General features: G+C 44.2%; 2 protein-coding genes across 6 annotated transcripts in view; one reads left to right on the top strand and one right to left on the bottom strand.

Annotated features, from left to right (window-relative positions):
• Positions 1–5,456: 5,456 nt before the first annotated feature.
• Positions 5,457–62,339, bottom strand: LOC127002473 (demethylmenaquinone methyltransferase-like). The gene is made up of 7 exons (XM_050868466.1): positions 62,158–62,339; positions 12,150–12,279; positions 11,776–11,927; positions 10,041–10,153; positions 9,338–9,430; positions 6,765–6,877; positions 5,457–6,408 (listed from the first exon to the last, which is right to left on the bottom strand). Exons 2-7 carry the CDS (start codon positions 12,273–12,275, stop codon positions 6,328–6,330), a joined length of 678 nt encoding a protein of 225 aa, XP_050724423.1. The 5' UTR covers positions 12,276–12,279; positions 62,158–62,339; the 3' UTR covers positions 5,457–6,327.
• A 45,932-nt stretch (positions 62,340–108,271) lies between these two features.
• The window catches only part of LOC127002471 (uncharacterized), a 139,814-nt gene continuing 125,762 nt past the window's right edge, over positions 108,272–122,323 (top strand). For 3 of the 5 annotated variants that reach the window (XM_050868464.1, XM_050868456.1, XM_050868461.1), the window contains exons 1-2: positions 108,272–108,374; positions 115,911–116,062. In XM_050868464.1, coding sequence (XP_050724421.1) covers positions 115,911–116,062 — 152 coding nt within the window. In that variant the 5' untranslated portion in view covers positions 108,272–108,374. Of the gene's footprint in view, positions 108,375–115,910; positions 116,063–117,957; positions 118,071–122,323 lie in introns of all 5 variants that reach the window. The other 2 variants (XM_050868457.1, XM_050868462.1) reach the window with 1 other exon arrangement.

Genomic DNA, 122,323 nt, shown 5'->3' with positions numbered 1-122,323 from the left:
GTAGTGTACCTGGGAAAACGCGTGAGAGTCCTGAGCTGCGAGGACCTGAACCTAGAGGCGAGGGCGACGAGGAACAGGGTGTGTATTAGGAAATCCATTTCTGAAGGTCTGTCCTGGTACCTAGTGGAAGATAGAGACGTTATAACCTTTTCTAGGGACCAAAAACGGATGTCTCTTCTAAGGGGAGGATCATGGTGAAAGAGGCCACGCTTAAGGAGTTGAACTGAGCGGGGTCTAGGACAATTCCCCAGCCATATTTAAGAGGGTCAGCAAGGGCGGCAAGGTGAGTTGCAATTGTTTATGGCGCCCTCTTTTTCGTGTGGGAAAGAACAAAGAAACTCCAAGACAGTGGCCTCGGTGATTCTGTCGAGTCACCTCCAGGCTCTGATGGGGCTTCTCCAGCCTCGTCCCAGGTGATGCATGCTGATGTAGATGCACCTCACATTGCTTCGCCGAAGTCCGCCAGAGGTATGAAGAAGCGACATCGCGGTTCTTCAGATTCAGTTGAATCTGTTCTGCCAACTAAGATTACTGTAGGTATACATGATTCTGGGGTCTCTCAGGATAGGCCTATGGAGGAAGATGCGGAGGCTCATATTGAGCCTGCTGAGACCCCCTCTGTTCCAGTTCCTGTTGCTTCTAGTGGTTTTCCTGATCGGGATATGGAAACTGAGGAATCCCTTGGAGATAGTGTGGGGAATCCTCCCCGCGAGCACGTAGCTTCGGGGAGTGGTGTGCGGTCTGGCTCTAGTAGTGCGGCGTCCGGAGGGGGCGCAGGTTCCTTTGTTGGGAGAAAGCTCGAGGTCCCTCGACCCGGCTCCTCTCGGGTCCCAGTCTCCTCTTCTCGTCGTATTACCGTACCGAATCAGGTGGGTAAAAGGCAGTCTCTTTCAGGGGCTCGCCTGGAGCGCACTCGAAAATAGACATCTTCCTACTCCTCCAGTGGCATTGTAGAGGCCTACGAGCCTCGTGGGAGGAACTCTGAGCATTGATATCTCGGTTTTCTCCTGCTTGCCTTTGTTTACAGGAGACAATGCTCGGAGACTACACTCACTCTAGTCCTCCTGGATATCGGGCCGTTTACATTACCCCTAATCCTGGACAGGGCCACCATGGTGGCACCGCCATATTCGTTCGCTGTGATATCCCTTCGGTCCCATTACAGCTTCACTCAACGTTGCAGTCTGTTGCTGTTAAGGTTTATTTGGGCAAATTTTATACATTATGTAGCCTTTATCTCCTTCCTGGTGTTCCCGTTGACAGACACGATCTTGACGACCTGGTGCAGGAACTTTCCTCGCCTTTACTTTTATTAGGGGATTTAAACGGTCGCCATCCGTTGTGGGATGATGGTGCTACCAACCCACGCGGACTTTTAGTTGCTTCTTTTATTGAGGATCAGGGATTAGAAATTTTAAACTCTGGGGAGGTGACACATTTTCATAGCCAGACTGGTACTTTTACCTCTATAGATCTTTCACTTTGCACTTCTAATTCTCTTCCTGATTTTCGTTGGCGGGTCATACCGGACTTGTATGGCAGTTACCACCTTTCCAATTTTATTGGAACGCATTGATTCTGTACCACAGTCACGCCTTTCTCGCTGGCGTCTAGATAAAGCAGACTGGCATCGATTTACGGAACTTAGCTCCTCTCTTCGTCCGTTGGCTGACTTTGGAACTTCTGACGAGGTTGCATCCTATTTCACTGATGCCCTACATTCTGCAGCCCTTCAATCCGTCCCCAGGAGGTCTGGCCAGTTCCCTAAACGTCCTGTTCCCTGATGGAACGCCGCTTGCACTACTGCTGTGCAAGAGAAGCGTGCTGCATTCTCTCGACTTCGTCGTCACCGTGGGGACCCCCAGTGTTTGGATGCTTTTCGGCGAGCGCGTGCTCGAGCACGACGCACTTTCAAGGAGGCTCAACGAATTTCTTGGAAGGCTAATCTCTCTTCCATCACTACCAGAACTACACTCACAGAAGTCTTTAACAGAGTTCGTAAGATCTCTGGGAAGTTTTCCCCCCCTTCCCCCTCCAGTGTTATCGCATGCAGGGGAAACGATGGCGGACCCTAAGACTGTTGCTGACCTATTCGCCAAGCACTTTGCCAGTGTCTCTAGGAAAGATCCTACTGCACCAGGGGCTCGTCATCGCCGGGATTTGGAATCACTCGGCGTTAACTTCGCTTCCACCGGAGGGGAATCTTATAATATCCCATTTTCTCTCTTCGAGTTGAAGACGGCTTTATCCCAGTGTCATGATTCCTCGCCAGGTCCAGACGACATCCCTTATGCTTTCTTACGCCACATGTCTGACTGTGGTTTTACATTTTTATTGGATCTTTACAATTTCATTTGGCGTACCGGTGATTTTCCATCTCTGTGGAGTGTGGCTGTAATTCTCCCCATTCTGAAGCCTGGGAAAGATCATCTCCAAGCAACTAACTATCGTCCTATTTCTTTAACATCCTGCACTTGTAAAGTGATGGAGAAGATGGTGAATGTCAGGCTTATGTGTGTTTCGTGGAAGTATCACGAAATTGGTGAATTGTGCATCATTGCTAGTTACTTTTTTTTTATATGAATATTACTGTTTACGTTGCGCACCTCGTGTTTTGTTTGTTTTCCACCTTACCCCGGCGCCAGCAGCCGCCACGTAGGACAGTTGTCTGTGGTGGCTGCTCCCGCTAGGATGTGGGCGTGATGTAGTGGCCGTGTGACCTGGCCCTGCCGGTTCCCTGCTGTTCCTTGCTGTGGGTGATCTGCTGCGTCTGTGTTTGTGCTAACACTTTGGGCCAGGCGTTGTGGTTTACGGGGAAGCTGACTGCCATACCTTCATGATGTGCCCAGGGCTGTGGGCTATTTACCGCTGGTTGGTCAATATTGTAAGTAAATGTGCTTGTTTTAGGTTAGGTAATTTATGTGAACTTACTAGTTGATGACAGAATATTTAGGAGTATGTGAGCTTGGATACAATGAGATTTGTAAGACATGTGGTGTTATGTTTTGTGATGTTTGGGGTAATTAGGTGATTGTTCTCAGGTTGGATCGACTTAATAAAGTTGAATGCAACGCTCGACCCTCTCTACCCAGCGGTTTGACGAAACAATGTGGTACTTGGAGAGCCGGAATTTATTGACCCCGGTGCAATATGGTTTCCGAAAGATGCGCTCCACTTCGGATGCTCTTTTATCCTTGGAGTCCTCAGTTTGTGAGGCGTTTGCCAATAAGCACCACCAGGTGACCGTGTTTTTTTGATCTGGAGAAGGCCTATGACACCGCTTGGTGCCATGGAATTTTACTTAACCTGTTTGAGTTTGGTCTTCGTGGCCGTCTCCCTGTTTTTATTGAGGAGTTTTTATCTCATCGTCTTTTACGGGTTAGAGTGGGGAGTAATTTTTCTGAGGTTAGTCCACTTGAGGATGGCGTACCACAGGGAAGTATTCTTAGTGTTACGCTATTTGCCTTTTTTTAGTTTTTAACTCATTGAATGCGGCGCCATATGACCCTGGCTGTTGCGGCGCCTAATTTAAATCAATCAATCAATCAATCCACTGCATGAATATTGCACACATGTGTCTTGTATTAACTGAAAATCACACAGTATGCGCTAACCACTCTTGCAGGAAGGCTGTTACAGTGGCGGACGACTCATTTCGAGGAATTAAGGAAAGAGGGAGGGAGGGAGGGGGCGGGAGAACAATTAATTATCTTCTTTATTCTTTGTTCCATATCACATAATAGAAGGGTGTCGATCCAGTGCAGATGTAGCTAACAGATGTGGAGTAGAGGACCTGCATGGAAACAGTGCTCAGAAGGGAAAGACTCCGATGGTTTGGACATGTAAAGAGAGCAGGGGAGGACACAGTGCTGGGAGTTGTGGAGAGAATGGTAAGATAGGGTGTCCGGTGCAGATGTAGCTTACAGATGTGGAGAAGAGGACCTGGAAACAGTTTTTTTTTCCTTTTTTACATGTGACCTAAAGCGCCGGTAGGCTTTTTTTTATTAGGGGCCTGATGGTGGGCCCGAGCCCGTTATGACGCAGACTAATGTTTATTGTGCGGCAATTATTATTGGCTCATGCTGCATCCCGGAGATCATTTTTTATTTCACTTGCATAGCTTCTTCTAGAGTCCGGGTTGGTGGATAGTCTTGAGGACAGCATGTGGGTAGTCTTAGGCCCCTCGGCGGTGACTGAAAAATCCCAGGTGGTTAGCGGCGGATTCGAACCCTCATCATCATGAACGCTGCGAAGGCGGGGCCGGCACGCTAACCACTCCACCACCACCTCTGAAGGGAAAGACTCCGATGGTTTGGACATGTTAAGAGAGCAGGGGAGGATACAGTGCTGGGAGGTTTGGAGAGATTGGCAAGACAGGGTACCCAGTTCAGATGTAAGTAACAGATGTGGAGTAGAGGACCTGGAAACAGTGATCAGAAGGGAAATACTCCGATGGTTTGGACATGTGAAGGGAGCAGGGGAGGATACAGTGCTGGGAGGTGTGGAGAGATTGGCAAGACAGGGTGTCCAGTGCAGCTAGATGTGGCTAACAGATGTGGAGTAGAGAACCTGGAAACAGTGCTCAGAAGGGAGACTCATATAGTTTGGACATGTGAAGAGCAGGGGAGGATACAGTGCTGGGAGTTTTGGTAAGATTGAAAGTAAAAGGAAGGAGACCAGTTGGTAAACTAGGAAAACGTGGAGAAGGTGTATACAGGAAGACCTGGTAGTGATGGGATTGGATGAGCATCAGGCAGAAGACAAAGCAGAATAGAGGAGACCCATAAAGCGTCCAACCTCTCAGGAAGAGTGAAAACGGACGTTAAACGAAATTATGATGATGATATCTAATAATAGAAGAAGAAAAGAATAGAACTGAGAACATTAAGTGACCTGTGGAAAGGATTCAAGCACTTCTGCTACTCTCGGATACGTTCAGTTCACTCCCGACGCAGTAAAGTGACTGTCAGTGGAAATGGAGTTAATCGTTTCCGCACTGACTACTTCTGCGGGGAGGCTGTTCCAGTGGCGGACGACTCTGTTCGAGAAAGGAAGTATGGAGGAGGGAGGAATGGGAGCGAGAGTTTTTATTCTTTTCGTTAATCTTTGTTCTCTCGCTCCATCTCATCCTTCCACATGCTCACTGCCACATATACTTCACTGCTCTGTTACTTAACTTTGCTTTCAGATCATTTCACTTTACTTTCAGATTAAATAAGTTAACTTCCTCTGCATTACGCCACGTAGGGCTAGAGCAGACTCTTTTAAAATTAGGAACAGCAGACGCTTTTAAAATTAGGAACAGCAGACGCTTTTAAAATTAGGAACAGCAGACGCTTTTAAAATTAGGAACAGCTGACACCTTATAAATTAGGAACAGCTGACACATTATAAATTAGGAAGAGTAATCACTTAAATTATCTTGAGAAACAAACAAAGATTAACATGATTCTGAGGGGAAGTAGGCACCCGTTTATTATATATATACATGTCTGTACATCATCAAGACCCCAAGACCCAGACCAAGCATTCCTAAACGTATACTATAGTCGCAGCACATGAGTCTGAGGTCTTCGTTATCGTGTTCTGGCAACTTGCCATTACACATGCACACACACATACAGCTACATAATCAGCGACCTTATTTTTTTTTTTACAACAGAGGAGTGGCCGAAAGATAGAGAAGAGCTGTGTGGGTGGAGCCCCCCACACATGCGATGCATACTCCATACGAGGGCGGACAAGGCCCCTGTATATGGATAACAGCTGTGCGGGGCAGAAGAACTGGAAGAGACGATACAGAACGCCCGACCTCGAGGAAGCTGATTTAGTGAGAGAAGAGATGAAAGTTTCCAGTTAAGATTTCGAGTTAAGGACAGACCGAGGATATTTAGTTTTGAAGAATTATAAGGTGACGTCTGAGTGTAGTTGAAGAATAGGGGATAGGTGTTTGGAAGATTGTGTCGAGTTGATAGGTGGATAAATTAGGGTTTTGAGGTATTGAAGGACACAAGGTTCCTTTTATCCCAATCGGAGATGATAGCAAGGTCTGAGGTTAAGCATTCTGCAGCCTCAGCCTTATAAACTAAAACAGATTTTTGCGACAATTTCAATAATATGATTAATACTGACAAATGTGTCCTATGCGTAGACTATCATATAACATCGTAGACGCCATGACGCCAGGTTGCCAGAGCACGATAATTCACACCTCAGTCTCGGGTGCCGCGACGAAAGCCAAGGCTGTTACACAGAGACAGCCTTGGCACAGCACAACTATAACTCCTCCTCCTCATCTCTCTCCTTTCCTTTCCCTCCTCTTCCTCCTCACTCAGGCTTAGTGATGCGGAAGACGAAGACGAGACCCTCCTTGTCACAGAAATAGTTTGGGACGATGCGCCGCTCCACCTGAAGGAATTTTGACCATCATTTCAAATACGTGACCTTCTCCCCCTGGCCAGCTCCTGACCATCTCCTTATACCAGTGTCGTGACAGGCGCCCATACAGTGAACAGCCCCGCCAGACAGAAACCTCGATTAGAGTAAATGTTTTCTTGTACCAACGTTGCCAGATAGTTGTACTCAGCCTCTTATATATTTACCAACTTCCGACTTCAAATATGTCTCCTGGGGCTCAATAACTAGATTCATTTATATCTATCGTTAAAATAGTTAATTCCTAATGTTTCTTGGCAATAGTTAGGTGTCAAAAAACGGTAAATACTATGCTCTGAGTACGATAATCTGGCAACAGTGCTCCCTACCTTCTTCCACTTCCCGCCCGCCTCCAGCTGGTCCATGTAAGGCTCCAGCTTGTCCTTGTAGGAAGGCACGGTCTGTAGGTACTCATGGCGCATCACGATGATTACGAAGCCTCCTGGAGTGCCGGAGAGGAGGAAATTATTTAATCATTGGGGCATACACTAGGGGGCGCGTCATCTAGCCCACCCTAGGAAGACCACCTCAAGGTTTACTCGAGGCAAATCTGAAGGCTCTATGTAGGCTCTTTCCCATCCTAAACGGCGCCTAAGTTCGCCTGTTTGAAAAGCCTCTCGTAAAAGTTGCTGGGAGTACCATGAACAGTTTTGAGATCCTATAGTGATGATTCTACACGTCTGTCACGATCTTCAACGGGAAAACCACCCATGAAAACCCGGTGAATCTTCTCAGTGGCCTTGGGAAATAGTCGTGGCGGAAGATCGGCATGCCCAGGAGCAATGCTAACCTACGGGTCCTCGCACGAGTATCTAAACTGAGGGTCCAACTTCCAGCGCCTTCACCCACTCAGCGGACCTTGCAAAACAGACATACACACACACACACACACACACGCACTCACCAGAGCCTTCGCACTCCTACTAACCATGAACTTTACATTTCAGCCCGGAATCGTGCCAAATGTATTCTCCGACTTACTAAAACCTCTTTCATCAATAGAAAATGTCAACACCTTGCTTTTTTTCTAATTCTTCCCGTGACTTCTGGCACTTAGCCAATAAGATCTCCACCACTTTCACTTCATCCACTTTCCCTTCTCTCCTTAACCCTTACGGGAGCACTGCCGTCTCATCTATCTCTAAGGCTGAACTCTTCGCTCAGACTTTCTGTAAGAACTCCACCCTGGACGATTCTGGGCATATTCCTCCTACTTATACCCCCTCTGACTCCTTTTTGTTTGTTATTAAGATTATATATAATTATGTCTTCTATGCCCTCTCTGGCCTCAACTCTCAGAAGGCTTATGGACCTGATGGAGTGCCTCCTATTGACCGTAAAAACCGTGCTTCCATGCTGACACCCTGCCTGGTCAAACTCTTTCGTCTCTACCTATCATCATCTACATCTACTGGCAGTATGCTCGTTCCAATCCCTCAAACTATAGCCCTGTAGATTTACTTTCCTGTCTATCTAAAGCTTTTGAATCAATCCTTAACCGAAAGATTCAAAAGCACCTTTCCACTTATAACCTTCTATCTGATCGCCAGTATGGATTCCGCAAGGGGCGTTCCACTGGCGATCTTCTTGCTCGTAACTGACTCTTGGTCATCATCTCTTAGCCGTTCCGGTGAAACTTTCTCAGTTGCGCTAGACATATCGAAAGCCTTCGATAGAATCTGGTACAAGTCTTTGCTTTGTAAAGTGCCCTCTTTTGGATTATATCCCTCTCTCTGTTCCCTTATCTCCAGTTTCCTTTCCGGCCGTTCTCTCTCTGCGGTGGTAGACGGTCACTGATCTTCCCCTAAACCTAACAACAGTGGTGTTCCACATGGGTCTGTTCTATCACCCACTCTCTTCTTTCTATTCATCAATGATCTTTACATAACAAACTGTCCTGTCCACTCATACGCCGACGTCTCCACTCTGCATTATTCAACTTCTTCCAATAGAAGGCCATCCCAACAGGAGGTACACGACTCCAGACTGGAGTCTGCAGAACGCTCAGACCTTGCTATCATTTCCGATTGGGGTAGAAGGAACCTTGTGTCCTTCAATGCCTCAAAAACTCAATTTATCCACCTATCAACTCGACACAATCTTCCAAACGCTTATCCCCTTTTCTTCGACAACACTCAGGTGTCACCTTCTTCAACACTAAATATTCTCGGTTTATTCTTAACTCAAAATCTCAACTGGAAACTTCATATCTCCTCTCTCGCTAAATCAGCTTCATCGAGGTTTGGCGTTCTGTATCGTCTCCTCCAATTCTTCTCCCCCGCACTGTTGCTATCCATGTACTGGGGCCTTGTCCGCCCTCGTATGGAATATGCATCTCACGTGTGGGGCGGCTCCACTCACACAGCTCTTCTGGACAGAGTGGAGTCTAAGGCTCTTCGTCACATCAGCTCTCCTCCTCCAACTGATAGTCTTCTACCTCTTAAATTCCGTCGCGATGTTGCCTCTCTTTCAATTTTCTATCGCTATTTTCACGCTGACTGCTCTTCTGAACTTGTTAACTGCATGCCTCCCCCCTTCCCGCGACCCCGCTGCACACGACTTTCTACGCATGCGCATCCCTATACTGTCCAAACCCCGTATGCAAGAGTTAACCAACATCTTCACTCTTTCATCCCTCACGCTGGTAAACTCTGGAACAATCTTCCTTCATCTGTATTTCCTCCTGCCTACGACTTGAACTCTTTCAAGAGCAGATTATCAGGAGAGGAGAGTATCAAGACACCTCTCCTCCCGAAATTGACCCCTCTTTCGGCCACCTCTTTTGATTTTTTTTTAGGAGCAGCAAGTAGCGGGCTTTTTTTTTATATTAGTTTTCTTTCTTTGTGCCCTTGAGCTGTCTCCTTTGTTGTAAAAACACTCACTCACTCACTCACTCACTCACCATTCTTTGCGACGCGCACCAGGTCGTCGAGGCCACTGACTGGGATGTGACCTTCGCCCATACCGCCCGAGATGACCACCAGGTCGTATGTGTCTGAGAGAGAGAGAGAGAGAGAGAGAGAGAGAGAGAGAGAGAGAGAGAGAGAGAGAGAGAGAGAGATGTAGAAGAAAAATACGTATATTAATCTTTACATATGAAACAACAATAACAATAATTCCACTCACACAGCTCTCCTGGACAGAGTGGAGTCTAAGGCTCCTCGTCTCATCAGTTCTCCTCCTCTTACTGACAACCTTCTACCTCTTAATTAAATTCCGCCGCTATGTTGCCTCTTTTTCTATCTTCTATCGATATCTTCATGATGACTGCTCTTCTGATCTTGCTAACTGCATTCCTCCCTCCCTACCGAGGCCCCGCTGCACGCGACTTTCTACTCATGCTCATCCCTATACTATCCAAAACCCTTATGGAAGAGGTAAACTCTGGAACAACCTTCCTTCGTCTGTATTTCGTCCTGCCTATGACTTCATTCATTTCAAGAAGAGTGCATCAAGACACCTCTCCACTCGAAATTGACCTCTCTTTTGGTTACTCTTTACTTTTATCTTTTATGGGAGCGGCGAGTAGCGGGCTTTTTTTTTTTGTACTCTTTTTGTTGCCCTTGAGCCGTGTCCTTTGATGTAAAAAAAAAAATTACAAATACCTTTGGGCACGGTGGAGTGTCCGCTGCCGATACACTCCAGGAAGTCGTTGGTATAGATGCCAGTCTCCCGCTGCTTCATCATGCCCTCCGACGGGTCCACAGCGTCTATGTGCCTGTGGGAGTGGCTGTAGTAGTAGCAGTAGTAGTAGTAGAAGTTATAGCAGTAGTAGTAGTTGTTGGGAATCTGTAAATTTACCCTACCCAACAGTTAGGTCACTCGCATAGTGAATAACACACCCGTCAGACAATCCCAAACAAACAAGTGCTTACCAGCTTTTAGGTGGTGAAGGTATCCAACAAGCAACTCCAGACAGCCGAACAAATAATAATCCTACCGGATCCGTGTAGTAAAATCTATCTGTCTCAAATAACTGCTGGGGGCACTTAGCTGAGAAGCGGGTCTCAAAAGATATTGTTGTCTCTGAAGTCTCGTTGCCGGGTGTAGTATCCCTCAGTCAGGTAATAGAAGGCACACTGCGTCCGAGTTAATGGGTGGGCTGCAGTGCCTTGGTCTTTACTTTGTGAAGGCCGGTGGTGGAATGAGAGAAAACTAACCACGTGGGTCTGAAGCGATGTTTTGAATTTTTCGCGCCAGATGGCGTGGCTTTCCTCTCTGTTTCCATCGGTTAAATTATCCTTGCTCTTTAATTATAATTCAGCAAGGACAATTAGTTATTATTTCATGAAAGGAAACACTTCACTATTGTTATTCCTTTCATGGTAAATGTGGTTAGTCTCCAGGCAGTGAATAAGTTGATTCTGTCTCGGTTTGGGAGCCGATGACTGGAGTATTTAAGTACCATCCAAGGCTTAGTTGAGCTCAGGCGATACTCATAGTTGGCTTGAGCTCTCGGCCCGAGGCTAGTTCCATAAGGGAAATAGTTAATTTGTTTAGTCCCCCGGTTAACTGGCCTAATTCCTAACATAGAATAGTCTATCGATTTTAACTTGAGCCCTTGGGCGCGACACAAGGATTCCCCACGAGACAGCGCTGGTGCCACATCACTCCATTATTCTCATCAGAGAGGGTGGCTACCTCTCTCTCTCTCTCTCTCTCTCTCTCTCTCTCTCTCTCTCTCTCTCTCTCTCTTTGCATGGCTGCGCAGGGCGCGAGAGTGAGATCTACTTGATTTGTCCATTGTGGCGTAACGCTGAATGGTGCGGACTGGCGCCTGTTGCCAAGGTCCGTCAGGCGGCAACGTTGCATGAGCCACGCTGCCAAGTGATATGGAAGGTTTACTGAGTCGTTGTCTTTCCCTCTAATCCCAAGTCATTCATAACACCACGCAGTCGTATTATGGATATGAATATATATATATATATATATATATATATATATATATATATATATATATATATATATATATATATATATATATATATATTTTTTTTTTTTTCCAAAAATAGATAACGTACAGACTAACAGTGAGACAGAACGCCATGCGCAGGTCATCGCTAGATCTGTAAACAATGGGGGTTTCCCCGGGCTAAGCCACAGGGCTCAATTTTAAGTTAGAGTTGATGGACTATAGTAATGCCGCTCCTGCCCGCTCCCAGTTCCCACCCAGCGGCCGTGCCTCTTCACAAGCTCCTGTAATTTCCAACACATCATCTTCATCTCTTGGGGTTGGACTCGTGTTGAGGCTGAGGTACTGGCAGGCAGGAGGCAGTGGACTGGAGGATATTTAAGTATGGTGACCGGACATCCCCCTGTCTGCGGCCCTGCGGCACCCACCTGAAGCCTTCCCGGTGGAGTTCGCGGCCCACACACCCCGTCCCGGCGGCCACGTCCAGCACCCTGGCCTTGGCTCGCAGCTCCGGGGTTACCCAACGCAGCGCCTCCTCCAACGTGATGGCGGGGCCACGGTACCCGCCTTTCCAGATCATCTAAGGAGACGGGGAAGAGGGTGGTTACAGGTGCGTACCCCAGGGGCCGCATCACTTCACTCCCGGACCTCACGGAGTAGTCGCCGGTTTAACGCAAAATCATTCCAGCTATACCCCATGATTCTGCATAGGCACTTGGTACCGAAGGCATCTCTCTCTCTCTCTCTCTCTCTCTCTCTCTCTCTCTCTCTCTCTCTCTCTCTCTCTCTCTCTCTCTCTCACCATCTCCTCGTAGTTCTCGGACCACTCGTCGTAGCCGGCCGCCATCTCCTCCGGCGTGATCCCCGGCCTGTGGACGTTCGCGTCCACCCTCATTGCCACGTCGCCCCGACTGCCGCCCTCAGACATTATCCTGCAGCAGGGAAGAGACGGGAGAATCACAGGCAGGGCATGACTACAGTACAATACAATTCCTCGCTGATTCGCCGGCTGGCTCTCAAGCTCCGCCCACCTCCATGACAGGCGTGGCCCGCCTCTCTCTCTTTCTCTCTCTCTCTCTCTCTCTCTCTCTCTCTCTCTCTCTCTCTCTCTGGAATGAAATAGACGAAGCAATTACATAGTTAGTGCAAGGACGATAGCTTGGTTTAAGAGTAAACTGGATAGCTACATGGACGAGGATGACAGGTGATAGTGAGGTGTAGGTGCAGTAAGGCTCCCTAGCTTATTGCACGGCCAGCTGAAGTTGCGCTCTCTCTCTCTCTCTCTCTCTCTCTCTCTCTCTCTCTGTGTGTGTGTGTGTGTGTGTGTGTGTGTGTGTGTGAGAGAGAGAGAGAGAGAGAGAGAGAGAGAGAGAGAGAGAGAGAGAGAGAGAGAGAGAGAGAGACTCGTGATCAGGCTGTGATGAATGAACTACACACACACACACACACACACACTGCCAGGCTTCACGGTCTGACAGGGCGGCAGTTCGAGCCCGCTCAGGGCGAATTCTTTCCGTTGACTAGGAGTGGTTACTATCCCCCCTTGAGCAAAGGGGATGGGGTGTGTGGTGTGTGAGGTCCTGGCAGTACCCAGAGATCGACGATAAAGAGCACTTGCTCATGTCGGGAGGGTACCTGCTGCTGGCGATTATGAGCTCCGGGAGGGCAGCATGAGCCAATGCAAGATGGCGCCACTATAAACACTCGCCTGCGCCAGAACGGGCTGGGCCGATCATCAGGCCCCACCGGGAAGAAGCCTTGGGCAGACCATCAGGCCCCACCGGGAAGAAGCCTACCGGCGCAATAGCCCGCGACGTAAAAAAAAAAATAGTCGCCATGTCAACCATTTTTCTTTTAATCCGACATAAAAATAGTTGTAAGCTCTAAAATGTCTTACTTTTATGAAAATTACATTTAAAAGAAATATGTTAAAATCCTTCAACCTATTAGGCCCGACACGTACCATTCAAGTCGCTTGTCGGGACCCAGAAGACCATAACAGCACAATTAATTAATAGTGACCCCAATCAGAGGCAAATACCGGAGGTAGATATGGAGACAAGTATTGTAAATATGATAGGAGAGGGAAGTGTCACGGGGTAAAATAAGATTAATAACAGGAGTGTGCTCACAAGGAGGTCGCTAGCCGACAAGGGTTGATTCCCGCGGCACGCCAGGAGACACAACGGTGTACACACCCTGACTAGGGAGTACTAACACGACTTACCTGCTCAAATCTCCCGTGGGGTTCTTATTTACTCTTCTTATGGGGCTGGAAGGCACATACGCACAGGCAAAAGGATTACTGGTAAAGCTCGTGTACAACTATGCACAGACTTAATTACATAAAGGAACAAGACACGGACAAATCTCACATACACACCCAGCTGAGCCTCGCGTTTCTCGTGCTCGCACAAGACTAACCTGCCCTGGCTACGCTAACAACTAGCTACTTAACTTGGTGCGGAGGGAGAAGAGTAGAGGCTCGTTGCACAGCCTTGCTCGAGGTGGCTGCAGCTTGTCCTTCCTGCCGTGGGTCCTCACATCAGGCGCGTGATGTCGGCGGTAGATGCGGCTTTCAGAAAGAGGCCGCCGCGGACTCGACACACCCAAACTGAGACCCGGTGTGGGCTGTATCCCGAAGTGGCGAAGCCCAGGATCCCCACACTCCAGCAGGAGGAAAACCGCGTGGTGCCAAGAGGTAGGCGAGAGTAGAGGAACGTCGCCCCGTGACCTCACCAGAATGCAGTCAGGGGGAGAAGGCAGCCCCGAGCCGCGGCGAGTGACCTGACGGGCCCCAACTCGCCCGGCCGAGATGCAAAACGCTGCTGGCGAGGAAAAATACAACAGAGGGTGCTGACAGCACTCTGAGCAATACTGCCATAGGCAGATATCGTTACACTTCTCTGACGCGCAGCTATAACTTGCAAGTGCATGGCACCGCAATATAAACAGCGGAGCAAGCTACGTACAGACACAAAGAGGAAAGCAACAATCGCGAGCTAGCAACACAGGCCGCCCAGCCAGGCCGCGGGCGGCAACAGCCCCCATGGCGGGAAGCACAAAGACAATAGCCCAACATCCTCACAGCAGAGGCGTACAAGCTACAGTAATGCACACACTACTATGCACCTGCAGAGAGTGGAGTGGTGACTCCTGAAAGTGCGTAAACGCGGGTAAAACACAGCGGGCGACCCGCACGAAAATGCACGCCTTGGTATCACTACGCTCGTCGCCTAGGCAACGAACAGGCTGAGTCATCGTGACCCGCCCCGCGCCTACTATATATTTCAGCGGCGGACAAACGCTGTTTTTCGCAAATATTCCCTAAATGAATCGTTGGATCAGTATGATATTTCAGCACACTATAATTAACATCCGGACCTAATTTATGGCTAACATACCACATTACTATATGTGTTATGTGAGGAGTTTACTGACTGATATTAAGCCTAATCCAGTCATCATATCTAAGGTGTTATACAGAATCGGACGAGTGTGGGGTACTCGTCTAACCCCTCCACCAACGTCCTGAACAACCCCCAGACCACTCCTTCCCTACCCCAATATCTCAGTATCCCCCTCCTCGTTTCCCTCTTCACCATCACTCACACCATCCCCCGTCCCCAGCCCGAGAATGACTTGCAGAGGCAAGGTATAACTCATGACTGCCGAGGCGCACCCAGGTGTTGTACAGTTATCAACGTGAAATACGTCTTGCCTCCATGGAATTGTACCATGCTCTTAGTTAATAATCATATCTATACATATACACCTACATAACATTCTAATATATAATACAGTGATGGGAGAAATAGGGAGGGACACAAGAGTGATGAGGGAGGCGAGGAGCTAGGGGGAGAAGAGGAGGGATAATGAGAGCGAGAAGGAGGAGTAGTTGTGGTTAGGAAGTTTTTTTTTTTTTTGGGGGGGGCACACTTTCATTCGAATGCGTCAACATGACTCGGGTTTGTGTTATTTTTCACGAGTAAACTCCTCACATAACACATATAGTAATGTGGTATGTTAGCTATAAATTAGGTCCGGATGTTAATTGTAGTGTGCTGAAATATCATACTGATCCAACGATTCGTTTAGGAGATATTTGCGAAAAACAGCGTTTGTCCCCCGCTGAAATGTATAGTAGGTCACGTGACGAACTAGGAAAACGCGTCAACAGCTTCCCTATAGCAAATACTATAAAAATAACTTGTCGCGAATCTAAACCGCGACAGGAAGGAAAGCAATTAGTCAGATATACAAAGTCGTAAACATCTGATAAGCACTAACACTAACAAGGGAGGTTACGGAAAATACCAAGACCCACATACAGAAAACAGATACGGTACCCAGTAGGCGTGGTCAGAAAGTGTGGATAACCATTCAAAAGACTTTGAACACGTGACCTCAGTCGTGACGACATACTATAAGCGAATAACTAAACAGATAAGTCACTGTGGGAGCGTCATAAGAGTGAATCACGAATAGCAGGATAAGTAAACAATACAACATAATGAGCGAGCCAATGTTTGTTGACAGGAAGTATTGGCTACTGGTTATGTAGAAAATTAAAGCGTGTCAAGAATGTAGTTCCGCCTCAAGCAAAGAAAAAATGTGACCTAGAAATCAGTAGTAAGACCAGACCGAGCTTGGTTCTCGCCTCAAGCAGACCTGCTACTCACTCGGCTGAGAATGGCTGTTGTGATCTTAATCGTGAGTAGAAATTCGAGAATCTAAGGGAAACCGACTGTATTGTCCTGGAGATTATAATGTAGGAGATGTGTAGTAGGATTGTGAGTGGGACAGGATTGTGATTATTTTATTGCGATGTAAAGCAAAGGTAGAAACCGCTGGGTGTGGTATAATTTGGTGCTTCCGTGAAATTGTAGCAGATAATACTTTAGGAATGTGTTATTAGGATTTGAGGAGAGTACATAATTATTGTGATGTAACCAGAGAGAAACAAACCACTGCCTGTGGAATGACGAGTGTTATTATTATTGGCAACAACTGAGCACATATTGTAGTATTATGTTTTAGACATGTCGTTTGTCATATGTTGTATCCATTGCTGAATATGCCAGTGTTATGATCGTCTGAGCATAGAATATGCGTAAGGCAATTACTTTCATTTAATTTTAAATAAATGTATATTTTATTTTTCCCATGTTTATCTCGGAACGCCAGTCTCCAATAACAACCTCAGCCAGATCACTCTCCCAGGGATACGAGACGGTGATATCATTTATGGAGTAATTAATGAGTGATAAAAGAGTTGTTTTAATACAAGCTGATGCAAATAAAATAAAATGTAAGAATTAAATACAAGAAAAGAAGGATCCACAAACTTTGCCGCCCGCGTTCGTTACCCTTAAAAAGGAGGGTCTTGAAATTATGATATAATAAATACGACCTTCCAAACTTGCTGATTCATTCAGTCATGTGTAGTTACCTAGTAATCTTTCAATGACATTTTGTACCAATCTTACTTCTCTTCTATAAATACTATCCGTTAAAATTACTAATAGCTATGTAATTAATCAAGCACTCGATAACATCTGTAATCGTCATTCAGGTGTGTCGAGACTTCTGAATAATGTACGTACGTCATTAGGCTCGGGATATCGCAGATAATGGCGGACACTTGACTTTCTTCGCGGACAGGTAAAATACGGGACCTAACACTAACCCGGGAACACACACACGTTACCGCATTAATCACACGACGGACTCAAAATAGCCTCGCAACCGCCTTGGGCTGCCGCCAAGTCATTACAAATAAGTCATCCAGTGTGAAAGAGGCTCAGCCTCCAAGACACATTACCGGCACCCTTAATGGAGGAGTTCGTTTCCGAGCGGGAGAGCGTGCGAGGAAGAGCCAGTTTGCCGGATTACTTGTTTTCGTCTTTTTCTTGAAGGCCGGACTTGGGAGGTATTTGCATAATGAATGATGTATAACTATTTTCACTCACAGCCACTATCACATCTTAGTGTTGCTTAATACAGATGAATGTTTTCCTTAACTACTTACTTGTCATGGAGAGAGAGAGAGAGAGAGAGAGAGCTTCCTCAGGCAGGCTACCCATCTATCGACCAGCCCGAAAAGAAAGAAGGATGAACAGCTGGGTGAGCACACTGACTGCCCAAGTCGGGATTCGAACCCGGGCCCGCGGATTCGTAGCTAACCACTAGACCATGGAGGCATAAAAAAAGATTCAAGGGGTGAGAAACTTGCTATATGTGGAGAGACTCAAGCATCTAATGCAGCCATTGTCAACAAGATGAGAAAACAATTTAAAGGAAATGAACTGAAGTTGCTAACGCTTGGTTGCACTGCACACACTTTAGATGTTCTGGCTCATGATCGAACAATTGGTAACATAAAAGAAAATGTGGTTCATGTTATAAAATACGTTTGAAACCATCACCCTGCCTCAGAAAGATATGGAGAGAGACGGTCAATGTCTTGTTCTGCTCCAGGACACTAGACGAACCATGTTTGAACTGGGTCAAGGCGTGGCTTAGCAATAGGAAGCAAAGAGTGCAAATCAATGGTAAAAGATCTCACTGGGGATGTGTTACGGGTGGGGTCCCACAAGGTTCGGTATTAGGTCTACTTTTGTTTATTATTTATATCAGTGACTTAGATACAGGAGTTAGTAGTGATGTCAGTAAGTTTTTTTTTTTTTTTTACAACAAAGGAGGCAGCTCAAGGGCACACAAAAAAAGAAAACAATAATAAAAAAAAGTCCGCTACTCGCTGCTCCTAAGAAATAAATAAAAGAGGTGTCCAAAAGCAAGGTCAAATTCGGGAGGAGAGATGTTCTGATGCCCTCCTCTTGAAAGAGTTCAAGTCGTAAGCAGGAGGAAATACACATGAAGGAAGATTGTTCCAGAGTTTACCAGCTTGAGGGATGAAAGAGTGAAGATGCTGGTTAACTCTTGCATAAGAGGTTTGGACAGTATAGGGATGAGCATGAGTAGAAAGTCGTGTGCAGCGGGGCCGCGGGAGGGAGGGAGGCATGCAGTTAGCAAGTTCAGAAGAGCAGTCAGAGTGGAAATATCGATAGCAGATAGAAAGAGAGGCAACATCGCGGCGGAATTTAAGAGGTAGAAGACTAAAGTATGAGGAGGAGAGCTGATGAGACGAAGAGCCTTAGCCTCCACTCTGTCCAGAAGAGCTGTATGAGTGGAGCCCCCTCACACATGAGATGCATATTCCATACGAGGGCGGACAAGGCCCCTGTATATGGACAGCAACTGTGCGGGGGAGAAGAACTGGCGGAGACGGTACAGAACGCCCAGCCTCGAGGAAGCTGATTTAGTAAGAGATGAGATATGAAGTTTCCAGTTGAGATTTTGAGTTAAGGATAGACCGAGGATGTTTAGTGTTGAGGAAGGTGATAGCTGGGTGTTGTCAAAGAATAGGGGATAGTTGTTTGGAAGATTGTATCGAGTGGATAGGTGGAGAAAATGTGTTTTTGAGGCGTTGAAGGACACCAGGTTCCTCTTGCCCCAATCGGAAATTATAGTAAGGTCTGAGGCTGAGCGTTCTGCAGCCTCCAGCCTTGAGTCGTTAAGTTCTTGTAGGGTGGGTATTCTATTAAAAGAAGTTGAGTAATGCAGAGTGGAATCATCGGTGTAGGAATGGACAGGACGGTTCGTTTTGGAAAGAAGATCATCACTGAACAACAGAAAGAGAGTGGGACATAGGAGAGAACCCTGTGGGACACCACTGTTAATAGATTTAGGGGAAGAACAGTGACCGTCTATCACAGCAGAGATAGAACGGGCGGAAAGGAAACTTGAGATAAAGGAACAGAGAGAGGGATAGAATCCGAAAGAGGGTAGTTTAGAAAGCAAAGACCTGTGCCAGACTCTATCGAAGGATTTCGATATGTCTAGCGCAACCGAGAAAGTTTCACCGAAACGGCTAAGAGAGGATGACCAAAAGTCAGTTCAGAGAGCAAGAAGATCGGCAGTAGAATGCCCCTTGCGGAACCCATACTGGAGATCAGATAGAAGGTCAGAAGTGGAAAGGTGCTTTTGAATCTTCCGGTTAAGGATTGATTCAAAAGCTTTAAATAAACAAGAAAGTAAAGCTGTAGGACGGTAGTTTGAAGGATTGGAACCGTCACCTTTCTTAGGCACAGGCTGTATGAAGGCATACTTCCAGCAGGAAGGAAAGGTAAATGTTGACAGGCAAAGGCGAAAGAGTTTGACCAGGCAGGGTGACAGCACGGAGGCACAGTTTTTAAGGACAATAGGAGGCACTCCATCAGGTCCATAAGCCTTCTGAGGATTGAGGCCAGAGAGGGCATAGAAAACATCATTTTGAAGAATCTTTATAACAGGCACAAAGGAGTCACAGGGTGGATGAGTAGGAGGAATATGCCCAGAATCGTCCAGAGTGTAGTTTTTAGAAAAAGTTTGAGAGAAGAGTTCAGCCTTAGAGATAGATGAGACGGCAGTGTTGCCGTCAGGACTGAGGAGTGGAGGGAAAAATGAAGAAGTGAAGTTGGAGGAGATGTTTTTGGCTAGATGCCAGAAGTCACGGGAAGAGTTAGAGAAAGCAAGGTTTTGGCATTTTCTATTAATGAAAGAGTTTTTGGTTAGTCGGAGAATAGATTTGGCATGATTCCGGCCAGAAATGTGAAGTTCATAATTAGCATTAGTTTGAAGGCTCTGGTACCTTTTGTGAGCTGCCTCTCTATCATTGACAGCACGAGAACAAGCGTGATTAAACCAAGGCTTTTTAGCGTGAGGAGTAGAGAAAGAACGAGGAATGTATGCCTCCATTCCAGAGACAATCACCTCTGTGATGCGCTGAGCACACACAGAGGGGTCTCTATCCTGGAAGCAATAATCATTCCACGGGAAATCGGAAAAGTACATCCCTTTAGGTCGTCCCACCGAGCTGAAGCAAAATGCCAGAAGCATCGCCTCTTCGGTGGGTCCAGAGGGTGTACAGGAGCGATAGGACAGGATGCAGAAATAAGATTGTGATCGGAGGAGCCCAACGGAGAGAACAATTTGACAGAATAAGCAGAAGGGTTTGAGGTAAGGAAGAGGTCTAGAATGTCGTGCCGGTCTCCAGGACGGTCAGGAATACGTGTAGGGTGCTGGACCAACTGCTCTAGGTCGTTGAGGATAGCAAAGTTGTAGGCTTGTTCACCAGGATGGTCAGTGAAAGAGGATGAAAGCCAAAGCTGGTGGTGAACATTGAAATCTCCTAGGATGGAGATTTCAGCGAAGGGAGAGTGGGTCAAGATGTGCTCCACTTTAGAATTCAAATAGTCAAAGAATTTTACATAGTAGAGTTACGTGAGAGATAAACAGCACATATGTATTTAGTAATAGAATGACAATGAAGTCTTAGCCAGATGGTAGAAAATTCAGAAGAGTCAAGGTTGTGGGCACGAGAGCAAGTGATGTCGTTGCGCACGTAGGCGCAACATCCAGCTTTGGATTGAAATTTAGGATAGAGATAGTAGGAGGGAACAGAGTAGAGATTGCTGTAAGTAGCCTCAGAAACCTGTGTTTCGGTAAGGAAGAGAAGGTGAGGTTTAGAGGAGGAAAGATGATGTTCCACAGAATAAAAATTAGAACGGAGACCGCGAATGTTGTAGAAATTGAGAAGAAAGAGGTTCGAGGAGTCATCAAGACACCTCTCGGGTCGGCAGCCAGAAGGGGAGTACTCCCTGGGGGCATTTGCCCCCCCCCCCCTCAGGCGGGGACTCCGAGGCTTGATGTAGGTGCGCCATTTTGAAATTTGAATTTTGGGAAAAGGTGTATATGTTGTGTCAATGTAGTGTGGTGTGGATAGAGAGAGGATCTGTCTTTAGAGAGCATGCTGAACTACTCTCCGGTGTTGTTTAGACAATAGGGAAACGGTTAGTGAGGACATGGGAAGGGTCTTTGTAGGGCTTCAGCTCCCTTCTCACCTCCCATATATACCTCACCGGGAGTGGCTTGCGCCCGTTCGGTAGGTGTCTTCCTACCTACTACGGCCATATGATGATACCAAGATCGGTAGAGTAATTGACTCGGATCAGGACGCTAGTATTCTCCAGGGTGGACTAAACAGATTGTATGACAGGGCGGATAAATGGCAAATGGAGTTCAACAGCCCCTCACATAACTATTGCTTAAATGACGCTCCCACAAGCAGGTCTGGGTGCGAGAGGGATTTAGGGGTCTTAGTGAGCTCTGATCTCCGTCCAAGGACACAATGCATTCAAGCTAGAAATCAAGCAAATAGGGTACTGGAATTTATTTCAAGAAGCGTAAGCAACAGAAGCGCCGAAGTCTTCCTCAAACTATATTTAGCATTAGTTAGACCTCATCTTGACTATGCGGTTCAGTTCTGGTCACCTTACTATAGAATGGATATCAAAATGTTAGAATCGGTGCAGAGGAGGATGACTAAGATGATTCAGGGGTTGAGAAACTTGCCATACGAGGAAAGACTCAAACAGTTAAACTTGCATTCTTTAGAAAGGCGAAGGGTGCGTGGAGACATGATCGAGGTTTGTAAATGGATGAAGGGCTTTAATAAGGGGGATATTCATAAGGTGTTGTTGGTAAGAGAACCGGGTAGGACACGAAGTAATGGGTTTAAACTGGATACATTCAGATTCAACAGGGACATAGGCAAATATTGGTTTACTAACAGAGTGGTGGATGAGTGGAATAGGCTTAGCAGTCATGTGGTGAGTGCCAATACAACTGTCACATTAAAAAATAGATTAAATAAATTCATGGACAGCGAAATTAGGTGGGGTTAGATACACAGGAACTTAGGTTCAATAGAGCTGCCTTGTACAGGCCTACAGGCCTCTTGCAGACTCCTACGTTCTTGTGTTCTTATGTTCTTATATGTAGCTGATTGAATATATATATATATATATATATATATATATATATATATATATATATATATATATATATATATATATATATATATATATATATATATATATATATATATATATATATATATATATATATATAAAATGAACTAACAAGCTCATGGAAATCAGTGAAGTTATTGATAGGGAAAATTTTGATATCAAAGTTAGTGTTTTCTTTGTTAATTTTTCCGTAGTATATTGTTGCCCTGGTAATACGGTTAAGATTTAAATCAATGACATTTGAAAAGAATATCATAATTAAAGTCGATTTATATCAATGATTAAAAAAAAATCCTTAAATTTAAATCAGTGATTTGAATCAACTTGATTTAAATCAAACAACCCTGCGTTATTATGTGTCTAATAAATTAAACAATATTGATCTGCCTTGTTAGGAGCTCACCTTCACCACCCCCGCGCAGCCGCCGTGCCCGAAAAGAGACATTTACTCCACGGTAATAATTACGATAGCTTTCGTCACGTCATCGAAGTGTTTTATACATACATTGAATGTACAGTCGTGGGACACAAGCGTTGACACAGTTTCCAAAATGTTTCGGACGCCGCCAGCGAAAGACGGCAACTATCCAACAGAGCTACATTTGAGTTATATGTGACGTATGTGTGTGTGTGTGTGTGTGTGTGTGTGTGTGTGTGTGTGTGTGTGTAAGGGTCAAACAGTGTGTGTGGGTGTGAAAGAGATATGATTTAAGGATTTTTCTTACGAAACTGTGAGCGTCAACTGCACGACGATTATGTTTAAAAAAAAAAAAAATGTTATGAATCCTCTTGTTTCCACCAGTGCACGCTTTGTAATAAGATTTTCTGCATTCCATAAGCTAAATACTTGCTTGGCTTTGGTCGTCTGTGTTCATTCTGGTGTGTGTGTGTGTGTGTGTGTTAGAGAGAGAGAGAGAGAGAGAGAGAGAGAGAGAGATTTATGTAGAGAAAAAAAAGTTACTGCAAAATAATAGCCTAGTTTTCTTAAATGCATAATAATAGCTTAGTATTCGTAAATGCAAAGTAATAGTATAATTTCATGAATGCAAACGAATCGCTTAGTATTCTTAAATGCAAAATAATAGCTTTGTAATTCAATTCAATTCATAATAGCCTACTAGTTTCCTAAATGCGCCGGCTGGCATGGTCGATGACGACGTAACTGCATAACATTGTCAAGCGAGAGTTAAATGGTGACATCATTATATATTTTTTTTATTATATCATAATATTTGTGCACGTTATCAATGTTTTCTTCGTATTTTCTTAGGGACGACGTTGCAGAAATTAATACAACATACATTCAAATGCGTAATAGCGTTGTAAACAACTTTAGCTGTCCTTGACTAAATTTGAACGAAATGTAAAAGAGACATTTTTGTCCACAAATTACAAACTTGTTATCAATGTGCACAACTGACAGATTCATATCTAATAACTTATGGAGAGTGTATATGTAGTGACATATCTGAACATTAGCCTCTTTCCATGCGGTGTATATATTTTAAAGTCGGGGCCGGTGAACGAAACTCATTGGACAGTGTGTCAACACTTGTGTCCCACGATTGTACAACAGTAGTTTTCCTGGGTTATTGGTCATGGAGACCCCTGACTTTAGGCACTGTAAAGCCAAAGACAGGGAGGGGATGGTAGCTGGGGTAGTGCTAATTGCCATTTGAGCAACGTAAAAAAGCAACGAAAAGGGGGTGGCGGGGTGAAATGGGGGAGTATACACGATTTGCCGTTTCTGTTGTAACCGACGGTGGAATTTACGAGCTCACATAACTATACACGGAAGGAAGTACTCTTGTAGATGATACAATCCTTTCACTTTCTTATTCCAGAAACATCAGTACAAACCTCTTGTGCTGCTACGAGGCAACCCACGGAAGTACTTACCAGGAATCGGTGTTCGGTCCCTCAGGCTGCCCCTCCGTCGCTGCGTCAATCTGGATTACACGCGACACAACAACTGGTCACATGCGTTCGGAAGAGTATTTAGGAGCCTCAAAGGGTACGTGATGGTTACACTTATGACAGGCCACGCGCCACTACCGCCGGACTCCTCATATGTGAGCTCCGTCACCTCAGGCAGCCGTGCGCCACCCTGCAGTGTTGCCACCGGCCGTTGGGGTAGACTCCCTGGGACAAGGTTACCCGAGGTCTCCTCAGAATGGTATACTCAGTATGACTTGATTAACGATGAGTGAAGGGTATTTGCTTTGGAGACTATTTGAGAAAATATCACCCGCTAAGAGTTAAAAAGTAAAGTTGATTATGGCGGAATCTGAAAACTTTCCATCGCCTATAGATGACTGAACTTCTGTTGGAGAAACAAGCAATGAAACCTACTCGTCCCCGGATCCGATGAGCGTTAACAAACAACGTCGTTGTCTGAGAATTACAATGCATTTCTTATACATTTTTATTTTCTTGAAAATGAAGTTTACGAGGATTCAAAACAATTACTTCCTTAAAATGCTGAGCTGCATACACAAAACAAAGCAAATATTACAAGTGTAAACACAAGATTTACTTATGCTCGTTAAGTGCTTGCTTCGTGCCTACGTGTGGAGCGCTGCCACCACTAGTGGAGGGGTACAGTGGAAGTGATGCAACATCTTGTCAGGATGACACGACAGTGTAGCGCAAGTCATATGCAACCCTTACCTCCCATAATGGAGGCTCGTTACTCTTCATAAATTATTATACCTACCGTTCGTGATTTCCCTCAGTTTAGTGAGGACATACAGGTCAGTAGACGGATGATTTGCTCTCTCTCTCTCTCTCTCTCTCTCTCTCTCTCTCTCTCTCTCTCTCTCTCTCTCTCTCTCTCTCTCTCCACTGCCCACCCCACACGTCAGGCCCGTCGGGTTATCAATTTTTTTCCCGTCCGCTGCTGATTGTTAATAAAAAAAACTTGACTTTGGAAATAAGCGAGATACGAGCATTTTCAATTTAGATCTGTTTGCTTGAATTACACTGTACGTGTGTGTGTGTGTGTGTGTGTGTGTGTGTGTGTGACTGAGGACTGAATATATTTTTTGGCTCGGAGCTCCTAGTTAGGGGGAAGTGGGGTAAGATGAACCACTTTTTAGATTTTTCGACCTGGGGTCTTCCCTGGTAACGTGACCCTGTCTCTGTCAGTGTTCATTTGAGCAGCTGTCATTTACCTTTAACCATAAACAAAATTGATATTCTCCTGATAAGGCTTTCACCTTTTTAAAGCCTTTAAAAAAGAGGATAATACACATTTTTTATGTATCAATAGTACATATACATCCTTTTAAAAGAATCAAAATTCCTTTTGAAAATTTAGCAATATGCACTTATGTCCATCAACAGGCCTACGAGAAATTGAATCTTCCCAAGTCACATGGGAACACAAACTGGTTCGACTTTCGCAGACTACCAGACAAGTTTTTCGGAGCTGGTAGTGTCACCGAAATATCTTTTTTATCGAATGATGCTTCATCATTGTGGTCGATTATGAAGGCCTGTTTGCTTTCAATGGGCCTGTGTCCCGGGATTCTCCTGATAAGGCTTTCACCTTTTTAAAGCCTTTAAAAAAGAGGAGTAGGTAGGAAGACACCTACCGAACGGGCGTAAGCTACTCCCGGTGAGGATATATGGGAAGCGAGGAGGGTGCTGAAGCCCTTCAAAGACCCTTCCCATGTCCTCACTAACCGTTTCCCTTTTGTCTCATCAACACCAGAGAGCAGTTCAGCATGCTCTCTAAAGACAGTTCCTCTCTCTTTCTACACCACACTACATTCACAAAACACACACAAGTTTTCCCAAAATTCAAAATTCAACATGGCGAAAATAATAACTGCCTCGAAGTCCCTTCCTGGGGGGGGGGCCATAAATTCCCCCAGGGAGGACTCCCCTTCTGGCTGCCGATTTGAGAGGTGTCCTGATAACTCCTTGAACCTCCTCCTTATCAATTTCTGCAACATTCGCGGTCTCCGTTCTAATTTTCATTCTGTGAAACACCATCTCTCCTCCTCTAAACCTCACCTTCTCTTCCTCACCGAAACACAGGTTTCTGAGGCTACTGACAGCAACCTCTACTCTGTTCCCTCCTACTATCTCTATCCTAAATTTGAAGCCAAAGCTGGATGTTGCCGCCTACGTACACAACGACATTACTTGCTCTCGTGCCCACGACCTTGACTCTTCTGAATTTTCCACCATCTGGCTAAGACTTCATTGTCATTCTATTACTAAATACATCTGTGCTGTTTATCTCTCACCTAACTCTACTAACTATGTAAAACTCTTCGACTATTTGAACTCTAAAGTGGAGCGCATTATGACCCACTCTCCCTCCGCTGAAATCTCCATCTTGGGAGATTTCAATGTTCACCACCAGCTTTGGCTTTCATCCTCTTTCACTGACCAGCCTGGTGAACAAGCCTACAACATTGCTCCCCTCAACGACCTAGAGCAGTTGGTTCAGCATCCTACTCGTATTCCCGACCGTCTTGGAGACAGGCCCAACATTCTAGACCTCTTCCTTGCCTCTAGTCATTCTGCTTACTCTGTCAAACTCTTCTCTCCATTGGGGTCCTCCGATCATAACCTTATTTCTGTATCCTGTCCTATCGCTCCTGTACATCCTCTGGACCCACCGAGGAGGCGATGCTTCTGGCATTTTGCTTCAGCTCGGTGGGACGACCTGAGGATGTACTTTTCCGATTTCCCGTGGAATGATTACAGCTTCCAGGAGAGAGACCCCTCTGTGTGTGCTCTGCGCATCACAGAGGTGATTGTCTCTGGAAAGGAGGCATACATCCCACGTACTTTCTCTACTCCTCATGCTAAAAAGCCTTGGTTTAATCACGCTTGTTCTCGTGCTATTACAGATAGAGAGGCAGCTCACAAAAGATTCCAGAGCCTTCGAAGTCCCAATAACTTTGATCTATACATTTCAGCCCGGAATCGTGCCAAATCTATTCTCCGACTTACCAAAACTTCTTTTGTAAATAGAAAATGTCAACACCTTGCTTCTTCTAATTCTTCCCGTGACTTCTGGCATCTAGCCAAAAATATCTCTTCCAATTTCACTTCTTCCTCTTTCCCTCCTCTCCTTAACCCTGACGGCAGCACTGCCGTCTCATCTGTCTCTAAGGCTGAACTCTTCGCTCAAACTTTCTGTAAGAACTCCACCTTGGACAATTCTGGGCATATTCCTCCTACTCATCCCCCCTCTGATTCCTTTATGCCTGTTATTAAGATTCTTCCTAATGATGTTTTCTATGCCCTCTATGGCCTCAACTCTCAGAAGGCTTATGGACCTGATGGAGTGCCTCCTATTGTCCTTAAAAACTGTGCTTCTGTGCTGACACCCTGCCTGGTCAAACTCTTTCGCCTCTGCCTGTCAACATCTACCTTTCCTTCTTGCTGGAAGTATGCCTTCATACAGCCTGTACCTAAGAAGGGTGACCGCTCCAATCAGACATGTCCCCGAACGGCCAAGAACAGGCAAGAAAGATGCCGAACTAGTTCGCGACACTGGATGACTTGCATATTCGCGCACATTCGTGAGCCAAAATTCGGCAGTGTATTTGGAGCTAAAGTTTCATGTTGCATGAAAAATTCCTTTGTTATGAATTTGGGACCCACCCTCCCTCCCTTTTTCATCATGGGATGATGCGCAAAAACATCAAAAGTGTCCTTGCCATTATGCTGAAGTCAAAGGTGAATGGCCAGTTACAGATTCCCGAGAACTTACAATTCATTATTGATGGTGGCCACCTCTTACACAGTGTAACTTGGTCATATGACGCTACATATGGAAAGGTGTGTGACACCTATGTGACACATGTTCTTAATCATTATGGAAGGGGCTCAGCAATCATATTTGATGGATACGATTGCACCATATCAACAAAAGCACTAGAACAACACAGGAGAGCAGTCCAGAATGCATCTGCAGGTATTATATTTGAGGTGGACATGGTGCCTACCACCTCCCAAACGTCATACCTGGCAAACAGTAAGAACAAGCAGCGGTTGATTTGTATACTCATGAAAAAATTAAGTCTAATGGTGTGAACTGTTAGCAGAGCACTGCAGATGCAGATCATCTCGTTGTAGCCACATCACTGACTGCAGCAGCTGGTGACCATGAACGACCAGTTGTAGTTGTTGGGAAGGATACTGATTTGCTGGTAATGCTCACTGCCCAGGCAACTAGAGATATGAACAGTTTCATGATGTTTGAACGTGATCCATCAGTTTACAGCATACATGCTATTCAACAGGCCATCAGTCCCAACCTTAAAACCAATCTCTTGTTCCTACATGCTATAACAGGCTGTGATACTGTTTCAGCCTTATACGATGTAGGTAAGATGAAGGCAGTGTCCATTATTGAAGGAAGGAACGAACGGGGAATGTTGGATGTGTTTCATCAGCCTTCATCAAGTCATGAAAAGGTGGCAAGAGTTGGAGAACAATTTTTGCTAAAACTGTATGGGGCAGTTCAGTCCACCTCTCTGGATATGCTTCGGTATGTACTGTACATGAGGCAGGTTGGTAGAAAATCTGTGTACTCAAGTGGAGTCAACTTAGAGAGCCTGCCACCAACATCAGCTGCCACCAAATATCATTCATATCGGGCCTACTTAGCAGTGCAGCAGTGGTCCGGAAATGAGCTGGCACCTACTGAATGGGGATGGAAAGTACAAGATGGAAGGTTGCTTCCAGTTGCAACAGACCAACCTGTGGCACCTGATCGGGTGTTGCGAATGATCTCATGTGGGTGCATAACAGGATGTGGAAAAAATGCAGTTGTTACAGAGCTGGGCTATTTTACACTGAGATGTGTTCCTCGTGTATTGGGAGGACATGTAACAACAGCCAATCCATAGATTCAGATGAGGGTTGAAACTAGAATTGTGTTGTAAATATTATGACATAAATGTACTCACATTTGGTACCTGCCAGACTGGACGAATGGTTTCTTTGTTGTATTATTTGCTTCTTGATATATATGCTGTATGGATATGCCTTTCTATGTATTGTATGTTTCACAGTTTGTAGCGGTTAGCATCCTACTGAAATTGGATTTCGTTAATTTAATCTTGTGCCCTTTTTGTGAACCAGATTACTTATGGTAGTTCTGCAATTTGGCAGAAAAATTTATTGAGGCAGCACATGGTTATTTTGAAAGTAATGCTTGGATTGAATTTCTAACGGTATATCTACACTCCTTGCCCATAAAAACATGGGGTTAGACCCCAAAATAATATCTCTCTGATGAAAAGTAACAAAGTTATTACATTTCTAGTGTCTTGCTGGTGTCTGGTCGACTCATCAGCGGTCATCTTGGATTGTGAATTTTCCACAGCCTGGATTTTAGGGGACTTTGTACCATGTTACTAGATAGATTTCCTGAAAAAAAATCAGCTTTCTACATTTTTTTCCCGGTTCAACACTAATGCTCCTGGGCTATTAGAAATCTAGGCTATTTTGCATTTAGGAATACTAAGCTATTATTTTGCATTTAGGAATCAAGGCTATTATTTTGCATTTAGGAATACTAAACTATTATTTTCCATTTAGGAAAACTAGGCTATTTTTTTTTGCATTTAAGAATACTAAGCGATTATTTTGCATTTATGAAACTAGGCTATTATGTTGCATTTACGAATACTAAGTTATTATTTTGCATTTAAGAACACTAGGCTTATTTTGCAGTAACTTTTTTCTTAAGCGAAGTAATTATCGCTCTCTCTCTCTCTCTCTCTCTCTCTCTCTCTCTCTCTCTCTCTCTCTCTCTCTCCACTTCAGGAATTCCACCTACAACACTGGTTTCCTCACATCCTTAAAAAAATACCACCATCTCTTTTATAAATTCTTCGTGGACTCATGAGTGAATAATGTATTACAGATAGCTATTCAAAACTGGTGTCTAATATAAGTAACAAGGAGCATGAAATTGGATAAGAGGTGAGGATAATAAGTAAAAAAAAAATATATATATATATATCTATAAATGCACTCACCGCGAAACAAATCAGTCCGGAGATGCATTAGACTAATATTTTTAGTATCTCTCTCTCTCTCTCTCTCTCTCTCTCTCTCTCTCTCTCTCTCTCTCTCTCTCTCTCTCTCAAGCAACAGTGGCTTCAAAAAGCAGAGACTGAGTGGGCAGAAGGTATGTTAGTGTCGTGTTTTAGCGGTGCTTAAATGTTTTATATATGTTATTGATACTAAAACGAACTGAAATGAAAATGTGACTTCATGGGTCCATGCGCATTACCAGTGGGGGGCTACATGCAAAATTTGGTTAGGCTAGATAAAAAAAATAAAGTCAGGACGCCTTAATTTTGTTTTGAGAGTTTGCCCGCCTAATATTTAGGCGGTTCCGCCGACATCCGTCAAGGATACAGAGTCTATGTCATGACCCAATATGAGTTAGTGTAATTTTCAGTTCATAAAATTACCTACCACTCCCGTGTTTGCCAGCATTGCTAATGTGCATCTTATATTTGCAACCAGCTCTGCCACAAGGTTGCAATCATTTTTGTCATTTAGCTTCTTCTCAATTTTCCACCATCTGGCTAAGACTTCATTGTCATTCTATTACTAAATACATATGTGCTGTTTATCTCTCACCTAACTCTACTAACTTTGTAAAATTCTTTGACTACTAGAACTCTAAAGTGGAGCACATTTTGACTCACTCTCCCATCGCTGAAATCTCCAGTTTGGGAGATTTCAATGTTCACCATCAGCTTTGGCTTTCATCCTCTTTCACTGAGCAGCCTGGTGAACAAGCCTACAACTTTCCTATCCTCAACGATCTAGAGCAGCTGGTTCAGCACCCTACATGTATTGCCGACCGTCTTGGAGACAGGGCCAACAGTCTAGACCTCTTCCTTACCTCTAATCCTTTTGCTTATTCTGTCAAACTGTTTTCTCTGTTGGGCTCCTCCGATCACAACCTTATTTATGTATCCTGTCCTATCGCTCCTGTACATCCTTTGGACCCACCGAAGAGGCGATGCTTCTGGCATTTGGTTCAGCTCGGTGGGACGACCAGAAGATGTACATTTCCGATTTCCCGTGGAATGATTACTGCTTACAGGACAGAGACGCCTCTGCGTGTGCCCAGCGCATCACAGAGGGGATTGTTTCTCGAATGGAGGCCTACATTCCACGTACTTTCTCTACTCTTCATGCTAAAAACCCTTGGTTTGATCACGATTGTTCTCGTGCTATTAAAGATAGAGAGGCAGCTCACAAAAGGTACCAGAGCCTTCGCACTCCTGCTAACCATGATCTTTGCATCTCTGTCCGGAATCGTGCCAAATATATTCTTCGACTTACCAAACCTTCTTTCATCAACAGAAAATGTCAAAACCTTGCTTTTTCCAATTCTTTCCGTGACTTCTCCTCCAATTTCACTTTTTCCTCTTTCCCCCCTTCCATTAACCCTGACGGCAGCACTGCCGTCTAATCTATCTCTGAGGCTGAACTCTTCGCTCAAACTTTCTGTAAGAGCTCCACCCTGGACGATTATGGGCATGCTCCTCCTACTCATCCCCCCTCTGACTCCTTTATGCATGTTATTAAGATTCTTCATAATAATATTTTCTATGCCCTCTCTGGCCTCAACTCTCATAAGGCTTATGGACCTGATGGAGTGCCTCCTATTGTCCTTGAAAACTGTGCTTCCGTGCTGACACCCTGCCTGGTCAAACTCTTTCGTCGCTGCCTGCCTATCAACATCTACCTTTCCTTTGCACAGCCTGTGCCTAAGAAGGGTGACCGTTCCAATCCCTCAAACTACCGCCCTATAGCTTTACTTTCCTGTCTATCTAAAGCTTTTGAATCAATCCTTAACCGGAAGATTCAAAAACATCTTTCTACTTCTAACCTTCTATCTGATCGCCAGTATGGGTTCCGCAAGGGGCGTTCTATTGGCGATCTTCTTGCTCTCTTAACTGATTCTTGGTCATCCTCTCTTAGCCGTTTCAGTGAAAGTTTCTCTGTTGCGCTAGACATATCGAAAACCTTCGATAGAGTCTGGCATAAGTCTTTGCTTTCTAAACAGCCCTCTTTCGGATTCTATTCCCCTCTCTGATCCTTTATCTCCAGTTTCCTTTCCGGCCGTTCTATCTCTGCTGTGGTAAGGCCGATTCAGACTATACGGTTCGTCTCCGTACGGTTCCGTTCCGTTTGCGTTCCGTCAAAATGTTGCTGTGTTCACACCATACATCTAGGATGCGGTCAGTCAGCGTGCGGCTGTTGCTCCGGCATGGCGTCAAGAAAATTTTGTGTGCAGGAGCTCACTGCAATTGCTCTTCTTTTAGATGAAGACGAGGAGGATAGAGTTAAAGCTAAGAAGAAGAGATTATGGGTACACGAGTGCCAAAGGAAAAGGAAGTCAGAGGGTGAATTTTGGACTCTGTACAAAGAATTAGACGACGATGAAACGAAGTTTTATCAGTATTTCAGAATGACTAAATCCAAGTTCAACTATTTGCTTCAGAAAGTTAACGAGGATTTGATCAAGAGCAACACCTGCCTTCGGGAGGCTATTTCACCGAGGGAGAGGTTAGCTGTTTGCTTGAGGTTAGTGGCATACTCAATTTGTTTGTAAATTAGTTTATTACACAAATCACCATGAAAACTATCAGAACACATAGCCTCAAAAAAGTTATTCCTTTCAAACTTTAAATAAAACTTTATGAACTGGCACGTAGAAAATAAATTTTAGTTCCATTTAAGCTGCTATGTTCCCATGTACTCTTTTCATGATTACCGGTAATATTTTCTTGATTTCTTATAATAATAGACATCAAGAACCATTCATAATAAAATAAAAAATGTTTCATTGCTACACACTTCAAAATAAAAATAAAACATTTAAAGGTATGCCTTGCACGCTGTCAAGTAGCTACTTTTGCCACGAAATAGCACAAAAGAAAGTTTGTTTTTATACCATTATACTAGCATGACTGCAAGGGCTTTTCTTCATGATTACTATTATATTTACCATGATTGCTTAAAATAGTAAAGACATCCAGAATCTTTCACAATAAACTAAAGAATGTTTTTTGCCACATATTAATTGTTTATATCATTGACACTTGAAGCTGTGAACAAAATAGTAACAAAACTTACTTTACATCATGTAATACTGGGCATCTGAGCTACAAGCTGATGTGTTTCCTGGTGACTGAACTGGGACTTGAACCACTGTCTCAGTTCCTGTGTTTAATGGCACTTGGGCATCAAGTTGTTTCATTTCTAAATCAGAGACTATTGAAAGCACTTGTGTTTCACATATATTTTATAATAAGGTGAAAATGTTTTTTACCGTTGAAGCCATACTTTGGAAGAATAAGTCAATCGGGTCTGTAGGCTTTTCTTTATTCTCACTGTTGTTTTCCACTAAATATTTCATCAAAACTGATGAAGCTGTTTCAGGTGTGTTTACGTGCTTACTAGATGATAGTCTAACTGTGGCTTTACTTTTGATACAACCCTTTGATGAGTTCACTACGTGACGTGTTTGAGATGGAATATTTTCACATTGTTCCTGTTCTGTAGCACCCAATATATCATCTTCTCTTTCGGCATTCTCTGGTTCAACGTTACTACCATCATCAAGGTTGCCCACGGTGTCTCTCTCACGTAGATAAGGTTTGACAAAAGAAATTTCGTCAGCATATCTCCATTTAGGTACGCTGACTGCTTCCTGGCCGCTCTTTGTAGTGCATCTTTTCAAATATCTCCTATACTGGTCTCTAAGTGAGTTCCATCGTAATTTGCATTCCTGACCTGAAAATGATAAGAGATCATTCAGTATTTACATACTTAAAATTTTTAGCGTTTGATACGTAGAATATCACTTCGGACATAATAATACCTATACCGGAAGAAAAAATACGCGGTACTGTATGGTCTACTACTACTACTACTACTACTACTACCACTACTCTCTCTCTCTCTCTCTCTCTCTCTCTCTCTCTCTCTCTCTCTCTGTTCAGTAACTGCATCTTTGATTTCTTCTCCAGGTTCCTGGCGACCGGCGATAGCTTTAGAACCATAGCGTTTAGCTATCGTCTTGGTCACTCTACTGTTCACAGCATTGTTCAGGAGGTCTGTGCATCTATTATCAAGAGGCTAAAAGCTGAGGTTATGCCCAAGCCTACAGAGGAGACATGGAAGAACATTGCTGCAGAGTTCTGGAATTTATGGCAATTTCCAAATTGTGTTGGTGCCATAGATGGAAAACATGTAAAGCTTCAGGCACCACCAAACAGTGGTTCACTGTTTTATAACTACAAGCATACTTTTTCTGTTGTTTTGCTTGCACTCGTGGATGCCAATTACAAATTTGTAGTGGTTGATATAGGGTCATACGGAAAGAACAGTGATGGAGGCATCTTCTCTCATTCAAAGTTCGGTGAACAGTTAGAAAAAGGCGCTCTCAACATACCCCCTCCTGCACAGCTACCTGACTCATCTTGCATGACACTTTGCGTCATTGTTGGAGATGAAGCTTTCCCCTTGAAAACTTACCTCTTGAGACCTTATCCCGGCTCACAAGCCAGTGATGATGATCAGAAAAGGCTCTTTAATTTTAGGCTCTCACGTGCAAGAAGGGTTGTTGAGAACGCGTTTGGGATACTGAGCCAGAGGTTTAGAATATACCAAAGGACACTAAATTTGTTACCTGATAATGCAGATAATGTAATATTTGCAACTTGCATTTTGCACAACTACTTGCGTGACAATGCTCCTGATGTCACAAACATGAATGTCACTAATAATGGAAGCTCTTTAGAGGAAATAGCTAGACAGGGAGGAAATGCTCCACAAGGTGCATTCCTTGTACGAGATAAATTTAGGGAATTCTTGAACAGTCCTGCTGGTTCTCTTCCATGGGCTTAAGCATGATTGATAGATGAAGGTAGCAATTGCAGAATGTAGAAATGAATAAGAAATAGAAGCGGATATAGAATGATAAGGAATAAGATACAATTAGGCTATGATTTTGTGTAATAAAGTTTACTGTCTTACCTGATTTTTTTAATTCCTCTGTCCTATCACCCACTCTCTTCCTGTTATTCATCAATGATCTTCTTTCCATAACTAACTGCACAGTCCACTCATACGCCGACGACTCCACTCTTCATTATTCAACTTCTTTCAATAGAAGGCCATACCAACAGGAAGTACATGACTCCAGACTGAAGGCTGCAGAACGCTTAACCTCAGACCTTGCTGTCATTTCCGATTGGGGTAGAAGGAACCTTGTGTTTTTCAATGCCTCAGAAAAACAATTTATCCACCTATCTACTCGGCACAATCTTCCAAATTCTTCAATAACACTCAGCTGTCACCTTCTTCAACACTAAATATCCTCGGTCTATCCTTAGCTCAAAATCTCAACTGGAAACTTCACATCTCATCTCTCACTAAAGCAGTTTTCTATTGGTTGGGCTTTCTGTATCGTCTCCGCCAGTTTTTCTTCCTTCTATACAGGGGCCTTGTCCGCCCTCGTATGGAGTATGCATCTCATTTATGGGGGGGGGGCCCTCCACGCACACAGCTCTTCTGGACAGAGTGGAGTCTAAGGCTCTTCGTCTCGTCAGCTCTCCTCCTCCTACTGATAGTCTTCTTCCTCTTAAATTCCGTCGCGATGCTGCCTCCTTTTCTATCTTCTATCGATATTTTCACGCTGACTGCTCTTCCGAACTTGATAACTGCATGCCTCCCCACCTCCCGCTACACACGACTTTCTACTCATGCTCATCCCTATACTGTCCAAATCCCTTTTGCAAGAATTAACCAGCATCTTCACTCTTTCATCCCTCACGCTGGTAAACTCCAGAACACTCTTCCTTCATCTGTATTTCCTTCTGGCTACGACTTGAACTCTTTCAAGAGGAGGGTTTCAGGGCACATCTCCCGAAATTGACCTCTCTTTTTGGCCACTCCCCTGTACTCTATTCAGGAGCAGTAAATAGTGGGATTTTTTTCTTTAATATTTTTTGTATATGCCCTTGAACTGTTTCCTTTGCTGAAAAAACCCCCAACATAGTCACATCATTCTCGAACGATCTATATGTTATTTCAAGTTCATATAATTATCTTATTTCAGGTAGATTAGAAGACAGCTGGCTCTGCAAGTGGAAATAAAGGATAATTTAATAATGCACTGCATGTAAATAACGATTGATATTCAAAGTAACATGAAACTTCCGCAGTTGCGCTAGACATATCCAAAGCCTTCGATAGAGTCTGGCATAAATCTTTGCTTTCTAAACTGCCCTCTTACGGTTTCTATCCTTGTCTCTGTTCCTTTATATCCTGTTTCCTTTCTGGCCGTTCTATCTCCGCTGTGGTAGACGGTCACTGTTCTTCCCCTAAACTTATCAACAGTAGTGTTCCACAGGGCTCTGTCCTATCACCCACTTTCCTTCTGTTATTTAGTATTGATCTTTCTTTAACCAACAGTCCTATCCATTCATACGGTGATGACTCCACTCTGCACTATTCAACTTCTTTCAACAGAAGACTTTCTCAACAGGAATTACAAGACTCCAGACTGGAGGCTGCAGAACGTTTAACCTCAGACCTTGCTATCATTTCCGATTGGGGTAAAAGGAACCTTGTGTCCTTCAGTGCCTCGAAAAAAAATCTCCACTTATCTACTCGACACAATCTTCAAAATACCTATGCCCTATTCTTTAATAACGCTCAGCTGTCACCTTCTTCAACACTAAGTATGATCGGTCTATCCTTAGCTCAAAATCTCAACTGGAAACTTCACATCTCATCTCTCATTAAATCAGTTTTCTCGAGGTTGGGCTTTCTGTATCGTCTCTGCCAATTCTTCTTTCCCGCACATATGCTTTCCATTTATAGGGACCCTGTCCGCCCTCGTGTGGAGTATGCATTTCACGTGTGGGGGGGCTCCACTCAAGCAGCTCTCCTGGACAGAGTGGAGTCTAAGGCTCTTCGTCTCATGAGCTCTCCTCCTCTTACTGATAGTCTTATACCTCTTAAATTCCGCCGCCATGTTGCCTCTCTTTATATCTTTTATCGATATTTTCATGTTGACTGCTCCTCTGAACTTGCTAACTGCATGACTTCCCCCCCCTCCCGTGGCCCCGCTGCACTCGACTGTCCACTCTTGCTCATCCCTATACTGACCAAACCCCTTATGCAAGAGTTAACCAACATCTTCACTTTTTATCCCTGACACTGGTAAACTCTGGAACAGCCTTCCTTCTTGACTTGACTTGACTTGACCTCTTTCAAGAAGAGTGTATCAGAACACCTTTCCACCTGAAATTGATCTCCTTTTTGGCTACTCTATACTATTTTATTTTGTGGGAGCGGCAAGTAGCGGGCTTTTTTTCTACACTCTTTTTGTTGATCTTGCGCCGACTTTTTTGGTTGTAAAAAAATATTGATGAATGTGATGCTAGGCTATTTCTAGTATCATGCATGTTATTTACATGCAACACATCAACTTTCATTATGCATAGACACTTGCGAGCCATATATCACTTTATGTACCTGAATGATATGAAATATGGGTATCTGAAAGGCTATAAGTCGTTCGAGTATGATCAGACTATACTGTTTGATGTACGAGAAGGTCTTTCGTGTGCCTCTATGGTATATTATCGATGCAAATCGGCTTGTTTGCGATGCAGGTAATAGGGCTTGAGGGTTTTATTTATCCACAAGAATTTAAATATATCAATGAAAATATAATGTTGATCTTCACGCAATTTCAAACTAACAATGCGCATCTGAAACATCTACGTTCACGAGTGGACAGATGGAATGAAACGGACTATAGTGGTCTGTCCTTCAATCTAAGTGACATTTTATTACTCCGATAGCACCCAAACTTTGAAATTCTAATTTAGTAAATATTAAGTTTAAGGAAGTGTTGGTCAACCTTGTTTTTAGATGAGTCAGTAATGTTGCACTGGACCACTGAAGGTAGGAGCTTACTCCATTTTCGCACTGCAACGTTGGTGAAAAAAAAATGATGCATTATTTTTCGTTCACAAAGTGCCATCGATTACAAACAGTTTTGATTTGTTCACATTCTTTAAAACATTCTATCAGTTTTCCTTGGAGGCAACGTTTCTCAAGAGAGAACATGCTAAGGGTTGAGAGCCTTTCATCGTAAGGTTTATTGAGCAAGGAAGGGATCATTTTTGTTGCCCGACATTAAACACCTTCTAATTTAGCAATGCCCTTTGCATGGTGGGGGGAAAAAGTGGGGTCTGACTAAACTATTGTAAAGCGGAAGTATTACATCTTTAGTATTTAATAAAATGATTATTTTAATGAAGCCCAGGAAGCTGGTCGCTTTATGTGCTGCGTCAATGAATTGCTGTGAGAATTTGAGGTTTGACGCGATATTGACACCCAGGTCCTTGCTGCATTAGTTCTTTAAAAACATAGGAACATGAAAACGTAAGGAGTCGACAAGAGGCCGATAGACCTGTACAAGGAACCACCTGTGATTCTAACCCCACCAACATCACTGTCCATGAATTTATATAATCTATTTTTTTAATGTGACTATCGTATTGGAACTCACAAAATGACTGCCAAGTCTGTTCCACTCATCCACCACTCTGTTGGTTAACCAATCTTTGCCTATGCCTTTATTGAATCTGAATTTATCCAGTTTAAACCCATTACTACGTGTCCTACCAGGTTCTCTTACCACCAAAACCTGATTAATATCCCCGTCTTAGAGCCCTTAATCCATTTATAAACTTCAATCAAGTCTCCTAGCACCTTTCACCTTTCTAGAGAACCCACATTTATGAATGTTTGAATCTATCCTCATATGGTAAGTTTCTTTACCCGTGAATCGTCTTAGTCATCCTCCTCTGTACCGATTCTAACATTTTGATATCCATTCTATAGTAAGGTAACCAGAACTGAAGCGCATAATCAAGATGGTCATAATAATGTAAAATATAGCTTGAGGATGACATCGGCGCTTCTGTTGTTTACACTCCTCGTAATAAATCCCTGTACCCTGTTTGCTCGATTTGTAGCTTGAATGTATCGTGCCCTTGGACAAAGATCAGGGCTCACTAAGACCCATAAATCCCTCTCACACAAATACCTGCTTATGGAAATGTCATTTGAGCAAAAACAATACCAGAGCCTTCGAACTCCCCCTAACCATGATCTGTACATTTCCGCCCGGAATCGTGCCAAATCTATTCTCCGACTTACCGAAAACTCCTTCATCCATAGAAAATGTCAACACCTTGCTTTCTCTAATTCTTCCAGAGACTTCTGGCATCTAGCCAAAAATATCTCCTCCAATTCCACTTCTTCCTCTTTCCCTCCTCTCCTTAACCCTGACGGCAGCACTGCCGTCTCATCTATCTCTAAGGCTGAACTCTTCTCTCAAATTTTCTGTAACTCCACTCTGAACGATTCTGGGCATATTGCTCCTACTCATCCTCCCTCTGACTCTTTCATACCTGTTATTAAAATTATTAAGAATGATGTCTTCTATGCCCTCTCTGGCCTCAACTCTCAGAAGGCTTATGGACCTGAAGGAGTGCATCCTATTGTCCTTAAAAACTGTGCTTTTGTGCTTCCCCCTACCAGGTCAAACTCTTTCGTCTCTGCCTATCAACATCTACCTTTCCTTCCTGCTGGAAGTACGCCTGCGTACAGCCTGTGTCTAAGAAGGGTGACCGTTCCAGTCCCTCAAACCACCGCCCTATAGCTTTACTTTCCTGTCTATATAAAGCTTTTGAATCAATCCTTAACCGGAAGATTCAAAAGCATCTTTCCACTTCTAACTTTCTATCTGATCACCAGTATGGGTTCCGCAAGGGGCGTTCTACTGGAGATCTTCTTCCTCTCTTAAGTGACTCTTGGTCATCCTCTCTTAGCCATTTCGGTGAAACTTTCTCAGTTGCGCTAGACATATCGAAAGCCTTCGATAGAGTCTGGCACAAGTTTTTGCTTTCTAAACTGCCCTCTTTCGGATTCTGTCCCTCTCTCTCTCTACCTTTATCTCCAGTTTCCTCTCCGGCCGTTCTATCACTGCTGTGGTAGACGGTCACTGTTCATCTCCTAACTTATCAACAGTGGTGTTCCACAACGCTCTGTCCTATCACCCACTCTCTTCCTATTATTTATCAATGATCTTCTTTCTATAACAAACTGTCCTGTCCACTCATACCCTGATGACTCCACTCTGCATTATTCAACTTCTTTCAACAGAAGGCCCTCTCAACAGGAATTACATGATTCCAGGCTGGAGGCTGCAGAACGCTTAAAGTCAGATCTTGCTGTCTTTTCCGACTGGAATAGAAGGAACCGTGTGTCCTTCAATGCCTCAAAAAACTCAATTTCTCCACCTATTAATTCGACAAACTTCCAAACACCTATCCCCTATTCTTCGACATTCACCCAGTTGTCACCCTCTTCAACACTAAATATCCTCGGTCTAAATCTTAACTGGAAACTTCACATCTCTCTTACTAAATCAGCTTCCTCGAGGTTGGGCGTTCTGTATTGTCTCCGCCAGTTATTCTCCCCCGCACAGTTGCTATCCATATACAGGGGCCTTGTCCGCCCTCGTATGGAGTATGTATCTCACGTGTGGGGTGGCTCCACTCACACAGCTCTTCTGGACAGAGTGGAGTTCAAGGCTCTTCGTCTCATCAGCTCTCCTGCTCTTACTGATAGTCTTCTACCTCTCAAATTCCGCCGCAATGTTGCCTCCCTTTCTATCTTCTATCGATATTTTCACGCTGACTGCTTTTCTGAACTTGCTAACCGCATGCCTCCCCCCATCATGCGGTCCTGCCGCACACGTCTTTCTACTCAAGCTCATCCCTTTACTGTCCTAATCCCTTGCGCACGAGTTAACCAGCATCTTTACTCTTTCATCCCTCACGCTGGTAATCTCTGGAACGATCTTACTTCATCTGTATTTCCTCCTGCCTACGACTTGAACTCATTCAAGAGGAAGGTATCAGGAGACATCTTTGGATTCTTTACAGGAGCAGCGAGTAGCGAGCTTTTTTTATAATTGATTCCTTTTTTTGTGTGCCCTTGTGCTGTCTCCTTTGCTGTAAAAAAAAATGAAGTGTTGTTCCTACCTACGCTCAGAATTCTGCACCTACAGACACTGAACTCCATCTGCCATTGCCCTCCCAATCGTACCATCTGTTTAGTTCATCCTGGAATACAATAGTGTCCTGATCTGATTCATTTACTTAACCAATCTTGAAATCATCAGCAAACTTACTGACATCACTACTAAGTCCTGTATTTAAATCACTGATATAAATGATAAACAACAGTGGACCCAATACCAAACCTTGTGGGACCCCACTCGCAACAGCCCCAGTCACATCTTTTACCACTGATTTGCACTCTTTACTTCCAATTTCTAAGCCACGCCCTGACCCAGTTCAATACGTTCCCGTCTACTCCCTGAGCCTGTAATTCAAGCAACAGTCGGTGGTGAGGAACTTTGTCAAAAACGTTACTAAAATCAAGATATATTACATGACAGGTTTCATCTCTATCTATCGACTCAATTCCTATATTTTAGAAGGCCAAGAGATTGGTAAGGTATGACGTACCTTTCGTGAACCCATGCTGCGAGTCATGAATAAGTTATGTTTCTCTAGATGATCTCGAATGCTTCTGGCTATTATCGACTCCATCGTCTTGTTGTAGCCGATATTAAGCTATTAGGACGCTAACTAAAAGTAGCTGACCTGTCCCCCTCTTTCCATTATTCAATTATTCACTCACTTATCCACTCACTGACTCATTCTATCACTTCATCTCTAACTCACTCACTCCCTCACCCAGCCCCGCTGAGGGGAGTTCCTTGCCGTGGTAGCGGGGCTTGAAGCCTGGTCGGCAGCACCACCTACTTAGGTGGTCCGTCCACCTCTGTAGGGCTTGCTGTTTGTCGGCCAGAGTGGACTAAACACTCCCCCGTCACTACTGGTAATGGAGGCTTACCAGTGGTGACGTATGTGCCTGCCCGACTACCATCAAGGGCATGGCTGAGCCTCCCCACGTGTTTGCCGTGCGTGGCGTCCCGTACACTCCCCGCGCCCTCTCGTCTGGGAGTTGAGTCCACCGCGGGGCAGGGTGTATTTCCCTTCGGTGGACAACACGCTCCTTTGGCGGGAGGGTTGGGGTAAGACGGGTGGTCTTGTGTGGCCCCGCTCTATCAATCGGCTGGTCATGCGTTGGCTAGGGTCAAGTGGCTGTTGTCTGGTGGGCACCGCAATGGTCCCGCGGCTGCCGCCTCACACCAGGCAGCTGCCACGTATACTTCCCCCACTACCCCTGAGGCTGCTGTGAGCTGTTGCTCCAGCATTAGCCCCCATGTTGGGCTCCGTGGTGGGTGGGGGGGTGGGGAAGTGAAATAATTGTCACCTTTTATGGCATCTAAATCCCCGAATTTACCTCGGCCTACATCCCTACCTGACCTCCGACCGTCCCCGGAAACCTCTTCTCGGCCTTCCCTCATCGCCACCCTGGAGCCGTTTCAGGCTCCGAGTGGCACTAAAGGGGCATCTGCCTCTTCTTTCTTAATCCCCAGACCAGTGGCTCCCGGACCAAGAGCCGGAAGCAGGGACCAAAGAATGTGCCAGTCTCGCAGAGTTCTCAAGTTGAGGTCCTGCCCGGTCTATTTGAATCTGTATCCTATGACAAATACATCACCGTAAAGTCCCTAGATGGTCGATCTGTTAATGATCTCGACATTTTCGAAGTCCACCGTGAACTTGTCAAGACTTGCGGCAGAGAGCCGAAGATGCTTCCGCAGGGAGATGGCAGCCTTCTTGTGGAAGTCTCTTCTCCTGAAGAGAGTGAAAGACTCCGTGCCCTCACCTCAGTTCCCGGGGCTGCAGTATCATGTGCCCCCCATGCTACCATGAACCAATCGCGCGGCGTGGTATTTTCAAGAGACCTCCTTCGTTACTCGGAGGAGCGCCTGGTTAAGGAACTCGAGGAGTATGACGTTGTTGCGGTGAGGCGTGTCCACAAGAAAGAAGAAGGAGCACTGACACCCACACCCACACTATTCATAACTTTTAATCGGCTAGAGCTCCCTAGAACTGTAAAATTGGCATGGTTAAACCTCCACGTGAAACCATATGTCCCAAACCCCAGACGTTGTTTCCATTGCCAGTTATATGGACATGTGACTCGGACATGCCGCCGCCTGCAGAATGGTCTCCCTAAAGTATGCGTCACCTGCGGTAGGGATGACCATGGTGAGTGCCAGGCCCTGTTCGGTGCTACCACTGTGCCGAGCCCCATCCAGCTTCATCGAAAGAGTGTGATCGCCTTAGATTTGAGAGAGAGGTGCTTACCATTCGAAATAAAGAGAAATTGTATTTTGTAGAGGCAAAGCGACTCGCCCTTACCAGGCTGTCTAGTCCTGGTAGAACCTATGCCTCAATTCTCCAGAAACGTTCACGCAGTGAGGAGTCTCTCGATGAGACTCCCCCTACCAAGCTGCAAACTCCGGCGCCAGTTGTGGGATCGCCGGAGGTACCCCGGGCGTCGGCTGCTGCCGCCGCCCCTGCGCCAGCTACTCCGGCTGTCTGTGGGCCGGAGTCTGCTGGTGCTCAGGCTTGCGGTGCGTCGCTGCCGGCGCCCGTGGCCTCAACCTCCGGAGAGTCTTCTCCGGGGACCTCCTCTGCTTCCTCCTCCTCTGCTGCTACCTCAGAGTGGCGGACGGTTGGGAGAGGCGGGGGAGGGAAGACGCCGGCAGCAGTCGCGGGCAGGAGGGTAGTTGAATGCCCCCAGCCTGCCAATCGGTCTGCGGTACATATGGTCTCGCAACCAGCTACAGCTCGGACCAAGGGTCCTTTAATGAAGGGTGATGGCCCCTTTAAAAGGAACCCAGTAGGTGCAGGGCGATTCCTTTCCGGAAGAGCCCCAAAGCACCTCACTAAGTAATCATCTTCAATATCGTGCAGTGGAACTGCCGTGGTCTGCGTGCCAATTGGGAAGAGTTGCTCAGTCTTATAGCCCGTATGCATTTGCATTCAGGAGACCATGGTAGGAGAAAGTACTCCTTTTGGGCCTCCTGGTTACCATATTTTATATTCTTATCCTCTACAAGACCAAGGGAATCGTGGCGGCAGTGCCATACTGGTCCGCCGTGATATCCCTTTCTCACGCGTAAGGTTGTCAGCTCCCTTCCAGGCGGTCAGCATCCAGCTCTTTCTCCCACGACAGTACACAGTTTGCAGCTTATACCTTCCTCCAAGCGCTCATGTAGAGAGGAGGGATCTTGATAACTTGATCGCTGATCTTCCTGCCCCTTTCCTCTTACTAGGCGATGTGAATGGCCGTCATCCACTGTGGGGAGACTGCACCACTAACCCTCGAGGCGTGATGCTGGCGTCTGTGGTAGAAGATGAGGAACTGGGAGTTCTTAATTCTGGAGATATGACGCACTTCCATAGCCAAACGGGTATTTTTACGGCTATCGATGTGTCTTTGTGTTTTAATATTATTTTAGATTTCAACTGGAAGGTTTTACCGAACTTGCATGGAAGTGACCACTTCCCTATTGTTTTATCGTCAGCCAAGGGCGAACCACGCACTCGCCTCCCACGCTGGCGTATAGATAAAGCAGACTGGTAACTCTTCAAACAGCTAAGTTCCACTGCACGGTCATTAGATGACTTCAGCAGCACTGGCGAAGCGGTGGCATATTTTACTACCTTACTACACTCGGCAGCCATATTAGCAGTTCCAAAGACGTCTGGTCACTTTCCCAGACGTCCCATGCCTGGTGGACCCCTGAGTGCGCCGCTTCTGTGAAGGCAAAACGAGCCGCTTTCTCACGCCTCTGCCGACATCGTGGAGATCCACATTACTTAGAAGCCTTCAAACGGGCGCGTGCCCATGCCCGACGGGTCCTTAAAGAGGCCCGTCGTGCTTCGTGGAAGCCATACGAATACACCTAAACAAGGAGACGTCCCTAGCGCAGGTATGGAAACGAGTGAGGAAAATCTCTGGGAAATATACCGTCCCTTCCCCTCCTGTCCTGTCAGAAGCAGGCAGGAACGTGGCCGAACCTATTGCAGTTGCTCAAGTCCTTGCCCAACATTTTACAAATGTATCTAGGAAAGACACTACATCTCCTTCGGGACGCCATCGTCGGCGCTTGGAGTCTGCTGGCCTCAGTTTTGCTTCTAATAACGGCGAGTCGTATAATGCCCCTTTTCTAGTCTTGAACTTCGTTCAGCTCTAAACCAGTGCCATGACTCGTCACCAGGTCCCGATGACATCCCATACTCCTTTTTACGTCATATTCCTGACGAATCACTTATGTTTTTATTGTCTCTTTTTAATAGAATTTGGTATACCGGTGATTATCCGTCTTCCTGGAGCGTTGCCGTTATTATTGCAATCCCTAAGCCTGGAAAGGACCACCGGCAGGCAACAAATTACCGTCCCATATCACTCACTTCATGCCTTTGCAAGGTTATGGAGAAGATGGTGAATGGGCGGCTCATGTGGTACTTATATTAAGGGAATATTTTATCACAAGTACAATATGGTTTTCGCAAAATGCGATCCACCTCAGACGCCCTTCTATCTTTGGAGTCATCTATATGTGAGGCCTTCGCCTCCAACCAACACCAAGTTACAGTGTTCTTTGATTTGGAAAAAGCGTATGACGCTGCCTGGCGTCATGGCATCTTACTTTCCCTCCATGAGTTTGGTCTTCGTGGCCGGCTCCCGATTTTTATCAAACAGTTTTTATCGAATCGTTTCTTGAGGGTGAGGGTTGGAGACAAGCACTCTGATGCTCTTCTTTTAGAAGATGGTGTGCCGCAAGGGAGTATTCTCAGTGTTACTCTCTTCGCCGTGGCCATCAACAGCGTTATTAGTGTACTACCAGAAGGAGTCCGAGGGAGTTTGTATGTCGATGACCTGTCCATCTCAGTCTCTGGATCCAGGATGTCACTGATAGAACGAAAATTACAGCTGGCACTTAACCGGATATCCACGTGGGCTGAAACTCAAGGTTTTCGGTTCTCCCAAACTAAGACTGTGGCCATGCACTTCTGCCGTATTCATGGAGTCCACCCGGACCCAGACCTATACTTCTACGGTCGCAGAATCTCATGTGTGGAGGAGACCCGATTTCTTGGGCTGATATTCGATGCAAGGCTGACCTGGGTCCCTCACCTCCGGTATATTAAGGCAACTTGTTTGAAGGCAATTAACCTCCTTAGAGTTTTAGCCCATACCTCTTGGGGTGCGGATCGCCAGACCCTCCTCATGTTGCACAGATCACTTATACTTCCGAAACTGGAGTATGGGTGCGAGATATATTCATCTGCGTCGGATGCTCGTTTCCGTATGTTGGACTCTGTGCATCATGCTGGGGTCCGTCTTGCAACAGGAGCCTTTAGGTCATGTCCGATTGCTAGTATGTTAGTGGATGCCGGCATGCATTCCTTGGACCTGCGCCGGAGGTCTTTAATGCTGAGATGCTGGTATCGGACTCACCGCCTTCCAGATTCTGTGCCTTGTGTTACCGCCTCCCAAGATTCTCGCTCTCGCGTGTATGACGCTCGGCCGAGTTTCCCTAAACCTTTTGGATATAGGGTGCAGTCACTTATGGCAGCCTGGGCAGTTCCTCCATTCACTGTTTGTCCCCACCGCATCCCGAGGGTGGGCTATTGGCAGTTTCCCAGCGTAGAAGTGTGTAGACCTATAACGGACCAAAAGAGCTCCCTCCCCTGTTACGTAGCACAGTCCTTATTTTTAGAGCACTTCTCTTCTCACGAGGGCTCTGTTCCCGTCTATACGGATGGGTCTAAGTCGGACACTGGAGCAGGCTTCAGTGTCGTCTTTCCATCCTTCTGCCGGGGATTTAGCATTCCTAGAGTGGCGTCAGTCTTTACGGCTGAAACTTCCGCTATCTTACTAGCTCTCAAAATTATGTTTAGTCTCCCCCAGAACTCCTTTACTGTTTATAGCGACTCTCGTAGCGCACTGGCTGCTATAGCGGCCCGTGATTACTGTCATCCCTTATTTTATCGATTTTAGAATGGCTTTACTTATTAAACCGTCGAGGTAGTCGGGTGGCCTTTGCTGGGTCCCGGCCCATGTAGGGGTTCAGGGGAACGAGCAGGCCGATCGGCTGGCCAAGGCGGCGGCTACCAGCCTGTCACTGATGCTGCACCTCACCTTCGCCCACATACCTGCAAAGACTTGTACCCTAACATCCGAGCCACCGCTGATAGCGTGTGCCAGTCCATATGGGAGGATCTGACTTCCACCACCAAGATGGGGTAAGTCACGACCAGAACAAGACGTCCGTGGTCTTACTCCCACATAAAGTGTCGCAAAACGGAAACCGTTCTGGCCCGCCTGAGGACGGGTCACACACGCTACACACAAGGCTTCCTCATGTCTCGGGGTGTGCAGCCTTACTGCGACGACTGCTTGGTCCCCATGACTGTCCGGCACTTGCTGGTCGAGTGCCCCAGTCTGCAGGACCTGCGTGAGCAGTACCTCTCCCGGTGTCATGTAAATGGAAATTTTTCCCTCTCCCTAATGCTGGGGGAAAAGGTGCTCACCCCGGGATATGACGTCATGGGGTATTTGCGGGAGGTGGGCGTTCTCCCTCTCCTGTAGTCTTTTAAACGCTGAAGTTATTCTAATGGACCATTTTAGAACACTTTTTAATACCCCTCAACATACTTTGGTCCATGGATAGATTTTTCTAAACTAAGGTTATTTTACTAATTTGCTTTCCATTTTATTACGCACTCCGGCGCCATATGACCCAAGATGTTGCGGCGCCACGAAGGAAATCCCAAATCAACCAATCAATCAATCAATCCCTCACCCAGTCAGTCACCTTCCCCGTAGAGCTCAGTAATACTGTAGTTCTACAGACAGTAGCATGTTGTCACTCATTTGCACTTTTCTCCTTCCCTTCCTCACTCACTGACTCATTCTATCACTCCCTCACTAACTCATGCTCTCCCACAGCCAATCCTGGATGGTCAGGTACCATTGCGCGAGTCGACCGGTGAGGTTTCTTCCTTAAAACGCTTGGATACTACAGCATGGTCTGTAAATACATAACTCTAAAATTTTTAAGAACCCAAACAACCGCCAGGCTTTCCTCATGTGTCACTGAAAAGTCTGACTCAGCTTGGTTCGAAGTACGACTCGCATAGGCAATAGCACGATGTTTACCGCGAGCTGCATCAAAACAGCACCAAGTCCTAGGGCTGAAGCAGCTGTATAAATAGTTAAAGGGACGTTGTAGTCCGAGAATGCAAGAACTGGAGCATTGTTTAACGCTGACTTCAATTCTTTAAAACATTACTTTAGAGGCAAAGCAATTTTGGCAAAGCCGTGTATGAAAGCCTGAAAGGACTATAATAGCCTAGCAAACCCAGAAGAGATCGAACTTTTTCAACGGTTCGGGGTTGCGGAAAATTATTTACGGCGGAAAATTATTGGCCATCGTGTGGATTCCATCTCCATCTACAGTGTGTCCTAAAAATATGATTTTTGCCTTTAAGAATTCACATTTATTTAGCTTGGACATTAGGACAGCTTCTCTTAGTTTAACCAAAACAGCTTCTAACTAACTAAGTGACTGTCACCATCCTTGTTACAGATGATTCTTCTTCTTCTTCCCAGCTTTTCCCTATTCGGGGTCGCCGTTGTGAATGAGCCTTCTCCACGTATTTCTGTTGTTGGCCATCTCTGGGTTTAAATTCTTCTCCCTTAGATCTCCGTTTATGCTATCAATCCACCTTCGTTTGGGCCTTCCTCTTCTTCTATTTCCCTGCACTTCCATTTCCATGACTTCCCTTCCTACATGATCTTCCCCAACTCTTCTTCTCAAGTGTCCATACCCCCTCAATCTTGACTCCTGGATCTTCTTGGAGATTTCAATTACTTTCACTGTTCCTCTTATATATTCATTCCTAATTCGATCTCTTCTGATAACTCCTACCATCCATCTCAACATCTTCATTTCCGCCACATCCATCTTCTTTTCTTCGTTCTTCTTCAGAGGTGCTGATTCAAGCCCATACGCCATTGCAGGTCTGACCACTGCTTTGTGAACTTTACCCTTCACTCTTACTGGTACCCTCCTATCACATATCACACCAGAAACTTTCCGTCAGTTATTCCAGCCACATTGGATCCGGAAATTCACTTCTTTTTCCATCTCCACTGTCTCGTCTACCATTGATCCCAAGTACTTAAATGTTTTCACGCTCTTCAACATTTCACCATTTAGTCTAATTGTGGCCTGTTGGTCGCCACTTGTATTTGTTGTGAAGTATTCCGTTTTGGACCTACTAATCTTCATTCCTCTGCTTTCCAAAGCAACTCTCCATACTTCTAGTTTTCTTTCCAGCTGTCTTCTCTCCTCTGTCACCAAGACGATGTCATCAGCATATAATACACACCAGGGTGGTTCCTCTCTGACATTTTCTGTAATGACATCGAACACTATATTCAAAAGTAATGGACTTAGTGCCGATCCTTGGTGTAGGCCGACTTTCACATGGAAACTGTCAGTTTTACCAACCGTACTCCGAACTCTAGTTGTAACATTCTTGTAGCATTCTTGGACAATTCTGACATACTTTTCTGGCACTCCTCTTTCTCTTAGGCTTCTCCATACCCTATCGTATGCTTTCTCCAAGTCAATAAAAACCATATATAGTACTTTCTGCTTTTCCCTTGTTACAGATGATTAAATCATCTAAATATGCTTAGACTTCTTTGCCTATCATGTCCGAGAATAATGTGATAATAATCCTATGGAAGGTAATCGGTGGTCTTTAGGCCAAAAGGCATTCTCAGCCAATCAAAATGACCGTTTGGGGTACTGAAGGCTGTTATTTCTCTGGATTCAGCTGCCATAGGCACCTGCCACTAGCCACTTAAACGATCAAAACTACTTAACATTTTATTTCCTTGCCCAGGGACATTAACAAAACGTGCAAAGGGTACCTATCACCCTCAATTACCTCATTTACCTTCCTGAAATCGATGACAGGCCTGTAACTTCCGTCCTTTTCAGGGACTAGAAACAAAGGTTAGTTCCACGGTGATCCGGAATGCTGGATAACACCTTGTTCCAACATATATTTAATCTGTTCATCTACAATCTGCCTTTGACTGTGTGGCAGTCTATTTGCTGGAATATACATGTCTCTTTCTGTTAAGTAATCCTTCATCCATTCATTGACCTTTCTGCCCATTCCATTGTGTGTGTGTGTGTGTGTGTGTGTGTGTGTGTGTGTGTGTGTGTGTGTGTGTGTGTGTGTGTGTTTACCTAGTTGTATTTACCTAGTTGTGATTTACAGGAACGGGGCTATGCTCGTGCAGTCCCATCTTTCCAACTACTACCGTCTAATTTGGCCTTAAATATGCTTACTGACTTAGCCTACACCACTTCCCTCTCCAGCCCATTCCAGACCCCCACACATCTCTGCGGGAAGCTGTTCTTCTTGATGTCTCTTATACAATTTCCTTTTCTCAACAGTTTTCCATTTCCTCTTAAGTTTCTCTCTTCTCTTATCCAAAGGTCATGTCTATCCAATTTCTCTAGACCATTCATCTTCCTATACACCGCTATTAAATCTCCCCTTTCTCTTCTAATTTCCAATGTTGGGAGGTTCAGCCTCAGCAATCTTTCTTCATACGGCAGGTCGCTCAGACTAGGTGCCATTTTTGTTGCCGCTCTCTGTATCCTCTCCAGTTTTCTAACGTGTTTCTTAAGTGATGGCGACCAAGCCACTGATGCATATTCTAGTCTAGGGCGTATCAAGGTCACAATTAATTTTCTTACCATGTCCTCATCTTTTTGGTATTAAATTCCATTTCCCATTTCCTGCTCCATTACCACACTGTGTCCAGGTCTCTCTGGAGTAGCAAGCATTCCTCCTCTTTTTCCACTCTTCTCATTGTTTTAGCGTCATCGGCAAACAGACTCATATAGCTATCCACGCCTTCTATCATATCATTAACATATGCTGCAAACATAATTGGGGCTAACACAGAGCCTTGCGGAACTCCACTCATGTCATTTTTCCAACTTGGTTTTTTGTCTAATAGTTGTTCTCATCATCCTGTTCTTCAGAAAATCCTCCATCCACTTTAGAAGTCCTCCTCCTAATTTACCCACCGTCTCCAGCTTCCACATCAACCTCCTATGCGGCACCTTGTCAAAGGCCTTTTTCAAGTCCAGGTAGACGGCGTCAGCCCATCCATCTTTCTCCTGCACATCTATCACCCTTGAATAGAAACACGCCAAGATTGTCAGGCATGATCTTCCTTTCCTCAATCCGAACTCTCTTTCTGTGATGATTTCATTTTCCTCTAGGTGCTTCGTCCATTTTTTTTTGTGTGTGTTTACTTATTCATATTTACCTATTTATAGTCTACTGGGGCTGAGCTAAGCTCTGATAGTCCTGGCTACATATCTACTTTTATCCAGCCTTTCCTTCATTTCTTGGATACTGTTCGCTTCCACCACCTCTTCCCGCAAGCTGTTTCATGTGTTAACACTTCTTTGTGGAAAACTTTTTTTTAAAGTTACTCAAACAAGTTCCTTTATGAAGTTTATTTCTATGTCCTCTCAGCCCTTGCGTTATCGCAGTTAAGAAGAGATCATCTCTATCCACCACATCAAACTTATTTACCAACTTATGCAGTGTGGTCAGATCTCCTTTCTCCCTTCTTTGTTCCAGTGTCGTCAAGTCCATCTCCTTCAACCTGTCTTCATATGTCATATTCAAGAGTTCTGGGACCATTTTAGCTGCAATTTTCTGTATTATTTCCAACTTTGTGATATCCTTTTTGCGAGGTGACCACATAACTGCAGCATTTTCAAGGTTTGGTCTTATCATTGTTGTTATTTTCTTCATCTTTTTCTTTGTCCATAAAATGGAATAATACCGTTATATTTTGCATCATCCTGTAGGTTTCTTCAAACAGCTTGTTTATGTGCTTCTCTGGGGATAGTGTGTCGTGCATCGTTACTCCCAATTTTTTGTCTTCATGTACCACCTTAAGTTTTCTTCTCCCATCCTGTATGTTTTCCTTGGTCTTTTTTTTTTTACTTTTCCCCATTTCCATAACATGGCACTTGCTTGCATTATATTCCATCTATACACTCTGTCCAGGTATTTAAGCAGCTCTTTACAGTCTTCCTCCTGCCTCACTTTTCTTATTAACTTTGTATCATCTGCAAAAAGGATCATATAACTTTTAATACCCTTTGGCATATCATTTATATATATTATAAACATTATTGATGGCAAAACTAAGCTTTAAGGGAACTCCACTCTCTCCTCCAATCTGGTATTAGTAAGTGACCCCGACCTCATTCGCGACTGTACAGTTGGTGAGAAACTTAATGGGTGCGATCACCACTTAATCCGTTTTAATATCAATATATGTCACAAACTCGTAGATAATCCGTCAGTGATACCAGATTACAAAAAAGGAAATTTCAACTTAGCCCGTGCGCTGCTTCCCCCTACGACCTGGGACCAACTTGGCATCACCGACAATACAATCGACAACACGTGGAACGTCTTAAAAAATAAGCTGTTGCAAGTAGAGAAGGCTACAGTGCGTACGAAATCCAGGCGAGTAAATGGGGCCGTAGATCCACCGTGGATGACCAGAGATATAAAAAGGGCAGTAAATCTAAAAAAAAGGAATTATAATTTGATGAAAGAGAATGCTACGGCCGAAGCCAGCACACAGTACCACAACAGCCTCAGAGCTTGTCGCAGCCTTATTCGGAGTAGCAAACGCAACTATGAAAAGCAAATAGCGCGCGAAATCAAAACTAACTCCAAGAAATTCTTCACGTACATAAGATCGAAAAAGAAAGTAAAATCCAATATTGGTCCCCTGACAGACGAGACTGGATCTGTAACTCAGGACCGTAAACAGATGGCCAGAATCCCCAATAGTAATTTCGCATCCGTATTCACAGTCGAGGACATCGAAACCATTCCCGAGGGTCCTGACCCGCCGAGTGAGATCACGCCGCTGGAAATTGACACAATATGCGACCAAGAAGTAAAAAAAGTACTTGGACAAACTCGACACGAACAAGTCAACGGGACCCGACAGTTTGTCCCCGCGGTTAATAAAAGAGCTTAAACAACAAATACTTCAACCACTCACTAACATATTCAACCGGTCAGTCCAACTAAACAAGGTCCCGGAAGACTGGAAGATGGCGAACGTAACACCGATTTTCAAAAAAGGAGACAAAAGCGTTGCATTAAACTACAGGCCCATAAGTTTGACATCAGTGGCAGGAAAAATACTCGAAAAGATTATCAGAGATAAACTTGTTAAGTTTCTAGAAAACAATAATATAATCTCCGACACCCAGCATGGCTTCAGAAACAAGCGCTCCTGCCTAACGAATTTATTAGACTTCTTCCAAGGTATATATAAGAACTGGGATGCCCACATTCCCAGTGATGTTATATACCTGGACTTTCAGAAAGCCTTCGAAAAGGTACCGCACGAGCGACTCCTTAAGAAACTGCACTCGGCGGGCATCGGAGCCAATCTGATCGCGTGGATAAGAGATTGGCTCACCGACAGGAAACAACGAGTACTACTCAACGGACAGCCTTCCGATTGGCTTCCAGTCACTAGTGGAGTGCCTCAAGGGTCAGTGCTGGGACCCATCCTCTTTATCATATATATCAATGACCTAGAATCAGGACTGAAATCCACAATATCGAAATTTGCAGATGACACCAAGGTGGGTGGAGATGCCCTCACAAAGACCGACTGCGAAATAATTCAGAAAGACCTCAATCACATTATCGAATGGTCGGAAAAATGTCAAATGTCTTTTAATGTTGACAAATGCAAAGTCATGCACATTGGGTCCCAAAATAGTAACCATACATACATCATGAATGGGAGACCTCTGCAAGCGATGCAGGAGGAAAAGGATCTTGGAGTCACTATCAGCAGTGACCTGAAACACGCGAATCACTGTAAAAAAGCATACAACAAGGCCAACATTATGCTCGGGTTCATAGCGAGGAACTTCGAGTGTAAAACACCAGACGTGATGTTATCCTTGTATAATTCCATGGTAAGACCGCACCTCGAGTATGCAGTGCAGTTCTGGTCTCCCAATTACAGAAAGGACATTGCTCTACTGGAAAGGATTCAACGACACGCCACAAAGATGATTCCAACCTTCAGGGCTCAACCGTACGAGGAACGATTCAAGCGACTCAATCTCTTTACAGTGGAGAAAAGACGCCTACGAGGGGATATGATTCAAGTCTTCAAGTATCTAAAAAAGATCAATAACTTCGATTACTCCAAATTCTTTGAATTGCAAACCAACTCAAGACCTAGAAATAACGGTTTACCCATTCAGTCGAGTCGATGTAACACAGACATTGGAAGGAGTTTATTTTCGTATACGTGTTTGGAGGATTATGTCGAGTTGAAAGATGGGGAAATTGAGTTAAGAACATAAGAAGCTTAAGACATTCAAGCACACCAGGTCCCTTATGCCCCAATCGGAAATAATAGCAAGGTCAGAGGTTAAGCGTTCTGCAGCCTCCCGTCTAGAGTCTTGTAATTCCTGTTGGGAGGCTCTTCTGTTTAAGAAGTTGAATAATGCAAAGTAGAGTCGTCGGCATATGAGTGGGTACGAGAGTTTGTTGTCTAAAGAAGATCATTGACGACTATCAGAAAGAAAGCAGGAGACAGGACAGAGACCTGCGGGACATAAGAACATAAGAACATAAGAACGCAGGAGTCTGCAAGAGGCCGGTAGGCCTGTACGAGGCAGCTCCTTTGACCCTAAGCTCCCGTGTATCTAACCCCACCTAATATCGCTGTCCATGAATTTATCTAGTCTATTTTTGAATGTGACAATTGTATTGGCACTCACCACATGACTGCTAAGCCTATTCCACTCATCCACCACCCTGTTAGTAAACTAAGTTTTGCCTATGTCCCTGTTGAATCTGAATTTATCCGGTTTAAACCCGTTACTTCGTGTCCTACCCGGTTCTCTTACCAACAAAACCTTATGAATGTCTCCCTTATTAAAGCCCTTCATCCATTTATAAACCTCGATCATGTCTCCACGCACCCTTCGCCTTTCTAGGGAATGCAAGTTTAACTGTTTGAGTCTTTCCTCGTATGGCAAGTTTCTCAACCCCTGAATCATCTTAGTCATCCTCCTCTGCACTGATTCTAACATTTTGATATCCATTCTATAGTAGGGTGACCAGAACTGAACCGCATAGTCAAGATGAGGTCTAATTAATGCTAAATATAGTTTGAGGAAGACTTCGGGGCTTCTGTTGCTTACGCTCCTTGAAATAAATCCCAGTACCCTATTAGCTCGATTTCTAGCTTGAATGCATTGTGCCCTTGTACGGAGATCAGAGCTCACTAAGACCCTAAATCCTCTCGCACCCAGACCTACTTATGAGAGTGTCATTTAAGCAATAGTTATGTGAGGGTTGTTCCTACCTACACTCAGAATACTGCACTTCCCTACATTGAACTCCATCTGCCATTTATCCGCCCAGTCATATAATCTGTTGAGTTCACCTTGGAGAATACTAGCGTCCTGATCCGACTCAATTACTCTACCGATCTTGGTATCATCTGCAAATTTACTAACATCACTACTAATTCCTGTATCTAAGTCATTGATATAAATAATAAACAAAAGTGGACCTAATACCGAACCTTGTGGGACCCCACTCGTAACACATCCCCAGTCAGATCTTTTACCATTGATTTGCACTCTTTGCTTCCTATTGCTAAGCCACCCCTTGACCCAGTTCAAAACTTTACCCTCTACTCCGTGAGCCTGTAATTTAAGCAACAGTCGTTGGTGAGGAACTTTGTCAAACGCTTTACTAAAATCAAGATAGATTACATCATAATTTTCATCTCTGTCAACCGCCTCAAATACTTTATTGTAGAAGGACAAGAGATTGGTGAGGCATGACCTACCTTTTGTGAACCCATGCTGCGAGTCGTGAATTAAGCTGTGTTTCTCTAAATGCTCCCGAATGTTCCTGGCTATTATGGACTCCAGCATCTTCCCTATAACCGATGTTAAGCTAATTGGGCGATAGTTTGAAGCAACTGACCTGTCCCCCTTTTTAAAAATCGGCGTCACATTAGCTACTTTCCATAGGCTCGGCACATAGCCAGTATTTACCGACATCTTAAAGATGTCGGTTAGTGGGTCACTGATTACATCACCTAACTCCTTTAATACCCTCGGAAATATCCCGTCAGGACCTGGCGACTTGTTCTTCTTAAGCTTATCTATCTCATCCTGAACTACTTGCCTGGTAATGATTATATCCCTCAATTTATCGCCATCCCCGCCCTCGTACACCTGAACTCTTTCCGGTATAGTCGTTCGATCCTCCTGTGTGAATACTGAAAGGAAGTAGTCGTTCAACAATGTGCTCATATTTTCGTAATTTTCTACTAGCTCCCCTGTGTTTGTTTTCAGCGGTCCAATTTTCGCCCTTAGGATTACTTTTCGCCTCATTTGCTACTTTGATCTCATAGTTCTTTTTTGCTATCCTGGTGTTTTTCTTAACTAATCTAGATAGTTCGACGTACCGGCCCCTGAGATGTGTTTCCCCATTCTTTATTTTCTGATAAATTCCCTTCTTTAGCCCAATCTCGTGTTTTAGTCCACGAGTCATCCACTTAGGATCATTGTTTTCTTTTCTAAGTGTTCGCTGTGGTATATGCTGTTCTTGCCCCTCTACTATTACTCTAACTAAATTATTGTAAGACATTTCTACCTGGTTCTCCTGGCTCTCCAATCCGCAGTTCTGGCCCTCATGAATCCCTAAATTATTATTGGAGGAGACGAAGAAGAATTAACTCGTGGAACGATTTCAAACAAGCAAGGAATGAATATACAAAGATTAGAAGAGAAGAAAAAAGGAAATATGAAAAAGATATAATCGACAAGTGAAAAGACCTACCCAAACCATTTTATAGACGTGTGAACGGCAAATTAAAGAACAGAGAAAAAATCGATAAACTGAAAATGGATGAAACCACATATGAGGACCCAGCAAAGATGGCAGAGGTGATGAATAACAGCTTCCATAGAATTTTACAAAAGAAGAATTTGTACAACCCCCGGGCCAAGAAAAAGGAAGGGTTATGCAAGAGATTCAGTTAACGGTGCAGGAGGTCAAAGAAAGTTTGAACAAATTGGATGTAAGAAAGGCGACGGGGCCGGATGGAGTATCAGGGTGGATCTTGAAAGAATGTAGTGATCAACTTGCAGAGAAACTGCACTCCATAATGAGTGCCTCTCTGAGTGAAGAAAAGGTACCACAAGATTGGAAGAGAGCAAACATAGTACGGTACCGATTTTTAAGGGAGGCAAGAGAGCGGACCCATTAAATTACAGACCGGCATCACTCACTAGTGTGGTTGCGAAGGTATGTGAGAGACTGGTTAAAAACAGGTGGCCGGATTTCTTAGAAAGTGAGAAAATTACATCGGATTTCCATCGAGAGAGAGAGAGAGAGAGAGAGAGAGAGAGAGAGAGAGAGAGTGCACACGTTCACAGGTGAATGCTGATGAAGGAGCGGAACATCAAAGTCTCGACTCTAGATAATACGCCTCGTCTTCTCTCTGGTGTTATTATTTTGTAGTGATATCTTGGTTTAACATGTGTTACATACACATGCTACATTTATTTTCACCTCTTAATTATGGATAAAGCCTCCCTTACACTTCCTGAATAGCAGTGAACCTCTCCGCCACTCACAGCCGAACATGCCGAACATCGTTTATTCACAACAACACTTGAGTAGCACTACTGCGACGTTGCCAGTTGGAGGGAAGGCTTACCACAGGAACAGGTACAGGAACTCATTTCCGCAAATGTACCAGGAACATCAACAGCTCTCTCCTCCTGAATTTTGCAAAATCCAGAAAGTTGAGAATTGCGGGTTCCTGGTACCAGAGAGAGTGCTCAGCACCCTGGAAGACCCTGTAGAACTGTGGAATACCTTCAAACGTAAGACTCTGCAAGATGCCGAGGAGTGCACTGGAGAGCGCCCGAGATCTAGGAGTGCCTTTGCCTCGGTGGAGACGTTGGATAATATTGAGGAGAGTCGCGCTGCCAGACTTGCTGGGAAGCGGGACCAATACAGGGCTCTGTCATGGGACTAGAGCTCTCCTGAGGAGAGACAAGGAGAGGTATGTCAGGAGTCTCGCTGAGGAAGTCGAGGGCCATTTAAATGCGAATGACCCCCGACCTGCTTATCGAGCCGTGAAGATGCTCCGCTCCAAGTCTCCCTCTTATTAGGTGAGCATTATCCGAACAGCTGACGGCTGCCTCGTGTCTTACATGAATGGGCAGAGGGCACGTTGGGCTGAGAACTTTGAGCAGCTGTACATGGTGGACTCTCCACGTCGGCAGCTTCCAGTTGCTGGGTTACAAGTGGTGGATGCTGACCCACCCATTGACGAAAGTTCATCCTCTCTGGTTGAGGTTAAAGAGGCTATGGCTAAGTTGAGAGGTGGGAAGGCACTTGGCATGGTGTCCGGATCTTCAATCAACCTTTACTTCAGCAACTTCGGTCAAGAGGAGCACCGGGAGGCAGCATGGGCCAAGCAAGTCATACATCACGCCAGCCACCATAAATAAAATTAGCTTGCGCCACTAACAGGCTGGGGCCGTCTATAACGCCCCTCAAAAAACCCTACCGGCGCTACACACAGCGCAAAAGAGTGTAGCAAATCTGAGGCATTCCAGTGGAAAACAAGTTCGCGGTCCTCGGCCTGTGTTTCTGGAGTGACGGGAGGAAATGTTGTGGGCAGCCCGGCGTGGCGATAAATCTCATCAATGTATTTTAGTCTATCCGATCCTGATCTGCGCATGCACATAACCCAATGTTTACTATCACAGAGTGTTGATATTAGTTTGTCCAGGCAAGATGGCGGCAATACAGCATGCTAGTTTTTATGAGAGAATGGCCAAATTCCAGGATGACATTCAAGGGTTATAACATTTATCACATTTACCGACATACAAGGGGTATAGGTTATCACATTTATTACATTTACCGACATACAAGGGGTATAGGTTATTACATTTATTACATTTACCGACATACAAGGGGTATAGGTTATCACATTTATCACATTTACCGACGTACAGGGGGTGCAGGTTATCTCACCAATCACATTTACCGACGTACAAGGGGTGCAGGTTATCTCACTTATCACATTTACCGATATAGGGGAAGGTGGGGCAAAATGGCACCCTTAAGGTTTCACTCCAGATTTTGCAATTTTGTAGTATATTCAGAGATAGCTGGTGTTTTTGCAATCTTTATTCATCATTAAACGAAATAAACTCTCTTTGGAAGAACTACTTTGGATCCTTTACTCATGAATTAAAAAAAATAAAATAGCCACAAGTGGACCATTTTGTACAACGGTCGGGGCAAAACGGACCTCACGTATGGGGCAAAATGGCCCTCATATGGAAATGCTTGGTAACATGCCAAACATACGTTTTGACAGATAATCACATTAGAAAGATTACTTAACAAAACTAAAATAATCGAGTTCTTATTCCATTAGAAAACAATTGCTCTTAGGCTCAGTAGCATGAACAACAATGAATTCCAAATGAAAAGTGATATTACCTTCCTGAACATCAAGTTCTTATTCCATTATAAAAATAAATGATCTGTGGCTCAATAGCATGAACACCAATAAACTCTCATGAAACTACTCACAAGTGAAATTACCTTTCTGAACATAAAAGTTCTTAATGCATTACAAAAATAATTGTTATTTTGCTCAATAGCATGAACAACATGAACTCACAAACGAAAAGTGACATTACCTTCCTGAACATAAAATTAATATTCATATAAAAGAAACAGAGAACAGTTTGTCCTTATCTTTGTTCAGTGAAGTTGTGAGTTAGTTAGCAGCAAAAAATAATTATTATTGTTAAGTGGGCCGTTTTGCCCCAAGGGCAATGAAAATGTTAACAAAAATCTCAGCGGAACAATGACGGTGCAGAAAAATGCTTCAGTAGTCAGACTCATGCACAGAGTAATACCAAAGAATCATGCAATAACACATGAAATTATGAGTCACAGTACTCCTATAAACACTATTTTATCAAACCCTTACCAATAGATCAGCTGGTGATAAAATATTCTGGGATTTTTCACACACAAACAAACGACGGCGTCCAAACTTGCCCCGATGTTACAGCTGACTAATGAGCCGAGGAGTAAGTCCATATCATTATCAATAGCTGGCAGAAGCTAAAAACACAGAAAACGGGGTGGTCCATATTACCCACCTATGCCATTTTGCCCCACCTTCCCCTACAAGTGGTGCAGGTTATCTTATTTATCACATTTACCGACATACAAGGGGTGCAGGTTATCTCATTTATCACATTTGTTGACATACAAGTGGTGCAGGTTATCTCATTTATCACATTTGTTGACATACAAGTGGTGCAGGTTATCTCATTTATCACATTTGTTGACATACAAGAGGTGCAGGTTATCTCATTTATCACATTTGCTGACATACAAGGGGTGCAGGTTATCTCATTTATCACATTTGCTAACATACAAGTGGTGCAGGTTATCTTATTTATCACATTTACCGACATACAAGGGGTGCAGGTTATCTCATTTATCACATTTGCTGACATACAAGAGGTGCAGGAATCAACTTTCATATTTCACGCATTTTCCAGATTCAAAACATACGTCATCATTTACTTTCATAAAAAACAAATATAAACTCGGGTGGGACAGATCACAATAAGTAAGCGAGAAAAGACATGGTACCGTGCCGAAAATAATCCGCCCTGTGTATGTAAAAAAAGTCCGCGCATGCGCAGATCAGGATGGGATGTTCACCCATAGCGGATCGTTGGCAACACTGCTTACATCACAATGGCCGCTTCCCCGCTCCAACCAAAACAAATGTAGGCTATGCCTTTTCACTGGTGTTCTAATGCGATTCTGTAGATTTCTCGACCTCATTTGAAATGCATATTAGTCGATTTCATGCTCCCCCACCCAAAAATGCGCCGGCTGGCATGATCGATGACGTCATTACATAACAATGTCAAGCGAGAGTTAAATGGTTTCATCATTATATATTTTTAGATCATATCAGAATATTTGTGCAAGTTATCATTTATTCAAATGCATAATAGCCTTGTAAACAATTTTAGCTGTCCTTGACTAAATTTGAACGAAATGTAAAAAGAGACATTTTCCTCCACAAATTACAAACTTGTTATCAGTGTGCACAGCTGACAAATTCATATATAATAAATTATGGAGAGTGTATATGTAGTGACATATCTGAACATTAGCCTCTTTCCATGCGGTGTATATATTTTAAAGTCAGGGCCGGTGAACGAAACTCAGTGGACAGTGTGTCAACACTTGTGTCCACGATTGTACAACAGTAGTTTTCCTGGGTTATTAGTCATGGAGATCCCTGACTTTAGGCACTGTAAAGCCAAAGACAGGGAGGGGATGGTAGTTGGGGTAGTGCTAATTACCATTTGAGCTATGTAAAAAAACAACGAAAAGGGGGTGGGGGGGTGAAAAGGGGCAGTATACACGATTTGCCGTTTCTGTTGTAACCGACGGTGGAATCTACGAGCTCACATGACTCTACACGGAAGGAAGTACTCTTGTAGGTGATACAATCCTTTCACTTTCTTATTCCAGAAACATCAGTACAAACCTCTTGTGCTGCTACGAGGCAACCCACGGAAGTACTTACCAGGAATCGGTGTTCGGTCCCTCAGGCTGCCCCTCCGTCGCTGCGTCAATCTAGGTTACACGCGACACAACAACTGGTCACATGCGTTCGGAAGAGTATTTAGGAGCCTCAAAGGGTACGAGATGGTTACACTTATGACAGGGCACGCGCCACTACCGCCGGACTCCTCATATGTGAGCTCCGTCACCTCAGGCAGCCGTGCGCCACCCTGCAGTGTTGCCACAGGCCGTTGGGGTAGATTCCCTGGGACAAGGTTACCCGAGGTCTCCTCAGAATAGTATACTCAGTATGACGTGATTAACGATGAGTGAAGGGTATTTGCTTTGGAGACTATTTGAGAAAATATCACCCGCTAAGAGTTAAAAAGTAAAGTTGATTATGGCGGAATCTGAAAACTTTCCATCGCCTATAGATGACTGAACTTCTCTTGGAGAAACAAGCAATGAAACCTACTCGTCCCCGGATCCGATGCGCGTTAACAAACAACGTCGTTGTCTGAGAATTACAATGCATTTCTTATACATTTTTATTTTCTTGAAAATGAAGATTACGAAGATTCAAAACAATTACTTCCTTAAACGCTGAGCTGCATACACAAAACAAAGCAAATATTACAAGTGTAAACACAAGATTTACTTATGCTCGTTAAGTGCTTGCTTCGTGCCTACGTGTGGAGCGCTGCCACCACTAGTGGAGGGGTACAGTGGAAGTGATGCAACATCTTGTCAGGATGACACGACAGTGTAGCGCAAGTCATATGCAACCCTTACCTCCCATAATGGAGGCTCGTTACTCTTCATAAATTATTATACCTACCGTTCGTGATTTCCCTCAGTTTAGTGAGGACATACAGGTCAGTAGACGGATGATTTGCTCTCTCTCTCTCTCTCTCTCTCTCTCTCTCTCTCTCTCTCTCTCTCTCTCTCTCTCCACTGCCCACCCCACACGTCAGGCCCGTCGGGTTATCATTTTTTTTTCCCGTCCGCTGCTGATTTTTAATAAAAAACTTGACTTTGGAAATAAGCGAGATACGGTCATTTTCAATTTAGATATGTTTGCTTGAATTACACTGTACGTGTGTGTGTGTGACTGAGGACTGAATATATTTTTTGGCTCGGAGCTCCTAGTTAGGGGGAAGTGGGGTAAGATGAACCACTTTTTAGATTTTTCGACCTGGGGTCTTCCCTGGTAACATGACCCTGTCTCTGTCAGTGTTCATTTGAGCAGCTGTCATTTACCTTTAACCATAAACAAAATTAATATTCTCCTGATAAGGCTTTCACCTTTTTAAAGCCTTTAAAAAAGAGGATAGTACACATTTTTTTATGTATCAATAGTACATATACATCCTTTTAAAATAATCAAAATTCATTTTGAAAATTTAGCAAAATGCACTTATGTCCATCAACAGGCCTACGAGAAATTGAATCTTCCCAAGTCACATGGGAACACAAACTGGTTCGACTTTCGCAGACTACCAGACAAGTTTTTCGGAGCTGGTAGTGTCACCGAAATATCTTTTTTATCGAATGATGCTTCATCATTGTGGTCGATTATGAAGGCCTATTTGCTTTCAATGGGCCTGTGTCCCGGGATTATCTTCATGAAAACTCCCTCGATTTCATCACCGTCGAATACATCGACTCTTGCGACATATCTTTGTGTTGTTCCCTTCATGCTATGAATGTTCACTCCCACGAAACCGCCTTCCATTAACTCGTCATCCGATATATCGTCATCAGAGTCTGTGTAAGTGAATCCATGGTCTCGCATACATCGTCCTCACTATCATCATCCGAAGTGGCATTATAGATGCTGTCTGTCTTGACTTCTGTCTCTTACCAAACAAATTCTTCACAATCTCTTTATTCGCCTTGGCGGCCTATTTTTCTTCTCTCTCTGCTGCTACTTCATCCCGGGCTGGCGTATCAGTCAGTATTTTTGTGGCCCTTTTCTTTTCTTTCTTTCTTTTTTCCATCGTCAAATGCAGCGGAGGCCCTTTTCATCACATCGAGGGGTACAGGGGCCCGGCCCGTTTTTCTGATGTACTTTCGCGGCATCTGATATCAAACAGATTACAATGAGGATTAAAAATAATCATTCACACATGATGGGTAAGATGAACTGATGGTTCATCTGTCCCCAAACTTAAAGGTTCATCTTACCCCTCCGCGGCCATTTTGAATGAATCGTTTGTAAATATGTTAATACAAACCTTTACCATCGAAAACATGGACAGAAGAATTATCAAATACTAAACTAATCACCAACAATTTGCAACAAAAGTAAGACTAATACATACCAGAGTAATTGACGATATTCTCAGCTTTCAATATTTTACTTTTCAATGGAAGAAACATTTTTTGCTGTAAATTTTTTTCATGTAACATGAAACTTTTGTGGCGGTCGTGACCAACTGTCAAAAGTCGCGTGGTGGACGCAGACATGTCCCCGAACGGCCAAGAACAGGCAAGAAAGATGCCGAACTTGTTCGCGACACTGGATGACTTGCATATTCGCGCACATTCGTGAGCCAAAATTCGGCAGTGTATTTGGGGCTAAAGTTTCATGTTGCATGAAAAATTTGCAGCCGTTCGCCGAATGTGCACGAATGCAAAATGGACGCCGAATTGTCACCGACATGTTGCAGACAATTCGGCGTCCGATTCGCGGTGTTCGGCGAATTGTCGCCGAATTTTGACCGTTGAATTTTAAATTTTATTGGCAAATTTGTCGCCGACATGTCGCCAACTATTCGGGGACATGTCTCCGACATGTCGCCGAATGGCCAAGACTATTCGGAGACATGTCCCCGAATATTCGGCGAATAAATCACGACATGGCAAAGGGTCGCAGTGGGAGGTGTACACGGGGGTCTATCTATCTATCTATCTATTTATGGATTATCTCTCTCTCTCTCTCTCTCTCTCTCTCTCTCTCTCTCTCTCTCTCTATATATATATATATATATATATATATATATATATATATATATATATATATATATATATATATATATATATATATATATATATATATACGGAATAAAATAATACTATAATAATAAAAAGTAAACAAGAAAATATGAAAAACAAGAAGAATCATGAATATATATAATAGGTATGGAACTAACATTTTCATTTATTAATTAATTTACTATTTATTACTTTATTTATTTCTTAATATCATTATTCTGCCATTATTTAACCTTTGTTTCATTTTCAGTTATTTAGATTTATTTCTTCTTTCAGTTACTGGTTTGTTTACTGATATTACGTAAACAGTCATTCATTCTAAAATATTTGTAGGAGAGTAAAACAAAAACAAGTCACATTTATACATTTTATTACACATACTATCATACATATTACTACACATATTACCACACATGGTATTTACTCGCCCACAATTCTGTCCTGTCAGGCCACTGCTCCCCGGGTGTTGTAGTAGTCCATGAGGTAGGCGCGGATTCCCGTGCTCTTGTATGCCACATGGGCATCAGATGATCAACTGTCAGAAATCTTGGCACTGTCGGAGAATCGTCCCCGACATGTCGCCGACACTTCGGGGACATGCGAAGACAATTCGGAGACTTGTCGCCAGTTATTCCGCGACTAAAAAAAACGTTAACATTTCAGATTTTGAGCTCGGCGACTTGGACGCCGAATAGTAGGCGACATGTCTCCGAACTGTCCCCGAATTGTCTTGAGCATTCGCCGACATGTCGCCGAATGGTCACGAACTGTAAGAATCTTGGTCATGTCGGCGAACCGGTCGCCGAATTTTTTCACGAACTGATTCGGCGTCAAGTTCGTGGCCAAAATTCGGCAGTGTATTTGAGGCTTAAGGCGTCTCCTAGAAGTGATAATCAAGACTAAATCAAATGACAGAAAGAAAGACGTCGCACTGCTATTGCCCATAGTATAATATCTGCTGTCAGACCTCGTTCATTCATATCACCAATTTTGCTAGGAACATCTGTGTATATTAATAGAAAACTGGAGTCACGTGAACTCATTGATCTTCTCGGTAGTTTATCTTTTGCAGATAACTACAGGGAGGTTCAAAGACTATATGATGCCCTTTTACCAAAAGGAGAGCAGTTTTTTAATCTTTCTGGAGATCTAGTCAATTTTATTTTTGACAATGTAGATATAAATGTTCGCACTCTAACATGTCATGCCACGTGGCATACCAAGGGTGGCATTGCATGTGTAACCCCAGCAGCAACAGATCAGGTTTCATCTCTGCTACAAAGGTCCACCAGTATCAGATCTGTAATGCTCCTTGCCAGGGAGTGTGACATGAGTAGCATTATGAATAAAGAGGTAGTTCAGCAGCTGACTCACATTTTACATGATCTTATGGCAGATGCTGCTAGACAAAGTCGTACAGGCAAGTTATGGATCCAGTATTTAAAGCAGGTGCAAGTAATTATGCTCTTTATCAGAGCAGAGCGCACAGAAGACTGCCATTTGCATCTTCATGCTGTGAGTAAATGATCCCGATATTCCATGCAGCAGGCCATACTGCTTATGCTAAATCATCACGTTTGTATCTTGACTCAATGAAGAAGCTACCTGAAATCATGGGTGAAACTGAATTTCTAAATTTCTCCAAGCATGGTTACCTCACAATACGGAGAAGTGATACATTTTGGAGTGGGAATTTTACAGACCAAATAATTGAGCAAGAACTCATGAGATTATTGAAGACATCTGGTGAACTGGCTCGTGGTAGGGGAATAACTGATAGCACTGTGACCAAATGGGTCTTTGTAACTCCATAATGTGTTCCTATCTGCAATGCACTGGAAAACTTCTGTGGTGTTCATAACAGCACATCAGATCAGCATGCTGATTTACGTCCATCCAGAACAGCACGTGACAGTCAGGATTGTGAAACTTTCATTAATTGGCTTTCTACACATTCCCCGTTCTCATATCAAGGGTATGAACCTCTTGTCTGTATTTCTACTGGTGAAGTTGCTAATACTGCAGCAAATGCTGATGAATCATACACAGTGGGGAAAGCTGGAGCAGAAGCAATGACAGGACACAACTATGCTGATCAGAAAATGAGGCGAAAAGACAGGGTTTTGTCAATCAGCAGCGCTAGATCTCAAGTTTCTATAAGAGGACAGAGTGTGGAAGTCAACGCAGCCGTTCTTTTCATGCGTGTGACATGTATTATGAAGCATCATAATGAAATGCGGGATTTCCTTTGTTATGAATTTGGGACCCACCCTCCCTCCCTTTTTCATCATGGGATGATGCGCAAAAACATCAAAAGTGTCCTTGCCATTATGCTGAAGTCAAAGGTGAATGGCCAGTTACAGATTCCCGAGAACTTACAATTCATTATTGATGGTGGCCACCTCTTACACAGTGTAACTTGGTCATATGACGCTACATATGGAAAGGTGTGTGACACCTATGTGACACATGTTCTTAATCATTATGGAAGGGGCTCAGCAATCATATTTGATGGATACGATTGCACCATATCAACAAAAGCACTAGAACAACACAGGAGAGCAGTCCAGAATGCATCTGCAGGTATTATATTTGTGGTGGACATGGTGCCTACCACCTCCCTCCTCCCAAACGTCATTCCTGGCAAACAGTAAGAACAAGCAGCGGTTGATTGGTATACTCATGAAAAAATTAAGTCTAATGGTGTGAACTGTTAGCAGAGCACTGCAGATGCAGATCATCTCGTTGTAGCCACATCACTGACTGCAGCAGCTGGTGACCATGAACGACCAGTTGTAGTTGTTGGGAAGGATACTGATTTGCTGGTGATGCTCACTGCCCAGGCAACTAGAGATATGAACATTTTCATGATGTTTGAACGTGATCCATCAGTTTACAGCATACATGCTATTCAACAGGCCATCAGTCCCAACCTTAAAACCAATCTCTTGTTCCTACATGCTATAACAGGCTGTGATACTGTTTCAGCCTTATACGATGTAGGTAAGATGAAGGCAGTGTCCATTATTGAAGGAAGGAACGAATGGGGAATGTTGGATGTGTTTCATCAGCCTTCATCAAGTCATGAAGAGGTGGCAAGAGTTGGAGAACAATTTTTGCTAAAACTGTATGGGGCAGTTCAGTCCACCTCTCTGGATATGCTTCAGTATGTACTGTACATGAGGCAGGTTGGTAGAAAATCTGTGTACTCAAGTGGAGTCAACTTAGAGAGCCTGCCACCAACATCAGCTGCCACCAAATATCATTCATATCGGGCCTACTTAGCAGTGCAGCAGTGGTCCGGAAATGAGCTGGCACCTACTGAATGGGGATGGAAAGTACAAGATGGAAGGTTGCTTCCAGTTGCAACAGACCAACCTGTGGCACCTGATCGGGTGTTGCGAATGATCTCATGTGGGTGCATAACAGGATGTGGAAAAAATGCAGTTGTTACAGAGCTGGGCTATTTTACACTGAGATGTGTTCCTCGTGTATTGGGAGGACATGTAACAACAGCCAATCCATAGATTCAGATGAGGGTTGAAACTAGAATTGTGTTGTAAATATTATGACATAAATGTACTCACATTTGGTACCTGCCAGACTGGACCAATGGTTTCTTTGTTGTATTATTTGCTTCTTGATATATATGCTGTATGGCTATGCCTTTCTATGTATTGTAAGTTTCACAGTTTGTAGCGGTTAGCATCCTACTGAAATTGGATTTCGTTAATTTAATCTTGTGCCCTTTTTGTGAACCAGATTACTTATGGTAGTTCTGCAATTTGGCAGAGTAATTTCTTGAGACAGCACATGGTTATTTTGAAAGTAATGCTTGGATTGAATTTCGAACGGTATATTTACACTCCTTGCCCACAAAAACATGGGGTTAGACCCCAAAATAATCTCTCTCTGATGAATAGTAACAAAGTTATTACATTTTTAGTGTCTTTCTGGTGTCTGGTCGACTCATCTGCGGTCATCTTGGATTGTGAATTTTCCACAGCCTGGATTTTAGGGGACTTTGTACCATGTTACTGGATAGATTTCCTGAAAAAAAAATCAGCTTTCTACATTTTTTTCCTGGTTCAACACTAATGCTCCTGGGCTATTAGAAATCTAGGCTATTTTGCATTTAGGAATACTAAGCTATTATTTTGCATTTAGGAATCAAGGCTATTATTTTGCATTTAGGAATTCTAAACTATTATTTTCCATTTAGGAAAACTAGGCTATTTTTTTGCATTTGCGAATACTAAGCGATTATTTTGCATTTATAAAACTAGGCTATTATGTTGCATTTACGAATACTAAGTTATTATTTTGCATTTAAGAACACTAGGCTTATTTTGCAGTAACTTTTTTCTTAAGCGAAGTATCTCTCTCTCTTTCTCTCTCTCTCTCTCTCTCTCTCTCTCTCTCTCCACTTCAGGAATTCCACCTACAACACTGGTTTCCTCACATCCTTAAAAAAATAACACCATCTCTTTTATAAATTCTTCGTGGACTCATGAGTGAATAATGTATTACAGATAGCTATTCAAAACTGGTGTCTAACATAACTAACAAGGAGCATGAAATTGGATAAGAGGTGAGGATAATAAGTAAAAAAAAAAAAAAAAAAAGGACATAAATGCACTCACCGCGAAAGAAATCAGTCCGGAGATGTATTAGGCTAATATTTTTAGTATGTCTCTCTCTCTCTCTCTCTCTCTCTCTCTCTCTCTCTCTCTCTCTCAAGCAACAGTGGCTTTAAAAAGCAGAGACTGAGTGGGCAGAAGGGATGTTAGTGTCGTGTTTAAGCGGTGCTTAAATGTTTTATATATGTTATTGATACTAAAACGAACTGAAATGAAAATGTGACTTCATGGGTCCATGCGCATTACCAGTGGGGGGCTATATGCCAAATTTGGTTAGGCTAGGTAAAAAAAAATAATGTCAGGACGCCTTAATTTTGTTTTGAGAGTTTGCCCGCCTAATATTTAGGCGGTTCCGCCGACATCCGTCAAGGATACAGAGTCTATGTCATGACCCAGTATGAGTTAGTGTAATTTTCAGTTCATAAAATTAACTACCACTCCCGTGTTTGCCAGCATTGCTAATGTGCATCTTATATTTGCAACCAGCTCTGCCACAAGGTTCCAATCCTTTTTGTCATTCAGCTTTATGCTCGTGCTGACAGTACTTAACCTGTTTGAGTTTGGTCTTCGTGGCCGTCTCCCTGTTTTTATTCAGGAGTTTTTATCTCATCGTCTTTTACGGGTTAGAGTGGGGAGTACTCTTTCCGAGGTTTGCCCACTTGAGGATGGTGTACCACAGGGATGTATTCTCAGTGTTACGCTATTTGCTGTGGCTATTAATGGAGTCATTGGTGTCCTGCCTGATGGAGTTCATAGCTCCTTATATGTAGACGATTTATCCATTTCGTTTTCTGCGGCAAGGATGTCGTTGATTGAACGAAAACTGCAATTGACTATTAATAGTCTCCAATTGGGCAAATACGCGCGGCTTTCGATTTTCGTCCTCAAAGACAGTAGCTATGCATTTCTGTCGTCTTCGAGGCGTTCATCCGGACCCTGACTTATATCTTGGTAATAGGCGACTGTCCTGTGTAGAGACGACTCGTTACCTCGGTCCTTTATTTGATAGCCGCCTAACCTGGGTGCCTCATTTACGTTACGTTAAGGCGGCTTGTCAGAAAGCCCTGTCCCTCCTTCGTGTTTTAGCTCATACCTCTTGGGATGCAGACAGGGACACGCTACTCCTCCTCCACAGAACACTCATCCTTTCCAAGTTGGAATATGGCTGCGAGGTATACTCCTCCGCCAAGGAGGCTCACCTACGCGTGTTGGACTCAGTACATTACGCCGGGGTCCGCTTGGCTACTGGTGCATTCCGGTCTTCACCTATACCTAGCCTCCTCGTGGATGCTGGCGTCCTGCCTCTGGATTTGAGATGCCAGTCCTCTCTATTCCGTTGCTGGTTCCGTGTCCAACGCCTTCCAGAATCAGTTCCTTGTGTGTCAATTTTGCGGGATTCCCGTTCGCCTGCATATGATGAGCGACCTAGTCTCCCTAAACCTTTTGGGTTTCGGGTAGCGTCTGCCATGACACCGTTGTCTTTCCCTCCCATTCCTATCTGCCCTTATCGAGTACCTAGGATTGGATGCTGGAAGTTGCCCGGTGTATCCGTGTGTTCTCCCACTATAGATAGTAAGAGGGATTTACCGCCATATGCGTCCCGAGCCTTATTTTTAGAGCATTTCAATGAACACTCGGACTCTATCCCTGTCTTTACTGATGGCTCTAAATTGGATGCTGGAGTTGGCTTTGGTGTTGTGTTCCCCTCCTTCTGTCGGGGAGGTAGTCTTTCTTCTGTTGCTTCTGTATTTACTGCAGAGCTGGCTGCAATAGTCCTCTCTTTACAGATTATTTTTACCCTTCCTGTGGACTCTTTTATGATTTTTAGTGATCCTCGTAGCGCTCTTTCTGCGCTGGGCTCCTTTACTCCCTCTGTTAATCCCCTAGTTTTATCTGCTCTCGAGTGGTTGTATTTGCTCAGCAACAGGGGATATCGCGTTGGGTTTTGTTGGGTTCCAGGACACGTTGGCGTACACGGGAACGAACGAGCTGATGGACTTGCAAGGGAGGCAGCAGCTAGAGCTGCCCCTCCTAGTGCTGTCCCATGTACAGATATGTTTCCAGAGATTCGCAAGGCAATTCTTGCCAGTTGGCAGGAGAGGTGGAATGCTCGTGGTGCTACTTCAAAATGGGAGAGATTACCAGGACTGTGTCTCGTCCTTGGTCATACGAAAGTGTCCGTGACCGTCGCTCGCAGACAGCCTTGACCCGTCTTCGGACGGGTCATACGCGTCTAACACATGGTTACCTCATGTCCCGGGGAGTGCAGCCTTATTGTGATGACTGCTTGGCTTCCCTGACCGTGCGGCACTTGCTGGTCGAGTGCCCCAGTTTGGGGGACCTGCGAGTGCGATACCTGTCGCAGTGTCGGGTAGAAGACGGATCATTCCGTCTCTCGCTGATGCTGGGAGGGAGATGCCTTTCCCCGGGACATGAGGTACTTCTCTTTATGGAGAAGGCTGGCCTTCTCCATGAGTTATGACCGTTTTCTGTGTGATTTGTTTCGTCTCGTTTTGTTTGGCTTTGCTCTTAGTTTACTTTTTTAGGTTACTTTTTTAGCCCTTTTAGTTTAGTTTTTTTTTTTTTTTTTTTTTTAGTTTTTAACACATTGAATGCGGCGCCATATGACCCTGGCTGTTGCGGCGCCTAATTTAAATCAATCAATCAATCAATCAATCGTGCTGACAGCTCCTCTGATCTTACTAACGACATACGTCATGGGCACTTTGCATTGCTGCAGTGTTATGCTCAGTGAGCTACAAAGGTATGTATCAATGTTCTTTACACATGCATAAACACACATAACTTTTTCATCCAGTAAGCTTCCAAACATTTGTATCTTAGTAGTGGCAAAGGTGACCTGCATTTCCAAAGGCTTTGCCTTCTCGTGTAGGGCCTGTAGACCCATTACCAGAGCCTCCAGGAACTTGATGAAGGTTACTGCATCATCGGCAAAGCCAGATCAGTGACCTTGGCATTGCCAACAGATGCTCCACAATGACTTTGCTCCACAACTCTGCCTAATACTCAGTCCATATAAGTGTTGAAAGCAACAGGGGAAAGAGACACCCCAGGCTCGCTTGTGTTTTCAGGAAAGAAAAGTTGGATACGCCCTTCCCCAGCACACATTTCACAGCACACTCTGACTCAGAGTAAAGACCAGTTAATAGAGCAATGATCCTTGAAGGAATCCCACAACGTTGCCGGAGAGTGTTTCGCGGTGCACTGAACCAAATGCCTTCTTGAGATCGACTTAGGCTGCAAGCGTCCCTTGTCGAACCTCACGCTGACAGTCCACCAGTTCACGACGGTCAGTTATTGACTTACAAGGCGTAAACCCAGACTGCTCAAGCCTCGTCAACTTCACCAATGCTTGACACTGACCAGTGAAATACCACTGTAGTTGTTACAATCAGGAGGTACTATTGTACCAGATTACAATATTGTAGTTCAAGACCTCATGCAACTCGCGGATCATGCATGGGCTCACCTCCTGATTTGATGAGTTCCATACTGATGTTACAAACACCAGTTACCTTTCCAGACCCAAATCTTGCCACAGCCCCTCTGATTTTCTTCAGAGAGGCTTTTGCCAATGGATGGATCAACAGTTACTACTACTACTGTAGTTACTATTGGTTAGGGGCTGCTCAATTTGAGCATCTGCCGTGAACAACTGCTCAAAGTACTCACTCCAAAGCGCTCTCTACTCATCCATGTCACAAAGGAACACAAAGTAAGAACAAACAACAGCAGACCTGCTGGTCCTTACGAGGTTGTTTGTGACAAGCTACACTAACTATCTAACCAAAGGTGGAAGATGAAGGACAGCAAAGGCGATGACATTTTTGTCATTGACGAAGCAACCAGTTCTCTTCGGATATCGCTTGCTTGAGAGAGAGACCGAGAGCAGAGGTTCTTCAGGGCTCAGTAGGCAGGTCAGAGGTCATTTGCACTGAAATGGCCCTCGACGTTCTCAACAAGACTGCTGCCATACCTCTCCTTGTCTCTTCTCAGATTTACAGAGATTTACATAGATACCCATACCACATACCCTATCGTCCAGACGATAGTCTGTTTCATTTCATCTGTTAATCAACAGAGCGGGATTTTCCATGGACGTGGTACCTGCGCATTTCTAGTTCGGGAATACGTGAAAATCAACTGTTGTGATAGACATTCAAGCTATTTTTTTCAATAACATATTTGAATGTTTATGTATACAAAAAACACCAGTAATATGCATCGATAAATATAGTGTAACATACAAACCCCCATACATTCCCCCAGGGAGGACTCCCCTTCTGGATGCCGACTTAAGAGGTGTCCTGATAACTCCTCGAACCTCCTTTTCAGTTTCTGCAAGATTCGTGGTCTTAGTTCTAACTTCCATTCTGTGGAACACAATCTCTCATCCTCTAAACCTAACCTTCTCTTCCTCACCGAAACACAGGTTTCTGAGGCTACTGACAGCAATCTCTACTCTGTTCCCTCCTACTATCTCTATCCTAAATTTCAATGCAAAGCTGGATGTTGCGCCTACGTGCGCAACGACATTACTTGCTCTCGTGACCTTGACTCTTCTGAATTTTCCACCATCTGGCTAAGACTTCATTGTCATTCTATTACTAAATACATATGTGCTGTTTATCTCTCACCTAACTCTACTAACTTTGTAAAATCCTTTGACTACTTGAACTCTAAAGTGGAGCACATTTTTGCTCACTCTCCCATCGCTGAAATCTCCAGTTTGGGAGATTTCAATGTTCACCACCAGCTTTGGCTTTCATCCTCTTTCACTGAGCAGCCTGGTGAACAAGCCTACAACTTTGCTCTCCTCAACGATCTAGAGCAGCTGGTTCAGCACCCTACATGTATTGCCGACCGTCTTGGAGACAGGGCCAACATTCTAGACCTCTTCCTTACCTCTAATCCTTCTGCTTATTCTGTCAAACTGTTTTCTCTGTTGGGCTCCTCAGATCACAACCTTATTTATGTGTCCTGTCCTATCGCTCCTGTACATCCTTTGGACCCACCGAAGAGGCGATGCTTCTGGCATTTTCCTTCAGCTCGGTGGGACGACCAGAAGATGTACATTTCCGATTTCCCGTGGAATGATTACTGCTTCCAGGAGAGAGACACCTCTGTGTGTGCCCAGCGCATCACAGATGTGATTGTTTCTGGAATGGAGGCCTACATTCCACGGACTTTCTCTACTCTTCATGCTAAAAACCCTTGGTTTAATCACGATTGGTCTTGGGCTATTAAAGATACAAAAGATACAAAAGGTACCAGAGCCTTCGCACTCCTGCTAACCATGATCTTTACATCTCTGTCCGGAATCGTGCCAAATCTATTCTTCAACTTACCAAAACCTCTTTCATCAATAGAAAATGTCAAAACCTTGCTTTTTCCAATTCTTTCCGTGACTTCTCCTCCAATTTCACTTCTTCCTCTTTTCCTCCTTTCCTTAACCCTGACGGCAGCACTGCCGTCTAATCAATCTCTGAGGCTGAACTCTTCGCTCAAACTTTCTGTAATAGCTCCACCCTGGACGATTATGGGCATGTTCCTCCTACTCATCCCCCCTCTGACTCCTTTATACATGTTATTAAGATTCTTCATAATAATGTTTTCTATGCCCTCTCTGGCCTCAACTCTCAGAAGGCTTATGGACCTGATGGAGTGCCTCCTATTGTCCTTAAAAACTGTGCTTCCGTGCTGACACCCTGCGTGGTCAAACTCTTTCGTCGCTGCCTGCCTATCAACATCTACCTTTCCTTCGCACAGCCTTTGCCTAAGAAGGGTGACCGTTCCAATCCCTCAAACTACCGCTATATAGCATTACTTCCCTGTCTATCTAAAGCTTTTGAATCAATCCATAACCGGAAGATTCAAAAACACCTTTCTACTTCTAACCTTCTATCTGATCACCAGTATGGGTTCCGCAAGGGGCGTTCTACTGGCGATCTTCTTGCTCTCTTAACTGATTTTTGGTCATCCTCTCTTAGCCGTTTCGGTGAAACTTTCTCTGTTGCGCTAGACATATCGAAAACCTTCGATAGAGTCTGGCACAAGTCTTTGCTTTCTAAACTGCCCTCTTTCGGATTATATTCCCCTCTCTGATCCTTTATCTCCAGTTTCCTTTCCGGCCGTTCTATCTCTGCTGTGGTAGACGGTCACTGTTCTTCCCCTAAACTTATCAACAGTGGTGTTCCACAGGCCTCTGTCCTATCACCCACTCTCTTCTGTTATTCATCAATGATCTTCTTTCCATAACCAACTGTACAGTCCACTCATACGCCGACGACTCCACTCTTCATTATTCAACTTCTTTCAATAGAAGCCATACCAACAGGAAGTACATGACTCCAGACTGGAGGCTGCAGAACGCTTAACCTCAGACCTTGCTATCATTTCCGATTGGAGTAGAAGGAACCTTGTGTTTTTCAATGCCTCAAAATCTCAACTAGAAACTTCACATCTCATCTCTCACTAAAGCAGTTTTCTCTAGGTTGGGCTTTCTGTATCGTCTCCGCCAGTTTTTCTTCCTTCTATACAGGGGCCTTGTCCGCCCTCGTATGGAGTATGCATCTCACTTATGGGGGGGGGGGGGAGGCTCCACTCACACAGCTCTTCTGGACAGAGTGGAGTCTAAGGCTCTTCGTCTCGTCAGCTCTCCTCCTCCTACTGATAGTCTTCTTCCTCTTAAATTCCGTCGCGGTGCTGCCTCCTTTTCTATCTTCTATCGATATTTTCACGCTGACTGCTCTTCCGATCTTGATAACTGCATGCCTCACCACCTCCCGCTGCACACGACTTTCTACTCATGCTCATCCCTATACTGTCCAAATCCCTTTTGCAAGAATTAACCAGCATCTTCACTCTTTCATCCCTCACGCTGGTAAACTCCAGAACACTCTTCCTTCATCTGTATTTCCTTCTGGCTACGACTTGAACTCTTTCAAGAGGAGGGTTTCAGGGCACATCTCCTCCCGAAATTGACCTCTCTTTTGGCCACTCCCTGTACTCTATTCAGGAGCAGTAAATAGTGGGATTTTTTTTAATATTTTTGTATATGCCCTTGAACTGTTTCCTTTGCTGTAAAAAAAATAAAAACGGATGACAAGCTTGTATCAAACAACATAGTCACATCATTCTCGAACGATCTATATGTTATTTCAAGTTCATATAATTATCTCATTTCAGGTAGATTAGAAGACAGCTGGCTCTGCAAGTGGAAATAAAGGATAATTTAATAATGCACTGCATGTAAATAACGATTGATATTCAAAGTAACATGAAACTTCCGCAGTTGCGCTAGACATATCCAAAGCCTTCGATAGAGTCTGGCATAAATATTTGCTTTCTAAACTGCCCTCTTACGGTTTCTATCCTTGTCTCTGTTCCTTTATATCCTGTTTCCTTTCTGGCCGTTCTATCTCCGCTGTGGTAGACGGTCACTGTTCTTCCCCTAAACTTATCAACAGTAGTGTTCCACAGGGCTCTGTCCTATCACCCACTTTCCTTCTGTTATTTAGCATTGATCTTCTTTCTTTAACCAACAGTCCTATCCATTCATACGGTGAGAACTCCACTCTGCACTATTCAACTTCTTTCAACAGAAGACTTTCTCAACAGGAATTACAAGACTCCAGACTGGAAGCTGCAGAACGTTTAACCTCAGACCTTGGTATCATTTCCGATTGGGGTAAAAAGAACCTTGTGTCCTTCAATGCCTGAAAAAAAATATCCACTTATCTACTCGACACAATCTTCAAAACACCTATGCCCTATTCTTTAATAACGCTCAGCTGTCACCTTCTTCAACACTAACTATCATCGGTCTATCCTTAGCTCAAAATCTCAACTGGAAACTTCACATCTCATCTCTCACTAAATCAGTTTTCTCGAGGTTGGGCTTTCTGTATCGTCTCCGCCAATTCTTCTTTCCCGCACATATGCTTTCCATTTATATGGACCCTGTCCTCCCTCGTGTGGAGTTTGCATTTTACGTGTGGGGGGGCTCCACTCAAGCAGCTCTCCTGGACAGAGTGGAGTCTAAGGCTCTTCGTCTCATGAGCTCTCCTCCTCTTACTGATAGTCTTCTACCTCTTAAATTCTGCCGCCATGTTGCCTCTCTTTCTATCTTTTATCGATACTTTCATGTTGACTGCTCCTGTGAACTTGCTAACTGCATGACTTCCCCCCCCTCCCGTGGCCCCGCTGCACTCGACTGTCCACTCTTGCTCATTCCTATACAGACCAAACCCCTTATGCAAGAGTTAACCAACATCTTCACTTTTTATCCCTGACACTGGTAAACTCTGGAACAGCCTTCCTTCTACTTTATTTCCTCCTGCCAATGACTTGACCTCTTTCAAGAAGAATGTATCAGAACACCTCTCCACCCGAAATTGATCTCCTTTTTGGCTACTCTATACTATTTTATTTTGTGGGAGCGGCAAGTAGCGGCCTTTTTTTCAACACTCTTTTTGTTGATCTTGCGCCGACTCTTTTGGTTGTAAAACGATATTGTTGAATGTGATGCTAGGCTATTTCGAGTATCATGCATGTTATTTACATGCAACACATCAACTTTCATTATGCATAGACACTTGCCAGCCATATATCACTTTATGTACCTGAATGAGATGAAATATGGGTATCTGAAAGGCTATAAGTCGTTCGAGTATGATCAGACTATACTGTTTGATGTACAAGAAGCTCTTTCGTGTGCTTCTATGGTATATTATCGATGCAAATCGGCTTGTTTGCGGTGCACGTAATAGGGCTTGAGGGTTTTATATATGCACAAGAATTCAAATATATCAATGAACATATAATGTTGATCTTCAAGCAATTTCAAACTAACAATGCGCATCTGAAACATCTACGTTCACGAGTGGACAGATGGAATGAAACGGACTATAGTGGTCTGTCCTTCATTCTAAGTGACATTTTTTTACTCCGATAGCACCCAAACTTTGAAATTCTAATTTAGTAAATATTAAGTTTAAGGAAGTGTTGGTCAACCTTGTTTTTAGATGAGTCAGTAATGTTGCACTGGACCACTGAAGGTGGGAGCTTACTCCATTTTCGCACTGCAACGTTGGTGAAGAAAAAAAATGCTACATTATTTTTCGTTCGCAAAGTGCCATCGATTACAAACAGTTTTGATTTGTTCACATTCTTTAAAACATTCTATCAGTTTTCCTTGGAGGCGACGTTTCTCAAGAGAGAACATGCTAAGGGTTGAGAGCCTTTCATCGTAAGGTTTATTGAGCAAGGAAGGGATCATTTTTGTTGCCCGACGTTGAACACCTTCTAATTTAGCAATGCCCTTTGCATGGTGGGGAAAAGTGGGTCTGACTAAACTATTGTAAAGCGGAAGTATTACATCTTTAGTATTTAATAAAATGATTATTTTAATGAAGCCCAGCAAGCTGGTCGCTTTATGTGCTGCGTCAATGAATTGCTGTGAGAATTTGAGGTTTGACGCGATATTGAAACCCAGGTCCTTGCTGCATTAGTTCTTTAAAACATAGGAACATGAAGACGTAAGGAGTCGACAAGAGGCCGATAGACCTGTACAAGGAACCACCTGTGATTCTAACCCCACCTAACATCACTGTCCATGAATTTATATAATCTATTTTTTTAATGTGACTATCGTATTGGAACTCACAAAATGACTGCCAAGTCTGTTCCACTCATCCACCACTCTGTTGATTAACCAATCTTTGCCTATGCCTTTATTGAATCTGAATTTATCCAGTTTAAACCCATTACTACGTGTCCTACCAGGTTCTCTTACCACCAGAACCTGATTAATATCCCCGTCTAAGAGCCCTTAATCCATTTATAAACTTCAATCAAGTCTCCTAGCACCTTTCACCTTTCTAGAGAATGCACATTTATGAATGTTTGAATCTATCCTCATATGGTAAGTTTCTTTACCCGTGAATCGTCTTAGTCATCCTCCTCTGTACCGATTCTAACATTTTGATATCCATTCTATAGTAAGGTAACCAGAACTGAAGCGCATAATCAAGATGGTCATAATAATGTAAAATAAAGCTTGAGGATGACTTCGGCGCTTCTGTTGCTTACACTCCTTGACATAAATCCCTGTACCCTGTTTGCTCGATTTGTAGCTTGAATGTATCGTCCCCTTGGACAAAGATCAGGGCTCACTAAGACCCATAAATCCCTCTCACACAAATACCTACTTATGGAAATGTCATTTAAGCAAAAACAATACCAGAGCCTTCGAACTCCCACTAACCATGATCTATACATTTCCGCCCGGAATCGTGCCTAATCTATTCTCCGACTCCCTCCTCTCCTTAACCCTGACGACAGCACTGCCGTCTCATCTATCTCTAAGGCTGAACTCTTCTCTCAAATTTTATGTAACTCCACTCTGAACGATTCTGGGCATATTCCTCCTACTCATCCTCTCTCTGACTCTTTCATGCCTGTTATTAAAATTCTTAAGAATGATGTCTTCTATGCCCTCTCTGGCCTCAACTCTCAGAAGGCTTATGGACCTGAAGGAGTGCATCCTATTGTCCTTAAAAACTGTCCTTCTGTGCTGCCTCCTACCTGGTCAAACTCTTTCGTCTCTGCCTATCAACATCTACCTTTCCTTCCTGCTGGAAGTACGCCTGAGTACAGCCTGTGCCTAAGAAGGGTGACCGTTCCAATCCCTCAAACCACCGCCCTATAGCTTTACTTTCCCTTCTATCTAAAGCTTTTGAATCAATCCTTAACCGGAAGATTCAAAAGCGTCTTTCCACTTCTAACTTCCTATCTGATCACCAGTATGGGTTCAGCAAGGGGCGTTCTACTGGAGATCTTCCTCTCTTAAGTGACTCTTGGTCATCCTCTCTTAGCCGTTTCGGTGAAACTTTCTCAGTTGCGCTAGACATATCGAAAGCCTTCGATAGAGTCTGGCACAAGTTTTTACTTTCTAAACTGCCCTCTTTCGGATTCTATCCCTCTCTCTGTACCTTTATCTCCAGTTTCCTCTCCGGCCGTTCTATCTCTGCTGTGGTAGACGGTCATTGTTCTTCTCCTAACTTATCAACATTGGTGTTCCACATGGCTCTGTCCTATCACCCACTCTCTTCCTATTATTTATCAATGATCTTCTTTCTATAACAAACTGTCCTGTCCACTCATACCCTGAAGACTCCACTCTGCATTATTCAACTTCTTTCAGCAGAAGGCCCTCTCAACAGGAATTACATGACTCCAGGCTGGAGGCTGCAGAACGCTTAAAGTCAGATCTTGCTATCATTTCCGACTGGGATAGAAGGAACCGTGTGTCCTTCAATGCCTCAAAAAACTCAATTTCTCCACCTATTATTTCGACATACTTCCAAACACCTATCCCCTATTCTTCGACATTCACCCAGCTGTCACCCTGTTCAACACTAAATATCCTCGGTCTAAATCTTAACTGTAAACTTCACATCTCCTCTCTTACTAAATCAGCTTCCTCGAGGTTGGGCGTTCTGTATTGTCTCCGTCAGTTATTCTCCCCCGCACAGTTGCTATCCATATACAGGGGCCTTGTCCGCCCTCGTATGGAGTATGCATCTCACGTGTGGGGGGGCTCTACTCACACAGCTCTTCCACACACACACACACACACACACACACACACACACACACACACACACACACACACACACACACAATGGAATGGGCAGAAAGGTCAATGAATGGATGAAGGATTACTTAACAGAAAGAGACATGTATATTCCAGCAAATAGACTGCCACACAGTCAAAGGCAGATTGTAGATGAACAGATTAAATATATGTTGGAACAAGGTGTTCCGGATCACCGTGGAACTAACCTTTGTTTCTAGTCCCTGAAAAGGACGGAAGTTACAGGCCTGTCATCGATTTCAGGAAGGTAAATGAGGTAATTGAGGGTGATAGGTACCCTTTGCACGTTTTGTTAATGTCCCTGGGCAAGGAAATAAAATGTTAAGTAGTTTTGATCTTTTAAGTGGCTAGTGGCAGGTGCTTATGACAGCTGAATCCAGAGAAATAACAGCCTTCAGTACCCCCAAACGGTCATTTTGATTGGCTGAGAATGCCTTTTGGCCTAAAGACCACCGATTACCTTCCATAGGATTATTATCACATTATTTTCGGACATGATAGGCAAAGAAGTCTAAGCATATTTAGATGATTTAATCATCTGTAACAAGGATGGTGACAGTCACTTAGTTAGTTAGAAGCTGTTTTGCTTTAACTAAGAACTTAAGAACATAAGAACGCAGGAGTCTGCAAGAGGCCGGTAGGCCTGTACGAGGCAGCTCCTTTGACCCTAAAGCTCCCGTGTATCTAACCCCACCTAATATCGCTGTCCATGAATTTATCTAGTCTATTTTTGAATGTGACAATTGTATTGGCACTCACCACATGACTGCTAAGCCTATTCCACTCATCCACCACCCTGTTAGTAAACCAATTTTTGCCTATGTCCCTGTTGAATCTGAATTTATCCAGTTTAAACCCGTTACTCCGTGTCCTACCCGGTTCTCTTACCAACAAAACCTTATGAATGTCTCCCTTATTAAAGCCCTTCATCCATTTATAAACCTCGATCATGTCTCCACGCACCCTTCGCCTTTCTAGAGAATGCAAGTTTAACTGTTTGAGTCTTTCCTCGTATGGCAAGTTTCTCAACCCCTGAATCATCTTAGTCATCCTCCTTTGCACCGATTCTAACATTTTGATATCCATTCTATAGTAGGGTGACCAGAACTGAACCGCATAGTCAAGATGAGGTCTAACTAATGCTAAATATAATTTGAGGAAGACTTCGGGGCTTCTGTTGCTTACGCTCCTTGAAATAAATACCAGTACCCTATTAGCTCGATTTCTAGCTTGAATGCATTGTGCCCTTGGACGGAGATCCGAGCTCACTAAGACCCCTAAATCCCTCTCGCACCCAGACCTACTTATGAGAGTGTCATTTAAGCAATAGTTATGTGAGGGGTTGTTCCTACCTACACTCAGAATACTGCACTTCCCTACATTGAAAGAGAAGCTGTCCTAACGTCCAAGCTAACTAAATGTGAATTCTTAAAGGCAAAAATCATATTTTTAGGACACACTGTAGATGGAGATGGAATCCACACGATGGCCAATAATTTTCTGCTGTAAATAATTTTCCGCAACCCGAAACCTTTTAAAAAGTTCGATCTCTTCTGGGTTAGCTAGGCTATTATAGTCCTTTCAGGCTTTCATACACGGTTTTGCCAAAATTGCTTTGCCTCTAAAGTAATGTTTTACAGAATTGAAGTCAGCGTTAAACAATGCTCCAGTTCTTGCATTCTCGGACTACAACGTCCCTTTAAATATTTATACAGCTGCTTCAGCCCTAGGACTTGGTGCTGTTTTGATGCAGCTCGCGGTAAACATCGTGCTATTGCCTATGCGAGTCGTACTTCGAACCAAGCTGAGTCAGACTTTTCAGTGACACATGAGGAAAGCCTGGCGGTTGTTTGGGTTCTTAAAAATTTTAGAGTTATGTATTTACAGACCATGCTGTAGTATCCAAGCGTTTTAATACCCTAGAAGCCTAACGTCCATCTTGAGTCACATTAACCCTAACCCCGGGAGATTTTCACCCTTTTTTGGAAAATCAAAAAAACATATTGTTTTTCAATTAATTTTTATTACAAAGTATACAGAAGAAAAATAGCTCTTTAGCTTTTGAATGGTGTTTGATAAATTTATTTTGTATCATATTTTAATATTATAAGTGATTTTATTGTTAAGTAAACTAAAAGAGTAAATTTTACTGTGAATTTTGAAAAAAAAATTGTCAAAAAAAAAGTATTGAAAACAGAGACTTCTTCTTGTGTGCGCTGCTTCTTAGGTCATTAAACCTTAGCCTCAGTCAGGTACACCCCTCTACTGCCACTGGGAGCTGTATGGAAGACACCATAACGTCGGGTGATTTTCTCCCGAAATCACAAATTTTCGCTTGTGGTGGAAAATTCCAAGCCCTGAGCGAGAGCGCATACCCACCCTCCAGTATGTCACACAAAGCACTGAAGGTACTGAGGAGCAGAACGGGCTGGTGAGTCACGTAGGGGAGGAATCACGTTACCGCGATAAGCGCCGGGTGAAAATCACCCCACGTTAGGGTTCTAGGGCATGAGTTAGTGAGGGAGTGATAGAATGAGTCAGTGAGTGAGGGAGGGAAGGAGAAAATTCCAAATGAGTGACAACATGCTACTGTCTGTAGAACTACAGTATTACTGAGCTCTACGGGGAAGGTGACTGCCCGAAGCCAGAAGCATTCGAGATCATCTAGAGAAACATAACTTATTCATGACTCGCAGCATGGGTTCACGAAAGGTACGTCATACCTTACCAATCTCTTGTCCTTCTAAAATATAGGAATTGAGTCGATAGATAGAGATGAAACCTGTCATGTAATATATCTTGATTTTAGTAACGTTTTTGACAAAGTTCCTCACCACCGACTGTTGCTTGAATTACAGGCTCAGGGAGTAGACGGGAACGCATTGAACTGGGTCAGGGCGTGGCTTAGAAATTGGAAGTAAAGAGTGCAAATCAATGGTAAAAGATGTGACTGGGGCTGTTGCGAGTGGGGTCCCACAAGGTTTGGTATTGGGGCCACTGTTGTTTATCATTTATATCAGTGATTTAAATACAGGACTTAGTAGTGATGTCAGTAAGTTTGCTGATGATTTCAAGATTGGTTTAGTAAATGAATCAGATCAGGACACTATTGTATTCCAGGATGAACTAAACAGATGGTACGATTGGGAGGGCAATGGCAGATGGAGTTCAGTGTCTGTAGGTGCAGAATTCTGAGCGTAGGTAGGAACAACACCTCTTTTTTTTTTTACAGCAAAGGAGACAGCACAAGGGCACACAAAAAGAGGAATCAATTATAAAAAAAGCTCGCTACTCGCTGCCCCTGTAAATAATCCAAAGATGTGTCCTGATACCTTCCTCTTGAATGAGTTCAAGTCGTAGGCAGGAGGAAATACAGATGAAGTAAGATCGTTCCAGAGATTACCAGTGTGAGGGATGAAAGAGTAAAGATGCTTGTTAACTCGTGCGTAAGGGATTTGGGCAGTAAAGGGATGAGCTTGAGTAGAAAGGCGTGTGCAGGCAGGACCGCATGATGGGGGGAGGCATGCAGTTAGCAAGTTCAGAAAAGCAGTCAGCGTGAAAATATCGATAGAAGATAGAAGGGGAGGCAACATTGCGGCGGAATTTGAGAGGTAGAAGACTATCAGTAAGAGCAGGAGAGCTGATGAGACGAAGAGCCTTAGCCTCCACTCTGTCCAGAACAGCTGTGTGAGTGGAGCCCCCCCACACGTGAGATGCATACTCCATACGAGGGCAATATGCCCAGAATCGTTCAGAGTGGAGTTACAGAAAATTTGAGAGAAGAGTTCAGCCTTAGAGATAGATGAGACGGCAGTGCTGCCGTCAGGGTTAAGGAGAGGAGGGAAAGAGGAAGAAGTGGAATTGGAGGAGATATTTTTGGCTAGATGCCAGAAGTCTCTGGAAGAATTAGAGAAAGCAATGTGTTGACATTTTCTATGGATGAAGGAGTTTTTGGTAAGTCGGAGAATAGATTAGGCACGATTCCGGGCGGAAATGTACAGATCATGGTTAGTGGGAGTTCGAAGGCTCTGGTATTGTTTTTGCTCAAATGACATTTCCATAAGCAGGTATTTGTGTGAGAGGGATTTATGGGTCTTAGTGAGCCCTGATCTTTCTCCAAGGGCACGATACATTCAAGCTACAAATCGAGCAAACAGGGTACAGGGATTTATAAACAACAGAAGCGCCGATGCCATCCTCTAGCTATATTTTACATTATTATGACCATCTTGATTATGCGCTTCAGTTCTGGTTACCTTACTATAGAATGGATATCAAAATGTTAGAATCGGTACAGAGGAGGATGACTAAGACGATTCACGGGTAAAGAAACTTACCATATGAGGATATATTCAAACATTCATAAATGTGCGTTCTCTAGAAAGGTGAAAGATGCTAGGAGACTTGATTGCAGTTTATAAATGGATTAAGGGCTCTAAGACGGGGATATTAATCAGGTTTTGGTGGTAAGATAACCTGGTAGGACACGTAGTAATGGGTTTAAACTGGATAAATTTAGATTCAATAAAGGCATAGGCAAAGATTGGTTAACCAACAGAGTGGTGGATGAGTGGAACAGACTTGGCAGTCATTTTGTGAGTTCCAATACGATAGTCACATTAAAAAAAATAGATTATATAAATTCATGGACAGTGATGTTAGGTGGGGTTAGAATCACAGGTGGTTCCTTGTACAGGTCTATCGGCCTCTTGTCGACTCCTTACGTCTTCATGTTCCTATGATTTTAAAGAACTAATGCAGCAAGGACCTGGGTGTCAATATCGCGTCAAACCTCAAATTCTCACAGCAATTCATTGACGCAGCACATAACGCGACCAGCTTGCTGGGCTTCATTAAAATAATCATTTTATTAAATAATAAAGATGGAATACTTCCGCTTTACAATAGTTTGGTCAGACCGCACTTTTTCCCCCCACTATGCAAAGGGCATTGCTAAATTAGAAGGTGTTCAACGTCGGGCAACAAAAATGATCCCTTCCTTGCTCAATAAACCTTACGATGAAAGGCTCTCAACCCTTAGCATGTTCTCTCTTGAGAAACGTCGCCTCCAAGGAAAACTGATAGAATGTTTTAAAGAATGTGAACAAATCAAAACTGTTTGTAATCGATGGCACTTTGTGAACGAAAAATAATGCATCATTTTTTTTTTTTTTCCACCAACGTTGCAGTGCGAAAATGGAGTAAGCTCCTACCTTCAGTGGTCCAGTGCAATATTACTGACTCATTAAAAACAAGGTTGACCAACACTTCCTTAAACTTAATATTTACTAAATTAGAATTTCAAAGTTTGGGTGCTATCGGAGTAATAAAATGTCACTTAGATTGAAGGACAGACCACTATAGTCCGTTTCATTCCATCTGTCCACTCGTGAACGTAGATGTTTCAGATGCGCATTGTTAGTTTGAAATTGCGTGAAGATCAACATTATATTTTCATTGATATATTTGAATTCTTGTGCATAAATAAAACCCTCAAGCCCTATTACTTGCACCGCAAACAAGCCGATTTGCATCGATAATATACCATAGAAGCACACGAAAGAGCTTCTTGTACATCAAACAGTATAGTCTGATCATACTCGAACGACTTATAGCCTTTCAGATACCCATATTTCATCTCATTCAGGTATATAAAGTGATATATGGTTCGCAAGTGTCTTTGCATAATGAAATTTGATGTGTTGCATGTAAATAACATGCATGATACTCGAAATAGCCTAGCATCACATTCAACAATATCGTTTTACAACCAAAAGAGTCGGCGCAAGATCAACAAAAAGAGTGTAGAAAAAAAGGCCGCTAATTGCCGCTCCCACAAAATAAAATAGTATAGAGTAGCCAAAAAGGAGATCAATTTCGGGTGGAAAGGTGTTCTGATACACTCTTCTTGAAAGAGGTCAAGTCATTGGCAGGAGGAAATAAAGTAGAAGGAAGGCTGTTCCAGAGTTTACCAGTGTCAGGGATAAAAAGTGAAGATGTTGGTTAACTCTTGCATAAGGGGTTTGGACAGTATAGGGATGAGCAAGAGTGGACAGTCGAGTGCAGCGGGGCCGCGGGAGGAGGGGGAAGTCATGCAGTTAGCAATTTCAGATGAGCAGTCAACATGAAAATATCGATAAAAGATAGAAAGAGAGGCAACATGGCGGCATAATTTAAGAGGTAGAAGACTATCAGTAAGAGGAGGAGAGCTCATGAGACGAAGAGCCTTAGACTTGTAACGGGCTTGTCGGGGGGCGTTTAAAGGGTGTTGATTAAGACTTCACCTTCCTTAAGGCGAATTATATTCGTAGCCTTTATGTACAAGAAGCGACGGAGCGAGAGCGACTGTCGTTGTGTGTCAGTCGGACTCTCGTGAAGGAGTGGCGAGTTACAGGTTGGAAAATAATGGTTACAATTGGTCACGTATGTCAAGGTGACCTCCACGCACCATCGGAGTGCTAAGTATACAAAACTGAGACGGTAAACACTGACGGACGACATTCCTATAAGGTGGCGTGATCTATCTGTCGTGGGGTTTTTCCATTGACAATTGTATGCCTAATTCGTGGTGATATTAAATAATAATAATACATTGATATCCTACTATAACACTGCTCGGTCACCTACCAGTGATCGCGACCGCGATATATAAAAATCGAAATAGCAGTCTAGGTACCATGAACATACATAGGGAGATTTTCAAGCAGACTGCCTATGATACAATTATATTAAAACACTGGCTATGGAAGAACAGATGGAATTATAATATAAATAGGGAGAGGGAAACCACAACGTGTGTGACATGAAACATAAGAAACCTCTCAAAAGATAAATATAAGGACACATGTATAAGAAACTATCAACTGGCATAGTTACAGACAATGAAACGTCGATCTAGCTCCTAAAAAAAAAATACAGTAGTGAAACACAGTACAATGTTAAGTATAGGAGCAGCCAGGTTTCTGTCCCCTGACTTGTCTGAGAAAAGGAAAACTACCTTGCCAGTGGCCTCCCGGCATCCAGTCGCCGCGTCTGCACAACCAAATAATCGTGCAGGACAGAGTTTCTCCTAATAAGGCAGCACATGACGACGAGACTGACGAACATCAGAAACATTGGTACAAAAAATCCAGGGTACAGGTAGGGGAGATGCAAATAATCAGGCAGCGTTTCCTCCAGGGTTTCCGCAAACTCTGTTTTGTTCGCGAAAGACAATGAATTAAGGGAATTAGTCACATACGAGATGCTGGAGAAATGAATGTCATCGAGAGACCGTAGAGGAAACACTCGATGGGAAATATTGGCCGTGAAAACCAGACGAATCCGGGACGGGTACGTTGTTATGTTAGTGGAGCGGATATAGCATGCTTCCGCTATGGCATAGTGACCAGTAACCCGTTGATAAGTGGTACCTCCGGGCAGATGACCGATACATAGAAGGACTGAGGAAATAAAAATAAAGCAGACACTGAAAGTTCTTATGCAAAACAGGCGTTGGTGTTAGCTGCTTGTAAGGGCACAGGAAAGAGCGTCAGACGCGTTCACGCGGGTGAGGGCGATCTCGCAGACCCCTCCCGAACTGGAAGGAAGGCAAAGAGAGACGCAGAGCAATAGAATCGCCCGAAGACCGTCTCCTTGCAATACTGCAAGAGTGAGTAGCTACCGTTGAATACAGAGCGAAATCCTTCGCGATTAGAACAAGAGACGGGACGTGTCCAGGGCCAACACACTGTCCTTTGCCGAAAAAGGGAACGGGACAATTTCGTGTGCCTCAAACACGTCCGCCGTCTGAAAGGGAACATGAATGATTATGGCATCAGGGGTGAGGCTGGACTCAATCAAGGGGTAAAAATATTGACTCATGTCCGGGGTGAATAAAGGCGTCAGGCTATAATTTTGATACCCGATCTGGACAGTCGTTCTCAAATCGTGTAGAGGGAACAAGGCAGGTGTGACTCTACCGTGCGCTGCATCAACCATGTTGCTAATAACCTGCTGATTAGCCGTTGCGACGGAGTTAATGACGTTTTCCAATACATGCAAGGCCTGATCTAGGAGGAGAAACTGATTCACCTGGTCGATCTGTTTGACAACTATGGTGATAACCTCTACCATCTTATTTGTCTGCTCTAGCAGTTCCTCAATGTTAGTATGCAATTGCGCAAGTTTTCTACAATTGGCGTTGATCACCCTGCGATTTCGAGCAGCAAAGGAAAGGACATGAGCGTAGTGGTCCCGCAAATCGCGAACGTCCTCGTCGGTAGCCGTACCGAAAAGGAACCTTGAGGCGGACCCCACGATGTTGAGCAACCCCCTCTTTACCCGGGAGTGAACTGAGTGAAAACTATAATCCATGTTTACCTCATCAACTTTTCCCCGTAAGAACAGAATCCTATCCTCCAGTAGTTGAAAAAGAGTCAGAGAGTTGGTACTAGAAGGAGCCTTTGAAAAAACTGTCGCGCCGAAAAATCGGTCTCGCCTCCCGAGAATTGTCGAATACTGGCGTGAGTTGGAATGACCCGAATCGGGGGCGGGGGGAAGTGGTGTGGGGCCCCAGGAGGAGGAGGGGGAGGTGGATCGACAGGCATTGTGTTCGGCCGAGTGGGGGTTAAGTATTCAGACGATTCTGAAGGTGAAGGGGCGCTATCCCTTGGGAGGGAAGAGTACGTAGCCCCCGATCGCAAATTCACCACATTTAAATCACCGGTGTTTGCACCTTGCTCCAATTTCTCCTCACTTGAAGGACGAGCCAACTGTTTAAAGGTGTCGCCGAGTTTAGCGAGAGTGTCTTTGTTCATACTATGGTGTAAACCATTCACAAAAGAGGAGCAAATGTTGAGAGCTGTAAATATGAACCAATAAACGGAACGTGTAGGAATGAATAGTTTGCATTGAAAACCCTAAAAAGGCAAGAAAGAATGGCTAGCAAGGTGCCTGTTTAGACGTAATAGAAGTTAAGGTTATAATGGAATGCCCTAATGATATGGGTATATATAGAAAGAATAACTATATAAACAAGTGGTATGTTAAGTGAGTATACCATTGATGCTCACGTTTTCTCTCGAGCGGTGAAAAGAAAACGGAGGCAGGGCACACTGATGAAGATTAACTTTGATCAGGGAAATCACATTATACTCAATAGACTCGCTAGCAAACAATAAGAAAGAATCAATATCGTATGCGAATGGACGTAACTCCCACAATTATGACTGAGCAACAGCGTTAAGAACACAGAAATAAAAAATCGTGCCTCTGCACAGATAATAATGAAAATGAGCCGAGTCGGCAAATTTGGACAAGAATGGAATATCCACAAATACCAAGATTAATCAGCTGATGTAGTGGAGAGGGCGACGGCCTGTGATGCCCTGGGTGACGTGCAGTCGTTGTAGGCGCGTCAGGAAACCTCGGCCGCGGCCACAGCGGCGGTGAGAGGTGAGGGATGGGCTGACATCGGAGGACTCGCAATGGAGGTTGAAAAACTGCTGACCCAGCAAAATGAGCGGCCGCGGTGCGCGGCTGGGAGCTGGTACACAGCCGCCAGACGTATGATGGCCACGTCGTCCTTGTTATAGGAAGAGATGGGCGGCGGTGGCAGACAAGACGACTTGGGTGTGTAACCTCTTGAGAAGACGCCTTGCAAGAAACGGTAGTGGGAACAGCTTGCAGTCACCGGGAGATGTCCGCGGGTACCCTTGCTGACTGTTTGCCGGAAGAGGTTTGGGCCGATGCTCCCAGCGGCGGTGGTGCCGCCAGCTGTGGAGCGAGGGGCATGCGGGTGTCCCAAGGTCAGCGGGCGTGCCTCCTCGTTGCAGGTGTGAATACCTCTGCCGTATCGTGGAGTGGCTTGCAGGGTACGTAGCAGTGCTGGCTTGAAGCGGGGGAGCGGCTTGTAGATTGTGGCCCTCGCTATCGGCTGCGTAGGCCTGTGGGTGTGCTCGGGGCTTGTAGGCTTGACGCCTGTAGAGTTGCTGGAAGCTGGTGTGCTCGAGGCTTGTAGGCTGTAGAGCCTGTAGGCTTGTAGCTGGTGTGCTCGAGGCTTGTAGGCTGGACGCCTGTAGAGTTGCTTATAGCTGGTGTGCTCGAGGCTTGTAGATGGCGCCTTGTGAGTTGCACGTAGGTGGCGACTTGTGAGATGCTTGTAGCTGGCGCCGTGTGAGTTGCACGTAGGTGGCGACTTGTGAGATGCTTGTAGCTGGCGCCATGTGAGTTGCACGTAGGTGGCGACTTGGGAGATGCTTGTAGCTGGCGCCTTGTGAGTTGCACGTAGGTGGGCGCCTTGTGAGATGCCGCGGACGGCTGGTGCGTTGCCGCGGACGGCAGGTGCGTTGCCGCGGACGGCTGGTGCGTTGCCGCGGACGGCAGGTGCGTTGACTCCTTCTTCCCTTGTACGCCTGTCCCCGGAGTTTGTTGGTGAGTTCTCGTGGCTTGGAGGAGAACGAGGTAGCGAAGGCACAGGCGCGGGGTGACCGCTGCCAACCAAATGTAACGGGCTTGTCGGGGGGCGTTTAAAGGGTGTTGATTAAGACTTCAGCTTCCTTAAGGCGAATTATATTCGTAGCCTTTATGTACAAGAAGCGACGGAGCGAGAGCGACTGTCGTTGTGTGTCAGTCGGACTCTCGTGAAGGAGTGGCGAGTTACAGGTTGGAAAATAATGGTTACAATTGGTCACGTATGTCAAGGTGACCTCCACGCACCATCGGAGTGCTAAGTATACAAAACTGAGACGGTAAACACTGACGGACGACATTCCTATTAGGTGGCGTGATCTATCTGTCGTGGGGTTTTTCCATTGACAATTGTATGCCTAATTCGTGGTGATATTAAATAATAATAATACATTGATATCCTACTATAACAGACTCCACTCTGTCCAGGAGAGCTGCTTGAGTGGAGCCCCCACACACGTGAAATGCATACTCCACACGAGGGCGGACAGGGTCCCTATAAATGGAAAGCATATGTGCGGGAAAGAAGAATTGGCAGAGACGATACAGAAAGCCCAACCTCGAGAAAACTGATTTAATGAGAGATGAGATGTGAAGTTTCCAGTTGAGATTTTGAGCTAAGGATAGACCGATGATACTTAGTGTTGAAGAAGGTGACAGCTGAGTGTTATTAAAGAATAGGGCATAGATATTTTGAAGATTGTGTCGAGTAGATAAGTGGATATTTTTTTGGAGATTTTTTTTGAGGAATTGAAGGACACAAGGTTCTTTTTACCCCAATCGGAAATGATAGCAAGGTCTGAGGTTAAACGTTCTGCAGCCTCCAGTCTGGAGTCTTGTAATTCCTGTTGAGAAAGTCTTCCGTTGAAAGAAGTTGAATAGTGTAGAGTGGAGTCATCAGCGTATGAATGGATAGGACTGTTTGTTAAAGAAAGAAGATCAATGCTAAATAACAGAAGGAAAGTGGGTGATAGGACAGAGCCCTGTGGAACACTACTGTTGACAAGTTTAGGGGAAGAACAGTGACCGTCTACCACAGCGGAGATAGAACGGCCAGAAAGGAAACAGGATATAAAGGAACAGAGACAAGGATAGAAACCGTAAGAGGGCAGTTTAGAAAGCAAAGATTTATGCCAGACTCTATCGAAGGCTTTGGATATGTTACTTGCGGAAGTTTCATGTTACTTTGAATATCAAACGTTATTTACATGCAGTGCATTATTAAATTATCCTTTATTTCCACTTGCAGAGCCAGCTGTCTTCTAATCTACCTGAAATGAGATAACTATATGAACTTGAAATAACATATAGATCGTTCGAGAATGATGTGACTATGTTGTTCGATACAAGCTTGTCATCCTTTTTTTTTTTTTTTTTTTTTTTTTTTTTTTTTACGGCAAAGGAAACAGTTCAAGGGCATATACAAAAAATATTAAAGACAAAAATCCCACTATTTACTGCTCCTGAATAGAGTACAGGGGAGTGGCCAAAAAGAGAGGTCAATTTCGGGAGGAGATGTGCCCTGAAACCCTCCTCTTGAAAGAGTTCAAGTCGTAGCCAGAAGGAAATACAGATGAAGGAAGAGTGTTCTGGAGTTTACCAGCGTGAGGGATGAAAGAGTGAAGATGCTGGTTAACTCTTGCAAAAGGGATTTGGATAGTATTGGGATGAGCATGAGAAGAAAGTCGTGTGCAGCGGGAGGTGGGGAGGCATGCAGTTATCAAGTTCGGAAGAGCAGTCAGCGTGAAAATATCGATAGAAGATAGAAAAGGAGGCAGCATCGCGACGGATTTTAAGAGGAAGAAGACTATCAGTAGGAGGAGGAGAGCTGACGTGACGAAGAGCCTTAGACTCCACTCTGTCCAGAAGAGCTGTGTGTGTGGAGCCCCCCCCCCCCCCCCCATAAGTGAGATGCATACTCCATACGAGGGCGGACAAGGCCCCTGTACAGAAGGAAGAAAAACTGGCGGAGACGTTACAGAAAGCCCAACCAATAGAAAACTGCTTTAGTGAGAGATGAGATGTGAAGTTTCCAGTTGAGATTTTGAGCTAAGGATAGACCGAGGATATTTAGTGTTGAAGAAGGTGACAGCTGAGTGTTATTGAAGAATTTGGAAGATTGTGCCGAGTAGATAGGTGGATAAATTGTTTTTCTGAGGCATTGAAAAACACAAGGTTCCTTCTACCCCAATCGGAAATGATAGCAAGGTCTGAGGTTAAGCGTTCTGCAGCCTTCAGTCTGGAGTCATGTACTTCCTGTTGGTATGGCCTTCTATTGAAAGAAGTTGAATAATGAAGAGTGGAGTCGTCGGCGTATGAGTGGACTGTACAGTTGGTTATGGAAAGAAGATCATTGATGAATAACAGGAAGAGAGCGGGCGATAGGACAGAGGCCTGTGGAACACCACTGTTGATAAGTTTAGGGGAAGAACAGTGACCGTCTACCACAGCAGAGATAGAACGGGCGGAAAGGAAGCTGGAGATAAAGGAACAGAGAGGGGAATAGAATCCGAAAGAGGGCAGTTTAGAAAGCAAAGACTTGTGCCAGACTCTATCGAAGGTTTTCGATATGTCTAGCGCAACAGAGAAAGTTTCACCGAAACGGCTAAGAGAGGATGACCAAACATCAGTTAAGAGAGCAAGAAGATCGCCAGTAGAACGCCCCTTGCGGAACCCATACTGGCGATCAGATAGAAGGTTAGAAGTAGAAAGGTGTTTTTGAATCTTCCGGTTAAGGATTGATTCAAAAGCTTTAGATAGACAGGGAAGTAATGCTATATAGCGGTAGTTTGAGGGATTGGAATGGTCACCCTTCTTAGGCACAGGCTGTGCGAAGGAAAGGTGGAGCTATTACAGAAAGGTTGAGCGAAGAGTTCAGCCTCAGAGATAGATTAGACGGCAGTGCTGCCGTCAGGGTTAAGGAAACGAGGGAAAGAGGAAGAAGTGAAATTGGAGGAGAAGTCACGGAAAGAATTGGAAAAAGCAAGGTTTTGACATTTTCTATTGATGAAAGAGGTTTTGGAAAGTCGAAGAATAGATTTGGCACGATTCCGGACAGAGATGTAAAGATCATGGTTAGCAGGAGTGCGAAGGCTCTGGTACCTTTTGTGAGCTGCCTCTCTGTCTTTAATAGACCGAGAACAATCGTGATTAAACCAAGGGTTTTTAGCATGAAGAGTAGAGAAAGTACGTGGAATGTAGGTCTCCATTCCAGAAACAATCACCTCTGTGATGCGCTGGGCACACACTCCTGGAAACAGTAATCATTCCACGGGAAATCGGAAATGTACATCTTCTGGTCGTCCCACCGAGCTGAAGCAAATTGCCAGAAGCATCGCCTCTTCGGTGGGTCCAAAGGATGTACAGGAGCGATAGGACAGGATACATAAATAAGGTTGTGATCGGAGGAGCCCAACAGAGAAAACAGTTTGACAGAATAAGCAGAAGGATTAGAGGTAAGGAAGAGGTCTAGAATGTTGGCCCTGTCTCCAAGACGGTCGGCAATACATGTAGGGTGCTGAACCAGCTGCTCTAGATTGTTGAGGAGAGCAAAGTTGTAGGCTTGTTCACCAGGCTGCTCAGTGAAAGAGGATGAAAGCCAAAGCTGGTGGTGAACATTGAAATCTTCCAAACTGGAGATTTCAGCGATGGGACAGTAAGCCAAAATGTGCTCCACTTTAGAGTTCAAGTAGTCAAAGAATTTTACAAAGTTAGTAGAGTTAGGTGAGAGATAAACAGCACATATGTATTTAGTAATAGAATGACAATGAAGTCTTAGCCAGATGGTGGAAAATTCAGAAGAGTCAAGGTCACGAGAGCAAGTAATGTCGATACGCACGTAGGCGCAACATCCAGCTTTGCATTGAAATTTAGGATAGCGATAGTAGGAGGGAACAGAGTAGAGATTGGTGTCAGTAGCCTCATAAGAACATAAGAACATAAGAACGCAGGAGTCTGCAAGAGGCCGGTAGGCCTGTACGAGGCAGCTCCTTTGACCCTAAGCTCCCGTGTATCTAACCCCACCTAATATCGCTGTCCATGAATTTATCTAGTCTATTTTTGAATTTGACAATTGTATTGGCACTCACCACATGACTGCTAAGCCTATTCCACTCATACACCACCCTGTTAGTAAACCAATTTTTGCCTATGTCCCTGTTGAATCTGAATTTATCCAGTTTAAACCCGTTACTTCGTGTCCTACCCGGTTCTCTTACCAACAAAACCTTATGAATGTCTCCCTTATTAAAGCCCTTCATCCATTTATAAACCTCGATCATGTCTCCACGCACCCTTCGCCTTGCTAGAGAATGCAAGTTTAACTGTTTGAGTCTTTCCTCGTATGGCAAGTTTCTCAACCCCTGAATCATCTTAGTCATCCTCCTCTGCACCGATTCTAACATTTTGATATCCATTCTATAGTAGGGTGACCAGAACTGAACCGCATAGTCAAGATGAGGTCTAACTAATGCTAAATATAGTTTGAGAAAGACTTCAGGGCTTCTGTTGCTTACGCTCCTTGAAATAAATCCCAGTACCCTATTAGCTCGATTTCTAGCTTGAATGCATTGTGCCCTTGGACGGAGATCAGAGCTCACTAAGACCCCTAAATCCCTCTCGCACCCAGACCTACTTATGAGAGTGTCATTTAAGCAATAGTTATGTGAGGGGTTGTTCCTACCTACACTCAGAATACTGCACTTCCCTACATTGAACTCCATCTGCCATTTATCCGCCCAGTCATATAATCTGTTGAGTTCACCTTGGAGAATACTAGCGTCCTGATCCGACTCAATTACTCTACCGATCTTGGTATCATCTGCAAATTTACTAACATCACTACTAATTCCTGTGTCTAAGTCATTGATATAAATAATAAACAAAAGTGGACCTTGTGGGACCCCACTCGTAACACATCCCCAGTCAGATCTTTTACCATTGATTTGCACTCTTTGCTTCCTATTGCTAAGCCACGCCTTGACCCAGTTCAAAACTTTACCCTCTACTCCGTGAGCCTGTAATTTAAGCAACAGTCGTTGGTGAGGAACTTTGTCAAACGCTTTACTAAAATCAAGATAGATTACATCATAATTTTCATCTCTGTCAACCGCCTCAAATACTTTATTGTAGAAGGACAAGAGATTGGTGAGGCATGACCTACCTTTTGTGAACCCATGCTGCGAGTCGTGAATTAAGCTGTTTAACCTGTGTTTCGGTGAGGAAGAGAAGGTGAGGTTTAGAGGATGAGAGATTGTGTTCCACAGAATGGAAGTTAGAACTAAGACCACGAATCTTGCAGAAACTGAAAAGGAGGTTCGAGGAGTTATCAGGACACCACTTAAGTCGGCATCCAGAAGGGGAGTCCTCCCTGGGGAATGTATGGGGGTTTGTATGTTACACTATATTTATCGATGCATATTACTGGTGTTTTTTGTATACATAAACATTCAAATATGTTATTGAAAAAAATAGCTTGAATATCTATCACAACAGTTGATTTTCACGTATTCCCGAACTAGAAATGCGCAGGTACCACGTCCATGGAAAATCCCGCTCTGTTGATTAACAGATGAAATGAAACAGACTATCGTCTGGACGATAGGGTATGTGGTATGGGTATCTATGTAAATCTCTGTAAATCTGAGAAGAGACAAGGAGAGGTTTGGCAGCAGTCTTGTTGAGAACGTCGAGGGCCATTTCAGTGCAAATGACCTCTGACCTGCCTACTGAGCCCTGAAGAACTTCTGCTCTCGGTCTCTCTCTCAAGCAAGCGATATCCGAAGATAACTGGTTGCTTCGTCAATGAAAAAATGTCATCGCCTTTGCTGTCCTTCATCTTCCACCTTTGGTTAGATAGTTAGTGTAGCTTGTCACAAACAACCTCGTAAGGACCAGCAGGTCTGCTGTTGTTTGTTCTTACTTTGTGTTCTTTTGTGACATGGATGAGTAGAGAGCGCCTTGGAGTGAGTACTTTGAGCAGTTGTTCACGGCAGATGCTCAAATTGAGCAGCCCCTAACCAACGCAAGATGGCGCCACTATAAACACTCGCCTGTGCCAGAACGGGCTGGGCCGACCATCAGGCCCCAGCTGGAAGAAGCCTTGGGCCGACCATCAGGCCCCATCGGGAAGATGCCTACCGGCGCAATAGGCAACAACGTATAAAAAAAAAAAATAGTAACAACAGTAGTAGTAGTAACTCTTGATCCACCCATTGGCAAAAGCCTCTCTGAAGAAAATCAGAGGGCTGTGGCAAGATTTGGTCTGGAAAGGTAACTGGTGTTTGTAACATCAGTATGGAACTCATTAAATCTGGAGGTGAGCCCATGCATGATCCGCGAGTTGCATGAGGTCTTGAACTACAATATTGTAATCTGGTACAATAGTACCTCCTGATTGCAACAACTACAGTGGTATTTCACTGGTCAGTGTCAAGCATTGGTGAAGTTGACGAGGCTTGAGCAATCTGGGTTTACGCCTTGTAAGTCAATAACTGACCGTCGTGAACTGGTGGACTGTCAACGTGAGGTTCGACAAGGGACGCTTGCAGCCTAAGTCGATCTCAAGAAGGCATTTGGTTCAGTGCACCGCGAAGCACTCTCCGGCAACGTTGTGGGATTCCTTCAAGGATCATTGCTCTATTAACTGGTCTTTACTCTGAGTCAGAGAGTGCTGTGAAATGTGTGCTGGGGAAGGGCGTATCCAACTTTTCTTTCCTGAAAACACAAGCGAGCCTGGGGTGTGTCTTTCCCCTGTTGCTTTCAACGCTTATATGGACTGAGTATTAGGCAGATTTGTTGAGCAAAGTCATTGTGGAGCATCTGTTGGCAATGCCAAGGTCACTGATCTCTTTGGCGATGATGCAGTAAACTTCATCAAGTTGCTGGAGGCTCTGGTAATGGGTCTACAGGCCCTACACGAGAAGGCAAAGCCTTTGGAAATGCAGGTCACCTTTGCCACTACTAAGATACAAATGTTTGGAAGCTCACTGGATGAAAAAGTTATGTGTGTTTATGCATGTGTAAAGAACATTGATATCTTGGAAAATTTCACATACCTTTGTAGCTCACTGAGCATAACACTGCAGCAATGCAGTAAGATCAGAGGAGCTGTCAGCACGATTGATTGATTGATTGATTGATTTAAATTAGGCGCCGCAACAGCCAGGGTCATATGGCGCCGCATTCAATGTGTTAAAAACTAAAAAAAAAAAAAAAAAAAACTAAACTAAAAGGGCTAAAAAAGTAACCTAAAAAAGTAAACTAAGAGCAAAGCCAAACAAAACGAGACGAAACAAATCACACAGAAAACGGTCATAACTCATGGAGAAGGCCAGCCTTCTCCATACAGAGAAGTACCTCATGTCCCGGGGAAAGGCATCTCCCTCCCAGCATCAGCGAGAGACGGAATGATCCGTCTTCTCCCCGACACTGCGACAGGTATCGCACTTTCAGGTCCCCCAAACTGGGGCACTCGACCAGCAAGTGCCGCACGGTCAGGGGAACCAAGCAGTCATCACAATAAGGCTGCACTCCCCGGGACATGAGGTAACCATGTGTTAGACGCGTATGACCCGTCCGAAGACGGGTCAAGGCTGTCTGCGAGCGACGGTCACGGACACTTTCGTATGACCAAGGACGAGACACAGTCCTGGTAATCTCTCCCATTTTGGAAGTCGCACCCCGAGCATTCCACCTCTCCTGCCAACTGGCAAGAATTGCCTTGCGAATCTCTGGAAACATATCTGTACATGGGACAGCACTAGAAGGGGCAGCTCTAGCTGCTGCCTCCCTTGCAACTCCATCAGCTCGTTCGTTCCCGTGTACGCCAACGTGTCCTGGAACCCAACAAAACCCAACGCGATATCCCCTGTTGCTGAGCAAATACAACCACTCGAGAGCAGATAAAACTAGGGGATTAACAGAGGGAGTAAAGGAGCCCAGCGCAGAAAGAGCGCTACGAGAATCACTAAAAATCATAAAAGAGTCCACAGGAAGGGTAAAAATAATCTGTAAAGAGAGGACTATTGCAGACAGCTCTGCAGTAAATACAGAAGCAACAGAAGAAAGACTACCTCCCCGACAGAAGGAGGGGAACACAACACCAAAGCCAACTCCAGCATCCAATTTAGAGCCATCAGTAAAGACAGGGATGGAGTCCGAGTGTTCAGTGAAATACTCTAAAAATAAGGCTCGGGACGCATATGGCGGTAAATCCCTCTTACTATCTATAGTGGGAGAACACAAGGATACACCGGGCAACTGCCAGTATCCAACCCTAGGTACTCGATAAGGGCAGATAGGAATGGGAGGGAAAGACAACGGTGTCATGGCAGACGCTACCCGAAACCCAAAAGGTTTAGGGAGACTAGGTCGCTCATCATATGTAGGCGAACGGGAATCCCGCAAAATTGACACAAAAGGAACTGATTCTGGAAGGCGTTGGACGCGGAACCAGCAACGGAATAGAGAGGACTGGCATCTCAAATCCAGAGGCAGGACGCCAGCATCCACGAGGAGGCTGGGTATCGGTGAAGACCGAAATGCACCAGTAGCCAAGCGGACCCCGGCGTGATGTACTGTACACGCATAGGTGAGCCTCCTTGGCGAAGGAGTATACCTCCCAGCCATATTCCAACTTGGAAAGGATGAGTGTTCTGTGGAGGAGGAGTAGCGTGTCCCTGTCTGCACCCCAAGAGGTATAAGCTAAAACACGAAGGAGGGACAGGGCTTTCTGACAAGCCGCCTTAACGTAACGTAAATGAGGCACCCAGGTTAGGCGGCTATCAAATAAAAGACCGAGGTAACGAGTCGTCTCTACACAGGACAGTCGCCTATTACCAAGATATAAGTCAGGGTCCGGATGAACGCCTCGAAGACGACAGAAATACATGGCTACTGTCTTTGAGGACGAAAATCGAAAGCCGCGCGTATTTGCCCAATTGGAGACTATTAACAGTCAATTGCAGTTTTCGTTCAATCAACGACATCCTTGTCGCATAAAACGAAATGGATAAATCGTCTACATATAAGGAGCTATGAACTCCATCAGGCAGGACACCAACGATTCCATTAATAGCCACACCAAATAGCGCAACACTGATAATACTTCCCTGTGGTACACCATCCTCAAGTGGACAAACCTCGGAAAGAGTACTCCCCACTCTAACCCGTAAAAGACGATGAGATAAAAACTCCTGAATAATAACAGGAGACGGCCACGAAGACCAAACTCAAACAGGTTAAGTACTGTCAGCACGAGCATAAAGCTGAATGACAAAAATGATTGCAACCTTGTGGCAGAGCTGGTTGCAAATATAAGATGCACAATAGCAATGCTGGCAAACACGGGAGTGGTAGGTAATTTTATGAACTGAAAATTACACTAACTCATATTGGGTCATGACATAGACTCTGTATCCTTGACGGATGTCGGCGGAACCGCCTAAATATTAGGCGGGCAAACTCTCAAAACAAAATTAAGGCGTCCTGACTTTATTTTTTTTACCTAGCCTAACCAAATTTGGCATGTAGCCCCCCACTGTTAATGCGTATGGACCCATGAAGTCACATTTTCATTTCAGTTCGTTTTAGTATCAATAACAAATATAAAACCTTTAAGCACCGCTAAAACATGACACTAACATCCCTTTTGCCCACTCAGTCTCTGCTTTTTAAAGCCACTGTTGCTTGAGAGAGAGAGAGAGAGAGAGAGAGAGAGAGAGAGAGAGAGAGAGAGAGAGAGAGAGAGAGAGAGAGAGAGAGAATTGCTTCGCTTAAGAAAAAAAGTTACTGCAAAATAAGCCTAGTGTTCTTAAATACAAAATAATCACTTAGTATTCGTAAATGCAACATAATAACCTAGTTTTATAAATGCAAAATAATCGCTTAGTATTCTTAAATGCAAAAAAATAGCCTAGTTTTCCTAAATGGAAAATAATAATTTAGTATTCCTAAATGCAAAATAATAACCTTGATTCCTAAATGCAAAATAATAGCTTAGTATTCCTAAATGCAAAATAGCCTAGATTTCTAATAGCCCAGGAGCATTAGTGTTGAACCGGGGAAAAAAATGTAGAAAGCTGATTTTTTCAGGAAATCTATCTAGTAACATGGTACAAAGTCCCCTAAAATCCAGGCTGTGGAAAATTCACAATCCAAGATGACCGCTGATGAGTCGACCAGACACCAGAAAGACACTAAAAATGTAATAACTTTGTTACTATTCATCAGAGAGAGATTATTTTGGGGTCTAACCCCATGTTTTTGTGGGCAAGGAGTGTAAATATACCGTTCGAAATTCAATCCAAGCATTACTTTCAAAATAAACATGTGCTGTCTCAAGAAATTATTCTGCCAAATTGCAGAACTACCATAAGTAATCTGGTTCACAAAAAGGGCACAAGATTAAATTAACGAAATCCAATTTCAGTAGGATGCTAACCGCTACAAACTGTGAAACATACAATACATAGAAAGGCATATCCATACAGCATATATATCAAGAAGCAAATAATACAACAAAGAAACCATTGGTCCAGTCTGGCAGGTACCAAATGTGAGTACATTTATGTCATAATATTTACAACACAATTCTAGTTTCAACCCTCATCTGAATCTATGGATTGGCTGTTGTTACATGTCCTCCCAATACACGAGGAACACATCTCAGTGTAAAATAGCCCAGCTCTGTAACAACTGCATTTTTTCCACATCCTATTATGCACCCACATGAGATCACTCGCAACACCCGATCAGGTGGCACAGGTTGGTCTGTTGCAACTGGAAGCAACCTTCCATCTTGTACTTTCCATCCCCATTCAGTAGGTGCCAGCTCATTTCCGGACCACTGCTGCACTGCTAAGTAGGCCCGATATGAATGATATTTGGTGGCAGCTGATGTTGGTGGCAGGCTCTCTAAGTTGACTCCACTTGAGTACACAGATTTTCTACCAACCTGCCTCATGTACAGTACATACCGAAGCATATCCAGAGAGGTGGACTGAACTGCCCCATACAGTTTTAGCAAAAATTGTTCTCCAACTCTTGCCACCTCTTCATGACTTGATGAAGGCTGATGAAACACATCCAACATTCCCCATTCGTTCCTGCTTTCAATAATGGACACTGCCTTCATCTTACCTACATCGTATAAGGCTGAAACAGTATCACAGCCTGTTATAGCATGTAGGAACAAGAGATTGGTTTTAAGGTTGGGACTGATGGCCTGTTGAATAGCATGTATGCTGTAAACTGATGGATCACGTTCAAACATCATGAAAATGTTCATATCTCTAGTTGCCTGGGCAGTGAGCATCACCAGCAAATCAGTATCCTTCCCAACAACTACAACTGGTCGTTCATGGTCACCAGCTGCTGCAGTCAGTGATGTGGCTACAACGAGATGATCTGCATCTGCAGTGCTCTGCTAACAGTTCACACCATTAGACTTAATTTTTTCATGAGTATACCAATCAACCGCTGCTTGTTCTTACTGTTTGCCAGGAATGACGTTTGGGAGGTGGTAGGCACCATGTCCACCTCAAATATAATACCTGCAGATGCATTCTGGACTGCTCTCCTGTGTTGTTCTAGTGCTTTTGTTGATATGGTGCAATCGTATCCATCAAATATGATTGCTGAGCCCCTTCCATAATAATTAAGAACATGTGTCACATAGGTGTCACACACCTTTCCATATAAGAACATAAGAACGCAGGAGTCTGCAAGAGGCCGGTAGGCCTGTACGAGGCAGCTCCTTTGACCCTAAGCTCCCGTGTATCTAACCCCACCTAATATCGCTGTCCATGAATTTATCTAGTCTATTTTTGAATGTGACAATTGTATTGGCACTCACCACATGACTGCTAAGCCTATTCCACTCATCCACCACCCTATTAGTAAACCAATTTTTGCCTATGTCCCTGTTGAATCTGAATTTATCCAGTTTAAACCCGTTACTTCGTGTCCTACCCGGTTCTCTTACCAACAAAACCTTATGAATGTCTCCCTTATTAAAGCCCTTCATCCATTTATAAACCTCGATCATGTCTCCACGCACCCTTCGCCTTTCTAGAGAATGCAAGTTTAACTGTTTGCGTCTTTCCTCGTATGGCAAGTTTCTCAACCCCTGAATCATCTTAGTCATCCTCCTCTGCACCGATTCTAACATTTTGATATCCATTCTATAGTAGGGTGACCAGAACTGAACCGCATAGTCAAGATGAGGTCTAACTAATGCTAAATATAGTTTGAGGAAGACTTCAGGGCTTCTGTTGCTTACGCTCCTTGAAATAAATCCCAGTACCCTATTAGCTCGATTTCTAGCTTGAATGCATTGTGCCCTTGGACGGAGATCAGAGCTCACTAAGACCCCTAAATCCCTCTCGCACCCAGACCTACTTATGAGAGTGTCATTTAAGCAATAGTTATGTGAGTGGTTGTTCCTACCTACACTCAGAATACTGCACTTCCCTGCATTGAACTCCATCTGCCATTTATCCGCCCAGTCATATAATCTGTTGAGTTCACCTTGGAGAATACAACGTCCTGATCCGACTCAATTACTCTACCGATCTTGGTATCATCTGCAAATTTACTAACATCACTACTAATTCCTGTGTCTAAGTCATTGATATAAATAATAAACAAAAGTGGACCTAATACCGAACCTTGTGGGACCCCACTCGTAACACATCCCCAGTCAGATCTTTTACCATTGATTTGCACTCTTTGCTTCCTATTGCTAAGCCACGCCTTGACCCAGTTCAAAACTTTACCCTCTACTCCGTGACCCTGTAATTTAAGCAACAGTCGTTGGTGAGGAAGTTTGTCAAACGCTTTACTAAAATCAAGATAGATTACATCATAATTTTCATCTCTGTCAACCGCCTCAAATACTTTATTGTAGAAGGACAAGAGATTGGTGAGGCATGACCTACCTTTTGTGAACCCATGCTGCGAGTCGTGAATTAAGCTATGTTTCTCTAAATGCTCCCGAATGTTCCTGGCTATTATGGACTCCAGCATCTTCCCTATAACCGATGTTAAGCTAATTGGGCGATAGTTTGAAGCAACTGACCTGTCCCCCTTTTTAAAAATCGGCGTCACATTAGCTACTTTCCATAGGCTCGGCACATAGCCAGTATTTACCGACATCTTAAAGATGTCGGTTAGTGGGTCACTGATTATATCACCTAGCTCCTATAATACACTCGAAATATCCGTCAGGACCTGGCGACTTGTTCTTCTTAAGCTTATCTATCTCATCCTGAACTACTTGCCTGGTAATGATTATATCCCTCAATTTATCGCCATCCCCGCCCTCGTACACCTGAACTCTTTCCGGTATAGTCGTTCGATCCTCCTGTGTGAATACTGAAAGGAAGTAGTCGTTCAACAATGTGCTCATATTTTCGTAATTTTCTACTAGCTCCCCTGTGTTTGATTTCAGCGGTCCAATTTTCTCCCGTGTTTTTGTTCTATACATCTGAAAGAAGCCCTTAGGATTACTTTTCGCCTCATTTGCTTTGATCTCATAGTTCTTTTTTGCTATCCTGGTGTTTTTCTTAACTAATCTAGATAGTTCGACGTACCGGCCCCTGAGATGTGTTTCCCCATTCTTTATTTTCTGATAAATTCCCTTCTTGACCAAGTTACACTGTGTAAGAGGTGGCCACCATCAATAATGAATTGTAAGTTCTCGGGAATCTGTAACTGGCCATTCACCTTTGACTTCAGCATAGTGGCAAGGACACTTTTGATGTTTTTGCGCATCATCCCATGATGAAAAAGGGAGGGAGGGTGGGTCCCAAATTCATAACAAAGGAATTTTTCATGCAACATGAAACTTTAGCTCCAAATACACTGCCGAATTTTGGCTCACGAATGTGCGCGAATATGCAAGTCATCCAGTGTCGCGAACAAGTTCGGCATCTTTCTTGCCTGTTCTTGGCCGTTCGGGGACATGTCTGCGTCCACCACGCGACTTTTGACAGTTGGTCACGACCGCCACAAAAGTTTCATGTTACATGAAAAAAATTTACAACAAAAAATGTTTCTTCCATTGAAAAGTAATATATTGGAAGCTGAGAATATCGTCAATTACTCTGGTATGTATTAGTCTTACTTTTGTTGCAAATTGCTGGTGATTAGTTTAGTTTTTGATAATTCCTCTGTCCATGTTTTCGATGGTAACGGTTTGTATTAACATATTTACAAACGATTCATTCAAAATGGCCGCGGAGGGTAAGATGAACCTTTAAGTTTGGGGTAAGATGAATCATCAGTTCATCTTACCCATCATGTGTGAATGATTATTTTTAATCCTCATTGTAATCTATTTGATATCAGATGCCGCGAAAGTACATCAGAAAAACGGGCCGGGCCCTGTACCCTCGATGTGATGAAAAGGGCCTCCGCTGCATTCGACGATGGAATAAAGAAGAAAGAAAGAAAAGAAAAGAACCACAAAAATACTGACTGATACCCCAGTCCGGGATGAAGTAGCAGCAGAGAGAGAAGAAAAATAGGCCGCCAAGGCGAATAAAGAAATTGTGAAGAATTTGTTTGGTAAGAGACAAAAGTCAAGACAGACAGCATCTATAATGCCACTTCGGATGATGATAGTGAGGACGATGTATGCGAGACCATGGATTCACTTACACAGACTCTGATGACGATATATCGGATGACGAGTTAATGGAAGGCGGTTTCGTGGGAGTGAACATTCATAGCATGAAGGGAACAACACAAAGATATGTCGCAAGAGTCGATGTATTCGACGGTGATGAAATCGAGGGAGTTTTCATGAAGATAATCCCGGGACACAGGCCCATTGAAAGCAAATAGGCCTTCATAATCGACCACAATGATGAAGCATCATTCGATAAAAAAGATATTTCGGTGACACTACCAGCTCCGAAAAACTTGTCTGGTAGTCTGCGAAAGTCGAACCGGTTTGTGTTCCCATGTGACTTGGGAAGATTCAATTTCTCGTAGGCCTGTTGATGGACATAAGTGCATTTTGTTAAATTTTCAAAAGGATTTTTTATTCTGTTAAAAGGATATATATGTACTATTGATACATAAAAAATGTGTACTATCCTCTTTTTTAAAGGCTTTAAAAAGGTGAAAGCCTTATCAGGAGAATATCAATTTTGTTTATGGTTAAAGGTAAATGACAGCTGCTCAAATGAACACTGACAGAGACAGGGTCACGTTACCAGGAAGACCCCAGGTCGAAAATCTAAAAAGTGGTTCATCTTACCCCACTTCCCCTAACTAGGAGCTCCGAGCCAAAAAATATATTCAGTCCTCAGTCACACACACACACATACACACACACACACACACACACACACACACACACACACACACACGTACAGTGTAATAAAAGCAAACATATCTAAATGGAAAATGACCGTATCTCGCTTATTTCCAAAGTCAATATTTATATTAAAAATCAGAAGAGGACGGGGAAAAAATGATAACCTGACGGACCTGACGTGGGGTGGGCAGTTGAGAGAGAGAGAGAGAGAGAGAGAGAGAGAGAGAGAGAGAGAGAGAGAGAGAGAGAGAGAGAGAGAGAGAGAGAGAGAGAGCAAATCATCCGTCTACTGACCTGTATGTCCTCATTAAACTGAGAGAAATCACGAACGGTAGGTATAATAATTTATGAAGAGTAACGAGCCTCCATTATGGGAGGTAAGGGTTGCATATGACTTGCGCTACACTGTCGTGTCATCCTGACAAGATGTTGCATCACTTCCACTGTACCCCTCCACTAGTGGTGGCAGCGCTCCACACGTAGGCACGAAGCAAGCACTTAACGGGCATGAGTAAATCTTGTGTTTACACTTGTAATATTTCCTTTGTTTTGTGTATGCAGCTCAGCGTTTTAAGGAAGTAATTGTTTTGAATCTTCGTAAACTTCATTTTCAAGAAAATAAAAATGTATAAGAAATGCATTGTAATTCTCAGACAACGACGTTGTTTGTTAACGCGCATCGGATCCGGGGACGAGTAGGTTTCATTGCTTGTTTCTCCGACAGAAGTTCAGTCATCTATAGGCGATGGAAAGTTTTCAAATTCCGCCATAATCAACTTTACTTTTTAACTCTTAGCGGGTGATATTTTCTCAAATAGTCTCCAAAGCAAATACCCTTCACTCATCGTTAATCAAGTCATACTGAGTATACTATTCTGAGGAGACCTCGGGTAATCTTGTCCCAGGGAATCTACCCCAACGGCCGTTGGCAACACTGCAGGGTGGCGCACGGCTGCCTGAGGTGACGGAGCTCACATATGAGGAGTCCGGCGGTAGTGGCGCGTGCCCTGTCGTAAGTGTAACCATTACGTACCCTTTGAGGCTCCTAAATACTCTTCCGAACGCATGTGACCAGTTGTTCTGTCGCGTGTAACCTAGATTGACGCAGCGATGGAGGGGCAGCCTGAGGGACCGAACACCGATTCCTGGTAAGTACTTCCGTGGGTTGCCTCGTAGCAGCACAAGAGGTTTGTACTGATGTTTCCGGAATAAGAAAGTGAAAGGATTGCACCACTTGTATGTCAGCAAATGTGATAAATGAGGTAACCTGCACCCCTTGTATGTCAGCAAATGTGATAAATGAGGTAACCTGCACCCCTTGTATGTCAGCAAATGTGATAAATGAGATAACCTGCACCACTTGTATGTCAGCAAATGTGATAAATGAGGTAACCTGTACCTCTTGTATGTCAGCAAATGTGATAAATGAGGTAACCTGCACCCCTTGTATGTCAGCAAATGTGATAAATGAGATAACCTGCACCTCTTGTATGTCAGCAAATGTGATAAATGAGATAACCTGCACCTCTTGTATGTCAGCAAATGTGATAAATGAGATAACCTACACCCCTTGTATGTCGGTAAATGTGATAAATGAGATAACCTGCACCTCTTGTATGTCAGCAAATGTGATAAATGAGATAACCTGCACCCCTTGTATGTCAGCAAATGTGATAAATGAGATAACCTGCACCTCTTGTATGTCAGCAAATGTGATAAATGAGATAACCTACACCCCTTGTATGTCGGTAAATGTGATAAATGAGATAACCTGCACCTCTTGTATGTCAGCAAATGTGATAAATGAGATAACCTGCACCTCTTGTATGTCAGCAAATGTGATAAATAAGATAACCTGCACCACTTGTCGGGGGAGGTGGGGCAAAATGGCATGGGTGGGTAATATGGACCACCCCGTTTTCTGTGTTTTTAGCTTTTGCCAGCTATTGATAATGACATGGACTTACTCCTCGTGTTTATAGGAATACTGTGACTCATAATTCTTTGGTATTACTCTGTGCATGAGTCTGACTACTGAAACATTTTTCTGCACCGCCATTGTTCCGCTGAGATTGTTGTTAACATTTTAATTTCCCTTGGGGCAAAACGGCCCACTTAACAACAATAATTATTTTTTGCTGCTAACTAACTCACAACTTCAGTGAACAAAGATAAGGACAAAGTGTTCTCTGTTTCTCTTATATGAATATTAATGTTATGTTCAGGAAGGTAATGTCACTTTTCGTTTGTGAGTTCATGTTGTTCATGCTATTGAGCAAAATAACAATTATTGGTGTAATGCATTAAGAACTTTTATGTTCAGAAAGGTAATTTCACTTTCACTTGTGAGTAGTTTCATGAGAGTTCATTGGTGTTCATGCTATTGAGCCACAAATCATTTATTTTTGTAATGGAATAAGAACTTGATGATCAGGAAGGTAATATCACTTTTCATTTGTGAGTAGTTTATAGGAACTAATTGTTGTTCATGCTACTGAGCCTAAGAGCAATTATTTTCTAATGGAATAAGAACTCGATTATTTTAGTTTTGTTAAGTAATCTTTTTAATGTGATTCTCTGTCAAAACGTATGTTTGGCATGTTACCAAGCATTTCCATATGAGGGCCATTTTCCCCCATACGTGAGGTCCGTTTTGCCCCACCCGTTGTACAAAATGGTCCACTTGTGGCTATTTTATTTTTTTTAATTCATGAGTAGAGGATCCAAAGTAGTTCTTCCTAAGAGAGTTTATTTTGTTTAATGATGAATAAAGATTGCAAAAACACTAGCTATCTCTGAATATACTACAAAATTGATGCAAAATCTGGAGTGAAACCTTAAGGGTGCCGTTTTGCCCCACCTTCCCGTACGTCGGTAAATGTGATTGGTGAGATAACCTATACCCCTTGTACGTCGGTAAATGTGATTGGTGAGATAACCTGCACCCCTTGTACGTCGGTAAATGTGATTGGTGAGATAACCTATACCCCTTGTATGTCGGTAAATGTAATAAATGTGATAACCTATACCCCTTGTGTGTCGGTAAATGTAATAAATGTGATAACCTATACCCCTTGTATGTCGGTAAATGAGATAAATGTGATAACCCTTGAATGTCATCCTGGAATTTGGCCATTCTCTCATAAAAACTAGCATGCTGTATTGCCGCCATCTTGCCATCTGCGCATGCGCAGATCAGGATCGGATAGACTAAGATACATTGATGAGATTTATCGCCACGCCGGGCTGCCCCCAACATTTCCTTCTGTCACTCCAGAAACACAGGCCGAGGACCGCGAACTTGTTTTCCACTGGAATGCCTCAGATTTGCTACACTTTTTTGTGCTGTCTGTAGCGCCGGTAGGGTTTTTTGAGGGGCCTTACAGACGGCTCCAGCCTGTTAGTGGCGCAAGCTAATTTTATTTATGGTGGCTGGCGTGATGTATGACTTGCTTGGCCCATGCTGCCTCCCGGTGCTCCTCTTGACCGAAGTTGCTGAAGTTAAGGTTGATTGAAGATCCGGACAGCATGCCAAGTGCCTTCCCACCCCTCAACTTAGCCACAGCCTCTTTGACCTCAACCAGAGAGGATGAACTTTTGTCAATGGGTGGGTCAGCATCCACCACTTGTAACCCAGCAACTGGAAGCTGCCGACGTGGAGAGTCCACCATGTACAGCTGCTCAAAGTTCTCAGCCCAACGTGCCCTCTGCCCATTCATGTAAGACACGAGGCAGCCGTCAGCTGTTCGGATAGTGCTCACCTAATAAGAGGGAGACTTGGAGCGGAGCATCTTCACGGCTCGATAAGCAGGTCGGGGGTCATTCGCATTTAAATGGCCCTCGACTTCCTCAGCGAGACTCCTGACATACCTCTCCTTGTCTCTCCTCAGGAGAGCTCTAGTCCTACGCGACAGAGCCCTGTATTGGTCCCGCTTCCCAGCAAGTCTGGCAGCGCGACTCTCCTCAATATTATCCAACGTCTCCACCGAGGCAAAGGCACTCCTAGATCTCGGGCTCTCCAGTGCACTCCTCGGCATCTTGCAGAGTCTTACGTTTGAAGGTATTCCACAGTTCTACAGGGTCTTCCAGGGTGCTGAGCACATCGAACCGATTTGAGACCGTCACTGCATACTCCTGAGCACATGCCAGGTCCTTCAGCCTCTCGAGATGGAACACAGTAGTGTTGCATCTCGAGATTCTTTTTGACCTAACATGAAGCTTGAGTGTTGCAACAACAATCCTATGGTCAGTTGCAAAGAACGCAGCACTCCGGTAAACCCTGCAGTTCTGAAGGATCCTCCAACGAGTATTTACGAGAATGTGTTCTATCTCCTCAGCTACTCCTCCGGCATCGCTATATCAAGTCCAGCGGTGCAGCTCTGGTCTCTGGTACCAGGAACCCGCAATTCTCAACTTTCCGGATTTTGCAAATTTCTTGAGGAGAGAGCTTTTTTTGTTCCTGGTACATTTTCGGAAATGAGTTCCTGTACCAACTGTGGTAAGCCTTCCTCCAACCGGCAACGTCGTAGTAGTGCTACTCAAGTGTTGTTGTGAATAAACGATGTTCGTCGTGTTCGGCTGTGAGTGGCGGAGAGGTTCACTGCTATTCAGGAAGTGTAAGGGAGGCTTTATCCATAATTAAGAGGTGAAAATAAATGTAGCATGTGTATGTAACACATGTTAAACCAAGATCTCACTAAAAAATAATAACACCAGAGAGAATACGAGGCGTTTTATATAGAGTCGAGACTTTAATGTTCCGCTCATTGATCAGAATTCTCGTGTGAAAGTGTGCTCTCTCTCTCTCTCTCTCTCTCTCTCTCTCTCTCTCTCTCTCTCTCTCTCTTTCTCGATGGTGGAGGAACCAGAGGAGAGGAAGACCGAAACTGGAAATCTGATATAATTTTCTCACTTTCTAAGAAATCCGGCCGCCTGTTTTTAACCAGTCTCTCACATATCTTCGCAACCACACTAGTGAGTGATACCGGTCTGTAATTTAATGGGTCCGCTCTCTTGCCTCCCTTAAAAATCAGTACCGTACTATGTTTGCTCTCTTCCAATCTTGTGGTACCTTTTCTTCACTCAGAGAGGCACTCATTATGGAGTGCAGTTTCTTTGCAACTTGATCACTACATTCTTTCAAGATCCACCTGATACTCCATCCGGCCCCGTCGCCTTTCTTACATCCAATTTGTTCAAACTTTCTTTGACCTCCTGCGCCGTTAACTGAATCTTTTGCATAACCCTTCCTTTTTCCTGGCCCGGGGGTTGTACAAATTCTTCTTTTGTAAAATGCTATGGAAGCTGTTATTCATCACCTCTGCCATCTTTGCTGGGTCCTCATATGTGGTTTCATCCATTTTCAGTTTATCGATTTTTTCTCTGTTCTTTAATTTGCCGTTCACACGTCTATAAAATAGTTTGGGTAGGTCTTTTCACTTGTCGATTATATCTTTTCATATTTCCTTTTTTCTTCTCTTCTAATCTTTGTATATTCATTCCTTGCTTGTTTGAAATCGTTCCACGAGTTAATTCTTCTTCGTCTCCTCCATCCCTTCCAAGCTTCCTCTTTTCTCTTTCTAACTATCTCGGATCTCTTGTTCAACCACTCCTTTTTACCAACATCCTTTTTGGCTACCTTGGGGACATATCTATTTTCGGTTTCCTTGTATAGCTTTAAAAACGCCTCCCACTTATCCTGTGTTCTCTTGGCTTTGAACAGCCCACTCCAATTTGCATTTTCAAAAAAGGTTCTCATGCTAACAAAGTCACAGTAGTTGCTTCTCCCAATTTTGTGATTTTCTTTTCGGTCAATCGTTTTCTTTTCTGATACTTCAAATTCTAGAACCTTATGGTCACTCTTCGCTATTGGACAATCTACGTTAAGATTTTATATTATTTCCGGCGCCTTACTAAATATATACCAGGTCTAGTCTTGATGCCTCGCCTTCTTTCCCGAATCTGGTATGTTCCTTGATCCACTGAGTCAGCACATGTTCCACTGCCAGTTGCAGTAGTCTTCCTCCCACGACTCGTCTGCTCCCTGCGTCTCCCAATCCTCCCATTCCACCTCCATGCAGTTGAAATCACCCATTATAAGTATTCTCTCACACGCCCTCAACATTTCATCCTTGCAACTCACCGTCTCTTGTATCATTTGTTTATATTCCCGCAACCCCATACGCTTGTTCATGGGGCACATACCCTACTACATAATGCCTCCTTCTTCCTTCAGCACCCACAATTTTCACTTTCAACACCTCTGTCAAGCCTTCACCCTCAATTACCTCCTCCACCCTAATGCCTTTTTAACCATCAACATCACACCTCCTCCCTGTTTTATCTTTCTGTCTCTCCTCCATATGTTGTTTGCACCTTCTCCAATCCCCACCACCTCAATTGAGTCACAACTTAGTTTCCGTCAGCCCCACAATATCAGGTTCTTTGTCTCTCAAATAGTCGTTAACTCTATCTACGATGAAACTATTCCATTAATATTCGTATATGTCACTTTCCACCCTTTCTCCTGTTCTGTTAGTTTTATTCCATTCTTCATCTCGACCCTATGAGCTACTCTCTCACTTTCATATCCATTACTCTCCAAAAAACTCCCTCTTCTCTTCTTGCGATCTCTTCTCATTTAAATCACGAACCTCACCTCTAAAGGCGGCTTTACACCTGGCAATTCGCGGCTGGCAATACAGGCGCGGCAGCATTTTTGGTCTGGGTCTGGGTCTGGGAGCTCTTCTCGCGGCAAGTTCTCTGCAGCTGAGCGTGTCCGTCTTGTATTGCCGACTGGCGGCCAGGTAAACAACATGTCGGCGCCAATAAAACAAGAAATGACAGATGCAGATAACAAGATTTGGAGCCGGGAGGCCGAGGTGGCATTGCTAGAGGAAGTGAGACAGCATCGTCACTTGTGGGACCCACAAGATAAGCTGTACAAGAAGCAGAGTCTGCGCAAAACAACTTTTGAGAGTGGCAGCAACATTGCAGGAAATGTTTATCTCTTTGCGAGATATCGAAGGTTATTATATAACGGTATTATATAATCACACTATGTAATACCTGGGGTTGGGATGGCATGTTCCTCCCTTCTCCTTTGTTGTTAAATGCAACAATAAACAATCAATCAATCAATCAATACTACTTATGATAAAACTCGTTTACTTAAAGTATTTCTACAATATTAGGCTGATGGACCAAACTCATTGTGGTTTTAAGATATGGTAGTAGCCTTTTGGAGTGTCTGGGGTGAATTCATGCCCTTGCATTTACTAGCAGTTTACGTCTTGATGCTCCCGGCGGCTCCTCCCACGTGTGAAGGTACTTTCTCCCGAGAGCACCCAGCCGGTCTAGCCGCTAGATCGTCGCGGGTGTATTGCCGGCCAGGAATTGCCACGTGTAAAGTGTGTGTGTGTGTGTGTGTGTGTGTGTGTGTGTGTGTGTGTGTGTGTGTGTGTGTGTGTGTGTGTGTGTGTGTAATTCACCACGACCTGATCACGTGTTGGACTCGTAATCGCCAGCAGCAGGTACCCTCCCGACATGAGCAAGTGCTCTTTATCGTCGATCTATGGGTACTGCCAGGACCTCACACACCACACACCCCATCCCCTTTGCTCAAGGGGGGATAGTAACCACTCCTAGTCAACGGAAAGAATCCGGCCTGAGCGGGCTCAAACTGCCGCCCTGTCAGACCGTGAAGCCTGGCACTGTGTGTGTGTGTGTGTGTGTGTGTGTGTGTGTGTGTGTGTGTGTGTGTGTGTGTGTGTGTGTGTGTAGTTCATTCATAACACCCTGATCACGAGTCTCTCTCTCTCTCTCTCTCTCTCTCTCTCTCTCTCTCTCTCTCTCTCTCTCTCTCTCTCTCACACACACACACACAGAGAGAGAGAGAGAGAGAGAGAGAGAGAGAGAGAGAGAGAGAGAGAGAGAGAGAGAGAGAGAGAGAGAGCAACTTCAGCTGGCCGTGCAATAAGCTGGGGAGCCTTACTGCACCCACACCTCACTATCACCTGTCATCCTCGTCCATGTAGCTATCCAGTCTACTCAAACCAAGCTACCGTCGCTGCACTAACTATGTGATTGCATAGTCTATTCCATTCCATTCCAGAGAGAGAGAGAGAGAGAGAGAGAGAGAGAGAGAGGCGGGCCACACTTGCCATGGAGGTGGGCGGAGCTTGAGAGCCAGCCGGCAAATAAGCGAGGAGTGCGGCGGGGCTAGAAAACTGTACCTACCATTGTAAATATATAAAGGATGTATAAAGGAATTGTACTGTACTGTATTCATGCCCTGCCTGTGATTCTTCTGTCTCTTCCCTGCTGCAGGATAATGTCTGAGGGCGGCAGTCGGGGCGACGTGGCAATGAGGGTGATCGCGAAAGTCCACAGGCCGGGGGTCACGCCGGAGGAGATGGTGGTCGGCTACAACGATTGGTCCGAGAACTACGAGGAGAGAGAGAGAGAGAGAGAGAGAGAGAGAGAGAGAGAGAGAGAGAGAGAGAGAGAGAGAGAGAGAGAGAGAGAGAGAGAGATGCCTTCGGTACCAAGTGCCTACTCAGAATCATGGGGTATCGCTGGAATGATTTTGCGTTAAACCGGCGACTACTCCTTGAGGTCCGGGAGTGAAGTGATGCGGCCCCTGGGGTACCCACCTGTAATCACCCGCTTCCCCGTCCCCTTAGATGATCTGGAAAGGCGGGTACCGTGGCCCCGCCATCACGCTGGAGGAGGCGCTGCGTTGGGTACCCCCGGAGCGGCGAGCCAAGGCCAGGGTGCTGGACGTGGCCGCTGGGACGGGCTGCGTGGGCCGCGAACTCCACCGGGAAGGCTTCAGGTGGGTGCCGCAGGGCCGCAGACAGGGAGATGTCCGGTCACCATACTTAAATATCCTCCAGTCCACTCCCTCCTGCCTGCCAGTGCCTCAGCCTCAACACGAGTCTAACGCCAAGAGATGAAGATGATGTGTTGGAAATTACAGCTTGTGTAGAGGCAGGGGCGCTGGGTGGGAACTGGGAGCGGGCAGGAGCGGCATTACTATAGTCCATCAACTCTAACTTAAAATTGAGTCCTGTGACTTGGCCCGGGGAAACCCCATTGTTTACAGATCTAGCGATGACCTGCGCATGACGTTTTGTCTCACTGTTAGTCTGTAAGTTATCTATTTATGGAATTTACATACATTCATAATACGACTGCGTGGTGTTATGAATGGCTTGGGATTAGAGGGATTGATTGATTGATTGATATAGAGTTTCTTTCATGGCGCCGCAACATCTTGGTCATATGGCACCGGAGTAATAAAATGGAAGGCAAATAATTAAAATAATCTAAGGGTGATAAAAGTTATTAGGAAGATAGTTTTGAAATGGTCCATTCAGATATAGCACTAGTTTAAAATATAATAAAATGTTTCTTAAAAATGTATTAGTGAAATACAAAGAACTTTCTATAAAGAGACCCTACAAGAGATGGAGGATGCCCATCTCCTGCAGATACCATGACGTCATGTCCAGGGGTGAACGCCTTTCACCCAGCATTAGGGAAAGGGAAAAATTGCCATGTACATCACGACACCGGAGAGGTACTGCTCTCGCAGATCCCGCAGACTGGGGCACTCGACCTGGGATTAGAGGGAAAGACAACGACTCAGTAAACCTTCCATATCACTTGGCAACGTGGCTGATGCAACTTTGCCGCCTGACGGACCTTGGCAACAGGCGTCAGGCCGCATCATTCAACGTTACGCCGCAATGGACAAATGAAGTAGATCTCAATCTTGCGCCCTGCGCAGCCATGCATAGAGAGAGAGAGATAGCCACCTCTCTGAGGAGAGTAATGGAGTGATGTGGCACCAGCGCGGTCTCGTGGGAATCTTGTGTCGCGCCCAAGGGCTCAAGTTAAAATCGATTGGCTATACTATGTTAGGAATAAGGCCAGTTAACCGGGGGACTAGACAAATTAACTATTTCCTTTATGGAACTAGTCTCGGGCCGAGAGTTCAAGCCAACTATGAGTATCGTCTGAGCTCAAATAAGCCTTGGATGGTACTTAAATAATTCGGTCATCGGCTCCCAAACCGAGACAGAATCAACTTATTCACTGCCTGAAGACTAACCATTTACCATGAAAGGAATAACAATAGTGAAGTGTTTCCTTTCACGAAATAGTAACTAATTGTTCTTGCTGAATTAAAATTAAAGGGCAAGGATAATTTAACTTATGGAAACAGAGAGGAAAGCCACGCCATCTGGCGAGAGAAATACAAAATATCGCTTCAGACCCACGTGGTTGGTTTTCTCTCACTCCATCACCGGCCTTCACAAAGTAAAGACCAAGGCACTGCAGCCCACCCATTAACTCGGACGCAGTGTGCCTTCTATTAACTGACTGAGGGATACTACACCCGGCAACGAGACTTCAGAGACAACAATATCTTTTGAAACCCGCTTCTCAGCTAAGTGCCCCCAGCAGTTATTTGAGACAGATAGATTTTACTACACGGATCCGGTAGGATTATTATTTGTTCGGCTGTCTGGAGTTGCTTGTTGGATACCTTCACCACCTAAATGCTGGTAAGCACTTGTTTGTTTGGGATTGTCTGACGGGTGTGTTATTCACTTTGCGAGTGACCTAACTGTTGGGTAGGGTAAATTTACTGATTCCCAACAACTACTACTACTGCTATAACTTCTACTACTACTACTACAACTACTACAGCCGCTCCCACAGGCACATAGACGCTGTGGACCCGTCGGAGGGCATGATGAAGCAGCGGGAGACTGGCATCTATACCAACGACTTCCTGGAGTTTATCGGCAGCGGACACTCCACCGTGCCCAAAGGTATTAGTATTTTTTTTTTTTTACATCAAAGGACACGGCTCAAGGGCAACAAAAAGAGTACAGAAAAATCCTGCTACTCGCCGCTCCCATAAAAGATAAAAGTAAAGAGTAGCCAAAAGAGAGGTCAATTTCGAGTGGAGAGGTGTCTTGATACACTCTTCTTGAAATATGTCAAGTCATAGGCAGGAGGAAATACAGACGAAGGAAGGTTGTTCCAGAGTTTACCTCTTGCATAAGGGTTTTGGATAGTATAGGGATGAGCATGAGTAGAAAGTCGTGTGCAGCGGGGCCGCGGGAGGGACGGAGGCATGCAGTTAGCAAGTTCAGAAGAGCAGTCATCATGAAGATATCGATAGAAGATAGAAAAAGAGGCAACATAGCGGCGGAATTTAATTAAGAGGTAGAAGGTTGTCAGTAAGAGGAGGAGAACTGATGAGACGAAGAGCCTTAGACTTCACTCTGTCCAGGAGAGCTGTGTGAGTGGAATTATTGTTATTGTTGTTGTTTCATATGTAAAGATTAATATACGTATTTTTCTTTTACATCTCTCTCTCTCTCTCTCTCTCTCTCTCTCTCTCTCTCTCTCTCTCTCTCTCTCTCTCTCAGACACATACGACCTGGTGGTCACCTCGGGCGGTATGGACGAAGGTCACATCTCACACAGTGGCCTCGACGACGTTGTGCGCGTCGCAAAGAACGGTGAGTGAGTAAGTGAGGCTGCGTGCCTGCGTGCGTGCGTGCGTGCGTGAGTGAGTGAGTGTGAGTGTGAAAGTGTTTTTACAAAAAAGGAGACAGCTCAATGGCACAAAAAAAAACAATAATAAAAAAAAAAGCCCGCTACTCGCTGCTCCTGAGAAAAAGAAAATCAAAAGAGGTGGCCGAAAGAGAGGTTAATTTCGGGAGGAGAGGTGTCCTGATACCCTCCTATTGAAAGAGTTCAAGTCGTAGGCAGGAGGAAATACAGATGAAGGAAGATTGCTCCAGAGTTTACCAGCGTGAGGGATGAAAGAGTGAAGATGCTGGTTAAATCTTGCACAAGGGGTTTGGACAGTATAGGGATGAACATGAGTAGAAAGTCGTGTGCAGCAGGGCCGCGGGAGGGAAGGAGGCATTCAGTTAGCAAGTTCAGAAGAGCAGTCAGCGTGAAAATAGCGATAGAAGATAAAAAGAGAGGCAACATCGCGACGGAATTTAAGAGGTAGAAAACTATCAGTTGGAAGAGGAGAGCTGATGAGACGAAGAGCCTTAGACTTCGCGCTGTCCAGAAAAGGTGTGAGTGGAGCACCCTCCCCCCCACACGTGAGATGCATACTCCATACGAGGGCGGACAAGGCCCCTGTATATGGACAGCAACTGTGCGGGGGAGAAGAACTGGATGAGACGATACAGAACGCCCAACCTCGAGGAAGCTGATTTAGCGAGAGTGGAAATATGAAGTTTCCAGTTGAGATTTTGAGTTAAGAATAGACCGAGGATATTTAGTGTTGAAGAAGGTGACAACTGAGTGTTGTTGAAGAATAGCGGATAGGTGTTTGGAAGATTGTGTCGAGTTGATAGGTGGGGAAATTGAGTTTTTGAGGCATTGAAGGACACAAGGTTTCTTCTACCCCAATCGGAAATGATTGCAAGGTGTGAGGTTAAGCTGCCTCCAGTCTGGAGTCGTGTGTGAAGTTGAATAATGCAGAGTGGAGTCGTCGGCGTATGAGTGGACAGGACAGTTTGTTATTGAAAGAAGATCACTGATGAATAACAAGAAGAGAGTGGCTGATAGGACAGAGGCCTTTGGAACACAACTGTTGATAGGTTTAGGGGAAGAACAGTGACCGTCTACCACCGCAGAGATACAACGGCCGGAAAGGAAACTGGAGATAAAGGAACAGAGAGAGGGATTGAATCTGAAAGAGGGCAGTTTAGAAAGTAAAGACTTGTGCCAGACTCTATCGAAGGTTTTCGATATGTCTAGCGCAACTGAGAAAGTTTCACCGAAATGGCTAAAAGAGGATGACCAAGAGTCAGTTAAGAGAGCAAGAAGATCGCCAGTAGAACGCCCATTGCAGAACCCATACTGGCGATCAGATAGAAGGTTGGAAGTGGAAAGGTGCTTTTGAATCTTCCGGTTAAGGATTGATTCAAAACCTTTAGATATACATGAAAGTAAAGCTATAGGGCGGTAGTTTGAGGGATTGGAACGGTCACCCTTCTTAGGCACAGGCTGTACAAAGGCATACTTCCAACAGGAAGGATAGGTAGATATTGATAGGCAGAGACGAAAGAGTTTGACCAGGCAGGGTGTCAGCACGGAAGCATAGTTTTTAAGGACAATAAGAGACTCCATCAGGTCCATAAGCCTTCTGAGAGTTGAGGCCAGAGAGGGCATAGAAAACATCATTTGGAAGAATCTTAATAACGGGCATAAAGGAGTCAGAGGGGGGGTGAGTAGGTGGAATATGCCCAGAATCGTCCAGGGTGGAGTTCTTACAGAAAGTTTGAGCCTTAGAGACAAATGAGACGGCAGTGCTGCCGTCAGGGTTAAGGAAAAGAGGGAAAGAGTAAGAAGTGAAATTGGAGGAGACATTTTTGGCTAGATGCCAGAAGTCACGAGAAGAATTAGAAGAAGCAAGGTGTTGACATTTTCTATTGATTAAAGCAGTTTTGGTAAGTCAGAGAATAGATTTGGCCCGATTCCGGGCTGAAATTTAAAAGCCATAGTTAGCGGGAGTTCGAAGGCTCTGGAACTTTTTGTGAGCTGCCTCTCTATCTTTAATAGCACGAGAACAAGCACGATTAAACCAAGGATTTTTAGTATGAGGAGTAAAAAAAGAACGTGGAATGTATGCCTCCATTCCAGAGACAATCACCTCTGAGATGCGCTGGGCACACACAGAGGGGTCTCTCTCCTGGAGGCAGTAATCATTCCACGGGAAATCGGAAAAGTACATCCTCAGGTTGTAACGGTGTAACGCTTGGTTGCGGGGACTTGCGGGCGTGAAGGGAAACTCTTGCTGTCTTAGAAGAAATATATTCTTAACCTAAGATACAGCGTAGCATGGGTGAGAGAGACGAGACGCTAGGTGTGTGGTGCGAGCTCTCTCGAAGGAGTGACGAGTTTCAGAGTGGAAAATAATGAAGTTACAATTGGTCACGTATGTCAAGGTGACCTCTAAGCTTGATGAAATGCTTTGTATACAAACTGAGATGGTAAACACTGACAGCTGACATTCCTACAAGGTGGCGTGATCTATCTGTCGTGGATTTTTTCCATTGGTATTGCATGCCTAATCCGTGGTGATAATAAGTAATAATAATAATAATAATACATTGATATACTACAATTACTATAACACTGCTCGGTCACCTACCGCTGATCGCGACCTCGCGACACCCCCCAAAAAATCTAATTAGTAGTGGACCCGAAATAGTGTGAACATGTTGAGCAGACTGCTTATGGGACAAGTATATGAAAACAATGGCTAAGCAGGAATACTCGTGTAGTAATGACATAAATAATGAGAGGTAACACCAGCGGGTGCGACATAAATCAGAGAAATAATCTCTAAATGGAGAAACATAAAGACACAAGTATCTGTAGTTAATAAGTGGCCTAGTGACATAACATGAAATGCTCATCCAGATTCCAAAAAATAAGAAGAACAACAACAATAGGTGGGAACATAGTACAATGTTAAGGTACAGGAGCAGGAGAAATGACAGATTTCTTGCCTTTGTCTTAGGTGAGAAAAAAAAAAACTTCCTAGCCAGTGGCTTCCCTGCATCCTGTCGCCTTGTCTGAACCACCAAATAATCGTGCAGGACAGAGTTCCTCCTAATAAGGTAGCACATGACGACGAGACTGACGAACATCAGAAACATTGGCACAAAAATTCCAGGGTACAAGTAGGTGAGGTGCAAGTATTCAGGCAGCGTTTCCTCCAGGGTTTCTGCAAACTCTGTTTCGTTTGCGAAAGATAATGAATTAAGGGATTAGTCACATAAGAGATGCTGGAGAAGTGAATGTTATCGAGAGACCGCAGAGGAAACACTCGATGGGAAATATTGGCCGTGAACACCAGACGGATCCGGGACGGGTACGTTATGTTAGTGGAGCGGATATAGCATGCTTCCGCTATGGCATAGTGACCAGTAACCCGTTGATAAGTGGTACCCTCCGGGCAGATTACCGATACATAGAAGCAGGGCCGGATTTGCCAATAGGCAACATAGGCCATTGGCCTAGGGCCCACTGGTAACTGAGG

The sequence above is a fragment of the Eriocheir sinensis genome, chromosome 23 (assembly GCF_024679095.1).
Source record: "Eriocheir sinensis breed Jianghai 21 chromosome 23, ASM2467909v1, whole genome shotgun sequence".
Classification (NCBI taxonomy): domain Eukaryota; kingdom Metazoa; phylum Arthropoda; class Malacostraca; order Decapoda; family Varunidae; genus Eriocheir; species Eriocheir sinensis.
This window is presented reverse-complemented; position numbering and strand designations above follow the sequence as displayed.

Coding starts and splice junctions, on each gene's coding strand:
- LOC127002473 (XM_050868466.1), bottom strand. CDS start 12,275: ATGTCTGAGGGCGGCAGTCGGGGCGACGTGGCAATGAGGGTGGACGCG. Junction 11,928..12,149: donor CCGAGAACTACGAGGAGATG/GTGAGAGAGAGA, acceptor CCGTCTCCTTAG/ATGATCTGGAAAGGCGGGTA. Junction 9,431..10,040: donor ACACTCCACCGTGCCCAAAG/GTATTTGTAATT, acceptor TCTCTCTCTCAG/ACACATACGACCTGGTGGTC.